The sequence below is a fragment of the Staurois parvus genome, unplaced genomic scaffold, assembly GCF_062004578.1.
Source record: "Staurois parvus isolate SC_StPar_1 unplaced genomic scaffold, SC_StPar_1.0 ptg000066l, whole genome shotgun sequence".
NCBI classification, from domain to species: domain Eukaryota; kingdom Metazoa; phylum Chordata; class Amphibia; order Anura; family Ranidae; genus Staurois; species Staurois parvus.
The window spans coordinates 9783078-9927256 of record NW_028317862.1 but is presented as its reverse complement, the minus strand read 5'-3'; the positions used below and the strand labels follow the sequence as shown (position 1 = coordinate 9927256).

The 144179-nt window shown below is 42.2% G+C and overlaps 1 protein-coding gene across 1 annotated transcript; it reads right to left on the bottom strand.

The window, feature by feature from the left end:
* Positions 1 to 58004: 58004 nt before the first annotated feature.
* Positions 58005 to 139339, bottom strand: CDC7 (cell division cycle 7). The gene is made up of 11 exons (XM_089668926.1): positions 138934 to 139339; positions 118422 to 118493; positions 111321 to 111456; positions 108163 to 108256; positions 104590 to 104732; positions 96165 to 96390; positions 94735 to 94830; positions 86190 to 86365; positions 82825 to 82907; positions 71050 to 71199; positions 58005 to 58524 (listed from the first exon to the last, which is right to left on the bottom strand). The coding sequence occupies exons 1-11, from the start codon at positions 138956 to 138958 to the stop codon at positions 58136 to 58138; spliced, it is 1590 nt and encodes a 529-aa protein (XP_089525052.1). The 5' UTR covers positions 138959 to 139339; the 3' UTR covers positions 58005 to 58135.
* Between the last annotated feature and the right edge of the window lie 4840 nt (positions 139340 to 144179).

Below are 144179 nucleotides of genomic sequence, written 5' to 3'. Positions count from 1 at the left end.
GGCGTGCATATTTTTTTTCTTTAAACATTTCTGCCATTCTCATTTTGCTAGTTCAAGCGATACAGTACTGTGAAAAAATAAATACACCAATGAAAACAGTTAACTTGTTCAACATATTTGAATAAACAGACAATTGATGTTCACTTAAACAATGGCTACAGGTAATATACTTGAACAAATGACACAAAGTTGATATGGTGTACTCATTTAACTAAAATGATAATTTAAAAAAATTGAAAATTTGTGTCCCTCGGACACAGCAAATCACACATTGGGGTAAAGGGCCAATTAAATTGGCCCTTTACCATATGATCACTGTGACCAGTCACACTGAACCCACTCAGGGCATCTTTAATATCGATTGGGGCCTGTGCAAACATTTTCTTGGGCCCCACCATGCAATTTCGCTCTGCATCCTAACATCCCAAAATATGAACACACACGTAAACCTCCATACTACCCCTATCATTACACAGGACCCCCTCCACGATACTACCACCATCATTACACAGGACCCCCTCCACCATACTACCCCCATCATTACACAGGACCCCTCCCCTATACTACCTTCATCATTACACAGGACCCCCCCTCCCCTATACTACCCCCATCATTACACTGGGCCCCCTCCCCCATAGTACCCCCGTCATTACACATTACCCCCTTGTGAATGAATGAACTACAAATCCTGTCTTCCACTGCAGCAGATGGCTTGAAGTTCTCAATGAACTGTGGGAGTGCTAGTGAGCACTCTTATAGTTTATTGACTTTTCCTATAGCTTTCAAACAGAAAGATTGTACACAGGTATGGGTAGAAAGCTGTGGGCAGCATCTGTAGGAGCCTGCTAAATTGTGGTATTAGAATTAAGGGAAATTAGGTCTTTCTGCCCTGTAAGGAAGGTCTTGGTAGTGTAGCAGTGCTGTGTAAATCCAAGAACTGGATAGACAGACAAATCCTTTGGCAGGTAAAACAACTCCCTTATCTGAATTTCATCTCTGAATATAGAATTTTGGCTTAAGTTCAACTTTACTGTTCTAATACAGACCCAGAAAAATTATGCCCAGCATTATTTAACCCACATTTAGTGAAGTCAAGGCATCCTGGGGGGTGTCATCGTTCTGGCCAGAGTTTTCAGTACCACTGCACAGAATGGCTTTCATATGTCATAGGTCACTACCTCAACCCAGATTTAGGTTCACCCAATAGGAGGATAGAAGAGGAAAATACCGTTCATTATATGACCAGCCACAAGTAAGATGGGAAAAAAAACTATGTCTACTACATATGTACTTCTGATGAGACTCTTAACAGACATAACCGAGAGGTTGGAGAGGAGAAAATCTATAATGGGCACCATGTTCCTCAGGGCAGGTTCTCTTGTTATGCTCACAGGCCACCCACCTTCTATACCAGGCACTAAGAGACAGGAAGGAATGGGAGCAAACTTCTACTACACTCCCACCCAGCTAGAATGGACTACAAGAAAAAAAAGAAAAAGCAGAAAGCACATACAGTAGAAGCCCACTAAAGTCTCTCTCTCTCTCTCTCTCTTTATATATATATATAAAAAAAATTGAAGGAACACTTTTTAATCAGAGTATAGCATCAAGTCAATTAAACTCTTGGGATATTGATCTGGTTGGTTAAGTAGCAGAGGGGGTTGTTAATCAGTTTCAGCTGCTTTGGTGTTAAAGAGATTAACAACAGGGGCACTACATGGACAACAATGAGATGACCCCCAAAACAGGAATGGTTTTACAGGTGGAGGCCACTGACATTTTTTGTCCTACTCATCTTTTCTGACTGTTTTTAACTAGTTGTGCATTTGGCTAGGGTCAGTGTCACTACTGGTAGCATGAGGCAATACCTGGACCCTACAGAGGTTGCACAGGCAGTCCAACCCCTCCAGGATGTTACATCAATACGTGCCATTGCCAGACGGTTTGCTGTGTCTCCCAGCACAGTCTCAAGAGCATGGAGGAGATTCCAGGAGACAGACAGTTACTCTAGGAGAGCTGGACAGGGCCATAGAAGGTCCTTAACCCATCAGCAGGACCGGTTTCTGCTCCTTTGTGCAAGGAGGAACAGGATGTGCACTGCCAGAGCCCTACAAAATGACCTCCAGCAGACCACTGGTGTGAATACCTCTGACCAAACAATCAGGAACAGACTTCATGAGGGTGGCCTGAGGGCCCAACGTCCTCTAGTGGGCCCTGTGCTCAACGCCAGGCAACATAGAGCTTGATTGGCATTTTGCATTGATCGCCAGAATTGGCAGGTCCGCCACTGGCACCCTGTGTTTTTCACAGATGAGAGCAGGTTCACCCTGAGCACATGTGACAGATGTGAAAGGGTCATGATGAAAAAAGGCTCTGGACAGCAACGGGAACTGGAAGAGTTAAAAAAAAATTTCAAACGCAAACAAGATTTGCCGCATTAAGCCATGTTTAGCAGCTTTTAGCCACATTTACAAGCATTTAGCATTTGAAACGCTGATAAAATCGACTGCTGAACCCAAGTTTTCTGCGTTCAAAAAAACGACTGTAAACTCAAATGCCTGTTAATGACTGTAAATGAAGATGTGTACATGGACACATAGGAAAACATTAGGGTGAGTTCAGGGGCTGCTGACAAAAACACTGAATAGCTCCTAAATGTGAGTTTATCAGCTGCAGTGTACATGAGCGCTAAAGGTTCCAAAAAGTCTTGGTAGCCTGAGCGATTGTTACTGGGTCAGGTTAATTACGCATTTAACCCTTCACACTGCCACCACCTCCTTTTTGTACAGAGAAAGAGCAAACTCGGCAATATCAGCTATAACACTATAATGGTTGAGATAATCATCTGTATAACACAGTCACCGCAGGCCGGTTATACAGAGGGTTAAACAAACACAGTAGTGCTCTTTTAGAGGCAGGAATTCGTAAATTGCAATAAAGAGCTATAGAAACAGTTCAACACTTTCAGAAGGAAAGATTTATTACTAAAAGGTCAAAAGGGTGCAATAAAAATATTTACAGAAAAAAGATGTAACCAATATATATATAAATATACAGAGAACAACAGCACTGCAAAGGTGTAACAGAAAGGAGGTTAAAGGGTTAAAGTACTTGCCAAAGTCCTGGGTTAGCAGATCAAGTTTCAGAGCGAAAGGGCTGTCTCCCAAGCTGGTTCTGATGTTAAACGGGAGAATTCTTCAACTTCCTTCTCTTAGGCCTGACATCCCTTTTTGTAGTTCCTCGGCAGGGGGTGTCTCTGAAGTCAAGGACCAATACCCCATTTAGGGAGGGATCGTCTGGGCTTGGACCTAAACTAGAGCCAAAATCTCTTATAGTTCATATTTTGGCTCATAACGTTCCCTATACACAGATTATTATGCAGATGCCTCTGAGGAGCGGGTAGATATGAAATATGGAATACATATTTGAAGGGTTCCAGAGATGTAATTTTCTTCTTTCCTATGTATTCCAGTCAGGGAGTGTGACCTACCAAACTGTTTGTCTCCTCGTGGCCAATCTGAAGATATGCCAGGTTTTTATGTAAGTCTCTCATATTCCAAGTTATGAGACATAGGGTAAAAATTGATTTTAAAAGTGTTATCTGGTTTCCTGCTTCTCTGGAATGCCTTGAACTCCTGGGAAGGCTTGCATTATCTCTTACGAGGTGCTATATGGCACAGCTCTCTCAGACAACCAGGCACCTCGCTCAGAGAGGTGTTTTATAGCTCTGGGCTCCCTGCTGTGCTCTGTCCTGCCTGTGATACTGCCAACACACACACACAACCAGATGTCACTGTGGCTGAACAGAGAGGAAGGGGGAGAATGAGGGACAACATGGAGATTCTTAACAAAATGGAGGGTTGGAGCAAAATGGTTGAACCACATCCATCTCTGTGTGTACGCTTGCTACAGCCCATATCACAGTAAAATATTATATATCACCAAAGCAAGTGCAGTGTCATTATGGTACTGCTGTGGCAGCCATCATGTATAATGGCTGGCTGCTCTGATATCACTGTATATCAGTGCAGCCAGTCATTGTCTCTGATTACCACCGCAGAAGTACAATGTTACCAGACCAGTGCAGACAGTCAGTGTCTTTGATCACTGCCACACCAGTCCCAGTATCACCACAAGGCATTGTTTACATTTGTAGTGAGCTTTGAAGAGCAATCTGTGTTTCAGAGAGCATTTGACAGTATGTGAGGAGGCATTGTATCGGCTACTCCAAAAATGTGATACATACATTAGTCAGAAAATTGGATGCTTTATGTTTGCCCCTAGAAAGCTTGAAGGTGCTCCTTGGATTTTGGGTCTCTATATGTGCTAAGCTATTACAAAGTCTCACATATGTGTTATTGTCATACTCAGGGATAGCAGAATGTATTTTGGGGTGTAGTTCTAAGTAACTAACTACTTTGTGTAAAAAAAATACATTTTAATTTTCTTGCCTGCATTTGACAAAAACTTGTGGCAAAAAAGATATTTTGCAAAATAACTTTTGCTCATTTGCTATGCAACATACCGGTAAATCACTTAGCCTGTAGCGACCCAGTACAGTATATGTACAGCAGGCAGTCGGCAACTGGCTATGTTTTACAAAGTTTCAATGCTGGTTTTGTTTAATTCTTTGCAGACTGTTAGCTATAGCTTCAAATAATTACTTATGAAGTAAATTGTGATTATATTTAGGTCATGGCAATACATGAAGGAAATGGTTTCAAAATCTAAATAATGTAGGCTTTAAAAACCTGTTTTATAGATGAAGTAACTCCAAAGGGCTGGAAAAGTTTATATGACAGGCATTGCTGTTGCATAATAAAGGAGCTATAACATAAAGAAGAATTCCAGCTTGGACCGATGTCATTGTGCATATACCTGGAAGACGCTGCTGGAAGCTGGAAATAGATGAAGTGGAGAGAGTGACTTCACCCCTCCCTGCTCATCTTTACCTCCTGCAATCAGAAAATGGAGTAGTGATGTTTACTTTAGCGATTCCAGCTTCCAGGGGAATTGGCTAGGTGTGGCATAAACATTATTATGTCCAAGCTGGACCCATGTAACTATGTAAAAATATACCATGCGTGGAACTCTTCTTACTTCTACAGATGGTGCATTTTCTGGCCTCCAGCACAATCTTCAACATCCAACACTTCCAGCTGTGTGGGATACCTGCCAGATCGACTCAATTTACCTTTGTTATACCCCTGCAGATTGTGCATCCTACTTCTTGTATTACAGTGTCTAGAAAAAATATTCATACCCCTTGCAATTTTACAGATTTTGTCATGTTAAAACCAAAAACGTAAATGTAATTTATTGGGATTTTATGTGATACACCAACACAAAGTGGCAAATACTTGTGAAGTGGAAGGAAAATGACAAATGGTTTTGTATGCATTTGTGTACGGCCCCCCTGAGTCAATACTCTGTAAAACCACCTTTCGCTGCAATTACAGCTGCAATTCTTTTTGGGATGTCTCTACCAGCTTTGCACATCTAGAGAGTGAAATGTTTGCCTATTCTTTTTTGCAGATTGGATGGAGAGCATCTGTGAACAGCAATTTTCAAGTCTTGCCACAGATTCTTAATTGGATTTAGGTCTGGAATTTCACTGGGCCATTCTAACATATGAATATGCTTTGATCTGAACCATTCCATTGTAGCTCTGGCTGTATGTGTAGGGTCGGTGTCCTGCTGGAAGGTGAACCTCAGTCTCAAGTCTTTGTCTAAGATTGCCCTCTATTTAGCTCCATCAATCTTCCCATCAACTCTGACTAGCTTCCCTGTCCCAGCTAAAGAAAAGCATCCACACAACATGATGCTACCACCACCATTTTTCACGGTAGGGATGGTGTGTTCAGGGTGATGTGCAGTGTTAGTTTTCTGCCACACATAGCGTTTTGCTTTGTAGGCCAAAAAGTTAAATTGTGGTCTCATCTGCCCAGAGCACCTTTTTCCACATGTTTGCAGTTTGCAAGAAGGCATGTGGAGGACACAGCAAACGGGACTTCTCATGGCTTTCTTTCAACAATGGCTTTCTTTTTGCCACTCTTCCATAAAGGCCAGATTTGTGGAGTGCATGACTAATAGTTGTCCTGTGGACAGTGTAGCAATCATGCGCACAGAGATGGACGCAGTACAACCATTTTGGCTCCAACCTCCATCTTGGCAAAGGATCATCCATCTTGTACAAACATATCTCCCCTCATTCTCCCCCCTTCCTCTCTGAGAGCCACAGTGACATTTGGTCGGTGTGTATGTTGGAAGTGTCACACAGGCCAGGGCACAGCAGGGAGCTCTGAGCTATGAAACATCTCTGAGCTGGGAGGCGGGCTGGCTGGGAAGCTGTGCAATCTGGCAGGATTACCACAGCTTTCCCGAGTTCAAAGACATTCCAGAGGAGTAAGAAACTAGATATCACTTTTAAAATCCATTTTTCCCCTATGTCTCATATCTTGGAATATGAGAGACTTACATAAAAACTAGGTATATCTTCAGATTGCTCACGATCAGGCAAATTGTTTGAAATGTCACACTCCCTGGCTGGAATACATAGGAAAGCAGAAAATTACATCTCTTGAACCCTTCAAGTATGTATTTCATATCTAACCATTCCTCGGATGCGTCTGCATATTAATCTACCCGCGGGTGGAATGGTACTTGTGCCTGGGAAAAGTTATGAGCCAAAATATAAGCTAGGAGAGATTTTGGTTCTAGTTTGGGTCTCCGCCCAGACACCCCTCCCCAAAGGAGGCATTGGTCCTTGGCTCCAGAGACACCCCCTGCTGGGGAACTACAAAATAGGCTGTCAGGCCTAAGAATTGAAGTTGAAGAATTCTCCCGTTTAACATCAGAACCAGCTTGGGAGACAGTCCCTTTTGCTCTGAAACTTGATCTGCTTAACCCAAGGCTGATTGGCAAGTACTTTAACCCTTTAACCTCGTTTCTGTTACCTCTTTGCTGTGCTATTGTTCTTTGTATATTTATATATATTGGTTACATCTTTTTTCTGTAAATATTTTTATTGCACCCTTTTGACCTTTTAGTAATAAATCTTTCTTTCTGAAAGTGTTGAACTGTTTCTATAGCTCGTTAATGCAATTTACAAATTCCTGCCTCTAAAAGAGTGCTACTGTGTTTGTGTAACCCTCTGTATAACCTGTCTGTAGTGACAGTGCTATACAGATGATTATCTCAACCATCAGTGTTATTGCTGATATTGCCGACTTTACTCTTTCTCTGTACAAAAAGGAGGTGATGGCAGTGTGAAGGGTTAATTGCATAATTAACCTGACCCAGTAACAATCGTAATCAGGCTGCCGGTACATCGATTTGTGCTCCATTCGCTGGAAAATCATTGTGCAGCGTGAAGCTGGGCGTGGCATTGTTACGCACGTGACATCGCGGTTTTAAATTGGCTAGTCCTTCGGTCACGAGTTTGGTGAGAAGGTCTGGGGTCTGACGCCATGATCGTCACAGACAGATTCTGCCACCTGAACTGTGGATCTCTGCAGCTCCTTCAGAGTTACCATGGGCCTCTTGATTGCTTCTCTGATTAATGCTCTCCTTGCCCGGCCTCTCATTTTAGGTGGACAGCCTTGTCTTGGTAGGTTTGCAGTTGTGCCATACTCTTTCCATTTTCGGATGATGGATTGAACAGTGCTCCGTGAGATGTTCAAAGCTTGGGATTTTTTTTTTATAACCTAACCCTGCTTTACACTTCTCCACAACTTTATCCCTGACCTGTCTGGCGTGTTCCTTGGCCTTCATGATGCTGTTTGTTCACTAATGTTCTCTAACAAACCTCTGAGGGCTTCACAGAACAGCTGTATTTATACTGAGATTAAATTACACACAGGTGCACTCTGTTTACTAATTAGGTGAAGGTAATTGGTTCCACTAGATTTTAGTTAGGGGTATCAGAGTAAAGGGGGCTGAATACAAATGCATTGGTAGTATACTGGTGGTGAAGCGCTAAGCATAAATATATATTAAATCTACAATAATATATCAATGCATATGGAAAGAAAAAAAAAAAAGGATATATAACCACACAGCATACAGAAAGTGCTCTAACTGGTGCTAGTTTTTAAATATATGGATACCAAGTGCTAAAGTGCAACAAAGTTGATGAGATGATAGATATATAACACTCTATAAAAGTGACAAGTGCTCTGCATTGGGGCCCTTTAGGGGTCGCTACAAGGAGGTGAGGAGGCACTCTAGCCACTTTTGGATAGTGATACACATGTGTGTCACACAAGCATGCATTTTGATCATCTTGTGCGTAATTTCTTCAAAGTTGAGTAAAACATCTTTCTGTTCTATCCATCCTATTGTAGACACATTTGGCTATATTTTACAGATTCTCTTATATTCAGGAACCCGAGGAGACTGTAGTCAGTCTAAACCTTTTTTGAGTACCTGCTGTTTTCAGCCTCCTAGACATGATGGTTTCTTGATGTATGTGAGTAGAAATGTGCACTCAAACCATTTATCACTTGGCTTGATGCACACACATTTTAAAGTGATGAGGGCATGAAAAACAACTACCAAAATCACAGACTTTTCTATTATTACTAGAGATGAGCGAATCGAACCAGGCGAACCGGAATTCGAGTCGAATTTCAGGAAATATTCGATTCGCGGCGAAACCGAAATTTTGCCTACTTCGGGTGCGCGAATCGAACATTTCCCGATCAGCCGGCAAAAGTGTCCCTGCAGTGAGCTCCGCTATTTCTGACAGTTCTCTGACAGAAGGAACACATGTTTAGCGGTTGAAACATTGTATCTATTAGTTTACATTTAGGATACAGATGTTTCAACCACTGTACATGTGAAGAAGCTGTGAGAGAACTGTCAGAAATAGAGGAACTCTGCACATACACTTTTTGCCGGCTTGGAATTATTCTTCTTTTCATCCTACTTCTTCTTCTTCTTCATCTTCATCCTCAGAAGAAGAGGATGAGGATGAGGATGAAGAAGAAGAAGAAGAAGTAGGATGAAAAGAAGAATAATTCCAAGCCGGCAAAAAGTGTATGTGCAGAGTTCCTCTATTTCTGACAGTTCTCTCACAGCTTCTTCACATGTACAGCGGTTGAAACATCTGTATCCTAAATGGAAACTAATAGATACAATTTGTATCTATTAGTTTCCATTTAGGATACAGATGTTTCAACCGCTGTACATGTGAAGAAGCTGTGAGAGAACTGAGAGAAATAGAGGAACTCTGCACATACACTTTTTGCCGGCTTGGAATTATTCTTCTTTTCATCCTACTTCTTCTTCTTCTTCTTCTTCTTCATCCTCATCCTCATCCTCTTCTTCTGAGGATGAGGATGAGGATGAAGAAGAAGAAGAAGAAGAAGAAGAAGTAGGATGAAAATAAGAATAATTCGAAGCCGGCAAAAAGTGTATGTGCAGAGTTCCTCTATTCTGCAGATACACTTAGAGGAGCTCTGCAGATACACTTAGAGGAGCTCTGCACATACACTTTTTGCCTGTTTGGAATTAATCTTATTTTCATCCTACTTCTTCTTCTTCTTCTTCTTTATCCTCATCCTCAGAAGAAGAAGAAGAGGATGAAGAAGAAGAAGAAGAAGAAGTAGGATGAAAATAAGAATAATTGCAAGCCGGCAAAAAGTGTATGTGCAGAGTTCCTCTATTCTGCAGATACACTTAGAGGAGCTCTGCAGATACACTTAGAGGAGCTCTGCACATACACTTTTTGCCGGCTTGGAATTAATCTTATTTTCATCCTACTTCTTCTTCTTCTTCTTCTTCATCCTCATCCTCATCCTCAGAAGAAGAAGAAGAGGATGAGGATGAGGATGAAGAAGAAGAAGAAGAAGAAGAAGTAGGATGAAAATAAGAATAATTCCAAGCCGGTAAAAAGTGTATGTGCAGAGCTCCTCTAAGTGTATCTGCAGAGCTCCTCTAAGTGTATCTGCAGAATAGAGGAACTCTGCACATACACTTTTTGCCGGAAACCGCTGTATGGAGGGAATGTCCCAGAACTGTCATAAATAGTCTATTTCTGACAGTTCTGGGACATTCACTCCATACAGCTGTTTCAACCGCTGTATGGAGGGAATGTCATAGAACTGTCAGAAATAGACTATTAATGACAGTTCTGGGACTGTCCTTCCATACAGCGGTTGAAACATTGTATCTATTTGTTTCCATAAATGGATCCATTTATGGAAACAAATAGATACAATGTTTCAACCGCTGTATGGAAGGACAGTCCCAGAACTGTCATTAATAGTCTATTTCTGACAGTTCTATGACATTCCCTCCATACAGCGGTTGAAACAGCTGTATGGAGTGAATGTCCCAGAACTGTCAGAAATAGACTATTTATGACAGTTCTGGGACATTCACTCCATACAGCGGTTGAAACATTGTATCTATTTTTTTCCATAAATGACATTCTGCAGATACACTTAGAGGAGCGCTGCAGATACACTTTTTGCCGGCTTGGAATTATTCTTATTTTCATCCTACTTCTTCTTTTTCTTCTTATGAGGATGAAGAAGAAGAAGTAGGATGAAAATAAGATTAATTCCAAGCCGGCAAAAAGTGTATCTGCAGCGCTCCTCTAAGTGTATTTGCAGAATGTCATTTATGGAAAAAAATAGATACAATGTTTCAACCGCTGTATGGAAGGACAGTCCCAGAACTGTCATAAATAGTCTATTTCTGACAGTTCTGGGACATTCACTCCATACAGCTGTTTCAACCGCTGTATGGAGGGAATGTCATAGAACTGTCAGAAATAGACTATTAATGACAGTTCTGGGACTGTCCTTCCATACAGCGGTTGAAACATTGTATGTATTTGTTTCCATAAATGGATCCATTTATGGAAACAAATACATACAATTTTTCAACCGCTGTATGGAAGGACAGTCCCAGAACTGTCATTAATAGTCTATTTCTGACAGTTCCATGACATTCCCTCCATACAGCGGTTGAAACAGTTGTATGGAGTGAATGTCCCAGAACTGTCAGAAATAGACTATTTCTGACAGTTCTGGGACAATCACTCCATACAGCTGTTTCAACCGCTGTATGGAGGGAATGTCATGGAACTGTCAGAAATAGACTATTAATGACAGTTCTGGGACTGTCCTTCCATACAGCGGTTGAAACATTGTATGTATTTGTTTCCATAAATGGATCCATTTATGGAAACAAATACATACAATGTTTCAACCGCTGTATGGAAGGACAGTCCCAGAACTGTCATAAATAGTCTATTTCTGACAGTTCTGGGACATTCACTCCATACAGCTGTTTCAACCGCTGTATGGAGGGAATGTCATAGAACTGTCAGAAATAGACTATTAATGACAGTTCTGGGACTGTCCTTCCATACAGCGGTTGAAACATTGTATGTATTTGTTTCCATAAATGGATCCATTTATGGAAACAAATACATACAATGTTTCAACCGCTGTATGGAAGGACAGTCCCAGAACTGTCATTAATAGTCTATTTCTGACAGTTCCATGACATTCCCTCCATACAGCGGTTGAAACAGCTGTATGGAGTGAATGTCCCAGAACTGTCAGAAATAGACTATTTATGGCAGTTCTGGGACATTCACTCCATACAGCGGTTGAAACATTGTATCTATTTTTTTCCATAAATGACATTCTGCAAATACACTTAGAGGAGCGCTGCAGATACACTTTTTGCCGGCTTGGAATTAATCTTATTTTCATCCTACTTCTTCTTCTTCATCCTCATCCTCATCCTCATAAGAAGAAAAAGAAGAAGTAGGATGAAAATAAGAATAATTCCAAGCCGGCAAAAAGTGTATCTGCAGCGCTCCTCTAAGTGTATCTGCAGAATGTCATTTATGGAAAAAAATAGATACAATGTTTCAACCGCTGTATGGAAGGACAGTCCCAGAACTGTCATTAATAGTCTATTTCTGACAGTTCCATGACATTCCCTCCATACAGCGGTTGAAACAGCTGTATGGAGTGAATGTCCCAGAACTGTCAGAAATAGACAGAAACTGTCACAGAACTGTCCTTCTTCTCATCCTTCTCCTTCTTCTCATCCTTCTTCTCATCCTTCTTCTCATCCTTCTCCTTCTTCTCATCCTTCTCCTTCTTCTCATCCTTCTCCTTCTCCTTCTTCTCATCCTTCTCCTTCTTCTCATCCTTCTTCTCATCCTTCTCCTTCTTCTCATCCTTCTCCTTCTCCTTCTTCTCATCCTTCTCCTTCTCCTTCTTCTCATCCTTCTCCTTCTCCTTCTTCTCATCCTTCTCCTTCTCCTTCTTCTCATCCTTCTCCTTCTCCATCTTCTCATCCTTCTCCTTCTCCTTCTTCTCATCCTTCTCCTTCTCCTTCTTCTCATCCTTCTCCTTCTCCATCTTCTCATCCTTCTCCTTTTCCTTCTTCTCATCCTTCTCCTTCTTCTCATCCTTCTCCTTCTCCTTCTTCTCATCCTTCTCCTTCTCCTTCTTCTCATCCTTCTCCTTCTCCATCTTCTCATCCTTCTCCTTCTCCTTCTTCTCATCCTTCTCCTTCTCCTTCTTCTCATCCTTCTCCTTCTCCATCTTCTCATCCTTCTCCTTTTCCTTCTTCTCATCCTTCTCCTTCTGCTTCTCCTTCTCCTTCTCCTTCTTCTCATCCTTCTCCTTCTTCTCATCCTTCTCCTTCTTCTCATCCTTCTCCTTCTTCTCATCCTTCTCCTTCTTCTCATCCTTCTCCTTCTCCTCATCCTTCTCCTTCTTCTCTTCCTTCTCCTTCTCCTTCTTCTCATCCTTCTCCTTCTCCTTCTTCTCATCCTTCTCCTTCTCCATCTTCTCATCCTTCTCCTTCTCCTTCTTCTCATCCTTCTCCTTCTTCTCATCCTTCTCCTTCTTCTCATCCTTCTCCTTCTTCTCATCCTTCTCCTTCTCCTCATCCTTCTCCTTCTCCTTCTTCTCATCCTTCTCCTTCTCCTTCTTCTCATCCTTCTCCTTCTTCTCATCCTTCTCCTTCTCCTCATCCTTCTCCTTCTCCTTCTTCTCATCCTTCTCCTTCTTCTCATCCTTCTCCTTCTCCTTCTTCTCATCCTTCTCCTTCTTCTCATCCTTCTCCTTCTTCTCATCCTTCTCCTTCTTCTCATCCTTTTCCTTCTTCTTCTCATCCTTCTCCTTCTTCTCATCCTTCTCCTTCTTCTCATCCTTCTTCTCATCCTTCTCCTTCTTCTCATCCTTCTCCTTCTCCTTCTTCTCATCCTTCTCCTTCTTCTCATCCTTCTCCTTCTCCTTCTTCTCATCCTTCTCCTTCTCCATCTTCTCATCCTTCTCCTTTTCCTTCTTCTCATCCTTCTCCTTCTGCTTCTCCTTCTCCTTCTTCTCATCCTTCTCCTTCTCATCCTTCTCCTTCTCATCCTTCTCCTTCTTCTCATCCTTCTCATCCTTCTTCTCATCCTTCTCCTTCTTCTCATCCTTCTCCTTCTTCTCATCCTTCTCCTTCTCCTTCTTCTCATCCTTCTCCTTCTTCTCATCCTTCTTCTCATCCTTCTCCTTCTTCTCATCCTTCTCCTTCTCCTTCTTCTCATCCTTCTCCTTCTCCTTCTTCTCATCCTTCTCCTTCTCCTTCTTCTCATCCTTCTCCTTCTTCTCATCCTTCTTCTCCTCATCCTTCTCCTTCTCCTTCTTCTCATCCTTCTCCTTCTCCTTCTTCTCATCCTTCTCCTTCTCCTTCTTCTCATCCTTCTCTTTCTTCTCATCCTTCTCCTTCTTCTCATCCTTCTCCTTCTCCTTCTTCTCATCCTTCTTCTCCTCATCCTTCTCCTTCTTCTCATCCTTCTCCTTCTCCTTCTTCTCATCCTTCTCCTTCTCATCCTTCTCCTTCTCCTTCTTCTCATCCTTCTCCTTCTCCTTCTTCTCATCCTTCTCCTTCTCCTTCTTCTCATCCTTCTCCTTCTTCTCATCCTTCTCCTTCTCCTTCTCCTTCTCTTTCCTCATCTCCAAGGGCATTTAAATTAAAGGTACAGTGTTCTGCACTAATTTAAAGGCTCTCTGAAGCCTAGAAACCCTTTTTATAAGTCATCTTCGTAGCGAAGAAATTCGCATCGAATCGAATTTCACACTGGAATTCGCCGAATCAGCCGAATCGAATTTTTGAGAAATTCGCTCATCTCTAATTATTACCTACCTTGCATTACCTCCAAATTAGTGATTGGTAAAAATGCACAAGCTCGATTCAATAAGGATTCAATGAATGTTCAATTTTTGGCCATTTCTTTTGGCTATTTATATAACTAAGATCAAAAAGACATTGGAAACTGGGCACTACCATGACGGGCATGTACTAATGCAAAAACTTCTTTATTTTGAGTTTTATTTTCATGTGGCTTCACTAGTAACAATGAAATACACAAATCCTTCAAATAACATGCTTGGGGGATGCCTTAAAGCTGTATGTGGTGTTTTAGAACAGTAAGATTTTCATAATCTCAGCAACAGCATACAGAGGCAGTGAATATTGAACTGTGGTATTTGTTTTTCTTTTGTAACTATCTTGGTTTATATACAGCAGCAGAACCCAGATCTGATTAGGTAGTAGGAAAAAATGCTTTTATCATGTAGCTTTAGCAGAGACACATGCAAACATCAAACAATAATAGGCCCTCTTTGACTGGCAGATAGAAATTGGCCAGTCGTTTGTTGTGGCTGTCCTTGTTGTTGCTAATGCAAAACTGACCTGCCACTGGGCAATTTTTAGCGAGCTGTCATTAAGAATTAAAAAAGACAGCAGATGATACAGCAGTGTAAAACTGGCCAGCAGCAGGACATTTTTAATGTCAGAGAATTGGCCAAAAAGTACAGGTAGGTGTTTTATACCAAGAATTCTGAGATTGCAGATGACTCAGCAGTGTAAAGCTTGCCAGCAGAACCATTTAACCAGGTATAACTGGTGTTTATTTTGTCTAAGGAGAATGCAGGGGTGCACGGAGTGCGAGCCATTTAACATGAGGTGGTTTTAGTGTACAGTAATCTTGCACTTATGCAGGCCATAGATGAGTCGAAAATCAGCCGATTTTTAAGCCGAACAAAAATTGGCCGATTTTTGCACCGTAAATGGGTTAATTGGTTGGCCGTTTTTCTGGATCTTGTCAGGTTTTTTTGATCAGTAAAGTCGGAAAAAAATCTGCCGATTTTGCCATTCGGACGATTTTCACGGCAATGATGGGCAAATCGGCCAATCTTTTTACCGATAAAAAATCTGCGCATGAGCCGTGACCTGCAAGAAAAAGAAGAAGAGGAAGAAAAAAAATAAAAAGAAGAAGAAAAGAAGCAGGAGAAGAAAAAAGAAGAAGAGGAATAAGAAAAAAAAAGAAGAAGAAGAAAAAGAAGAAGAAGAGAAAAAAGAAGAAGAAGAAGAAGAAGAAGAAGAGGAAGAGGAAAAAGAGAAAGAAGAGGAAGAAGAGAAAGAAGAAGAGGAGGAAGAAGAAGAGAAAGAAGAGGAAGAAGAGAAAGAAGAAGAAGAAGAAGAAGAGAAAGAAGCAGAAGAGAAAGAAGAAGAATTCCAGTCCGCTATTATATTTGACATGAAAAAGTATTGCGGTTGCAACAATGTATCTATTTGTATCCGCAAAAACATCTGTATCCGAAATGGATACAAATAGATATAATGTTGCAACCGCAATACTTTTTAATGTCAAATATAATAGCGGGGCTTTCTGCCGGGACAGAAGTAATTAAATGCCGGCCGTAGACGGGAAGAAAACCGGCCATTTTTTTTATTGTTGGTGGTAACGTCGGCCTATTGAACGACCGATTTTTCGTTTTTTTGTTAAAAAAACTGCCGGTTTTCTCCCTGTATATGGCTTGCATTAGTTTTTTTTTTTTTTTCATTTAAAACGATACAGTGTTGTGTTGCAAACAACTGTCAGCTTAAAGAACAAATGGTCAGTAACAAGTGAATGCTTTGCTTTAAGTACCGCAAAATTAAATAAAGATGCAGTCAAGATATAGTACATTCCCCTCTACCATTTATAGAAAGGAAACTGGCTTTTCCAAAAGCCCCCTTATTGGCCTTTCTAGGCCTTCTGGCTATAGTTCAAACACCACACAGTGCATTATGGTTTAAATAGTATTCCTGGCCAATCTGCCCAAAAATTTGCTGGGACCACAAATCTCAAATCCCACAGGGCTTGGTGGCGAGCCCTTGTGTTTTGGACTCCAGAGTGGAAGTCCTCCTTCAGGTGCCAAAGTCACTGCCTGGTGACAAACACATTTGACTGTCTATCAGCAGGATTTGAAAAACTCCAATGGCATGACATTGCGAAGAAGGGTGACAACAAGGCTGGATGGTGGGCATGCAGGGATTTCAGCAGTGGATTACTGCTCTTCACTCCCAAAAAAGGTGCTAATGACGGGTCCATGACAGTGGATCTAAATGGGTAAAAAAACTGCTGAGCAGGGAAGTATGGTTACTTTTGTGGGCTTGAAATAAATGGTTTGCTTTACAAAAACATCCTCCGTCTGCAAAAAACTGGTAATCAGTGAAATGGAGAAGGGGGGGTTACTTTTGTGGGCTTGAAATAATGGCTGAGCTTGTAAAAAACATCCTCTGTCTGCAACTCCTATCCAGGTAACAGAAAATGGCTTATCAAAAAAAGTTGTGTAATTTTTTTGAAGCTGCAGTGTTGCACGCACTCCTCATGTTTTTGAAACCTTAGTAAACATTGTTTACACGTAAATTATAAAACGCTATACAAGATACTTGGCTTAGGACACTTGTTCTTAAAATTAACCACACCATCTGAATTAGCTGTTCTGGGAACAGGCACACTTTGCTGGACCTTTTTTAATAATAGAAGTGATGTTAAACAGTTTCTAGCCAATTTCAGGGGATTTTCACCACAGAACAACCTCTTCTCTACCCAGCTGCATACTGGATGGTGGCTACATAGTAAATAGCTGTTCTTTGCAGATGGCAAACCTACAAATAGGCAAGAGCTGCTACTATAAAAACTAAAGGGCTGAGTGGGGAGGTTGTCTTCTTCCCACAAATTGCCCAAAAATAGAAACCACTCAGCAATGAAAACATAATTTCGGCTGTAACCTTGAAGATGCTGTTATTAAACACAAATGTTGTTATTGGCACATAAGAGCTGTCAGCTGCAGAAAACCCTTTGCACCCTGGTCTCCATCTAGCCAGCAGAATCTGTGCAAAATTTAGAGGAAAAAACAGCTTGCTTAAAAATTATTGGGGATTTGAGATAATTTAATAACACATTTGAATATATAATAGATTTGCATGTGGTTTTAGATTTTCTAACTCCATGATACAAGAAAATGTAAGTGACAAAACTGAAGAAAGTATCTGCTGTTTTAATATGGGAAACCCTTCTGAGACTGTTCACACAGTTTCTGCTAATGACCTTGGGTTATTTGCTAAAGCTGAAGAGTGCAGGCTCACTTCTGCATAGAAACCAATCTGCTTCTAGCCTCAGCTTGTTCAGTTAAGCTATGTCAATAAAATCTGGAAGTTGATTGTTTTTTATGCAGAAATTAGCCTGATTTTGCACTCTTCAGCATTAGTAAATAAATCCCATTGTGACCAATGCACTGTTCACATTGCCAACCGCTGGACAGACATGGATTCCAGTTATTACATTAACATAAATTTTTTTTTCAGATATTTTACCAACAATTCCTTGTATCTTGCAGCGCCATTTTTAAAAGAACAGTGAATTAATTTTTACATTTACAAGAAATGAAATTTGAGCAACAAGGAAATTTCACAAGCATGCAGCTTCTTAATCTGGAAGCACAACCTCTAAATATAACGTATACTTTCTGGAAGGTATAATGATAGGTCATGAATTACTATTTTGCTGTAAAACATTTAGGTCTCAATACTCTTTCCTAATAAATGTATCACATATCATTCCATTTCAGCCAGTTTACGACCCCCCCCCCCCCCATAGCAGCTTTACTGCTACAGGGTGGCCGCTCTGTGCAGGGTCACGTATATGTAAAGTGAAGGAAATAAGTATTTGATCCCTTGCTGATTTTGAATGTTTGCCCACTCACAAAGAAATGATCAGTCTAAAAATCGAATGGTAGGTGTATTGTAACACTGAGAGACAGAATAGCAACAAAAAATTCAAAAGAAATGCATGTCTAACAAATTATGCACTGATGTGCATGTTCATGAGGGAAATAAGTATTTGATCCCCTATCATTCAGGAGGATTTCTGGCTACCCGGTGTCTTTCATACAGGTAAAAAGCTGAGATTAGAAGCAGTCTCTTAAAGGGAGTGATGCTAATCTAATTTTGTTACCTGTATAAGACACCTGTCCACAGGGGCAATCAAACAATCAGATTCCAAACTCTCCACCATGGCAAAGACCAAAGAGCTGTCCAAGGATGTCAGGGACAAGATTGTAGACCTACACAAGACTGGACTGGGCTACCAAACTATCGCCAAGCAGCTTGGTGAGAAGGTGACAACAGTTGGTGCAATCATTCGCAAATGGAAGAAAGACAAAACAACTGTCAGTCTCCCTAGGTCTGGTGCACCATGCAAGATCTCACCTCGTGGAGTGTCAATGATTATAAGAACAGTGAGGAATCATCTGAACATCTGAATGATGCAGAGGAGGACTGGTTGAAAGTGTTGTGGTCAGCTGAGACCAAAATCGAGCTCTTTGGCATCAACTCAACTCGCCGTGTTTGGGGGAGGAATGCTGCCTATGACCCCAAGAACACCATCCCAACTGTCAAACATGGTGGTGGAAACATTCTACTTTGGGGGTGTTTTTTTGCTAGGGGGACAGGACAACTGCACCGCATCAAAGGGACGATGGACGGGGCAATGTACCATCAAATCTTGGGTGAGAACCTTTCTTCCCTCAGCCAGGGCATTGAAAATGGGTCGTGGATGGGTGTTCCAGCATGACAGTGACCCAAAATACATGGTCAAGGCAACAAAGGAGTGGCTCAAGAAGAAGCACATTAAGGCCCTGGAGTGGCCTAGCCAGTCTCCAGACCTTAATCCAATTGAAAATCTGTGGAGGGAGCTGAAAGTTCGAGTTGCCAAACATCAGCCACCAAACCTTAATGACTTGGAGAGGATCAGCCAAGAGGAGTGGGCCAAAATCCTTCCTGAGATGTGTGCAAACCTGGTGGCCAACTACAGGAAATGTCTGACCTCTGTGATTGCCAACAAGGGATTTGCCACCAAGTACTAAGTCATGTTTTGTGAAGGGGATCAAATGCTTATTTCCCTCATGATCATGCAAATCAGTGCATAATTTGTTAGACATACATTTCTTTTGACTTTTGTGTTGCTATTCTGTCTCTCAGTGTTGCAATACACATACCATTCGATTTTTAGACTGATCATTTCTTAGTGAATGGGCAAACATTCAAAATCAGCAGGGAATCAAATACTTATTTCCTTCACTGTACATAATTCTTCACTTCTGTGGGTGTACCACTTTCGTTGTGATTAGTCACAGCAGAAGCCGATCAGTGGGTGCTGGCCAATGGATAAACAAGGCAGAGCTGTATCCTGTCAGCAGCAACATGCTGGATTTTGTTTCCTTGCAAAGCAGAGAATAAATTACAGCACATCTTTTAGTAAAAACACCACATACTACACATATAAAAACTGGCTAGGCTCACAGTTAACCCTTTGATTGCCCTAGATGTTTAACCCCTTCCCAACCAGTGTCATTAGTACAGTGACAGTGTATATTTTTAGCACTCATCACTGTATTAGAGTCACTGGTTCCCACAAAGTGTCAGTTATTATTATTATTATTATACAGTGTTTATATAGCGCCAAAAAGTTTGCTCAGCGCTGTACAATATAGTGGGGGACAGTACAGTTGTGACCAAAATTATTCAACCCCCAATGCTGTAAAGGGGTTTAGGGACTATAGTGTACATTTGGAATTGTATTCAGAATCAAATCCTACAAGGACGTTGTAACTACCCAAATGCAACTAAAATGACATCAATTGTTTATGTAATACAGTAGTAAATGGTTCTTATGTGGTTTCTTCATTGCCACAATTATTCAACCCCTTAAAGACTACCACTCTGAAGAACAGAGGTTCATACAGGTGCTTTCCATCAGGTATTGAAAACACCTGTGGATGTCACCGAGCAGCAATCAAGCATAATAAGCACCAATTAGGCAGCTTTAAAATGACTGTGATACTCAGCTCCTTCTAGACATTTACTGGTGTGGTTACAAACATGGTGAAGGCAAGAGAATGGTCCAGGAAGACAAGAGAAGAGGTGATTTCTCTTCACAGGAAGGGCAATGGCTATAAGAAGATTGCAAAGATGTTAAACATACCAAGAGACACCTTAGGAAGCATCATTCGCAAATTCAAGGCAAAGGGCACTGTTGAAACGCTACCTGGTCGTGGCAGAAAGAAGATGCTGACTTCGACTGCTGTGCGCTACCTGAAGCGTAGAGTGGAGAGAAGTCCCCGTGTGACTGCTGAGGAACTGAGAAAAGATTTGTCAGATGTGGGTACAGAAGTTTCAGCCCAGACAATAAGACGCACACTGCGTAATGAAGGCCTCCGTGCCAGAACTCCCAGGCGTACCCCCTTGCTGTCTCCAAAGAATAAGAAGAGTCGACTGCAGTATGCCAAAAGCCATGTGGACAAACCACAAAAGTTGTGGGATAGTGTTCTGTGGACTGATGAAACAAAATTAGAACTGTTTGGGCCCATGGATCAACGCTATGTTTGGAGGAGGAAGAACAAGGCCTATGATGAAAAGAACACCTTGCCTACTGTGAAGCATGGTGGAGGGTCAATCATGCTTTGGGGCTGTTTTGCTTCTGCAGGTACAGGGAAGCTTCAGCGTGTGCAAGGTACCATGAATTCTCTTCAGTACCAGGAGATATTGGATGGAAACGTGATGCAGTCCGTCACACACCTGAGGCTTGGGAGACGTTGGACCTTTCAACAGGACAATGATCCCAAGCATACCTCCAAGTCCACTAGAGCATGGTTGCAGAGGAAAGGCTGGAACATTTTGGAGTGGCCATCGCAGTCACCAGACTTAAATCCGATTGAGAACCTCTGGTGGGACTTAAAGAAAGCAGTTGCAGTGCGCAAGCCTAAGAATGTGACTGAACTGGAGGCCTTTGCCCATGAAGAATGGGCGAAGATACCCGTAGATCGCTGCAAGACACTTGTGTCAAGCTATGCTTCACGTTTAAAAGCTGTTATAACTGTAAAAGGATGCTGTACTAAGTACTAAGATTGAATGTCACTTGGGGGTTGAATAAAACTGATAATGCTGTGAGCACAGAAAAGACATTTGTGGTTATTTCATTATAACTGTTATGTTATATTTGTCTGACCTACAAGTGCCTCTTTAATGTAAATGTAAGCAAGATGACTGAATGATCAAAAGCAATGTCAAACTGGCCAAAACACTCAATTTCAGTGGGGGTTGAATAATTTTGGTCACAACTGTATATGAGACAATACAGTAACAAAACCATATACGAGAGGTTCGAGGGCCCTGCTCTTTCGAGCTTACAATCTAGGAGGGAGGGGATAGTGATACAGGAGGAAGTGGCTGTGGGGGATGGAGTGGTAGGAGGAGTGGAGGAGATCGGCTGTTAGGTGAGGGTGGGGTAGGCTTCCCTGAAGAGATGGGTTTTCAGGGTGCGCCTAAAGGTGAGGAGGGTAGGTGACAGTCTGATGGATTGGGGTAGTGAGTTCCAGAGGATGGGGAAGCCCTGAAGAAGTCCTGCAGTCGGGTGTGGGAGGAGGAGACCAGGGAGCTAGAAAGTAGGAGGTCTTGTGAGGAGCGAAGAGTACGGGTTGGGTGGTATTTGGGTATCAGGTCAGTGAGGTAGTTTGGGGCAGCATTATGAATGGCTTTGTAGGTCAATGTTAGTAGTTTGAATTTAATGCGTTGGGCAATCGGAAACCAATGGAGGGAATGACAGAGGGGGGTGGCAGATGCGGAGCGGTTCGTAAGGTGGATGAGTCTGGCCGCTGAGTTCAGGATAGACTGAAGCCGGGATAGTCTGTGATGATGTAGGCCGGTGAAGAGGGAGTTGCAGTAGTCGAGTCGTGAGATAATAAGGGAGTGAATGAGTTGTTTAGTAGTGTCTGGGGTTAGGAACATACGTATTTTGGAGATGTTAAACAATATAAGTGCAGCGCTACAAACAATATTCAAATGACAAAAAATGTAAACGATTGTCAGATATAGGAATGTTGAAGATGATAAACAGTTCAGTGAAGGGGGAATCACAGGGCATATGGGTGTAATCCAATCCCAGGAATAGATAAATTGCCTGCTTACCAGAAGCGCAATTTAAATGCGCATGTACAGATTACATGTAGCCGGAATCCCATGTAGGCGCTGCTTTCTAGTACCCAGATGGTCCGTCGGTGGTGGGACGATGCTGGCCTGGTCGGAACACGCTGCACCTTGGATCCACACAGAGAGCCTAAAAATTGCTGGGGCTGAGGTATGGGAACTCAGTACCAGGTGCAAGGAGTAAAAATACTCATAGTGTAGTATGTTTTAAAATAATTTATTCAAAACGTAAAGCCATATAAATTTACAAAAACGCATGCCTGCAGCCTGTAGCCAGTTACTGGCTACAGGCTGCAGGCATGCGCTTTTGTAAATTTATATGGCTTTACGTTTTGAATAAATTATTTTAAAACATACTACACTATGAGTATTTTTACTCCTTGCACCTGGTACTGAGTTCCCATACCTCAGCCCCAGCAATTTTTAGGCTCTCTGTGTGGATCCAAGGTGCAGCGTGTTCCGACCAGGCCAGCATCGTCCCACCACCGACGGACCATCTGGGTACTAGAAAGCAGCGCCTACATGGGATTCCGGCTACATGTAATCTGTACATGCGCATTTAAATTGCGCTTCTGGTAAGCAGGCAATTTATCTATTCCTGGGATTGGATTACACCCATATGCCCTGTGATTCCCCCTTCACTGAACTGTTTATCATCTTCAACATTCCTATATCTGACAATCGTTTACATTTTTTGTCATTTGAATATTGTTTGTAGCGCTGCACTTATATTGTTTATTTTGGTTGGAAGGGCTTGTAGTTCCTTTTTGTGCACTTGTCGCTCACTGGAGTGCGCTCACTTTTTTTTTTTTTTTTTTTTCCATTTTGGAGATGTTGCTGAGGTGGAGCCTGCATGAGTTTGCCAGCGATTGGACATGGGGTTGGAAGGACAGATTTGAGTCTAGAGTGACACCTAGGACTTTGGCTTGCGGGGTGGGACTGATGGTGGCGTTGTTGGTCGTGATGGAGAGGGGAAGGGAGGGGGCAGGCTGGGGGGAAAATTAGGAGCTTGGTTTTGGAAAGGTTTAATTTGAGGAAGTGGAGTGACATCCAGTCTGAGATGTCGTTCAGTAGGCAGGTGATTTGGGCAGAGACTGAAGGGGTGAGGAGAGGGGTAGAGAGGTAGATTTGCATGTCATAGGTGTAGAGGTGGTAGTTGAAGCTGTGGGAGTGTATCAGTTGGCCAAGGGAGGAGGTGTAGATGGAGAAGAGAAGAGGCCCAAGGACAGAGCCTTGGGGGACCCCAACAGAGAGGGGGAGAGAGGGGGAGGTGGCAGCATTATAGGTAACACTGAAGGAGCGTTGGGATAGATAGGAGGAGAGCCAGGAGAGAGCGGAGTCTCTGATGCCAAGGGAGTATAGTTTATTAGTGTCAGATTGTCCGCTGCAATATCTCAGTCCTGCTATAAGTCGCTGATCCATATACCATAGTTTGTAGATGCGATAACATTTGTGCAAACCACTCAGTATATGCTTATTGGGATTTTTTTTATCAAAAATATGTAGCAGAATACATATTGGCCTAAATTTATGAAGAAATGTGAGTTTTTTCTTTTATTGGATAAGTTTTATAGAGGAAAGTAAAAAAAAATAAAAAAAAAAAATATTTTTATATTTTATATAAAATATATATAGTTTATAGCACAAAAAAAAATAAAAGCCCAGTGGTGATAAGCTACCACAAAAAAGCTCTATTTGTGGGAAAAAAATTTAATTTTAATTTATGTACAGCATTGTTTGACTGCTCAATTGTCAGCTAAAGTAATGCAGTGCCGTGTAGCAAAAAATGGCCTGGTCAGGAAGAGGGATAAATCTTCCGGTGGTCAAGTGGTTAATAATTTATTAATAACAAAAAAAAAAGGATGCGTTACAAACTAAAATTTACAGTGCCTTGAAAAACTATTCATTCCACATCATATACCATCTCTATTATGTATAAAATACTACCCACCAAGTGCTATACCCTAACCCAGTAAATAAATGTATAATGTTACTCCTAGGCAGTAATTCATCCAACTTCATTGAAACCCCTTTGATGGAAAATCATACAAAAATGATCACTCCAAAAAATATTTTAAAAATGTAAAAAATATAATAGTCCCCAATGTCACTAAAAGTCCAATAAATTAAAAATTATATTATAAGTGTCCACACTCCAATTTGATATTCCTTTAAATGTTGAGCCCTTCCACTGGCTCCCACGAAGATAAAGAGTACCTCAAAAAAAGAGAAACTCAAAATAGTGTATTACCTTATAAACCTATAAATCATAGCAATACCACTATTTAATGTGCAAAAATGCATATAGTGTCAAAATAGTGAAAAATAAATCAACACTGTGCAAACAATCAGTGATGTGCTTCACTCTGTGCATACAACTCCAGTGATCCCACCAGTGTCACTTCTACTGTACAAGGCAAATATACCCTTACCAGAAAGAATAAGAAAACATGCCTTATCATAAATAGAAGGAATCAGCAGAAACACGCTTCCTCTCCTCTCCTCCACTCCTGAAGTGTATCAATCATAATACCATCCCATCATGGTTATACATGAGCCTTTCCCAGGAACTCTCAGGTATCCATCCAGATAATATATGAATAAGAAGTATATAGTGTAATTCCATTTAGCAGGTATAAATATAACTTTTAATAAATCTGCTTACATAGTACACGAATAAAAACAAGCATTTTTCTTATGCCACCAAGCTCTGAGGGTTACCAAGCAGCTTCCAGGTGGATATGCATGCGATTCCAATCTCAAAAATGGCCGCCGCACCACTGCTTTTTTGGAGTGATCATTTTTGTATGATTTTCCATCAAAGGGGTTTCAGCGAAGTTGGATGAATTACTGCCTAGGAGTAACATTATAAATGAATCTACTGGGTTAGGGTATAGCACTTGGTGGGTAGTATTTTATACATAATAGAGATGGTATATGATTATTGGCACTTTCAAGGGTGAAAGTCTTTTCTATTTATGTCATGTTATTTAATCTTTTGTGAGTTAGGGTTAGGAGATACCGTACTTATATTATATTCATTCCACATGTTGTCATGTTACAACCAAAAGCGTAAATGTAACCAACACAAAATGGCACATCATTGTGAAGTGTGGCGTGCATTTGTATTCATCCCCCTTTATTCTGATACCCCTAACTAAAATCTAGTGGAACCAATTGCCTTCAGAAGTAACCTAATTAGTAAATAGAGTCCACCTGTGTACCCCTTGCAATTTTCCACACTTTATCATGTTACAACCAAAAATGTAAATGGATTTATTGGGATTTTATGTGATAGACCAACACACATTGGCGCATAATTGTGAAGTGGAAGGAAAATGATTAATGGTTTTCAAAATTTTTTACAAATAAATATCTGAAAAGTGTGGCATGCATTTGTATTCAGCCCCCTTTACTCTGATACCCCTAACTAAAATCTAGTGGAACTAATTGCCTTCAGAAGTCACCTAATTAGTAAATAGAGTCCACCTGTGTGTAATTTAATCTCAGTATAAATACAGCTGTTCTGTGAAGCCCTCAGAGGTATGTTATAGAACATTAGTGAGCAAACAGCTTCATGAAGGTCAAGGAACATGCTAGACAGGTCAGGGATAAAGTTGTGGAGACATTTAAAGCAGGGTTAGGTTATAAAAAATATCCCAAGCTTTGAACATATCACAGAGCACTGTTCAATCCATCATCTGAAATGGAAAGAGTATGGTACAACTGCAAACCTACAAAGACATGGCCATCCACCTAAACTGACAGGCCGCGCAAGGAGAACATTAATCAGAGAAGCAGCCAAGAGGCCCATGGTAACTCTGAAGGAGCTGCGGAGATCCACAGCTCAGGTGGGAGAATCTGTCCACAGGACAACTATTAGTCGTACACTCCACAAATCTGGCCTTTATGGAAGAGTGAAAGTAGAAAACCATTGTTTAAAGAAAGCCTTAAGAAATCCTATTTGCAGTTTGCAAGATGTCATGTAGAGGACACAGCAAACATGTGGAAGAAGGTGCTCTGGCCTAAAAGCAAAATTCACAGTCGACATTTAGAGTCATTGTTAAAATTGCCCCACCTAACTGAGTTTTGTATCCGTCAATATTTAGAAATAAAAGCTTTGGGTTTTACATGTTAATTGTAAGCTCCAACTGTTGCTGTCACATAGGATGGAGAAACCCTGAACCTTACTCACAATATAGCCAGCAAACCACAAGCAATACAGACTAAGATATTACATTCTTAGATTCATTTTAAACAATGACCTTTTACTACCCTGGGACTGGTCCTGTTCCCATTGGTTTACTGCAACCTTGGCCTTTTTGCTTATGTTCTTTTTCCTAGCTTCAGGTGTTTTTCTGATCTTAGGGCTGGCTTTTTTTATGTAACTGAGAATGTATGCCATGACTGACAGATTAGAGACATTAGGGAATATATGTTTATTTCTCCTGACAAAGAAATCCTAACCTCATCATTTTCTGATGGGTCATATCAAATTCTTGTGCAGACCAGTATTTTTGGAAAGGCCAGAACTTACATCAGCAATATTTCAGAGAAAATAAGACTTAAGGATAAAAATGTGGACATTTTAAATATATGTAGAACATATACTGTAGGTAATTTTATTTTAAGTGACATGCAGGCAGTAGTGTCTATAGCAGTCAATGCTTGGAAATCAAGAATCATGAAAAAGGTTAAGGTGACCCTGCAGTGAGGTAAAAAAAATGAAAAAGAAAAGAATGAGCCTAGAACTATGGTGGGGATTTTTTTTAAACAAAAGAACATTTTAAGTGCAAAGCATTGTCAGGAATTTGGATGATCGAAGTGTGCATACAAGCTCGTACAGAAAACTATAGATAGGTGTAAAGGTCAAATAGACATCTCAAGCACATACAGTTGAATCTCAATAAATTAGAATATCATTAAAAAGTTAATTTATTTCAGTAATTCAATTCAAAAAGTGAAACACATACATATTACATAGCTCCATTACACACAGAGTGATATATTTCAAGCATTTCTTTCTTTTAATTTTGATGATTATGGCTTACAGCTAATGAAAACCCAAAATTCATTATCTCAGAAAATTAGAATATTGTAAAAAAGTTCAATATTATAGACTCATGGGGGTTTATTTACTAATGCTGGAGAGTACAAAATCAGGCTCACTTCTGCATAGAAACCAATCAGCTTCTAACCTCAGCTTGTTCAATGAAGCTTTGACAATAAAACCTGGAAGCTGATTGGTTTCTATGAAGAAGTGAGCCTGATTTTACACTCTAGCTTTAGTAAATAAAGCCCATGGTGTCACACTGTAAACTGCTAACTAACTCAAAACACCTGTAAAGGTTTCCTGAGCCTTTAAATAGTCTCTCAGTCAGGTTCAGTAGCTGACACGATCATGGGGAAGACTACTGACTTGACAGTTGTCCAGAAGACGGTCACTGACACTCTCCACAAGGAGGGCAAGTCACAAAAGGCCATTGCTAAAGAAGCTACTTGTTCACAGAGTGCTGTATCTATGCATATTAATGGAAAGTTGAGTGGAAGGAAAAAGTGTGGTAGAAAAAGGTGCACAAGCAACAGGGATAACCGCAGCCTTGAGAGGATTGTGAAGCAAAGACCATTCAAGAATCTGGGGAAGATTCACATAGAGTGGACTACAGCTGGTGTCTGTACTTCAACAACCACCACACACAGACATATCCAGCACATGGACTACAACTGTTGCATTCCTCTTGTCAAGCCACTCCTGAAACAGACACGTCAGAAGCGACTTACCTGATTTAAAGACTGGACTGTTGCTCAGTGATCCAAAGTCCTCTTTTTGGATGCAAGTAAATTATGCATTTAATTTGAAAATCAAGGTCCCAGAGTCTGGAGGAAGAGTGAAAAGGCACAGAATCAAAGTTGCATGAGGTCTAGTGTGAAGTTTCCACAGTCAGTGATGACTTGGAGAGCCATGTCATTTGCTGGTGTTGATCCACTGTGTTTTATCAGGTCCAAAGACAGCACAGCCCTCTACCAGGAAACTCTTGAGCACTTCATGCTTTCCTTTGTTGATCAGCTTTATGGAGCTGCTAATTTCATTTTCTAGCAGGACCTGACACCTGCCCACACTGCCAAAAGTACCAATATCTGGTTTAATGATCATGGTATCACTGTGCTTGATTGGCCAGCAAACTTGCCTGACCTAAACCACACAGAGAATCTGTGGGGTATTGTCAAGAGGAAGATGAGACATCAGATCCAACAAAGCAGACGAGCTGAAGATTGCTATAAAAGCAACCTGGACTTCCATAACTCCTCAGCAGTGCCACAGGCTGATTTCCTCCATGCCATACATTGACGCAGTAATTCATGCAAAAGGAGCCCAGACCAAGTATAAAGTGCATACTGTGTATAAGTATACTGTGCAACAACATATTTTTCAGTAAGCTATCATTTCTGTATTAAAAATCCTTTTTATTATGTAATATTCTAATTTTTTGAGATCCTTACTTTTGGGCTTTTACTAGCTGTAAGCCATAATCATCAAAATTAAAAGAAAGAAATGCTTGAAATATAAATTAACTTTTTAATGATATTCTAAATCAGTGGTTCTCAACCTTTCTAATGCCGCGACCCCTTAATACAGTTCCTCATGTTGTGGTGACCCCCAACCATAAAATTATTTTCGTTGCTACTTCATAACTGTAATTTTGCAGTGGGAGGAGTAGTGCCACGTCATTGGTGTCAGTGGGAGGAATAGTGTCCCATCATTGGTATCAGTGGTAGGAATAGTGCCCCATCATTGGTGTCAGTGGTAGGAATAGTGCCCCATCATTGGTGTCAGTGGAAGGAATAGTGCCCCATCATTGGCGTCAGTGGAAGGAATAGTGCCCCATCATAGGTGTCAGTGGAAGGAATAGTGCCCCATCATTGGTGTCAGTGGGAGGAATAGTGCCCCATCATTGGTGTCAGTGGGAGGAATAGTGCCCCATCATTGGTGTCAGTGGGGGGAATAGTGCCCCATCATTGGTGTCAGTGGGATGAATAGTGCCCCATAATAGGTGTCAGTGGGGGGAATAGTGCCCCATCATTGGTGTCAGTGGGAGTAATAGTGCCCCATCATTGGTGTCAGTGGGGGGAATAGTGCCCCATCATTGGTGTCAGTGGGAGGAATAGTGCCCCATCACTGGTGTCAGTGGGAGGAATAGTGCCCCATCATAGGTGTCAGTGGGAGGAATAGTGCCCCATCATTGGTGTCAGTGGGAGGAATAGTGCCCCATCATTGGTGTCAGTGGGAGGAATAGTGCCCCATCATTGGTGTCAGTGGGAGGAATAGTGCCCCATCATTGGTGTCAGTGGGGGGAATAGTGCCCCATCATTGGTGTCAGTGGGGGGAATAGTGCCCCATCATTGGTGTCAGTGGGAGGAATAGTGCCCCATAATAGGTGTCAGTGGGGGGAATAGTGCCCCATCATTGGTGTCAGTGGGAGTAATAGTGCCCCATCATTGGTGTCAGTGGGAGGAATAGTGCCCCATCATTGGTGTCAGTGGGAGGAATAGTGCCCCATCATTGGTGTCAGTGGGGGGAATAGTGCCCCATCATTGGTGTCAGTGGGAGGAATAGTGCCCCATCATTGGTGTCAGTGGGGGGGAATAGTGCCCCATCATTGGTGTCAGTGGGAGGAATAGTGCCCCATCATAGGTGTCAGTGGGGGGAATAGTGCCCCATCATTGGTGTCAGTGGGAGGAATAGTGCCCCATCATTGGTGTCAGTGGGGCGAATAGTGCCCCATCATTGGTGTCAGTGGGAGGAATAGTGCCCCATCACTGGTGTCAGTAGGAGGAATAGTGTGCCATCACTGGTATCAGTGGGAGGAATAGTGTCCCATCACTGGTGTCAGTGGGAGGAATAGTGCCCCATCACTGGTGTCAGTGGGAGGAATAGTGCCCCAACACTGGTATCAGTGGGAGGAATAGTGTCCCATCATTGGTGTCAGTGGGAGGAATAGTGCCCCAACACTGGTGTCAGTGGGGGGAATAATGCCCCATCATTGGTGTCAGTGGGAGGAATAGTGCCCCAACACTGGTATCAGTGGGAGGAATAGTGTCCCATCATAGGTGTCAGTGGGAGGAATAGTGTCCCATCACTGGTATCAGTGGGAGGAATAGTGTCCCATCACTGGTATCAGTGGGAGGAATAGTGCCCCATCATAGGTGTCAGTGGGAGGAATAGTGTCCCATCACTGGTATCAGTGGGAGGAATAGTGCCCCAACACTGGTGTCAGTGGAAGGAATAGTGCCCCAACACTGGTGTCAGTGGGAGGAATAGTGCCCCATCGTTGGTATCAGTGGGAGGAATAGTGCCCCATCGTTGGTGTCAGTGGGAGCAATAGTGCCCCATCGTTGGTGTCAGTGGGGGGAGGAATAGTGCCCCATCGTTGGTGTCAGTGGGGGAAGGAATAGTGCCCCATTGTTGGTGTCAGTGGGGGGAGGAATAGTGCCCCATCGTTGGTGTCAGTGGGGGGAGGAATAGTGCCCCATCGTTGGTGTCAGTGGGGGGAGGAATAGTGCCCCATCGTTGGTGTCAGTGGGGGGAGGAATAGTGCCCCATCATTGGTATTAGTGACACCAATGATGGGGCACTATTCCTCCCACTGACACCAATGATACTTACCTTGCTGACTCCTGCTCCAGCCTGGGCTCGCTCGCTCCCTCCCTCTCCCATGGTACAGACACTTACCGGTCAGATGTCTTCCTTCTCCGGTCGCTCTCCTCCTCTTCACTCGCTCGATCTTCGCAGTGCCGCTCGGCTCCTCCTCTCCAAGCTCCACCTCCTCGCCGGTGATTGGCCGCCTGTGTGCCTCTCCTGAGCTACAGTTCCGGCGGCCAATCACCGGCGAAGGATTGATCCCGGGGGTGTGCCCAGATGACAGGGGCGGCATGTCATCCCGCCCACACCTGGAGACAGATAGAGGAGCGGTGTCTCGGTTCCTAAGGCCATCGGAAATATGTGTTTTCCGATGGTCTGAGGCGACCCCTGGGAAAGTGTCGTTCGACCCCCCCAGGTTGAGAACCGCTGTTCTAAATCATTGAAATGCACCTGTAATGTTTTTGACATACAAGCATGAGATATATCTTAGAACATACAGTGGGGCAAAAAAGTATTTACCGTATTTGCCGGCGTATAAGACGACTGGGCGTATAAGACGACCCCCCTACTTTTCCTGCTAAAATGTAGTGTTTGGGCTATACTCGCCGTATAAGACTACCCCTCTTCCAATGCACACCAGTGGGAGGAATAGTGCCCCATCATTGATGTCAGTGGGAGGAATAGTGCCCCATCATTGGTATCAGTGGCAGGAATAGTGCCCCATCATTGGTATCAGTGGGAGGAATAGTGCCCCATCATTGGTATCAGTGGGAGGAATAGGTGCCCCATCATTGGTATCAGTGGCAGGAATGGTGCCCCATCATTGGTATCAGTGGCAGGAATAGTGCCCCATCATTGGTGTCAGTGGGAGGAATAGTGCCCCATCATGGATGTCAGTGGGAGGAATGGTGTCCCATCATTGGTGTCAGTGAGGGGTGGAATAGTGCCCCATCATTGGTGTCAGTGGGGGCTAGAATAGTGCCCCATCGTTGGTGTCAGTGGGAGGAATAGTGCCCCATCATTGGTATCAGTGACACCAATGATGGGGCACTATTCCTCCCACTGAGACTTGCTGACCCTGTTCTCGTATGGTGCTGCTGCAGCCAGCATATGTGGTTGCAGCAGCACCTCTACACAGAACACTTACCTGCTGCTCCGGCACTCAATTTTCGCGGGGCCACTCGGCTCCGCCCCCTCGCCGGTGATTGGCCGCCTGTGTGCCTTTCCCGAGCTACAGTTCTGGCGGCCAATCACCGGTGAGGAGGCGGAGCCGAGCAGCCGCACGAACATCCAGTGGCCGAACTGAAGGAGACGCCGCGCTTCCTGGACCGGATCGTCGTGGGACTGGATCCAGGTAAGAGACATCAGCCCCTGCAAACCCCTGTACTTAATGCCGCAGCCCCCCTAAACATGTGTACCGGCGTATAAGACGACCCCCGACTTTTGAGAAGATTTTCAAGGGTCAAAAAGTCGTCTTATACGCCGGCAAATACGGTAGTTAGCCACCAATTGTGCAAGTTCTCCCACTTACTCACTGTACACTGTGATTCTATGAAACCTTTTACCATGTTGTCCCCGGGTGTAGGGGAGGAGTTGGAAATGTGGTGAGCTTGTTATTGCCTGTTTGGCTACAAATAAAGGGAAAACAATAACACAAGAATTACCATGATGATCATTTTTGTGGTATAAGGGAAACTTTGAATAGCGCAATCCAATTAATCACGAGAGACATATGATATATGAAAGGGCGGAGGTCAGCTGATCAACTTCATTGGTGGGAAGGGTGGTCATATGGTAGTTGCCCATTTGGACAAGAAGAGTGAATATCTGGATCCAGGGTTAAGTTTGGCATTGAGCTTTTCATTATGGTATATGTAGTGAACAGCTGCTTTGACATCAGTAATGTTGGAAAGTCAATTTGTTGGTAATGGAGCATCTGGCAGCAAATAGACACAGGTGTGCCCATTTGGTAGTTGAGGAAGCAGAAGTAGAGCCAGTTTGTTTTGAGAAGTTTTCATAGCCAAACAAAAGAAGAAAAGGGTCATGTGGCAGTGGAACTTGAGCAACTGATAGAACGCACACTTTCAATTGACTCCAGAAACTGGGAAGAGGTGGATAAGTCCAGAAGCAGAAGAGACTGTTTTGGCTGGCTGCATTTTGGGCATGTAGCGACAGAAGAGTATATGTTGGCATATTTATTAAAGAAGTATGGAGTTAATGCTCAATACATAATTTTAAAATGAGTTTCTTTCCAGGATTCGCTAGAAACAATTGCAATAGAGGTTTGATAGCCCTTTAATAGTGTGTTGACTACATGGTTGGTAGAAAAACACTTTTTAGGATTTTAATCACTTCTAAAAGAGTCATCCTTAAGGGGCCTTATAGAAAGAAAGGCAATGCAAAATGATTAAAGGTGAATTCCAGGAAATCTAATCACTTTCTGGACCTTAGACTTTATCTTGAATTCCTGAACATGTACTAGACATCTATGCATCAAACCAGAGACAGCAGAGGAAAATGATGGCAGAGCAATATTTGTCTCTCACTTATTAATACCTTGTCATCCAGTCCTCGCTGGCTCTTCGCTAGCTTTAACTCTCTACTTCCCCATCTTTGCCCACTAGCTCACTGCCCAAGAGATTGCCAATCACTTCAAAGTCAAGATTGGTACAATAAATGAGGACACCTCCACTATACAGATATTTTCCTCACTTAACATACCTTGTCCAACAGCACAGTCAACATTTTCCTCTTTTGACCCAGCTACTACTGTGGAGGTTACCAAACTTTTCTCAGATGCCCACCTAATCAATTGTCCCCTGGATTTTGTTCCCTCACAGCTACTACAGTCACCCTCATCTTCTATCCTATGCTCTCTCTCACATCTTCAATCTCTCTCTCTCACTCCACAGACACTGCCCTTCTAAAACTCACTATTTACTAACTGCTAAAACCAATGGCCACTACTCCATACTCTTACTACTAAACTCTCTGCAGCCTTTGGTACTGTTGACCACCTGCTGCTTCTCAATAAACTCCACTGCTTTAGCCTCCAATATTCTGCTCTATCCTAGTTCTCTTCCTACCTGTCACAGCTCTCCTTCAGTGTTACCTATAACTCTGTCTCTTCCTCTTCACTTCCTCTTTCTGTGGGGTCCCCCAAGGCTCTGTTCTTGGACCCCTTCTCTCCTATATTTACACCTCCTCTCTCGCTCACCTGATAACCTCCCATGGCTTCAAATACCACATCTATGCCGATGACACCCAAATCTCTCTACTCCTCACCTCACTCCTTCAGTCTCCTGTCGCATTAGTAACTTACTAACTGACATATCAGCGTGGATGTCACACCACTTCCTTAAACTAAACTTCTCTAAAACAGAGCTGATAATATTCCCTCCACCTTGTGCACTCCTACATAACTTTTCCATCAAAATCAATGCTACAACTATCAGTCCCTCCCCTCAAACCAGGGTACTTGGTGTAATCCTCGACTCTGACATATCCTTTTGGCCCCAAATCCAATTGCTGTCAAAAGCTTGTAGACTTCACCTCCGTAACGTCTCTTAAAATTTGCCCCCTTTTTAGTCAATGAAACCACCAAGCTACTCATTCACTCACTCATTATCTCTCACCTTGACTTTTACAACTCCTTTCTCATAGGCCTACCTCTCTGTAAGCTATCATGAATGCTGCTGCCAGGATCATCTACCTTACCAACTACTCAGTGTTCCGATTACCCAGAGAATTAAATTCAAAATACTAACAACATCATACAAAGTCATCCACAACTCTGCCCCAAGATACATCACCAATCTTGTCTCCAAGTATCACCGAAATCATCCTCTCCGCTCCTCTCATTATCTCCTGCTCTCAAGCTCCCTTGTCTCCTCCTCCCATACTCATCTCTCTCCTTTGCCAGATCCTCTCCCATCCTCTGGAACTCTCTACCTCAATTTGTCTGGCTATCCCCTACTCTGGCTGCCTTTAGCCAAACCCTGATTACACATTTCTTCAGTGAAGCCTATCACGCCTCCAAACAGACATTTATCATCAGTTCATCCTCCACAGTTATAACCTTTGGTACCACTTGCCACACCCTATTAGATTATAAGCTCCTATAAGTAGGGCCCTCGTAATCCTCTTGTTTTTATTGTATTGTAGCTGTACTGTCTCCCTTTTATATTGTAAAGCAATACACAAGCTGTTGGCACTATAAAAGTCCTGTATTATAATAATAATAATTTCACAACTGCTATGACATCTAAATCAATCAACTGTTTGTTGAGTTACTTGGTGGGTACTGTGTAGGTATGCACTTTCCGTAACTCCCTCACCCAGCATGAATTACATAATTTCATAAATTGTTGTCTCAGGAATTAAGGAGTTTATTTCTGATGACTTGGGTTGCTGGGTAATTCAGTTACTCGCTTTATACAAATGTTAGTCAAAAGACACAATTGTAGCCATTACAAAGAATTAGTATGACCATTACATTATACTTCATTCAATTGCTTTACTAATTTACATGCAGTTTTTTTTCTCATGCAGTTTCTACTGCTAGCATTTACATTAAGCCCTTTTCCATTCTTATATTTTGGACAATTTGTAAGGAAAATGTTAATATCCTTGTATGTACATTCTCTTTCAAAGATGTAATAAAAAACTCATTGGAATTAAAATGCACAACAGCTGTAACATGAAGAGCTGTGGCATTGGTTCATGGAAAATGGTCACCAACTTTCAAAAAACAAAGCAAAAAAAAAAGGAAGACTAACTAAATGTACTTCTGCACCCTGACATATAGAACAGCTCATGCAGTAGCAAAGCATTGGCATCTTCCACTGTGTCCTGAGGTATCTGTAAATTGTTCAGTTGTACTCAGAAGATATGCTGTGGGCCCCCAATAATTTTTTAGTTTTGAGGTGTGTTATAGGGGTTGATTTAGTAAAAGTAAATAGACTGTGCGCTTTGGAAGTGCAGTTGCTCCAGAGCTTAGTAAATGAGGTAAAGCTTCACTTGATAAAGAATGCCCAGTCACATTCAAGGGAAAGAAGAAAAACAGCATTTTTGCTTGCACATGATTTGATGATGAAAGTCAGCAACACTTTCACTCATTTACTAAGCTCCGCAACAACTGCACTTGTAATGTGCATAGTCTATTTGCCTCTAGTAATAAATCAACCCCTTAGCATTTCTAATATTATTCTGTGATTAAGCCCAAATGGCGAACATCAGAAATCTTAATTAGATGAGCAGCTGCAGTGACTATGTCAAAATTCTGTTACTACAGTACACAAATTACCATTATTGATTTAGATGCAATAAATGGCAGGGAGCTCCAGGGCCCACAGGCTGCTCATTGGTCCCTTTCCTGCTGTGATGACAAATGTAATCTTTGTTGGCCAAAAAAACTAACATCTATGGGACCATTTGTATTATAAGTAAAGCAGGTTCTCACGGCTCCTACTAATTCTTGGAAGTGCATGCCTCAGGGAAAAGGTTTCACAGAGTGCATAACTCCTGACACTGTTATTAATGAGATATTTGATTGGGAACCCTGTGAATCACACTAGAAACAATACATTCCCTTCATTGTCCATAGGGAACATTTTTGACAAAAAAGAAGCCTTTATGCTCTGGAACTTCATAAATAGTGCTTGATAGCATATCAGTGTGGATCAACAACATTTGTTTGTAACTGGTTTTAATACAGAAGTAAAACCAAACAGAAATTTCCCAACATTCTAATTATGAAGAATGTGTCCATCTCATTTTAAAGTCTTGTTAGGGTAGATAAAGTGTAATAGAATGACTACCTCCAGAGTCTCAAAGGCCTAGGCAATTATTTATGTGATCTCTGTAAAAGGGGAGGACCAGCATTCACATTTCTGAACAATAACTATAACCACTGTCTGAAAATTTGTTTGATCGAGAAGTTTTTCTTCCTGCCCCTTTAAAGTTTCCCATCTCTGCAGTCGAAACGAACATCAATTTGATCCCACTAATGCTTAGAAAATCAAACGAATGTCCTTTAAAATGAAAATTCTCAAACAAAAATCTATACATTTTTGGCCAGCATAAGTCTTCTGACATGTGGCCAGTAAGGATGAGCAAAAACTGGCCAGTTCCACCTTGCCAAAATTTTGGATTAAAATTGAGACGTTTTTGTAAAATGCAATGAAGTCAGTCAATGGGGACGGTGAAATTGTGGTAGTTCTAAAAAGTGCAATGGTCTTTAAATGGCTCATAAGATTTGTCCTTGACCCCTTTTATGTATATGGTTATACATGTATAAATATTTTATAATATGAAATGTTGTGAAACAATCTGTGTACTGTCAGTTTAAATGTTAAATTTAGCAACCTGCTTGCAATGCTAGTAATCTGATGATGCCATAGGAACAAAAATGCTTAAAAGAAACCTGGTTTACAGCGCCTTGAAAAAGTATTCATACCCCTTGAAACTTTCCACGTTGTCATGCTACAACCAAAAACGTAAATGTATTTTTATCAGAATTTTATGTGATAGACCAAACCATTCCATTGCAGCTCTGGCTGTATGTTTAGGGTTGTTGTGCTGCTGGAAGGTGAACCTTTGACCCAGTCTAGTCTTTTGCAGATTGCGCTGTATTTGGCTCCATCCATCTTCCCTTCCCCCCAACTTTGACCAGCTTCTCTGTCCCTGCTGAAGAAAAGCATCCCCACAACATGATGCTGCCACCACCATGTTGCACGGTGGGGATGGTGTGTTCAGGGAGATGTGCGGGGTTAGTTTTCCACCACACATTGCACTTTGCTTTTAGGCCAAAATGTTTAATTTTGGTCTCATACGACCAGAGCACCTTCTTCCACGTTTGCTGTGCCCCGCACATGGCTTCTTGCAATCTGCAAAGGAGACTTCTTATGGCTTTCAACAATGGCTTTCTTCTTGCCACTCTTCCATAAAGGCCAGATTTGTGGAGTGTACGACTAATAGTTGTCCTGTGGACAAATTCTCCCACCTGAGCTGTGGATCTCTGCAGCTCCTCCAGAGTTACCATGCGCCTCGTGGCTGCTTCTCTGATTAATGCTCTCCTTGCCTGGCCTGTCAGTTTAGGTGGACAGCCTTGTCTTGGTAGGTTTGCATTGTGCCATACTCTTTCCATTTTTGGATGATGGATTGAACAGTGCTCTGTGATATGTTCAAAGCTTGGGATATTGTTTGTTTGTTTTTTTTTACCTAACCCTGCTTTAAACTTCTCAACAACTTTATCCCTGACCTGACTGGTGTGTTCCTTGACCTTCATGATATTGTTTGTTCACTAGTGTTCTCTAACAAACCTGAGGGGCTTCACAGAACAGCTGTATTTATACTGAGAATAAATTACACACAGATGGGCTCTATTTACTAATTAGGTGACTTCTGAAGGCAATTGATTCCACTAGATTTTAGTTAGGGGTATCAGAGTAAAGAGAGCTGCATACAAATGCACACCACACTTTTCAGATATTTTATTTGTAAAAAAATTTGAAAAACCATTTATCATTTTCCTTCCACTGCATGATTATGTGCTACGTTGTGTTGGTCTATCACATAAAATCCCAATAAAAATACATTTACGTTTTTGGTTGTAACATGACAAAATATGGAACATTTCAAGGGCTATGAATACTTTTTCAAGGCACTGTAAGTGGAGGAAAAAAGCTGCACTGATGATGACCTTTCAAGATTCTACCTTTTTGGCTGTTATGCTGATTATCTAGCCTCCTATGTGAACAATTATGTATACAAGGGCTTCTGAATTTTCATTAACCTGAATATCTGTTCTAGATCTGTTCTAGGTCAGCAACTCATATTACTGAAGCCAGGAGCCAGCATGCCAGCCAGGTAACTAGCATTTGAAAGTGGTCAGCAATGTCAGATTGTGTATATCTCATGGCAGGTTACTTTCAGGCACAAAATGCATTAAGTTAGTAATACACTACAGCTAGATTCAGCAAGTCTATGTCTGTTTCTGGTTTGGACTGTAGCTTCTTGTTAGATGAATCTGCATAGGGTAATTTGCGCATCTCTTAGAAACATTGTATGGCAGCTTATCATTTATTAAATGTGGTGGATGCATTTTTTATTTTGCAGTTTTATTTTGTTTGGCCTTGTTCCCTCTGTGTTCACCTGGTGGTCTGGCCGGTAACACAGCCTGTCCTAGTGAGACACCACTGTGGAGAAATGAGCATAGGACACAGTAGACTGCATCATTGTCAGTGTGGGGGTGGGAGTGCTAAATGTATTAGTAGATTTGAATACAATAACAAATTGAAGCGAAACTCCAGCTAACACTTTATAATCAGTTACAGCAACAGGTTTTTTTTCTTTTGAGATAGGTTTTACATGAATAAATAAAAGCTGATCATTTACAGCACCCATGCCAATGGTAAATGGTTTGTATCATCCATGTAAATGGATACATTCTGCTGGAGAGGTTGAACTTCTGAAAAAAACAAGCAGGGTTGCTGGCTGAATCACTGGATGAAAATAGAAGAAAGAAAGCTTAAAAAAGAAAGCAAATACAGCCATCACATCTAATAATTGGCAAGCTGCAATCTAATAAATGTTTGCTTTTGGGTTTAATATGGTTTTAAGGTGAGCATGTCTGGTCGTCAAACTTGCAAGCTTGGGAGCTATAGTTTTCAGAATACTACATGTAGCACTACCCCCTTAGGATTTTCAAGATATTTGGGTCTCCCCATAGTCCTGCACAGTCAGGCAACACACATTTCCTTCTCTTAGACTTGCATCAGGAGACAGTAGCCAGTCCTTGAGTTTTTTTTTGTGATTTTATTAGGGGTTTAGAACTTGGATGGAGTAAGGGGTGTATTTCCCAAGGGAAATGATAACTGAGGACAAATTCCTTAGCAACTATGTACAAGTCTTTACAGCAACATTTCTCTTCTGTACAGCTATCCAGCGTCTCCTGTAGTACCACCCCAGAGGACTCCTCTCCTCATCCAGCTGTACTGGGTGAATCCCTGGGCAGGGGATCCAGTGCCTGGGCTGCTCCTTCCCTGTGACACAGGTGGTCTTCTGTCAGGCGGCCAGTGAAGTCCCAAGTTTTCAGTCTTCGAAGGTCCTCTGCCTGCAGGTGAGCGCCTCTCCATCTGGGCCCCCTCACAGGCCTCAAATCCTTCTTCTCTATCTCTTCCACCTGAACTCCCCTTTGCTGAGCAGGTTCGGTCACTATTACGGGTTGTCATGGCCCCTTGCCAAGCCTCCTGTTGGGGATTAGCCAGGCTCCCTCAAAAATACAGATCAGGCACTCTTCAGATCATGCTAGCTATTACTCCCAGGATGCTACTCAGTCCTAGCTAACAATTGGAGTCTAGCTCCCCTTAGCTAACTAGGAGGGTGCTACAGATAGAACTAGCAGCAAACCACTTTAACCACTTCAATACCAAGCTCTTTCAAAGCCCTTCCTTTTCAGCTTTCAGCACTGTCATGTTTTGAATGAATTACTCAGTCATGCGACAGTTGGATCTTTAATTTGGTGGTATTTAATTACCACTGGGTTATTTTATGCTAAGTAAATAAAAAAAAAAAATCGAAAATTTTGAAAAAAACAAAATAAATGTTTCACAATATGTTATACATTCTTGCAATTAAGCAATTTTAATTCTTCACTGATGTGGCTGCACTGATTATCAGTGTAAATAATGTTCTCACTGTGCCCCTCACAGATCGGCTCTCCTTTCCTCATATGCTGTCTCTGTATTTAGATTGTGACAGCTGTGAATGGACACAGCAGATCACATGGCAAAGGGCCCTTAAACTCCAGTCTGTGATCAGCTGTGTCCAAGGCACACAGCAGTTATAGAACATGCCTGATGCATGCATTTGAGAGAGTGCCCAGGGACATCCTCCAGAACTGGAATTGGTATTCCGCTGTTATACCTGAACAAGAAACAGGTTTGAGTTCTGAATAGTTAATGCATTTCATTGGTTACACATAAGTGTTTCCATCTTTTTGTTTTTGATCAATGCAAAAATTCTACATAATACAAGTAGACCTTTTCTTACAAGGATACTCATCTTTGGTCAAATTTGTTACTTTTTTAAAAGTTTACAGGTTACCCTTTATGTAAATTATTTTACAAATGAACCTTTAACACAGGGTGCATTCATGATGATTGCTTTGTTGAACATGCTGGGTTTTCTATCAAGAAATCACAGCACTAGCTCTGAAGCTGTTAAACATTGCTGCAGCCAGATACTGGGGTTGATATACTAAAACTGGAGTGTACAAAATTTGGTGCAGCTCTGCATAGAAACCAATCAGCTTCAAGTTTTTTTCTTATGTTAAAGTTTGATCCTTTCCCGCCGGCGCCTCCCGGCCCTTTAAGAGTTTCAGAAGCCGGGACGGGTGGGGTTTAGGGATCATGTGACCGACGTGACGCGTCGTCACAGCGGTCACATGATCAGGAAAGGTCTCATTCGCAAGAGGAGACCGGGACCTTTCAGTGAGTATTGTACATGTGTGCTGGGAGCGTGCAGGGCGCGCGCTCTCAGCATATATGTATTTTGTATATTGCACACAAATGAGCGGCCACTCGGCGTCTAGGCCCAGATGCCGGGAGGCCGCACATTTGTGTGCGGCCGACGTAAAAGGGGTTAACTGAACAAGCTGAAGTTAGGCTGGCCATACACTATACAATTTTCTGTTCAATTTCTGCCTAATTTCCTTTAGATTTACCTTCAACTATGTAGCACAAGGGCCTGCCTAACTGGATACAATTGAAAGTGTTGTTTAGGTTTGACCTCATATTATATGATTTCTGGTAAATCTAAAGCAAAATTTTCAAGAAAATTGTATAATGTATGGCCAGCATTAGAAGCTGATTGGCTACCATGCACAGCTGCTCCAGATTTAGATTTTGAGGGAGGCTCCTTCTGTGACTCATTCAGCTGTTTGTGTAATTTAATATCTGCATACTGTTAAACCAACTTTCTGAAAATATCCTTTTATTTGTAATGTTTCATATTTACTTCACAAAAAAATGGAAACCTGACAATACATAAAGACATTAGAATTATCTTCATGGTTACAAGTTAGGTATGCACAGGTAGTTTAAAGAAAGAGTTTTAAGGGTTTTTTTTTTCTTGTATAAACAAAATTAATTAGTTTAACCACAGCATTAAGGCATTTTGTGGTTAAACTTCCCAGAAAAAAAGAACATTTTCAATTACTTCCAAGAATTAAGAACAATAAGTCCGCAGAAGATAAATAAAACAGGAAAGACAGGTAACCATTCCAGCAAGAAAGTGAGAGTGAATGTGATTGAAATTTAGGAAAACCACAGACTGCACGGGCTGTGTTGGAATAAACAATACATCTGTAGGCACTGGCAGACGCGTATGCTTGCCAAATTTGGCCTCTGCTCCTTAAGATAAATAACATTTCAGTGACGTGCTGTGTTGAAATTACATAAACAGCAGAAATTACCAAGATCTGGGCCCCAGGGTTTTGTGGGTTTCAACATCTTATGCAATCAATACTGCAACATCTGCAAGCATTTTTCTTTTGCAGCCCTTGCCAGAAAATGTACATGATTAACATTACTTGGTAATGTTAAAAGAAAATCAAACTGTATACATTTGATTATACTGCAATAGTCATTCTTTATCCACATTACTGATAAGTTGTTTCTCCATAGTGTCACCTTATATGGAAAGCTCCGAAGAATCAGAAAGCTGTAGCCCCCTTCAGTTTGTGGATTCTGGACAAGTGTTTATACTCAGATTTTTTTTTTTTTTAATTTAACAAAACTGTTTACAGTGCATGAGAAAAACACTTTATTGGCAAGACCCTATGAAGATTAGACTATCACTAAGAAAATGTAACTTATTTTGCCAGAGAAGAGCTTGTGTTTCCCAAAGCCACCACATTTTAACTACATGAGGTCCATCAAGTCATTACACCAGCTTCTATCACACAGGCTGCTGTACACACTGATCGAATGTTGACTGGTTCCTGCTGAACCTGCCAATTTTCAGTGTGTACCCAGCATTAGATGGGTGGGGCTTCCTCCTGAAACCTGCACAGTATTATTCTCTGTGAATCACTAATGAGATTAAACCTTTCATGCCAGTTGGAAATTCTTAATAAGGCTGGCCATACACGAGTCAGGTTTTTTCTTTCAACCAGCGGGTTAAACAAACAAAAAAAAAACTGACCCAATTCCACTATTCACACATTGTGGATGGGGGAAACCTTCCCAATGTGTCTTTGTATTTTGACAGCGGGAAACGTCTCCACCGTTAGATTGCATCACTGATCAGTGCATTCTATGGGCTGTGGCACTGATTGAGCGAAAAGAAAAATACAGAGAGGGCCACACATACTGTAGAAATTCAGCTAGTCCCTCCTGAACTGGCTGAATTTTGTATCCATATATGGCCAACTTAATACACATACAGCACAGGGATGTATAGTATTTAAAGTAAAGAAAACAAAAAGCAGGCCCAGACCAGCTGGCTGTGTCCCCTGTATGCATCATTATGACATAAGTGCACATTTAACTCTTCTGCATTTTGCATTTTTTTGCACACATTTAAAAAAAAAATAATTTTAGACCTGAAGATTACCCAACACCACAAAACATATTTTCAGAAAGTGGATAAGATGGTGGTAGTGTCAGGATAAGACAGTGGTAGTGTAAATTTTTTGGGTCACATCATATTAGTACAAAGTTTTATCAAGTGCAAAAGGTCAGTAACACACTAATTTTAGAACATAAAAATACAATATGTTACCCAATTTTCAGGTAATATATAAAAGATGTGGCTGTACAGAGTAAATAGGATACCCAGCATATCAAGTCTTAAAATTGCGTGTGCCTGTGAAACGGTGACAAACTTGAGTACCCTCAACGATGCTATGAAAATCCCCTGCAAGCCATTATTTTGAGTTAATTGTGAATAATAGGTATGGAATTATTGCTCCCACTCTGGCATACACAGCAATATGTAATATGTAGCAGGGGCATATCATGAATTCAGTGAGCCCGTGTGCAAGTTCAAAAGTGGGTCCTAGGCATTGAGGAAAATAAAAATGTGGCTCACTTTTGGGTGTGGTTCAAATTGTGCTAAATATTGGATGTGGCTTAACCATTTCTCCACCGCGCTGTAGCCAAAGTCGGCTACAGCGCATCAGCTAGTTTTGGGATGTCCTCCCAGAACCACAGCCCCCCCCACACGATCTGTGATCGCTGTGTCTATCGGACGCAGCTGATCACATGTCCAAGTAAAGGGCCAATCGGAGCCGCCTTTACCATTTGACCAGCTGTATCCAATCATAGCTTATCACAGTGTAAATAGGAAATGCCAGTTATTGGCCATCCCCTCCTCGATCTGACATGAGAAGAGCCAGTAAGCGGCATTTCTCAGGGGGACATCTACACTGATCATCAGGGCACTGATGATCAGTGTAGCCCCATCAGTGTCCTTCAGCACAGCCAATAGTGCCCATCTGTGCTGGCTCTCAGTACCCATCCATGCTGAATATCAGTGCCTCCTCAGTGATGCCTGTCAGTGCCGCCTCATCAGCGCACATCAGTGAAGGAGAAAAATCACTTATTTACAAAACTTTGTAACAGAGACTAAGAAAAACGTTTTTTTTCAATTTTTTTTATTTTTTTTGTTTGTTTAGCAAAAAAAAAAAAAAAAAAAAAACTCCAGTGGTGATTAAATACAACCAAAAGAAAGCTCTATTTGTTTACTTTAGGTACAGTGTTGCATGACCGCACAATTGTCATTTAAAGTGCGACAGCACTGAAAGATGAAAATTGGCCTGGGCAGGAAGGGGGTAAAAGTGCCCGGTTGGAAAGTTAATTAAAGGGGTGTGTTTAAACAGAGTCTGAGATGCCTTACCTAGTGCAGAATGTGGTAATGTTAAATAGGGAATGTACAGTGCGCAGTGTACAGCGGTGGGTATTATGTGCAGGAGATGGGTGTGGAGTGTATGGCAATCGGTAGTATGTGCGGGGAGAGGGGTGGGGAGTAGTATGTGCAGTGAGAGGACTGCATAGTATATGGCAGTGGGTAGTACAGTTGCAAGAAAAAGTATGTGAACCCCTTGGGATTACATGGAGTTTTGCATGAATTGGGCATAAAATGTGCTCTGAAAGTCATCTAAGTCACAACAATAGAAGAACACAGTCTGCTGAACATAATACTACACAAACATTAGATGCTGCCATGGTTTAATTTCACATAACATGTAAACATTCACAGTGCAGGGAGGAAAAAGTATGTGAGGCCCTAGCTTAATGACTTCTCCCAGAGCTAATTGGAGCCAGGAGTGAGCCAACCTTGGCTCCAATCAGTGTGATGATATTGGATGTGTTGCTGACAGCTGTCCTGCCCTTAAAAAACACACACCTGTTTTGGGTTTACTGGTTTCAAGAAGCACTGTCTGATGTGAACCATGCCTCGCAGAAAAGAACTCTCAGAAGACCTACGATCAAGAATTGTTGACTTGCATGAAGCTGGAAAGGGTTACAAAAGTATCTCCAAAAGCCTTGATGTTCATGTGTCCACGGTAAGACAGACTGTCTACAAATGGAGAAAGTTTAGCACTGTTGCTACTCTCCCTAGGCGTGGTCGTCCTGTAAAAATGACTGCAAGAGCACAGCGCAGAATGCTGCATGAGGTAAAGAAGAATCCCAGACTGTCAGCTAAAGACCTACAGAAATCTCTGGCACATGCTAACATTTTTGTTGACACATCTACAATAAGGAAAACATTAAACAAGAATGGAGTACATGGGAGGACACCACGGAGGAAGCCATTGCTGTTTGAAGTTTGCAAGTTTGCAAAAGAGCACCTGGATGTTCCACAGCACTACTGGCAAAATATACTGTGGACAGATGAATCCAAGATTGAATTGTTTGCGAAGAACACACAACACTATGTGTGGAAAAAAAAAAGGCACAGCACACCAACATCAAAACTTCATCCCCACTGTAAAACATGGCGGAGGGAGCATCATGGTTTGGGGCTGCTTTGCTGCCTCAGGGCCTGGACAGATTGTTGTCATTGATGGGAAAATGAATTCCAGAGTTTATCAAGATATTTTGCAGGAAAACGTACGACCATCTGTCCGCCAACTGAAGCTCCACAGAGGATGGGTGATGCAACAGGACAATGACCCAAAGCATACAAGTAATTCAACAAAACAATGGCTGCAACAGCACAGAATACACCTTCTGGAGTGGCCCAGTCAGAGTCCTGACCTCAACCCGATTGAATGCTGTGGCATGACCTTAAGAGAGCGATTCACACCAGACATCCCAAGAATATTGCTACACTGAAACAGTTTTGTGAAGAGGAGTGGTCCAAAATTACTCCAGATCGTTGTGCAGGTCTTATCTGCAACTACAGGAAACGTTTGGTTGAGGTTATTGCTGCCAAAGGACGGTCAACCAGTTATTAAGTCCAAAGGTTCACATACTTTTCCTCCCTGCACTGTGAATGTTTACATGTTATGTGCAATTAAACCATGGCAACATCTAATGTTTGTGTAGTATTATGTTCAGCAGACTGTGTTCTTCTATTGTTGTGATTTAGATGATGTTCAGAGCACATTTTATGCCCAATTCATGCAAAACACCACGTAATCCCAAGGGGTTCACATACTTTTTCTTGCAACTGTATGTGCAAGAGAGGAGTGCGGAGTGTACAGCGGTGGGTAGTATGTGCAGGGAAAGGAGCGCGGAGTGTACGGCAGTGGGTAGTATCTGCAGGGAGAGGTGTGCGAAGTGTATGGTGCAGGGAGAGAGGTACAGAGAGAGAATGGCAGTGGATAGTGTGTTCAGGAAAGGGGTACAGAGTGTATGGCAGTGGGTAGTATGTGTAAGGAGAAGAGTGTCCAAATCCTGGCACTCTAAGGCAGTTGCTTAAGCAGCCTTATGCGGCTACTGGCCCTGTACATATATGTATATATGGGTGTGCATGCATGTTTGTATATATGCATGTGTACATGTTTGTGTTAAGTGTGTGTGTGTATGTATGATCTCCCATAAAGGTGTGATGTGTTCAGGTGTGTGCACGCTCCAGGAGCCAGTCCGGGAACATAGAAAATTAGTAGTTTGCAGCTGAGTGATGGGCAGAGTGGTCATGTGTCCCTGTGTAGATTGTAATGTGAGCAGATAGACAGATCCTCCACATCAGATTTACTGGATGCAGATAACCCCCCATCCACGGACTCCTTGTACAGAGGTCACTACCAGCACCCTGAGCAGCCGCTGCACTGCAGGGGTGAAAACACAAGTAAAGCGGGGGTGGGGCTGCCCCTGCCAGTCAACCTGCAGCTCATTGGTCTACGGACCAACTGGGGGGGGCAGCGTCACAGGAGGTAGGCAGGACAGGTGGGAGACAGTGTTACAGGAGAGGGGCAGCAGGACAGAATGGGGCAGCAGGACAGGAAGGGAGCAGTGCAACAGGAGGGGGGCAGCAAGACAGGACAGAGAACCTCTCCAACATCAGACCATAAGGCAGGGGTGGGTGGTGGGGCTTGTGCAGTCCAGTTCGGGGGTGAGTGGGGGGTAAAGAGGTGCTCATAAGCCGGGGGGGGGCAAGGTCATCACCATGGGGAAGGCAGTGGTCAGGAGACAGAATGTTTCAGGCAGGTTTCCAGCTCTGACACCTGCTGCACTCCTTCTACTGATCTTCTCTCAGAAGAAGCAACACGTGACATGCCAAAGAGCTGCACTACAGGAGACATCCTGCCACTTCAAAGCATGTGCCCTGTGTCCCTGCTCACTTCTGATGCCCGGCTCCCCCCGCTGCCTCCTGTGTGACCCTCTGCTGCGTCCAGGCGGCACAGCGGGCACTCCAGATGGATCACTGGCCATCCACCTGCAGACTGGGCTCCCAGCTGCTAGGAGTACTTCTCATTACTGATGGAGCACTCGGCTATCTTCTCTGGGACTGGTCTCCCCCTTCTGTGTAAGAATCAGGTGTGAGGGGGATCCTTTTACACAGGTGCCCTAGTCTAAAGCATCCATGCGTGCAGTGTGCCAGGGCCACAGTGGGCCCGTGTGCAGTGAACACCTTGCACCTTGTAGTGCAATCAATATTTTTGTGTGTAGATGCCCACGATGCATGTGGCAGTGGGTTAAAAAAAAATGTTTCTTTTTTTTAGGGGGGGGGGGAATAAGAGTTCAAGTGCTTGGGTGTGATTTTTTTTTTTTTTTTATAGCTTTTCTTTCAACAAACTTAATTACATAGGGGATAAATGTGATACTTTTTTGGGGACCAGTCTATTAAACCCCAAGGTTTCACCTGCAGCTAGGAGTGTGTGTAAAATCCCCCCTGCCCTGTCTACTGACACATACATTGGTGGCAGCGAAAGGGTTCATGCTTTAGCCTGTGTTTCTTCTCACATGTTGTCTTAGCCTGTATCTCCAAAAGTTCCTATATTTTACTGAAAAGATAATCACTATCTTTTAAGGCATCTTTGACAGCAGTTACTTGAAGCGGAACAAATACTCATTCCAGCAATGCGTAGTTCAATCTCTCAGCAGCAGCTGTCATCTTCTCCCCAGCTATTTACAGGAGCCAATTTTTTCAGCTTCTTGACTGGGCAGTAGCAGAATATCATCCCGCACATGTGCACAGAATTCCATCAATGCACATGCGCAGCCCAGACTGCATTTAATAGATGACTGTGAGCAGGCAGGTGTTTGTTATTATATGTCTCCTCTGCAATAAACAGATGTTTTCTTGAAGTATTTTTTAATTAGCTTTAGTTTCACTTTAACCACTTCCTGTCCGGACACTTTTACCCCCTTCCTGTCCAGGGCAATTTTCAGCTTTCAGCGCTATCACACTTTGAATGACAATTGCGCGGTCATGCAATACTGTACCCATATGACTTTTTTACCATTTTTTTGAGACAGATAAAGCTTTATTTTGGTGGTATTTATTCACCGCTGGGATTTTTATTTTTTTTACTATGTAAATGAAAAAGTCCAAAAATTTTGAAAAAAAGTGTTTTTTTTAATAAAATTTTGCAAATAAATAATATTTCATCCTAAATCTTGGCCAAAATTTATTCCGTTATTTTTTTAATAAAAAAAAAAAATCCAAATTAGTTTATAACCAAACATTATAATTTTTAAACATTTTTATTTTATTTTTTTTATATTATTTTTTATTTTTATTTTTACATACTGTCACCCTAGCAGTACAGTGTCACCATGGTGACACTGTACTACTTGTGGGGGGTGATGAAGATTTTTTTTTTTTTTTTTTTACACTGATTGCTTTTACACCCATATAGGATGTAAAAGCAATCATTTCTCTTTCTCTCTGTCTGCATTCTTGCAGTCATTGAGAAATACTGAGTGAGCTGTGATTGGTCACAGCTTGTCACATGGTACAAGGCTGTTGTGAATAGCCTTGTACCATGTGACCTCTGTGATCATTCACAGATTTCACACGTAGTAAGCAATGATGTCACAAGTGACATCTTGCTTACTACTTTGCATGTGATCACTGATTCGCCAATCAGTGATCACATGACCGGGACCTCGTACAGAGGTCCCGTCCGACGATCGGTGTTTCACTGTGTCCGGAGGACACAGCGGACACCGGATCGCGGTGGTGCGCGCTCCTAGGGAGCGCGCACAGCTAGAAAAGGCGGGTGCCGTTTAGGAACGGCAACCCGACCTTGGACTGCCACCGCCCTGCCGTTTATAAACAGCAGGCGGACGGCAAGAGGTTAACATTAGGTATAGCTACACAATCAGCAATATGCAAGAAATATATTTTAGGTAAAAAGGAATTTTGACTTACCTGTAAATTCCATATCTAGAATTACAGAACACTGGCAGAGTATTCATACACCATGGGTAATAGGCTTGTAGGCCAAGGTGATTGGACACTGGCAAAGTTTAATTGGTTATGCCTCCTTTATAACCCTACTCCACTCCGTTTGTTTTGTAGGAAGTAAACAAAGGAATGGAAGGGAGGGTGGCCTATGTCCTGTATTCCAAGATATGATATTTACAGGCAAGCCAAAATTTCTCTTACCCTAATTATATAGTACAGAACACTGAGAGTATAAATACACTACAGGATTTCCCAAAGCAATGAATAGGAAAGGGTACAACAGTGAGGCAAATACCAACAGGCCTAACAAGGGTTAGAAGACCGTACCCTCAGAAATGCTGCAAAAACGTTGCAGTCAAAAGCTGCACCAACAGAAGATTGGATGTCCACCCACAAAATCTGAAAAACTATAAACAGAAGGCAGCCTTACACAACTAGAGTATACAGTAGAGACTTGGTCTGAAATGCCCAGGAAACTGCCACTGATCTGGTGAAACGGGAATGTAAAAGTGCAGAAGATTCTCTTGGCGAATGTAAGCATTTTGCAATCAGATGTCATCTCCATTGTGCAATCTATGTAAATCGCAGTGATATACAAGTACCAGTAATAAATGTATTTTATAACACGTGCATATACAGTGAAGGAAATGTTTGCCCACTCACAAAGAAATGGTCAGTCTAAAAATCAAATGGTAGGTGTATTGTAACATAGAGACAAAATAGCAACAAAAAATTTAAAAGAAATGCATGTCTAACAAATTATGCATTGATTTGCATGTTCATGAGGGAAATAAGTAGTTGATCCCCTTCACAAAACATGACTTAGTACTGTGTGGCAAATCACTTGTTGGTAATCAGAGGTCACACGTTTCCTGTAGGTGGCCACCAGGTTTGCACATATCTCAGGAGGGATTTTGGCCCACTCCTTGGCAGATCCTCTCTAAGTCATTAAGGTTTGTTGGCTGAAGTTTGGCAACTCAAACTTTCAGCTCCTTCGACAGATTTTCAATCAGATTAAGGTCTGGAGACTAGCTAGGCCACTCCAGGACCTTAATGTGCTTCTTCTTGAGCCAATTCTTTGTTGCCTTGGCCATGTGTTTTGGGTCATTGTCATGATGAAACACCCATCCACGACCCATTTTCAATGCCCTGGCTGAGGGAAGAAAGGTTCTCACCCAAGATTTTGACGGTACATTGCCGCATCCATCGTCCCTTTGATGCAGTGCAGTTGTCCTGTCCCCTTAGCAGAAAAACACCCCCAAAGCAAAAGGTTTCCACCACGTTTGACAGTTGGGATGGTGTTCATGGGGCCATAGGCAGCATTCCTCCTCCTCCAAACAGGGTGAGTTGAGTTGATGCCAAAGAGCTCGATTTTGGTCTCAGCTGACCAAAACACTTTCAACTAATCCTCCTCTGCATCATTCAGATGCTCAGTGGCAAACTTCAGATGGGCCTGAACATGTGCTTTCTTGAGCAGAGGGACCTAGCGGGCACTGCAGGATTTCAATCCTTGTCAGCTTAGTGGGTTACCAATTGTTTTCCTGGTGACTGTAGTTCCTGCTGCCTGGAGATCATTGACAAGATCCTCACGTTTAGCTCTGGGATGATTTCTCACTGTTCTCATGATTGACACTGCACAAGGTGAGATCTTGCATGGTGCACCAGACCTAAGGAGACTGACAGTTGTTTTGGGTTTCTTCCATTTGTGAACGATTGCACCAACTGTTGTCACCTTCTCACCAAGCTGCTTGACGATAGTTTTGTAGCCCAGTCCAGCCTTGGGTAGGTCTACAATCTTGTCCCTGACATCCTTGGACAGCTCTTTGGTCTTTGACATGGTAGAGACTTTGGAATCTGATTGTTTGATTGCTCCTGTGGATGGGTGTCTTTGATACAGGTAACAAAATGTGATTAGCAGCAGTCCCTTTAAGAGACTGCTTCTAATCTCAGCTTTTTACCTATATGAAAGACACCTGGTAGCAAGAAATCCAGCTGAATGATAGGGGATCAAATACTTACTTCCCTCATGAACATCAGGATCTAAAATATTCTAAAGACATGCATGTCTATCAAATTATGCACTTACATCTAGGGTCTTGTGAGCTACTATGGTGTATGCTAAAATATTTAAATATTACCGATGCTGTGTGGTAAAACCAATACAATAATGAAAATGAAATCATAAAATTGTGAGAAGAAATATGTGAAAATTAGTGGTTCGCTTACACGCTACACATACCATTGTGTTATATAAAAATAAAATCAGAAGTAGTGTCACGCTCCACTACCACTTGCAAAAAAGTGTGCATAAATAATTAAATAACAGCCCAACTTTGAAAGAGTGCATAACGATATCTATGCAACTATATTACTGCTGCAAACATGTCTTTATTAAATCCGTGACCTTGACACCTCTTCCAGTGCGGTGATACAAAAATAATAACTGAAGTTCACCAATCATAAAAAATGTTATACACCTTGGCCGGTTGTGGTCTCACCTGGTGTATATGACCAGACCGTTAAGTGAGGTCATAAAAGGCTTGTGTCCCTTTAATGGCGCTAAGTGGTGAATGGATGGGATGATCCCCCTTTCCCTGGGATGGATGGAGTGTTCCCTCTTTCTAGCAGGGGGTCTCCTTGTTTCCTTATAGATTTTCCTTAAAGAAGAACTTTAAAAAAAGTTGGAAACAACCAGCACCTCCTGGCTTATTTTGAGGACACAAATCTTTGGCATCCACACCCACTCAGAAGAGAAATTTCCTTTTTGAAAAAAATGCTGGTTTTTCTGTGTCCTCAAAGAAGAACTTTAAAAAAAGTCAGAAACCACTTAGCAACCAGCACCTCCTGGCTTATGTTAAGGAAAGTCTATAAAGGAAGCAAGGAGACCCCTTGCCGGAAAGAGGGAACACTCCGTCCATTCATCCATCCCAGGGAAAGAGGGATCATCCCATCCATTCACCACTTAGCCCCATTAAAGGGACACAAGCCTTTTATGACCTCACTTAACGGTCTGGTCATAGACACCAGGTGACAGCACAATCGGTCAAGGTGTATAACACGGTTTATGATTGGTAAACTGCAGTTATTTTTGTATCACAGCACTGGAAGAAATGTCAAGGTCACGCATTTAATAAGGACATGTTTGCAGCAGTAATATAATTGCAGAGATATCGTTAGGCACTCTTTCGAAGCTGGACTGTTATTTATTCACCTTTAAGAGGGGATACAGTGTTTCTTGGTGCAAACAGCTTCCCTAAGAAAGAATTATACCACTCCAAACGCAGAATCCTCATTATTTTCACTGAATTGGGTGGTCCTTTGAACCACACGAAAATCCTGTAGCAATGGAAATTTGTAATATACACTGATTAAAAAGTGTTCCTTTAATGTTTTGAGCAGAGTATAGCATCAAGTCAATTAAACTCCTGGGATATTGATCTGGTCAGTTAAGTAGCACAGAGGGTTGTTAATCAGGTTCAGCTGCTTTGGTGTTAATGAAAATAACAACAGGTGCACTAGATGGGCAACAATGGGACGAACCCCAAAACAGGAACACTACAGAGGTTGCACAGACAGTCCAACTCCTCCAGGATGGTACATCAATATGTGCCATTGCCAGAAGGTTTGCTGTGTCTCTGAGCAGTCTCAAGAGCATGGAGGAGATTCCAGGAGACAGGCAATAACTCCAGGAGAATTGGACAGGGCCATAGAAGGTCCTTAACCCATCAGCAGGACTGGTATCTGCTCCTTTTTGTGAGGAACAGGATGAGCACTGCCAGAGCCCTACAAAATGACCTCCAGCAGGCCACTGGTGTGAATGTCTCTGACCCATCAGAAACAGACTTCATGAGCATGGCCTGAGGTCCTGATGTACTCTAGTGGGCTCTGTGCTCACTGCCCAGCACCATAGAGCTCAATTGGCATTTGCCATTGAACACTAGAATTGGCAGGTCTGCCACTGGCACCCTGTGCTTTTCACAGATGAGAGCAGGTTCACCCTGAGCACATGTGACAGATGTGAAAGGGTCTGGAGAACATTATGCTGCCTGTAACATTGTTCAGTATGACCGTTTTTGGTGGGGAGTCAGTGATGATCTGGGAAGGCATATCCATGGAGGGAGTAACGGACCTCTACAGACTAGACAATGGCACCCTGCCATTAGGTACCAGCATGAAATCCTTGGACCTATCGTCAGACCCTACGCTGGTGCAGTGGGTCCTGGGTATCTCCTAGTGTACAACAATGCCCAGCCTCATGTGGCGAGAGTATGCAGGCAGTTCCTGGAGGATGAAGGAATTGAAGCCACTGAATGGTCCCCAAGCGCACCTGACCTGAATCCAATAGAACACTTCTGGGATATCATGTTACGGTCCTTCCGCCACCAGGTTGCACCTCAGACTGTCCAGGAGCTCAGTTATGCCCTTGTCCAGATCTGGGAGAAAATACCCCAGGAAACAATCCGTTGTCCCATTGGGAGCATGCACCGACATTGTCAGGTATGCATACAAAACACATGGGGGTCATACAAACTACTGAGTACCATGTTGAGTCGCTGCAATAAAATTTCAGCAAAATAGATTAACCTGGTGCATCATTTTTTTCCCACTTTTATTTTCAGGGGAGTCTTTGAATTCAGTCCTCTGTAGGTTGATAATTTTCATTTCCATCAAACCATGGGGCATTCTTACATTCCTAGCACATTACCCAGTCCATATCTGTATAGATATCCAGCATATTTTTCCCCATTGAGATCTGATGTGTTTTCAAAATGTTCCTTTAAATTTTTTAGAGCAGAGTATTAACAGCCCAATTTATCCTTGGTTTTTGGTGTCTAGTTAGGTAATATGCATTTTAAACTATATGATGGCCATCCCCTTTAACCATTAGCTGCCCGCCCAATGGCCGTTTGGCGGCTTCAAAAGTGTTCCTGCATTCCGGGTGCACGCCATTTGGCGTGCTCCCGCACATGCGCAGTTTGCGGTAATGCAGAGCGGCGCAGCAGCGCGATCTGTCACCGGCCGTGCACCTCGGACACGGCCGATGACAGATCCGAGTACCGGCTTCCGTTGCTGGTACCATGTGACCTGCTGTGACCAATCACAGCAGGTCACATGAGAGTTGTATACAATGGATGGCTTCATTCATGCCACCCATTGTATACTAGTGCCTAGCCGTGAATGGTCACAGCTAATCACATGCACATGTCATGTGATTAGCTGTGAGCAAATCACAGCTAAGCACAAAAAAAAAAAAAAAGTTGAATGAATCGATTTCATTCAGGTAAATGCTTGCTTATAGCAAAGTAATTCTTTGCTATAAGCAAATTGTGTAAAAAAAAAAATACTGATCACTTCCCCAAAGTAGTACAATGTTACTATGGTAACATTGTACTACTTTGGTCATAGTAAAATATGAAAAAAAAATCTTAAAAAAAAAAAGTAATAAAAAAATTGAAAAAAAAAAATTTTTTTTTTTTATTTTTATACTGTCACCAGTCAGTGTCCCTGTTCACCGCCATGCCAGTTATATGATGATGCTGTACTGCACTGGTGACAGTATGAAAAAAAAAAATTTTTTTTTTATTTTTTTTAAGATTTTTTTTCATATTTTATAGTGAAAATAATTTAATTTTTTCATTTTCCGTAAAATGACGACAAAAAAAACACAACTTCAAAAAACTCGCCATGCCTCTTATGAAGTACGTCGGACTGTCTACTCTGCAAAAAGGGGTCATTTGGGGATATCTGTACTATTCTGACATTCTTGGACCTCAAGAAATTAGATTAGCCGTCAGTACTTCAGGACTGATCAATTTTCAGATATATACCATAGTTTGTGAACTCTATAACTTTCCTACAAACTAAATAATACATCCTAATTTGGGTTATTTTCACCAAAGACATGTAGCAGAATACATCTCGGCCTAAATTTATGAAGAACAATTATTTATTTGTAAACTTTTATAACAGAAACAAAGAAAAATGTTTTTTTTTCCAAATTTTTGGTCTTTTTTTGTTAATTTAGCAAAAAATAAAAACCCCAATGGTGATTAAATACCACCAAAAGAAAGCTCTAGTTGTGTGAAGAAAATGATAAAATTTTAGTTTGGGTACAGTGTTGTATGACCGCGCAATTGTCATTCAAATTGTGAGAGCGCTGAAACCTGAAAAATGGCCTGGGCAGGAAGGTGTAAAATTGCACGGTATTGAAATGGTTAAATCTCTATTACAAAAAAGTTTAGACTTTATTATAAAGGTTTTTATGGTGGTAATAATAAAAAGGGCTATCATTAGAGAGCATAGCAGATTTTAATAGGAATTAGGCTGCTGTAGATGTTATATTTTAAATAAACACACAATGGCAATAAGGAGTATTATGATTTAGATGTATGGAATAGCCAACTATTTTGATCAAAGTGTATAAGGAGGTAGAGGATGCATGGGGAACATCCAGATGACATCTTGTGGACACAAAACATGTTGGGTGGGGCTATTGACTGCAACATCACATCTGCCCAAGTCACTTCCAGTGTGTGGAGTATATACACCAGAGATTCCAGGAAGTAGGGCGACGTGTGGCAGGTGCAGGCATAATCACATATATTTACCTCCTGCTGATCTGTGCTGTGATTGGACAAAGCACAAGTTTGGCAGCTGCTTTTAGCCATTTTCTGGCTGAAGTCAGCTGATCAGCTATTCCCAATCACATGGTTCTGTATTTACAAAAAACACAGAACTCTGAGTACAGGTAAGAGCAATCAGACTGCTTTCTCTGAAAAGCAGGGAGAAAAAAAAAAAATAGCCATATAGTAAAAGCAGCACATTATTACACACATTGTTGGGTACACATCACTAGCACAGTGAGTGTACAGTATTAGTACTCACTATATTAGTGTCACTATTGAAGGATTTTGCAGGTCTCTTAGTACCCAAAGGGATATGAAGAGGAAGAGAGTCAGGTTGCACCATGCTAAGGCTTTTGTGGACAGAGGCAATGAGATTTTCAATGTTTGCAAGCATGCTGCATAAAGCTCTCTTCAGTAGTGTGACAAATCACTTTTTTGCAGCTTTCTCCAATACTGCCCCAATATCCTCTTTTCTGTCTATGTCTGCCTCCTCTAGGACCAGCATATCCTACTTCAGTTCTCAACAAGAGTTGTAACTGGATCTGAAGGTGTGGTGTTTTTTGGCCCTTGATGAAGATGGCTGCAGTAAGACTGTAGTCTGTCCAAGGTAATGTGAGATAGATTCAGAGATTTCTGCTTTAGTCAAGTAGGCCGCTTGCTGAGTGCCCAAGTTAGAATTGGATGCTGAAAGCAATGTTAGAGCCGGTTCTTTCTACAGTGCAAGGGATGCATCCTGAGTGTTGTGCTGGCCTTCAACAGAGCGATTGCTCAACTGCAATTTTGCATCGATTCCCTTTTGACTGGTTTCCACCATAGCTGCAAGTGAGGGTATTGCCTTGTGGAGTACCCATGGAATATGGTGCAAAGTACAGGATAAGGCGAATATCATCCAAACATAGCCCCAAACAGGCTGATCCTGTCTATTACAGTCTAGCACTATAGACGGGTCAAAGTCCATCATGGCCTAAAGGGGAATGGGTTCCATAGCGATGGACCACTGCCATGGATCTGTGTAGCACCTTGTGGCTAACTCAATATGTTGCACCAAGTGGAAGGTCAGCAACCATTTGGAAAAGTTACATTACAGGCCTTTCCCTACCGCATGGGGGGTACGGCTTCTAAGGTTTTACAGAGACTGCATCAATCTGGATACACTAGTTCTATGTTGGTATTAGAATACAGTGAGGGCTTGATTGAAGAATTGGAAGATAAAAAGAACAGCAATAAACTAGTTAAGCAAAGGATGAGTTTCTCAGAAAAGGTCCTTCACCTTCAGAAACTGGCACAAATCTAAAGACTCAAGGAGTGGGGTAGGGTTAAAGGAGAGACACCCAGGGGGCATGTCCTTTAAAGCTTTGTCAGTCTCCAATCACCTGAACGTACACATCTATAACCCATTGTGTATGAATACTCTGCTTTTGTCCTGTCTGATTAAGATATACATGTTCCCACTGTTCTATGTATACTTGCAAATGATAATTGTTGCATCTCTGTATACAATTGTCTTGAAAGAATTAAACTGTAGTCTGTAATTACTTATTATAAAGTGGCTACAAGAGAGCTTTAATTAGATTGCAAATAATTTATTATAAAATATACCCATAAATATATGAAACAAAAAAAAAGGACAGGTCTAGTGTCAAGTCTATTTCGATTACAACATTCACATGAGATCGCTAAAGAATGGGTGTAACAACGCTTCCTCAGCTGTGATCCTTGTGGCTGGATTCATATCCAGCAATCTGTCTAATAGATGGTAGGCCTCATCTGGTACACTGTCCCAGCCATTTAAGTTAGGTTGCTTGGATCCTGTGGCCTCTGTCATGAGTGTGTAGTTTAAACCTTTATCGGTATCCTCAGAAGGATTGACATTAGTCTGCTCAACAAACCAGCTATCTTGCTTTTCCATTATTTTTAGCTGCAGTGATGATAGCGGTTTTTGGAGTTCTATTTCACTACCCGATGCAGACACCATGCACACTCTTCTTAGTTCTTCACATAATGTTCTTAAATCTTTTGAAGGAAGAACTTTGCTACAAATCACGGTCTTACCTGGAGAGAAAAAAATAAAATAAAAAAAACACAATGTCAAAGTCTATTGCTCCGGCTACTCAATTGGAAAACATTACTAGAGAAGAGTTACAGACAACACACTGAAAGCCCAGCTCCAGGAAACTTAAATTCTCCTTTGCAGTTGGGCTGCACCCACTGCAAGGGATATTTGCACATTTCGGTCTAGGGGCAGAGAAAGAGGACTTTTTACTTGTGTGTAAATTCCATATTTTGAAGTACAGTACAGGCCAGACTGAGTATTCATAGACTTTGATTCGGCACACCATTTGGATGCCCCATCTATAACCCTTTCAAAATCAGTGAGTCCTCAGTTTTTCAGAAAGCAATGCAGAGTAACACAAGAACAGGAGGGTGGACTGTGGTCTGTACTGTACGTTAAAGTTAAACTAATCTTTAGCTCGGTGGCTTTCCGGCAACAATCCCCAGCCATTTCAACTGACTGCCCCAAGGCAACGTCATTACCGTGAATGCGTGAGAGTTCGGTCAGCTCAGCACTGCCGAAATTTTACGCCGAACTGCGCATGTACAGCGCAGACACGCATGCAACTTTAACCCTTATTGTAATACGACAGCCCGGGAGTCTTATTATCTTGGAAGTCATATGACATCCTCCCAGGATTGTGTACTGAGCTCCAGTGCAATCTGTCACCCACTGTGTCCACCGGACACAGCTGATGACAGATCACTGTATCAGCCCGGTGCCAGTACCTTTTGATCGCTGTTGCCAATCACATGACAACTGGACACAATAAAAGATGAGGCGATTGGTCACAGTGATCACATGGTACAGACAGGGCCAATCACAGCCCATCTGTGATTGGCCACAGCTAAGCACATGGCGCAAAACACTGAATGATTTTCAAATCGGAAAAAAATGCTTGCATATAAAAGTTGTAAAATTCTGTTACGGAATCCTAGTGTGTAAAAAATAGGAATTTTTTTTAAAAATGTTTTTGTTAAACATACTGTCACCAGTAGGTGTCCCTGATCACTGCCACACCAGTTATGACAACACTGTACAGTACCAGTGACCGTATAAAAGTTTAAAAAAAGAAAAAAAAAAAAAAAAAAAAAAGATTGTGGGAACATATATTTTTAATCTCTTCAGTCCTCCCCCCAAAAAAGTGACAAAAATGTACTTAAAAAAAACCCAAAAAAAAACCATGGGCTGGCTACTTTCCAAAAAGGGGGTCGTTTGGGGGATATTTCTACTGTCTTGGCATTTTCTGGTCTCAAAATTATATGCACACACAACATAGTTTGTGGACTTTCCTACATACTAAATAATATACACTGATTTGGGTTATTTTCAAAGAAATTTAGCAGTATACAGTGCATCCAGAAAGTATTCACAGCGCTTAACTTTTGCCAAATTTTAGGTTACAACCTTATTCCAAAATTGATTAAATTCATTTTTTTCCCCTCAACATTCTACAAACAATACCCCATAATGACAACATCAAAAGAAGTTAGTTTTGAAACCTTTACAATTTATTAAAAATAAAAACGAAAAAAAACAAACAACTTGTACATAAAGTATTCACAGCCTTTGCTCAATACTTTGTTGAAGCACCTTTAGCACCAATTACAGCCTCAAGTCGTCTTGAGTATGATGCTACAAGCTCAGCACACCTATTTTTGGGCAATTTCTTCCATTCTTCTTTGCAGTACCTCAAGCTCCATCAGGTTGGATGGGGAACGTCGGTGCACAGCCATTTTCAGATCTTTCCAGAGATGTTCAAATCAGGTTCAAGTCTGGGCTCTGGCTGGGCCACTCCAGGACATTCACAGAGTTGGCCTGTAGCCACTCCTTTGTTATGTGGGCTGTGTGCTTTGGGTCGTCTTGTTGAAAGGTGAACCGTCACCCCAGTCTAAGGTCCAGAGCGCTCTGGAACAAGTTTTCATCAAGGACATCTCTGTACATTGCTGCATTCATCTTTTTTTCAATCCTGACTAGTCTCCCAGTTCCTGCCGCTGAAAAGCAATCCCACAGCATGATGCTGCCACCACTATGCTTCACTGTAGGGATAGTATTGGCCAGGTGGTGAGGGGTGCCTGGTTTCTTCCAGACATGACGATTGGCATTCAGGCCAAAGAGTTCAATCTTTGTTTCATCAGACCAGAGAGTTTTGTTTCCCGTGATCTGAGAGTCCCTCTGGTGCCTTTTGGCAAACTCCAAGCAGGTTGCCATTTGCCTTTTACCTAGGAGTGGCTTCCGTGTGACCACTCTACCATACAGGCCTGATTGGTGGAGTGCTGCAGAGATGGTTCCTCTGGAAGCTTCTCCTCTCTCCACAGAGAAACGCTGAAGCTCTTTCAGAGTGACCATCGGGTGCTTGGTTACTTCCCTGGCTAAAAGGTCCTTCTCCCTCGATTGCTCATTTTGGCCAGGCCAGGCGGCCCGCTCTAGGAAGATTCCTGGTGGTTCCAAATTTCTTCCATTTACAGATGGGGGCCACTGTGCTCATTGTGACCTTCAATGCTGTAGAAATATTTCTGTACCCTTCCTCAGATCTGTGCCTTGATACAATCCTGTCTTGGAGGTATACAGACAATTCCTTGGACTTCATGGCTTGGTTTGTGCTCTGACATGCACTGTTAACTGTGGGACCTTATATAGACAGGTTTATGCCTCTCCTAATCATGTCCAATCAACTGAATTTCCCACAGATGAACTCTAATCAAGTTGTGGAAACATCTCAAGGATGATCATTGGGAATAGGATGCATCAGAGCTCAATTTTGAGTGTCATGGCAAAGGATGTGAATACTTACACATTGTTTTCGTTTTTTTATTATTATTTTTAATAAATTGTAAATATTTCAAAGCGAATTTCTTTCACGTTGTCATTATGGGGTATTTGTAGAATGTTGAGGAAAAAAATGAATTTAATGCATTTTGGAATAAGGCTGTAACATAACAAAATGTGGCAAAAGTTAGGCACTGAATACATTCCGGATGTACATTTTGGCCTAAATTTATGAAGAACAATTTTTTTATTTGCAAAACGTAGTAATAATTTAAGAATGTGTTTTTTCAAATTTTTTGGTCTTTCCTTTTTAGCAAAAGAAGAAAAAAGAAAACAAAAAAAAAAATTAAAATATCACAGCGGTGATTAACTGCCACTGAAAGAAAGCTCTATTAAGACATTAACAAGAAATAAAACTGAATAAACCATTCCATATATACATGTGATAAAAACGGCCACAAAATAATCCATAGACATTGCAAAGCAACTGGGTCCACCAGTGACACATCCACAAAAAAACACATCGAAAGGATACTACCCAATCCAGGACCACCACCCAGAGAAAGGCATAGCCACAAAGAAGGGGGCATTGACAAAGAACCTCAAGATGGAAACAGATCTCGAAGTTCTATAATTATAAGTGATTGGTCATAGTAGTTACAATATTTGATATAAACAGGACCTGTATCAATAATTATACACAGATCATTCTAAAAAAAAAAAAGAAAAAAAAAAAAAAAAATGAATATGATAATGTTTAAGAGGTCTATATACATAGTAACCATCAAAAATCTGGTCACCGACCCAGGTCTAAAACTGGATTTTAGAACAGTGAACATGGACGGGCATCACATATGAAATATAAATAGGGCTACCCTGTTCAACTTACCAGCCAAACCTAGTCTAGTGGCTTTTTTCAGCAAGGAACATGGATAGGTATCACTTATCAAAAAGGGGGATAAGAAAGCAAGTTCAATCCAAAAAAGCCATTATTAGACTGGGGTTGGCTGGTAAGTTGATCAGGGTAGCCCTATTTATATTTCATATGCGATGCCCGTCCATGTTCACTGTTGAAAAAGCCAGTTATAGACCTGGGTCAGTGACCAGATTTTTGAATGTATATTTTGAGGTTTGTGGGTGCATTGGACACCCTGGCTGCCGTTGTGCTATATGCTGGGTGTCAGTGCGCTCCTGTACCTTTAACGAGGGGTGGGCTCCCTCAGGTCCACCTGCCCTTGGTCTATCCATTAAATGCACGTGTCTCTACTATGAGGACTCAGAAGATTTATAGAGTTAGGACCACAGATACTCAGGGTACCGTGATGTGGCTCTGTGGCTTATGTATGTATTTGCAATTGTGTGCTAACGAAACCCCTGTTTTTAAACGCATGTTCTTAGACAGGTTAATTTGGTTTTTGATAGTTGGCTAAGAACATGCGTTTAAAAACAGGGGTTTCGTTCGCACACATTTGCAAATACATACGCAAGCCACAGAGCCACATCACGGCACCCTGCGTATCTGTGGTCCTAACTCTATAAATCTTGAGAGTCCTCATAGTAGAGGCACGTGCATATGCCTCTACTATGGATTATATTTCTATATACATAGTAAACAAGGTAACTATATACTGCCATACAGGAATAACCCCCACTGTTAAAAACAATCCATAAAAAAGGTCAATCCCATGTGAAGAAACCACATGATCCCCAACTGATCATATATGTTTGTGGATCTATACCCTTAAATCATAGAAATGGTATGATAGATTTTCATAGAAATGGTATGATAGATTTTCATTAAGGTCTGGCGGATTTACTGCATTTAAACTTAAGATCCACTTGGTTTCTCTACGGAGAATTTTTTTTATCCCAATTGCCTCCACATGTGTCTCTCATAACAACCTCCAATACAATAAATCTAGCATGTGTGGAATCAAATTTATGATATACTCCCAAATGGCGACTAATAGTGGTGAGCATTTTGGCATTAGATGAATAATAAACGTGATAACGTATGCTTTGACTAAACTGACATATGGTTTTACCCACGTTACGGTCCCCCCATGCCTGCTGTCCCTTCTCAATGCTCTCCCTTTGATCCACCCCTCCCTCCCCCCTTGCAGATTCCTCGCATCCTGAATCAGCCTACATCAAAGGCTGTACAGGACGGGAGGAAATACCCCCTGAGGTGCGGGTAGCACCTCTCCTCAGCGAAGTCCCTGAGTCGTTGGGCACCCTGCTGGGAATCCCCTGCGCAGGCTGCCGGGGTGTCTCCGCCCCCCTCCCCCCCTGGCGGGCGCAGCGCGGGCACGAGGCTTCCCGCGTTCTGTGCCCGCCAGAGACAAAGGCCGCGGCCAGAGTGAGGGGGGCGTGCCAGAGCATCCTCTGGCTTAAGGAGGCCGGAGCGGGACCCAGCCCGTGTGTTGATCCCTGGTCACGCTGTGAGTCGCTGCTGGGAGGTCTGCACTGAGGCCAGACCCCCACAGCTAGACCCCACTGAGCACTCTGCTGATCCCTGGGGCTAGGGTTACCTGCCGCTACCTGCTGTGTGTGCCCAGAAGTACTCTGCCAGTTACCCGCTGTGTGCTACGGAGTACCGCTACCTGCTGTGTGTGCCCAGAAGTACTCTGCCAGTTACCCACTGTGTGCCAAGGAGTACCTGTGCCTGCTACCCGCTGTGTGCCCGGGAGTTCCTTTGCCTGCTATCCGCTGTGTGCCAGAGGTGACTCCTACCTAAAACCGTGAGTGCCCATACCCTTCTGTCTGAACTACCCTTCCGTGACTCCCCCTATTTTCCCTGCCTGGACTGTCCATGAATCTCTCTATACTCCCTGCCTGGACTGGCCCCATTGAATGCCCCCAATTCCCTGTCTGGGTGGCCCCATCGAACACTCATACCTTTTATGCCTGGATTGCCCCTGGAACCTCCCTATTACCCTTGGCGGACTTGCCCGCTTGGACTAATACTTGCTCAGACCATTGCTACCCAAATTGCCCTATTGTGGGCCGGATTACAATTGTTTTGGGCTCCGCCCCTCTCGTCCCCCTTTTTGGGTACCCGGACGCTACCTTCCTACCCTGATTGAGTGTCTCCCATATGTCAATAAAACTGTGTGCTTATCCTCTGTGTGTGTTCTGTCCTGCCTACGCTTCCGTCACACCACATAAGCCCCACAAGTATATGTCATGAGGTATATTGCTCCCCTAGTTGTACAATTGGCATGAAATTTAGGGATCTACAATCTCTCCATTAGGTAGAATGACTTGTCGGCCAGTCTGCACCCCAAGGGCAATATGTACATTTACCGCAGGCAAAAATGGTAGTAGGAACAGCACCACCATCAGGACCAGCTTTGCTTCACAACATGCCCATGAGAACAGATTAAATGTTATCAACCTGACTACTGAACAACTCTCTCAGAATGAATTAGCAGTATTGAGCATGGGGCTCAGTTTCTGCCCCACTGCTAAATTTGACAAATATGAAACTATCAAGGATTTATACTTGTTCGTGCGGAAACTCACTTACAAATATATATTCGACTCAGACCGAACTAGAGCTTGATAGGAAAGAGAAATTGTGGAACAAAAATTATGGAACATTTTACAATACAAGACTTTACGGGACCTTAAGTCATTGCTAGATGAGCATGTAACCCTTCAGACACATTTTAAACCTAAATCTCAAAACTTTCCTGAACTACCAACCCCCGAGTGTGGGCATTTTGGTTGCGACTATTAGTGAGGTCAAGCGTATGACTACAGAGACAAAAAGATGCCAACATCATGCTTGCACATAGACGAGCTTTAAATCAATTAAAAAGTAGAACTAATCTAATCAAACTATCCGATAAGGGTGGTAATATTGTTATGTCACAAGATCAATATGAGCAGATATGCCTCAAAATCCTTAACCCTCAATGGTATAAACAATACAACTCATCATCAATTTAGTATTGAATTCAAAGACCACATTAATAGAGCATATCTTGATGCCCTAATTGACAAAGACACGTATGATTTTTTGGACACTCCGTTTCCTAGAGAAGCTACGTTCTATCCTTTCCCAAGATCCATAAAAATATATGTAGCCCACTGGGAAGACCCATCTTATCGGGTACTGGTTCTCAAACTGCAAGTAGGTTTGACGACTTTTTTCTCATGCCACAAGTTACACAACTTCCATCGTATGTCAAAGATATTTTAGATTTACTCAAAACACATTGAAGGCCAATGCTCTTCTTGTGACCACTGATGTGGAGGCTCTTTATTCTAGCATACCGCATGATCGGGGGTAGCAGTGGTGCAATTTTTTTTGTTGGAACAAGATCATACACAATGGAAGTTTTGTGATTGTTTTGGATCTATTGTACTATATTTTGACACATAATTGGTTTACCTTTATGAGTTCCCACTACGCCAATCTGTACCTGGGGGGTTGGGAGCGTCACATTTTTTCGGATGACACATGGTCGCCAAATACCTGGACCATGCCCTCTGCTGGTTCAGGTATATTGACAATGTGTTTGTCATTTGGACCAGTACCTGATATGTTGAATTAATTCCTATTGAGTAGCTGCATAAATTCCTCCAATTGGACATTCACAATGAATTGGCATATGAAGACCATTGCCTTCCTTGATTTACAAATTTTCAAAAGATATTACCGTTTAGTGACTAAACTGTTTCGCAAAGAAAACAGCTGGAAACACTATCCTTAACGCACGAAGTTCTCATCCCCCAGCGTGGGTAAAAAGTATACAATTTTGCACAATATATTCGCCTACAGTGTATTTCCATGCACCTAGAGGACTTTAAAAATCAAACCAGTCTTTTACGCCAACATCTTCTTTTATGGGGCTATAATAGGACTCTTTTACATAAAGCTTATAATAAAAAGGCATTGGCTAAGGATAGGACATCATTATACTCTACATCTAAACCTAAAGCTGAACACCAAACAGTAAGATTTATAAACAGTACTCTACAACATCAGGAACTACGATATGTTATTGGCATCTCTTGCAGGAGGATACCATATTAAATAAATACATTAAAGTTTATCCTGAGTTGGTGTTCTGTAAAGCAGTCTCTAATAAAAGATAAACTAACATCGAGTCACTATGTACCAAGAACTAACTTTTCTACACTCCCTAATGGCATTTTTGCCTGCGGTAAGTGTACATATTGCCCTTGGGTGCAGACTGGCTGACAATTCATTCTACCCAATGGAGAGATTTTGATCCCTAAATTTCATGCCAATTGTACACCTAGGGGAGCAATATACCTCGACATGTACTTGTGGGGCTTATTATGTGGGTAAAACCATACATCAGTTTAGTCAAAGCATATATTATCTTGTTTATTATTCATCTAATGCCAAAATGCTCACCCCTAATAGTCGCCATTTGGGACTATATCAAATTTGATGCCACACATGCTAGATGTATTGTATTGGAGGTAGTTAGGAGAGACCCACGTGGAGGCAATTGGGATAAAAAAAAATTCTCCGTAGAGAAACCAAGTGGATCTAAAGTCTAAATGCAGTAAATCCACCAGGCCTTAATGAAATTCTATCATACAAATTCTATGATTTAAGGGTATAGATCCACAAACATATGACCAGTTGGGGATCATGTGGTTTCTTGACGTGGGATTGACCTTTATTGACCTGGCTTACTATATATATATATATATATATATATATATATATATATATATATATATATATATATATATATGCCTTCTACACATATATAACTTTAAGAATGATCTGTGTAATTATTGATACAGGTCCCGTTTATATCAAATATTGCAACTACTATGACCAATCACTTATAATTATGGAACTTAAGGTCTGTTTTCATCTTGGGGTTTTTTGTTAATGCCCCCTTCTTTGTGGCTATGCCTTTCTCTGGGGGATAGGGGGGGGGGGTGGTCCTGGATTGAGTAGTATTCTTTCGAAGTGTTTTGCTGTGGATGTGTCACTGGTGGACCCAGTTGCTTTGCAAGGTCTATGGATTATTTTGTGGCCGTTTTTGCATATGTACAGTATATATGGAATGGTTTTATTCAGTTTCATTTCTTGCCAATGTCTTGTACAATATGTGATATTGATATTATGGTTTTGGACCCGTTCTTTGTGGCTAGATTACCTCCTGGTCCCCTTGTCGGTGGCCCGTGGTTGGTCAGGTGTGTGGCCGGTAGGCCGCGGTTGATCTGCGGGCTGGCTATCCCGCCCCTCTGTGGCCCCTTGGGGGGAAAGGGGGGGGTTTGGATCCCCCCCATGCGCACAAGCGTTCCCACGTTTGCATTGTGGTGTCATGTTAGGCGGTCCTCCAGTGTGTAAATCTGCGCGTGTTACTTGCTCATGCATGGACATTCTGGTCAGGCTGGGATGACATCATATGCTGGCCAACGTTGCCGTGCCCGGTCAGGGCATATTTAAAGTAGTGTGGGTTGGCAGACAACCCTCTCTGACTCATGAAACGTTGATGAGGGCAACCTGTAGCTTATTTAGGCTGTGCGCTCGCTCTTTGGCTACAGGTTTATTGAACTCTTGTGCAGTTGAAATGACAATTATATGTTATTTGGGAGGTGTGAGTTGACAGGGGTCATAAAAATGGGGGTAGTCTGTTTTTCAGGTCAACTGGTCCCCATGCCCTACAGTGGAGGTAATCCATTTTGGAATAGTTGAGAGCCTCTCGGCTCTTTGCCTTACAGCGAGTGGTTGTCTACATGTGCCTCTTGGGTCTATACAGTGGACATGTTGCTTCATTTATACAGGTAACTTTTCTTTGGTATTTTGGTTTATTATGTAATACTAGATGGGTTGCCCTTTTTAAGACACCACTAATTTATATTTCACATTGTGGTCTTATTTAGACCTATTCTGTTGTATACTACTAATCCTTACTAGATGGATTGTTATGTTGACGCTGTCGACTATCAACCTGCACCTCTGATTTTAGTCTTTCATCTGCTGAATGCCTGTGAGTTCCGTGCGGTTCTCTGTCTGCCCACTGCATAATTGATGCACCCCCACACCCGACAGTGGGGTTTTTCATCTTTGCTTGACTGGGGGGGGGACCAGGTTTGCTGCATTGAGTTCCTAACCAAACAATACACGGTTTAACTATGTAAGTGCCGGATAGGCAGTACCTATGCTTTATTTCCTGCCTAATTCTACACGATTACTGTTTAACGTTGTTAATCTTTTAGATGCGTTGCTAGCCCCTGAAGAAGCGACTCCAGTCACGAAACATGTTGGGTGTTTTCCACACAGCTTGGATATTCCCCACCCTCTAAAAGTAAACTGTGTCTACCATCTCCACCTAACTTCCTTTGAAATTAGCCTATAATTTTTGGTTGGTGGGGTGGGAGCATGGTGTGTTTCAATTGTGCAAAGCAATTTTAAATACATGCAAGATACATTTTAGATGTGATATATTAATAAAGTAACATTTTTATTCTTTGTGTACTGAGTTTATGTACCTACAAAGTCCATTAGTTATATTTTTTTGCCTTAAATATTTTCCAATTGGGACATGTATGACATTTTTCCTGGGTGTGACCTCCTACTACCTGATGGTCGCCCCATTTTCTCTTTTTCTAACCATACACTTGTAATTGTCATCTCTGTCACTGCGCACATTTTGGCATTTCTCTAATCTGGTGTGATGGTCTTTGGCTTTATGTGCCATCAAGGGGCAGATCTCAGCCTTGGCCATTCTGGTTCAGAGACCTATTGTATCCCATTCTTGGTAAAAGCTTTAGTTCAAGGTGTCACATAAATTGCCCTTCCTGTAAGGCCCCCCCCCCCCCTTGTCTCGGAGATCTGAATTTGGTTTGGTCTGTCTTGCAGACTTCTCCTTTTGAGCCTCTCCAAGATATTCCTTTTTGCTCCTTACATGCAAGGTTGTGTTTTTGTTGCCATGACATCAGCTCGTAGGGTCTATGAGTTAACTGTGCTGTTTCTTGGTACTTCACCAGGATTAAAGTGGTGTTGAGACCTCAGCCTTTTTTTTTTTCTTTTTACCCAAGGTAGATTTTTCATTCCAGCAGAATCAGAACATTGTATTGTCATCCTTTTGTCTTAATCCTAAGCATACTAAATCAAAGATGCTTTGCTTCCATGCTGTTTGAAGTTCACAGCTTTCAACAATCTGAGTCCCAGTTTGTTCTACCTGAGGGTTCTCACAAGGATCAAGCTACTTCTCGATCCACTATCTCTAGGTGGATTTGTCAGTTTATTTCTCATGCTCATGGTATCAAGGGCAAGGTTCCGCCTTTCCCGGTCAAGGCCATTTGCACTGTGCCAGCACCTCCTGGGCAACTCAGCATTAGGCTGCTGTTCAAGCTCATAAGGCTGTCACCTTCTCTTCACACATTAGCCAGGTTCTACCAGGGGGATATTCTCACCCATGCAGGCACCAGTTTTGATCGAAAGATCTTGCAGGCAGCTTTAAAGTGGAATTTTCCCCTATTTGGCGTTTAGGAATGTCATAAGCTTTGCTGTTTCCCACCCCCGCCCCTCATGTTTAGTGCTTTTGCACATCCCAAGCAGTCATGAATTCTAAGTGACCAGTGATGTACAATAGACTTTTGTTTTAGCCTTTTCTTGAAGCCCCTGGTCTGTTCCTCATTGCTTGATACAACTCTGAGGCTTAGATGAGCTGGAAAGGGTTGGTTATGCCTGGACAGGGATACTTGCCTTTTTTGACCAGTGTCCAATTCAACTGAAGGTGGCAGCATAATCCAAGTTGTCATGAATACGAAGTGCCCTTTGGCCTGTGACAGACTCCAAAAAAAACAAAAATTTTTTTTTTTTTTTTCTTACTACGCTATTACTAATTGGTTTATCTGTTAACATAGCTTTAACAGTTATTCAAGCTTTAATGGAAGCTTTACTTTTCTCCAACAAGTCTGGCACATTTTGCATGGCTTTCAGTTATATTACTGAACACAGTTTAGAGCAGGGGTGGGCAAACTTTTTGACTTGAGGGCCGCAATGGGTTCATATATTGGACCCGGGGGCCGGACCAAGAGTAGATGAATGATGTGTATGTGTCATCCACAGTAAGTATAGTAATATTCCCCCATAGTATGCATAGTAATTAATCCCCCATATAGTAATTTATCCCCCATAGTAATTCGTCCCCCATATAGTAATTCATCCCCCATATTAAGTCCCCAAGTCCCCCATATAGTAATTCATCCCCCCTATAGTAATTCATCCCCCATATTAAGTCCCCAAGTCCCCCATATAGTAATTCATCCCCCATATAGTAATTCATTCCCCATATTAAGTCCCCAAGTCCCCCCTGTGTCAATTCACTTACCTTTGCTCCGCGCGCTCCTCTCGCCGTATTCCCGCGCCGTTCCAGTGTAGCATGAAAATCTGTCTCCTATGAGGATCTGTCCCCCTCGACGTATCTGCGCATGTACCAGTTTCAGGCATTAGCAGCCGATCGGCGATCTCCGGCACATGCGCAGATACGTCGAGGGGGACAGATCCTCATAGGAGACAGATTTTCATGCTACACCAGTCTTCAGGGCGGACTGTGAGAGGAGCCTAGTGGGAGCTTAGCTCCGCGGGCCGGAGTAAAAGGTCCGCCGGGCCGTATACGGCCCGCGGGCCGTAGTTTGCCCATTGCTGGTTTAGAGTGTAATACTATCTTACCAAATTGATATGGCTATAAATATAAGTATAAGTTGCACATTTTGTTCTAAACTAGGTTCTCCTGAATGCTTACCAAACTGTTTAGCAGCTCTAATGGTTTCTTGTGAGCCACGGATCATCATGATTTGTGCCAAAGCATTCATATCATCGCCAGCATTGAAGAAATGATATCTTCCACTGAGCATGGATAGAAAGATGATGCCTGCAGACCAGATGTCAATTGCTGAAATAAAAAGCAGAGTTAGGATTGCCATCCTGCTTTTAAGGATACATTCTAAAGCCCAGCAAACGGAAGGAATTATATTCAAGACTTGTGAGCGGCTATAACATATGCTTAGTGCCAAACCAAAATATAAAATTAGTAGATCGTCTGCACCTAACACATACTCATACAAAATGTGCCTAATTACATATATTTCAAATTGTGCCGTGCTCCACTGTTGCCAATAAATTAAAAAATAAGTAAGTGAAAATTTCATATAGTGCAATTTTACATACATTCAAAGTGAATTTAACAAAATGTCCATAAACAATTCTTCAAAGCTCTTATGTTAGCTTTAAAAACAAAAACAAAAATCTGTGCTTCTTAATTCACCTCCAGTGTCGAAATACAATTCAAAACTTGTGCACCCCCACCGGTTGTGCTCTCACCTCAAATATATGACCAAACCGTTAAGTGAGGTTATATACAGCCTGTGTCCCTTTAATTGGTCCAACTGTGGATGGGATGATATCCTGCTGAATGGAATCCCTTTTGCTCATCTAATGGCTCTCCTCCAATGGTGGGTATTTTAAGAGAATAACCAGATCATAGTGCTTTATCCTTAAACACTCATTTATTAATACAAAGTAGTACACTCACATGATCAGCGTACAAAGCGCTTTTTGTACATTGATCATGTGAGTGTACTACCTTATATTAATAAATGAGTGTTTAAGGATAAAAGCACTATGATCTGGTTATTCTCTCAACATACCCACCATTGGAGGAGAGCCATTAGATGAACGAAAGGGATGCCATAAACAGTTAGCCCAATTAAAGGGACACAGGCTATATATAACCTCACTTAACGGTTTGGTCATATTTGAGGTAAGAGCACAACCGGTGGGGGTGCACGAGTTTTGAAGTGAATTTCGACACAGGAGGTGAATTAAGAAGCACAGATTTTTTGTATTTTTAAAGCCAACATGAGAACTGTGAAGAATTGTATATGGACATTGATATTCACAGTGAATTTATGTAAAATTGCATTATGAAATTTGCACATATTCATGTATTTATAATTTATTTGCAACAGTGGAGCATGGCATAATTGGTATTTATCTAAACGGAAGGAATTATTTAATACAAGTACAGAAGACAAACGTAAAAGTTTTACAAAAACAAAAGGACGACATAATCAAATACTAACCAACTCAGTGATAATATTCACCAATTTATATTTAATACACAAAAACAAAAAGGATACCAACTTAAACAGGGAGGAGATACATGACACTTTAGAGAAACAGCAGACACCCCCTAAGTGTGGCTGCCACAGATAGCAACAGTGTAGGCTCAGTATGAATATCTAAATGCTGGGGATATGATCCCAAAGACTCCGACTGTATGTTATATATATATATAAAAAAAAATGCAGCGCAGTACTATAAACTATAATAGTGAAACATATTATTGTCACGAAGCACAATTGTATGTGCTACATCAAAATAAATAACATATGTAAATAAACTGCATATACCAGTGCTAAATGTATTTACATATATGTGTTGATATTTATTTTGATGTAGCACATATTTATGTCACGAAGCACAATTGCATGTTTCACTATTCACATATGCACATTGGATTTATTTAGCACTTCGAGTTTATAGTACTGCGCTGATATTTGTATGCTTTATGGTTTATATGTGGGAACACAGTACACGCTAGCTGCAATACTTTGTATATGGAATACCTACAGCGCAATGGATCTCCTATACACCGACTGTATATTATGCACTCATACACCATTAAAAGGTTTTAAAATGGGTTTATTAGACTATCCTCACAGGAAAGTGTCATAGACTTCATGGTGATTCAATCCATATGCTTTGGCGCTGTCACAAGCTTCACAGGTACTGGGTTGCTGTTAATACAATAAATTCAATGCAATGCCTTGTGGGAATACTGGATGATCTAGCAGTAAAGGAAGGCACTAAGGGAAGCAATTTCTAGAGCTTTATTTGAAATTTAAATGCTTTTTTGTAGAATACTAGAAATCCAAGAAACCCCCAACCTATCTGCAACAGATATACAATATACTCCTAGGCTGTTTCATATTGACCTTGAACTGATAAGAATTTTGAATTGCACCCTAAACATCTCTTGTACTGAAAGATGCGAGTTACTATTTAGCTGCAGTTGCTATATAAGGTTGTACTTATTTCTTATAAGAATGTTTTCTTTTTACCCTGCATGTGCTATACATAAATGTGCTGTGTACTGTCAAAAACTTGATTTTTCCCCTGTGAACAAAAGCAGACAAGGGCGCACTCTCATTGTGCATTACCGTGGTACACCATGTATTTATTATGTAGACAAATAGATGTATACTCACAAACCAATGGAAATTAACAGCAGAATATGTGGTCCGCAATGACAGTCAATACAATGCTGTGCCCTTAAAAGGGATAAGCTGACGCGTTTCGGGAGATGAACGCCCTTCCTCAGAGCTAAAATGTATGCCTGCTGATCCCAAGCTTATATAACAAAGAATGTCAAAAAGAGGGTAAAAAGACCCTCCCACCCACTCCCAACGGCCCAATCCCAGAGAAAGCCGACCTGCCCAAAAAAACCCACAAAATTTATATGTCTAAAAACGCATACATGAACAAATGCACAAAACAACCAATAAAGTACATACAATATACACAGAGACCACATAGGTCACCAACCAAAACTCTTGCAAGCAAATTGTTCATAAAATGTGCTGGAAATGTACTCACATGTACACTCAAGATGAGTTTGCATGATTCTTGATGGTAACCATCCCAAGTAAAACTGTCCCCAGTGAAAGAAAGCAAGGATGCTGTAATGCAATGAATGATAAGCAATGTAGACGCATTGCTGTATTATTGGTGAATGCAAAGACTGATGGTATACCTATTCAGTATAGTATATTTGTATTGAAATGTAATTATAGAATTAAATAAAATTAAACCAACGTGGCGTCCGTACATCCCGCTACACTGGTTAGTGTGGACGTGACAGGCATCATGTTGTGGGTGCGCTTGCGCCCTGCACAGTGACCCGTTCGCGCATGCATGAAGCACAATACATGAACCATGCATACGCCAAACCGCCCGACACTGGCCGGGGATACATATCAACCTGAGGGCGGAAGAAAAAAGGTTTTGTTTTATTGCTTCCTTCCATTGCATATTGCAGCCTCTCTCTTCCTCCCTTATTTGTTTCTTTCTTATATTTGACCATAGTCATTCATAAAGAGTTTTTTTATTTGACATCTACATTCTCTCTCCATATATATATATATATATATATATATATATATATATATATATATATATATATATATATATATATATTTTTTTTTTTTTTCACTTTTTTTTACATTAATATCGTATTTTATACATGGCTGAGTCCTGAGTCACCAATTTCTATGTTTTTATCTATTGATGTTTATGATGTTCAGTATATATGCATATGTTAGTATATATTAGAATTTCTTTATTTGTATATATATTTATACATTATATACATTCAATAAATTTTTTATTGTCATTTAGACTTTATATCATTTATGTTTGTGTCCCTGCTGGCCCGGCTTATATCCAATTGGAGGGTGTCATATATATAATATTACAATTATTTTCAAATATTTTCATTAAATATTTTTCATTATCTTTTATTTTTCCAATTTATTTTTTTTAAAATAGATTTCTGTAGGTTTATTTTTTTTATTATTTTTTCAATTGATTTCTGTATTTTTGTTCTTATCGGTCATTTACATGCCCTTTTTATTTATTTTTTTTCCTCATTTTATTATATAATCTTATATAATTTTTGGGGCATTTCATTCAGTGTATTTATTATTCTGGCATTTCTCTATTGATTAGTAGTGATTTTCCAGCACTCCTTAGGAGCCATACTCCTTTTTCTTCCGCCCTCAGGTTGACATGTATCCCAGTCCAGTGTCGGGTGGTTCAGCTCCCCGGCGCATGTGCGGTTCATTTATTGTGTGGCAAACGGGTCGCTGTGCAGGGCGCAAGCACACCCACAACATGATGCCCGTCACGTCCACACTAACCAGCGTAGCGGAAGGTACGGACGCCACGCTGGTTGAATGTTATTTAATTATATAATTACATTTCAATACAAAATATACTATACTGAATAGATATACCATCAGTCTTTGCATTCACCAATAATACAGTAATGCATCTACATTGCTTATCATTCATTGCATTACAGCATCCTTGCGGTCTTTCACTGGGGACAGTTTGACTTGGGATGGTGACCGTCCATCAAGAGTCATGCAAACTCATCTTGAGGGTACATAAGAGTACATTTCCAGCACATTTTATGAACAATTTGCTTGCAAGTGTTTTGGTTGGTGACCTATGTGGTCTGTGTATATTGTATGCACTTTATTGGTTGTTTTGTGCGTTTGTTCATGTATGCGTTTTAAATATAGAAATGTGTTTTTTTTTTTTTCCTTTTTTTTGGGCAGGTCGGCTTTCTACCCTCTGACATTCTTTGGTATATAAGCTTGGGACCAGCAGGCATACATTTTAGCTCTGAGGAAGGGTGTTCATCTCCTGAAACACGTCAGCTTATCCCTTTTAAGGGCACAGCACTGTATTGACTGTCATTGCGGACCATATATTCTGCTTTTAATTTCTGTTGGTTTGTGAGTATACATCTATTTGTCTACATAATAAATACGTGGTGTACCACGGTAATGCACAATGAAAGTGCGCCCTTGTCTGCTTTTATTCACCAGTGTCCAGATTTCCCGATCTTTGAAGGGCAGCACCTTTCCGTTTGGCATTCCGAATTTCTTTTAGTCTGCATGAAGATTTGAGCGCTGGTTTCGTTTGTTTTTGTTTTTTCCCCCATTATAAGACTGCTCTGAATACAAAAGGAAAATACAAAACTACCAAGAAAGAGAGAAAAAACCCAATACAATAATACCAAATTACACACACCGTGCCTAGTACAACACAAGTTTATCGATTGGAGTTAGAAATAAAATTACACACACAAAAAAAATGTCCAACCCCAAAACTGGGTTGGCTTCTCTGATCCTCCTCCTTCCCCCTCAACAGTAATCTTCTAGTGTTGTGGGAGTTAATAAGAGCCAAGAGACCTGTCATATTCAGTCGTCGAGAGCAGGCTATGCACATCCTTTCCATCCACTTATCTTCATCCATAGATCGTTATAACAGCTTCTGTGAATGGAGGAGGTGGGCGGAAAGAGGCGGGCCTAGTTGGCATTATTGAGGAGTGCATATGATAGACCCCTGGGCTCTATTAACCCCTGTGGCAGCGGTAGTTTAATCACTACATGGCAAGTGAGAAAAGGATGGAGGATTTCAACTAAAACAAAGGACACTTCTCATTGACTATCAGGGGGAACAGATTCCACCAGATCACCAGAGCATCCACTACAAGGTCCCCATAAACCCGCTAGTAAGACACAGCCCCTTTTACCTTGTGGTAGAGTCAAGATGCTAAGATATCCACATCCGGTGCCATCTCTTACAAATGTCCTGAAACGCCTCCAGGTGAGGGATCACTCTCCCATGTTGGCAGTCAAGAAAGTCCATCTGACAATTTACCACACTTGGAATGTGTGCAGCTGACAAGGCTGGAATATGACTTCCACTGAAGAAGAATTAGGCCCGTTTCTCTCTTCGCTGTGTGACTTCAGGTCCCACCCTGGCGCCTGAGTTAAGTCACTACCGTGGTGTTATCATACTGAACCAGCATCAGAAATCCTCAAAAGCAGCTTGTTCACTTCTGAAGGGTGAGGAATAGCTCTAAGTCTCAACATATTTGTGGGAATTCAGGATTCCTGCACCAAGTTCCCTGTAACATTGCTGTGCAGAGTACACTTCCCCAGCCCAACCTGACAGGTTGGCATCTGTTGTGATCCCTGTCCAAGTAAACAAGAGAAAGGACTTTTCATGAGCTTCTTGTTTATGGTCTGTATTGATCCAAATTCTCAGTACATGCTAGTCCAGTCCGCACGAGTCTGACATACTGCTATGGCAATAACAGCTTGCATTACCGTACCAATCAGGGCGAAAAGAGGATTCAAAAGGGACCCCAAGCATCTTACCAGCGGTGTCCTTGAATGCTGGGAAGTCCTCCACTGGCACCAGTAGAGACCTCGAGAGAGGCAATAGCCAAGTAAACCTCAAAAACCATCCAATTTTAGAGAAATGAAGCATTTATAGGGAATTGTTGAGCAAAGTTTTTTCACAGGGCATACATTTTTTCAGGATGCAACCAGTCACTATATAGTATGTCCTCCACGAAGGAGCGGACATGAAAAACGTCATTTTTTTAGGGAAACCCGTACTGGAAAACTTAGTTGAAGAGGCCTCGGACGTTTCCAGTTCTAGGAAGTGGCCACACTATCATATCAACAAGGAAAAAGGGTCACAATTTTGCCTATAAAATAGCAGAAGGGGTTTTCTTCTGAGACGAAGCCTCCGGCTCAAGAGGAAAGAGCCTCTAACCCTCTTCCTCCTTGTACACCACACTGTCTTCTTCCAGGTAGGAGGACCCTGCCAGAGGTATGTCAGATAAAGGCTCTGGTGAAGGGGGGGGGGGGGGGGGTTGTTGAAGATCCCAAAATGGCTGATGCACTACCCAGTATGCCTCAGCCACTAAGGACCCCAGAGAAGGTGGCAGGACTGCCCAGGGCTGTTTGCATCAGTTCCTGGGTGATGAGATTCAACATTTAAGCCTCCCCAGTAGCATTGCCACATATACAGGATAAGAGGGGGGGAGGAAGGGAGGGGGCCCATACAAAATGTCACATGTTCTGTCTCCATGGCAGCAGAGGGGCATCCAGGGCATCACAGATTATACTTAAAAATGGCAAACCGGAAAGAATAGGAATGAACCCTCAATAACCCCTTCACTTCAGAAGGGCAAATCCCTTCAGCGAGGAGGTTTTCAAGGACTGGGTCACAGGAGTGGAATTGCCACTGCCCTGAACCTGTATAGCACCCTGCGGTTAACCCATTGTGCTGCACTTACTGCCATGGTGGGCATTCAATGCAGAATTCAGTGTCCGAAGCAACTTGACAGCCCAGCTCCGAGTATTTTCTGGCAGGGTCCAGTCCCCAAAGCTCTCGCCATGGGGCACCAATCTGATGATGCTGTGGCCACAACGCAGTGAGTTAAGTTGACTGAAGAATTTGGTAATGGTTGAAGAAGAAAAGAAAAAAAAAATCCAGACACAGTAGAAAGGAGACATCCAACACCTAAAGCCACTAACAAAGAAGGGCTTGCTAGGAGTAGAAGGGGTTATATGGGGGTCCTCAGCTTTTGTTAGTGTCCACTCACTTGAAGGTACCTGCCTATAACCAACTGTCTCTAAATTTGTCTGTGTCATGTACAAGCAATAAAGAAAATGTTTCTAGCACGGTGTGTTATAATTATACAAGGTACCCAAATGACAAGTGAATCGATTTGAGGATGACAAATATTGACACTGCATTCCAGATGTTCACCAAATGATGTATGACGTTCTTGTCCGTGTAAAAAAAAAAATTACAGATATTGTATTAAATTATAAAGACTGCAAAGAATTGTTTTAAAGAAAAACAATTCAACATTTTTCAAAAATGTAATACCACCCAGCTTAGTACGATTCATTTGCTAAATAAGAGGACAGAAAAAAAACCCCAAAACAATAGCTATAGTCTCAAAAAATAAATAATTCATATACATCCACTACTTGCTTAATCCTGTAATCCACATTTCATAAAACTTTGTGTTTTCTGCTCCCTTGCCATGACCTCCATGAGTGCCCAAACACTCCTTTCCCTCTCACTTCCATTTGTTTGGAACAAGCAGTGCACACTAAAAACATAGTCCATCTTGGGTGAGGCTACATCTGGGCTCATGGACAACCAATATAGCCACCTTCTAACTGGAGATCTGGAGGAGGCTGAGAGCAATATAATGTTTTTTGGAGTTAAATACTTGAAGAGAATTTTATTTTTAAGCCAGGTGGTTTATTTTTTGCAATATAGCACCGAATCACATTATGTGTAATGGTGCTCATCCCCTTACCTGCAGGTGGCTGTTTCTGCTAAAAAAAAATCATAATTTATCACTAAAACGTAATCCTGGATACACGTGCATTTTGAGACCCATTGTTTATGGATTTTTTTTTTTAATAATTTATTGGGACATTAATTTACACATTTTCCTAGCGGAGCATTTTTATACACATTAAAAATTGCCCATGCAGTGTCTCCTTCAAAACTGATAGACACTTCCCTGAGCAACTATCTTCCAAAGCTTTAAAAGTTAAATGCATATGCAGAAAAAGTTGCCCTGCTTACCCATCTCCTTCTGGCTGCTCCTCCATTCACATAAATTGCACTACACTAGCACAATGCATCTTGTTCTGTGAAAGAGATGAGCAGAGGAGATCCCGTCATTCAACGGCTTCCTCCCTTTTGCAGAATGCGATGCATTGCAACCTTTTCACATTGGTCATACACATATATGCAGCTGCACCTTAATGCCGAGTGGCTGCATATATGTGGACCTGCTAAAACTACTTACTATGCTGAGAGTGCAGTCCTTACATGCTCCCAGCATGGTACCCAGCAGTGATCTGTAATCTCGCAATGTATACTTGCGATCATGAACTTTATGAACAGGTGACCGGCAATCACAGCTGTCACATGACCAAATGCCCGCCTCCCAGAATTCTTAAAGGGCCAGGAGGCACAAAGGGGTTAACCTTCACAACAATTAAAAACAGTGTTTAGGGCAGTATCTGCCAGCTGTGAAGACACTGCACACATTGTTTTTTTCCCCCTTTTTCTTCCCTGACTTATCTGCAAAAAAAAAAAAAAAAAAAAAAACCACCACGAAAACACTTCAGCTTTAACCGCTTCCCGCATCTTCGCTGCTACAGGCAAAGTGACGTACGGGTATGTCGCTCTTGCTGTCCTAACAGAGGTGTCCAGCAGAAACAGCGGAATGACTATCCCGGTGAACGGGATCCAGTGATCGCTATGATCACAATGTTAGAAAAGCTGTTATGAATCAGTCTGATTCATAACAGCTTTTCTAAGAGCTCTGCTTCTCTTCCTAGTGATACATGGGGCCAATCACAGCATCCTGTACCATGTGACCAGCTCCAGTCAATCACAGATCACGATCAAGAATGACAGCAAGCTCTACATTGCAGGAGAAGTTATCTTTAGTTCTCCTGCAAAACAAAGTGTAAAAAAAATAAATAAAAAAATTATCGTATTCAGAAAACCCCCCCCCCCCCCTTTTTTTTTTTTTTTTTTTTTTATAACTACCTGCCGACAGCTTACCCACATTTTGCAGGCAAGCAGCAGCTCTGGGCAAAGTGATGTACTCTTACGTCGCTATTTCGGGGTGTGAACATGCCTGCACTCCCCTGCTGCCCCTCAGTTGGTCCAGGAAGAGAACAAATACAGCACTGAGTAAAAGCACTACATTTTACACACACGTTAGATTAGCACATAACTCTTTGATCACCCCTATTAACCCTTACTATATTACTGCCACTAGCAACATCAGATAGCGTCCGGGTCAGTTAGCGCCCCTCCCAGCTAGCGTTAGATTGCCCACACACTACCTCACTCATGCTATTGGTTGCTGATCACTGCCATTACTAGTAAAGTGTTTGTACGGATCCATATAATGATCCTGAACAGGACCTATACTAGCGCCTCCTTTGTATAGTGTCCTCAAAAACAGTGTTAGCAGGATCGGCCCAGTTTGCTGACAGCACTAGCGTATATCCCCTACACGGTTTTTCATGGAAGATTTGTACCAGTTGATTGTGGGCCAAAGAAATGTATGCGTACAACAGTACATCGCTGCCCAGACAATTCGCATGGAAAGCGATCGCGGTTTCTGAATTAAAAAACTTTAGGCATAGCACTCAACATGGGCATTACAAAAAAGATTGAATTTACAGTCATATTGGTCCACAGACCCGATTCATCATATTCATCATGTTCTCTGCTGTTACATACATGCCCAACATGGACCAACAATGTACTGGCAAGTCGTTGGACTTTGAGTGGTTATACCAGGATGATGCCTGCAACTACAGGCATCATCCTGGTATTGTTTTTTTCAGTTGGTGGTCTGTTACATGTAATAGCAATCCTAGTGGCCAATTACCTGCTGGATCATTTTTACAAGCAGCGGGAAGGTGAATCCCCCCACCTTCCTCAGTTTTCTTGGGCTCTCCTGTCCCTCAGGGGAATCTGAGAATGCAGCTGACAGTTCCGCTGTCTGACAATAGAGCGGATCAGAGACCAGAATGGCTCCAATCTCTATGGTCTAAGAGACCGGAAGCTACAAGCATTTCAACATTTCCGTTTCAACGGAATTTAACATAGCCATTTTTAAATTGGGAAAGCATCTGATCACACTGATCTTGGTGTGATCAGATGCTTTAAAAGGCAGGAGGAGAGATCTAGAGTCTAATAGACCCCACATTTCTCAGAAAAGAGTACCTGTCACTGCCTATTGCTATCACAGAGCTATTACATTTGAGGGAGGGGAAAAAAAAAAAAAAAAAAAAAAAAAAGTAAAAATCACCCCAGCCAATCCACCCTTCCCGTTTGCAAAGGTAAACACAAGCATCGGTCCCATGTATGTATACAGAGATCACACCATGCATATGAGGTATCACCGCGAATGTCAGATCGAGGGCAGTAGTTCTAGCACTAGACCTTCTGTGTAAATATAAATTGGTGACCTGTAAAGGCTTTTAAAGCATCGCCTATTGATATTAAAAATGTCTGTACTTGCGCATGCGCAATTTTAGGGGTTGTTGTATTGCCCTGGCATTCTAGCACTTCATGAAATGTGAAAGGCGGTCAAAGTAAAAGCTGTGAAAATTCTAATATATATGCACCATAGTTTGTAGACGCTATAACTTTCACACAAACCAATTAGTATACATGTATTGGGATTTTTTTTTTTACCAAAGACATGCAGCAGAATACATTATGGCCTAAATTTATGACTGAGTTTATTGGATATTTTTTATAATTAAAAGTGAAAAATAAGAGTTTTTTTCTTTTCAAAAATTTTGGGTCTTTTTTATTTATAGTGCAAACTAAAAAACAGCTGAGATGATCAAACACCACCAAAAGAAAGCTCTATTTGTGTGAAAAAAAAGGGACATAAATTTTGTTTGGGTACAGCATTACAAGACCGTGCAATTACCAGTTGAAACAGCGTAGTGCCGAACAGCAAAAAAATGGCCTGGCCATGAAAAGGGTAAATCTTCCAGAGGGCAAGTAGTTAGTTAAAGGATAAGTTTATCTTTGGGAATATATTATATGTTCCACCTGTTTTTAGATGGTACACATATGTATGAAGCCAACATTGTTCATTATGCTCAAAGTTACAATTATTATGATTTTCAAATCTTTATCAAACCAAAAGGCTCCCCCCCAAATTACCTGAACAGATGTAAGACCTAGCAAACATTCATTAAATGGAGAGGTTTCTTCATACAACTGAAGAATGCCAATGAAGCTGGTGGTTCTTTTACCCAAGGCAATAAAAAAAAAAGAAAGGAATATTTACCAGTGGTCTGATCAGGACATTTTGTTAACACCTCTGGTGCACGAAACCCAGGCGTACCAGCTCTTGGAGCAACTTGTCTGGCTCTTCACAAAAAAGAAATAAGGGATAACGTTATGAGCCAAACAGATACAAATACATATTAAAATTGCACAAAAATAACTCGCTCTCAAAGTATTGGGACACTCCTCCAAATCATTGGATTTAGGTGTTCCAATCAACTGCATGGCCACAGGTGTATAAAACCAAGCACCTAGGCATGCAGACTGCTTATACAAACATTTGTGAAAGAATGGGTTGCTCTCAGGAGCTGAATTCAAGTGTGGTGCCCTGACAGGCTGCCACCTGTGCAATAAGTCCTTCCATTAAATTTCCTTGCTACTAAATATTTCACGGTCAACTGTTCGTGGTATTATAACAAAGTGGAAGCAACTGGGAACAACAGCAATAGCAAGTGGTAGGCCATGTAAAATGACAGAGCAGGCAGGGCCAGTGCATGCTAAAGTGCACAGTGCGCAGAAGTTGCCAACTGTCTGCAGAGTCAATGGCTAAAAACTTCCAAACTTCGTGTGGTCTTCATATTAGCACAACAGTGCATAGAGAGCTTCATGGAAAGTGTTTTCCCATGGCCGAACAGCTGAATTCATGCCTCACATCACTAAGTGCAAAGCGTTGGATGCAGTGGTGTAATGCACACCACCACTGGACTCTACAGGAGTGGAGACATGTTTTCTGATGTGAGAATCACGCTTCTCTGTCTGGCAATTCAATGGATGTATCTGGGTGTGGCGGTTGCCAGGAGAACAGTACTTGCCTTACTGCATTGATACACATGAAAGCCCGCAAACCGTTAGCTGAAGACAAGCAGACTAAGGAAACCATGTCCTGTGGTCTGATGAGACCAAGATAAACATATATGGTTCAGATGGTCTCAAGTGTGTGTGGCGGCAACCAGGTGAGGAGTACAAAGACAAGTGTGTCTTGCCTACAGTCAAGCATGGTGGTGGGAGTGTCATGATCTGGGGCTGCATGAGTGCTGCCGGCACTGGGGAGCTACAGTTCACTGAGGGAACCATGAATGCCAACATGTACTGTGACATACTGAAGCAGGGCATGATTCCTCCCCCCCCCCCCCCCCCGAGACTGGGCCGTAGGGCAGTATTCCAACATGAGGACGGCCCCAAACACAACTCCAAAAGACAACCGCTGCCTTGCTAAAAGAAGCTGAGTATAAAGGTGATGGACTGGCCAAGCATGTCTCCAGGACTAAACCCTATTGAGCATCTGTGGGGCATCCTCAAACAGAAGGCGGAGGAGCGCATATGTTGTGGTGGCCACACAACATATTAACACTTTGGGCCCAATTTGGACATTTTCACTTAGGGGTGTAATCACTTTTGTTGCCAGCAGTTTAGACATTAATGGCTGTGCGTTGAGTTATTTTGAGGGGACAGCAAATTTACACTGTTATACAAGCCGTACACTCACTATTGTACATTGTAGCAGTCATTTTTTTTAGTGTTGTCACATGAAAAGATAAAATATTTACAGAAGTGTGAGGGGTGTACTCACTTCTGTGAAATATATATATATATATATATATATATATATATATATATATACACACACACACACACACACACACAAAAAACATACATATACAGACATACAGCAGGTAAAATAAGTGATGAGCAAGTCACCATTTTTCTAGGTAAATATATTTCTAAAAGGTGCTGTTGACATGAAATTCACTACGTTGGTAACAACCCATGCAATCCATACATACAAAGAAACCAAAATAAGTTCAGAAATCAAGTTATGTGTAATAAAATGGGATGACACAGGGAAAAATAAATTATTGAACACGCAAACTGAAATTTATTTAATACTTCTCAAAAAATCCTTTGTTGGTAATGGCAGCTTCAAGATGCCTCCTGTATGGAGAAACTAGTCACATGCATTGCTCAGGTGTGATTTTGGCCCATTCTTCCACAGTCTTCACATCTTGAAGGTTCCGTGGGCCTCTTCTATGAGCTCTGATCTTTAGTTCTTTCCATAGATTTTCTATTGGATTCAAGTCAGGTGATTGGCTGGGCCATTCTAGCAGCTTTATTTTCTTTGAAACCAATTGAGTTTCCTTGGCTGTGTGTTTGGGATCATTGTCTTGCTGAAATGTCCACCCTCGTTTTATCTTCATCATCCTGGTAGATGGCAGATTTTTTATCAAGAATGTCTTAGTACATTTTTCCATTCATCTTTCCTTAAATTATGTGAAGTTTGCCAGTACCATATGCTGAAAAACAGTCCCTCACCATGAAGTTCCTACCTCCAAACTTCAGTGTTGGTATGGGGTTTTTTTTTCAGTGCCATTTGACCTCCAAACATGGTGTGTATTATGGCATCCAAAGAGTTCAATTTTGGTCTCAACTGACTAGACTATATTCTCCCAGTATTTCACAGGTTTGGCTAAATGTTGCACAGCACACTTTAAACAAGCTTCAACATGCTCTTTCTTCAGCAATGAAATCTTGCATGGTGAGCGTGCGTACAGCCCATGGTGTTTGAGTGCATTACTTCGTTTTTATTTATTTTATTTTTTTTAAACAATTGTACCTGCTAATTCCATATTTTTCTGAAGCTCTCCCCAAGTTGTCCTTGGCTCTTGGACAACTCTTCTGATAATTTTTTTTCACTCTGTCATAGATGTTGAGAGGAGCACCTGGTTGTGGCTGGTTTATGGAGAAATAATATTCTTTCCAGTTCCAAATTATGGCCTCTATAGAGCTCACTGGAACATTCAGAAATCCTTCTGTAACCAATGCCATCAGTATGTCTTGCAACAATAAGGTTGCAAAGGTCTTGAGAGAGCTCTTTGCCTTTACCCATCATGAGATGTTTCTTGTGCAACGCCTTGGTAATGAGACACCTTTTTATAGGCCATCAATTGGGGCAGGATTGCCTTCTAATTACTGATAGATTTCAGCTGGTGTCTTGGCTTTCCATGCCTTTTTGCACCTCCCTTTCTTTATGTGTTCAATACTTTTCCCTGTGTCATTTTATTATATTGCACAACTAAATACTAGCCAGGACTGCCCATAGGTAGTGCTGTGTTCTTTTTTTATGCCTAGTGTTCTACTCCTGACTACTAACCCTATGGCCATGAATAGAAGAGCTGTATCCATCAATGAACTCAAGAGAAAGGGATGTTATGGTGAGTAACAAAAAATCCTGTTATGCTTGCTACCACTCCAAGCAATGTAAAAGAGATAGCATATGTAAAGCAAAGCCAGCTGTGTAACAGAAATACGGCAGCCACTAATTCTGCTAGACAAAGTTCTGCTTAGTTTTACATGATCAAAATACATTACCTTGAAAGGCAAACACTGCACACTTGCTCTCTTGCATAACATTCACAGGTCGGGGTTGCTGGGCATGTGCTGGCAGTCTTCCTGCACACCCCAGTACTTGTGTTTTTTGCAGGAACAGCCTTTCTAGCTGCCACTTTTTTGGCCGCAACATCTGATGTCTTGGGCTGCTTTATGCTCTGTAAAATAGCAGTTGTGGTACAAAACTTAATCCAGTTATGCCATATATACAGAAACGTTGTTCTAAAAGAATTTGTATACAATTACTTAAAGCAGAATTACACGACAAAAAAATATAAATAACCCGCTGACATGTAGGATTTTTTATGACAGACAAGACTGTTTGTCTCTTCTCCCTGCTTGTGAGAATTTTTATACACAGCATGCGCAGTTCATACATTTATGACACCGCTCTGTGCCACGGATGTGACTCCCTTGCGCATGTGCAGGAGCGACAGCAACGCATCCTGCCAGCCAATCAAGCAAAGAGTCTGAAACTGGAAGAAAGACCAGGAAAAGATAGAAGCGCCTGTAACACTGTAGCATTGGAGGGAAATAATTTTCAGGTAAGTCTGATGTAATGTGCCAATATGCTGTGCATATTAGTTCATTGTGACATACTGTGAAACCCTAGAGCCATTTTTTAATATGGAGGTGTAATTCCACTTTAAAGGTCAACACAGTGGGTGCTGGAAATTTCCTGGTGCCATTTAACATCCAAAAAAAAAAAAAAAAAAATGAATTCACAAGAAAAGCTGTTACATAAAAGGACAATGCGATACTCAAATGATCATCAGAATATGCTTTTATTAGCAAAATTGCACATGGAAGACAATACTGCAAAAAGCCATCACCTCAATTTAAGACAATACACAGAGCAACCTTAAAACAAAAAAATAATAAAAAGACATCATAGCTAGGCCACAAGTAATGCTAAGCTGCAGGGGCAACGACTCACAGGTCTTTTGCACAGACAGCAAAAACACAGAGTGCACCACCATGGTGGGGATATACATTTCATGGAGAAAATACAATATGGCTATACACCAATCATCAAAAATACACATGTGTAACTTCAATTGGCATGGAAATAGGAGCCAAACTAGAAAATGCAATGGGAACTTAAATAATGTGACCATGTATCTGGATACATTCCACACAATTAGAGGCACTGGTGTCATTCTGGTAATAGTAAACCGTAGATCAATAGCTGTGGCCGGAAGACACAGTTTCTAGTTGGGCTCCTATTTCCATGCCATTTCTACTTTACCTGTAAAATCCTTTTCTTGGAGTACATCACAGGGCACGCAGCATCTTCATATCCATCATGATAGGGTTCGGCTGACACCTTCAGTGATCGGACACTGGCACAAAGACAGGAATCCCTGGCCAGGCATACATCCTCTCAGCTAGTCACAGTTTCAGTTTTGTAGCAAGCCACTGAACCACAAAACAAAAAAGGGGTGGGATCCATGGGTAACAATTTTACAAATCAAAAATTCCCTTTTTATGTAACATACATCCTAGGAGACACGGGGCATCTTTATATGAATTACAATAGGGATGTCCCAAAGCACTCAATATGGTGGGGAAGAGATACAGCAAAAAGCCAACAGGCCCCAAACAACCAAACCAGTACAGGTTAGAGCCTCACACAACAGCCTGCAAACCCCACTGACCAAGGATCATGTTCGGAAAAGCCCGAACATCCACCTGGTAAAACTATGAACCGATGACCAGGTAGCGGTCTTACAACCCTAAACTATTGAAGTCAATGTTGAATAGCCCAGGAAGCACCAACACTCTTGGTAGATTGAGCCGTCACCGAGAACGGCAAAACTTTCCTGTTAAACAGTACGCTTGAGAACAAAACCTGATAGATCCAATGAAAAATGGTAGATTTAAAAGGATGGCTGAGGCCACAAGACCACCTTTTCTCATTCAATAGAAATGGGTTTCTTACAGGCAAGAGCTGTCTATTTTGAAACTCTATTCAAATACCAAGAATCTGTGCTTGTGTAAATTCAATTCTACTAGGACATATCACAGTATATCATGAATTTTAATATAACAAGCCACTCAATTCCAATGGCAGCAGCCACACTGCTGGGAGTATGCATCCGAAAGGAGCAATAACTTTAAGATGACATTTCATATATCTCCATCTCTTCCACGCTCATATGAAAGCAAAGGGATAAAATGCTTCCATAGTATAAAATCTCTTAACAAGGTTTATTAAAAATAAAAAATCACACTTACAATATTGCAATTACAATTGCGCAAACAGAATTCTCAAAGCTGACAAAATAGTGTAGGGGTATCATGAATTTTGCCAGCTTTGAGAATTCTGTGTTTTATCCTAATATTTTCATATACTGTAAGAGTGGAAAAGATGGTGAGATACATGAAATGTCATCTTAAAATTATTGGTCCTTTTGGGTGCATACTCCCGGTGCTGTGGCGGCTGTCATTGGAACGGAGATCTACAAGCGTGTATGACCTTTAAGTAAAAGGTTGTCCCTAGTTTGTAAGTGTGCATTTCTACCATGGGTGGCAGTCTAAACGTCACTGCTCTTGCTGCTTTAAGCATGACAATTTTCTATTTTGATGCAAGAAAACACTTGGAAGTAAGGAATTTCACATGTGTGGACTTTATTGGTTAATAATTTTATTTGCACTTTATTCATAAGTCTGTTGGAGATGGCTGTGAAATCATTTCACAATGTGACATAAGGTTTTTAGATTAATTGTTAATTCACATATAGCATAGCTTGATAGATTAGGATTCTGAGACTCTGCAAGGTGAAGTAGTGGAAACCAGAAAACATAACCATCCTTCTCAGCAGGACAAAGGGAAACCCATCGATGGGTTCAAAGATTTCTTTAACACAGAAAGCATCAAGTTGAGGTGCCATGGAATCAAAGGAGTCCTGATCGTTGGAACAAGGTGTGTGACCACTTGTACAAAAAAGCACACAGCAGGGAATACAAAGCAATGGATCTCTGGAAGTGAACATTCAAGGCTGAAATCTGAACCTAAATTGTACTCAGACCCTGGTCAACTCCAGATTGGAGAAACACCAGAATGTGACCCATGACATACATACAAGGGTGAAGTCCCTGAGCCTCAAACCAGGAACTTCCAAGTCCAATGGTAAGTGTTCTTAGAAGTCGCCTTCCTAGCCTTTAAAAGGGTAAGGATTACCAATCTGATACACCCATCTCTCAAGACTCTGGCTTCAACAGCCATGCCGTTAAAACCAGCAACTGTAAAGGAGGATGGAATATTGGACCTTGCAAAAGGATTCAGGTTGATGCAGCAGGGTCTACAATTAATCTGACAAGTTTTCGATGTTGGAAAAGAAAGGGGGGGGGCGCAGACTGCCTTTTGAAGATTCAAAGAAACATTTTAAAGCATGGAGGGGGAAGGATACAAGCTTGTAACACTGGACTTTACCATGGACCCAGTCATCAGCAATCTCCCCCGCCAAATGTGTGCAAAGGCCAGCAAATGTCCCCCCACCCAATTAAGTAGCCCCATTGCAAGGAGGACTTGCCTCCTGGCTTAGAGGTTTTAGAGTCTAGGTCTTCTTGCAGAACTGGGATTGGGGCTTTGGCTTAGAACCCCAAGAGGTAGGCTGTTTGTTTTAAGTGGAAGCCTGTGGTACAGTTCTCTTGCCCACAGTTCCCTTTTGGATATAATCATCCCAAACAATGTTCCCCTTGAAAAAGGTAAACGTTCAACCTGCCATAGAAGACAGCTCCACAAACACTTTAGCCTCAAGAATCTGCATGTGCAGAAGAAATCAACAAGGAATTTGCTGAACAGAGTCTTAAAAAGGCATCCAAAGAGGATTTAACGGTACAGGAAATAACTGCTTGACTCCATATCCCTGCTTGACTCCATATCCATTTCTCGTCTTACAAGCAGCCCAAACCTTGTGGCTTTGACACAATTCTACATCCGCTGCCACAAGTTGTAAGGCTGTCCTCAGCAGAGCAAAGGAGGCATTAAAGAAGGCCAACAGAATCTTCTGAAGCATCCTTGAATACCTTGTCAACTGAAACTGAAAGGGTCTTATAAGATTGGAAACTGCCAGATCTACTACTTGCAGCGCAATTGGCTTTTTGTTAAACTAATTTTCCATGGAATAATGTTGACACATTGTTTTGGCGGAGCAAGCACATTTTCAGGGTGGGCCCTGTCCACATATTACACATTCTTTTTAAGTGGAAATTCACCGTCGCAGCTGACATTGATTAATTTTAATCTTTTTACACACACACACACCTTCAGTTACTTGTTTTCCATGCCTAGACAAATGTCATAAATCCCAGGATTCTTCAAGAGGGGGGGGGGGGGGGGGGGTTCTCAGCTAAGCACATCCTACTCCTTGCATGCCTAAGCCAAGGGCAAATGGATTCCATTAATGTAGCATTTACTTGACTGGATTTCATCCATTTACATGGCTCTTCTGGCCTTAAGATAGTCACGGCCAGAAGTGCTAGAAGGGTGTTTTTCTACATAATTTCTCAGCAAAATAAGCATGGAGACAAGACTGGGTAAGTTTGCTTTGAATATTAAAAATTAATAAAATAGCATTTTTGGTTTGTGGTGCTCAGACACGGGAAGTTCCACTTTAAAAGTATAAAATTTCTACTTTTCAAGTACAGTAACTTTTTTGGGTTTTAAATCAACACTGATTCAAGAAGGAAAAAAAAAATGCGTTCTCTTCAAAGTTCTGTTACACAATGTTTGCAAATTAATATCACCTGAACAAAGTCTTGCTTGTAAAACAAAAAAATTAATATAGGTATTACTTTGTTATTAAAAGCCCAACTCCATCAAAGTTGAAAGCACCATCCCTGCAGTGCCCCTTCCCTTCCTGCAATGCAAGGGTTTAAAGCTGATGTAAAGGCAGAAATGTTACCTTCATGCATTCTATCCACGAAGGTAAAAGACCTGTGTGCAGCAGTCCCCCCAAATACTTACCTGCACCCAATCGCGATCCAGCGATGTGCACAAGAGCCTCGTCTCTCTGGGGACTCTTCCTCCTCATTGGCTAAGAGAGCAGTAGGAATCACAGCCAGCGAGTTAATGAACAGAGAAGGGGCCATGGCTCTGTGTGTGGATGGACACGCAGAGCAGCGGCTTTGGTGCGAACAAGCATGCTTGGGTGCCCCCATAGCATATTTTGTGTCATTTTAAAAACGGGACGCATTAAAGGGGAACTTCACCTTCTCAGTCAACACTATGTTTACACCTTATGCTGCTAGCCTTAATAAATAGGAGGGTAGATTAGATTTGTTTTAAAGGTTTTTTTTTTTTTAACATTTCTTCAGTTACTTCCTGGTTTCCATACCTAGGCAAACTATGTCATACATTCCAGGAGTCTTTAGGAGGGGCTTTCTCAGCTGAGGCAGGTGGATTGCAGATTCCAGGAAGTAACCTCATTTGCCCTTAACCAGATGGCTACAGACAGAAAAGCTAGGGGGTATTTTTCAAAGTGATTTCTCAGCAAAATAAAGCATAGAGACATGAAAGGATGGATCAGTTTGCTTTAAATATTAAAAATGAATTATTATTATTACATAGAGTTTATATAGCGCCAAAGTGTTTGCTCAGTGCTGTGCAATGGGGGGGGGGGGGGGACACAATACATGAAACAGTATAGCAACAACAAACAGCACACGAGGGGTTAGAGGGCCCTACTCTTTCGAGCTTACAATCTAGGAGGGAGGGGGTAGTAGTACAGGAGGAAGTGGCTGTGGGGGATGGAGTGGTGGGAGGAATGAGGGGGAACGGCTGTTAGGTGAGGGTGGGGTAGGCTTCCCTGAAGAGGTGGGTTTTCAGGGAGCGCCTGAAGGTGAGGAGGAAAGGTGACAGTCTGATGGGTGGGGTAGTGAGTTCCAGAGGATGGGGAGGACCTGGAGAAGTCTTGCAGTCGTGCATGGGAGGGGGAGACCAGGGAGCAAGATAGAAGGAGGTCCTGTGAGGAGCGAAGGGTACTGGTAGGGTGGTATTTGGGTATCAGGTAAGTTAGGGGCAGTGTTGTGAATGGCTTTGTAGGTCAGAGTTAGTAGTTTAATGTGATGCGTTGGGCAACCGGGAGCCAGTGGAGGGATAGGCAGAGGGGGGTGGCAGAGGTGGAGCGGATGAGTCTAGCCACTGAGTTCAGGATGGTCTGAAGCGGGGAGAGCCTGTGCTGGGGTAGGCCGGTTAGAAGGGAGTTGCATTCCATTTTGTGGTCTTTTGGGACAGATGACTTAGAAAGTGGCATTTTTAAATAAGCCTGGACCTCTCCCGCATGAAAACCCACAAAAGGCCTTGTGGGTCTAAGATAAAAACAGACCCTGGGATTTTTTCAGGAGTAAATTCCTCAAGGGGAGTTTTCCACCTCCCCACCCTGTGGAAAATTTGCTTCCTCTTCCATCATTTCCTCTGGTAGATCCTCAACAGGCTCATCTTCTCATCAAGGAGGGAGGGAGTAAAGAGGAATGTTTCCATTTGCTACAAAGATGGTATAAACTGGAAAAGACTCCGGACATCTAGTGCTGCAATCCAGCAGTAGCAGATGAGAATTCCTCCTTTGACACAAAGGAAATGGAAGACTAAAAGGATTTTTACAGGTAAACCAAAAATCTTAATTTCTTAAATTGTACATCAATGACACAGGAGTTAATAGTCATTACTACTTGGGATGTCAAAAGCAATAAATTTGAGGGGAGGGCACCAAAGTAAAAAGTTTTAGAAACAATCCTACGTGCTGGAAAAGAATTGTTGATCCGTGATATCACTTCTGATTATCTGTGAGTAACTTCCTCAAATCCCCTTGTGATCACTCAATGCCCAAGATATGCTCTCACCTTATATTAATGGCCTGCATGTTATAGAGGTCACAGTAAGCCTTTTTCCTCTCTGGGTATTAGATAATGCCAACCACTCATCTCCTCCTTCTCAATAGATGGAGCAAACAGACAATACCTCTCATAGTACTTTATGTAAAACCAATAATTATAAAAAAAAAATTATAAAAACCACAACACTCATTTAACCACTTGCCCTCCTGAGGATTTACCCCCCTTCCTGAACAAGCCATTTTTGTGTTATGGCGCTGTGTTAATTTAACTGACGATTCTGTGGTCATGCAACGCTACACCCAAATTAAATTTACGCCCTTTCTTTCACCACGAATTGAGCTTTCTTTTGGTGGTATTTGATTGCCTGTGCGGGGTTTTTTTTTTTTTTTTTTTTTTTTTTTTAATTCAAGCAAAAAAATAAGACATGACAATTTTGCAGAAAAAAAGCTCAACATATTTGGCTTTTTGCAATTAAACATGTCCAGTAAAGAAAAAAAAAAATCCAATACGTGTAAATAAGTTTATGTGAAAGCTATGTTTACGAATTGCGGTATAGATATTGAAATTTTTTTTACATTTTTACTAGTAGTGGCGGTGATCAGCGACTTAGTGTCAGAATGTCCGCCGCAATCGCACTATAAGAGGAACTATCTTGGTGATCAGTGCTAGGGGGAAGAAAAAAAAAAAAAAGCACTGACTACTAACAGCACTGGGCAGGAAGGGGTTAACATCTGGGACAATCAAAGTGTTGTGTGCTGTTTCACTATGTGTGTGCGCTTCACTGTAAGCACCCTGCTTTGCATGGGCATGCAAAGCAGCGTGCAGGAGCTGACAGGGGAGAGAACTGTTTTGTTTCCAAACAGTTCTTTTCCTCAAGCCCCCCCACTGACACTGGGCAGGAAGGGGGTTAACATCTGAGGTGATCAAAGGGTTAACTGTATGCCGTTTTACATAATGTGCTGTGTGTTTTACTAGGGAAACATGCTGATGTGTATGTCTCTGCTGTGCAGAGAAATGTACAGCAGCATGCTCTTGCTGGCAGGAGATAGACCTGTATTTACACACAGGTTTCTCCCGTCAGTGATACTTGGCGATTGCCGGGTGCCAGTGGGGAATCTCCAGCCGGAACCTGGTGACTGCCATCTGTAGCCGCCAATGGAGGCGCGGGTAGGGAGGCGCACACACACGGATTTGCCCAGCCCTGCAGTAGTAGTTCTAAAATAGGGCGGCAGGGAAGCTGTTAAGAAAGTTACATTTTCTTTTAAACCCCAAAAATTTAATATGCAGCTTACTGGTTCTTAGATGGTTGCATTAGTTTTCAGGCTTTTTCCTCCCTTAATGTTCACCTGGTAGTTCTGTGAACAACGGTTTCTACCAAATGTTTAAACTGTATTAGAAAGGTGTTCTAGAAACCAGTGACAATATGACAAAAGCTACTCCTCTCAATTGATTAAATAAGGAAATTATCCATCTTCTCCATCACTGATCCAGATGAACAGAGACATCAAACTGCTGCTGCTCAAACGCAGCTGAAGTTCATCCTTCTTCCTCCAGTTACACAATGATTGCAGGAGAAAGAGGCTGACTATGTATAGGATATTACTACTAAGTTAATTAGGTTTTATTTTCAGTGCAACATGGTATCCTGCATATATGTGCATGTGTATTATTTCCATGTGTTACTTACTTTTGCATTTGTGACTTCATGGGGGACAGTACTGTAAACATTAAAATTCTTCTCTCCAAACACAGACCTCTGTGTAGATTCGCCAAGTAATCCTTCCTAGAAGAGACATCCAAATGGCGCACAATAAGAATTATATCTTTGTCACTTTACAACAGCAAATTATTGCATATTTAGGGAGTGAAACAAAGTGAGAACAGCTGCATGCTTGATTTCAGGCATATAAACCCTTTCCATATGCAGAAACAACAGTCTAGACAGAGCAATAAACATAATAAGCATCATCACAACACCCACTGGAACACACAGTATGTGAGGTAAAGCAGACTGACTGCAGCGTGGAAAAGAGTGAAAAAAAAAAATATCCAAATTTACAACAAAATCACTAAATGCAAAATTACAAGTTGTACTTTAATTCTTTTCAAGATAATCATTCACACTGTTAAAGTGGAACTTCAGACATTAAAAGACTGAAAAAGGGTTAAATTACATCTACAAGGCAATTCATTTCCCACCATCCTTAATAGAATGGGCAATAGTTAATTGGTTATTTTTCTTTGCTCTGTGTCTCTGTTCACAGCATTATCCTCATTCTCTGCAGGTATCAACTGTGCCAACTCTCCTTTGCCCTATTTAAAAAAGGATATTCTTGACTGGAGTTCCACTTTAAGTGCACACAAGTGACATGTCTGTGCTTCATTGCATTCATCGCTTTCTCCTAGCTTACAGAGGGCTACAGGTCAGGATCCTCAACATACTGTATAGCAGTCTTATGATAAATATGCCTTTTCATTTACTTGTTCATTTTTTAACATGTCAACGTACCTAGAGCTGATGCTTCTCATTGGCTTCATAAAGCCCTATAAAGTCAGCACTTTTCCTACAGTACAATGAAAAATGGATGGTATGTGTCCAATATGGGTCTTCTTTCCATTTCATTGACTGATGTAATGGGTAACCTGTTCCATTGAAAATGATGCAATCCCACTCTTTACATACATTGATTTTATAGTTTTCTTTTTTTCTTTCTTTTTTTTTTTAAATGCTGAAAGCCTAATCAGAAGTAATTTACTATAAAAATCATTCGGTGGTTTGGACAGTTTTTTTTGCTAGATTGGAAAGTACAAAATACTTTCTACAAGTGAAAATAAAGCTAGGAGAAAACAATTAGTAACTGGTAATGAAGAACATCAGAACAGTACCCCAATTTTTTTCATCTTTAAAAATTACTGCTATGAAATTGGACAGGAAGGACCAAACAAGGTTTTAAAACTGATCAGGGTTTCCTGGAAGGCCAGCATAATGCAACATGGCACAAACACCACTCATGTGCACCCCTTTAGAATGCAATCTGTTATTTTAATACTTGTTAAAGGATGGCAGCCATGCTTTGGTTTTTCAACATTAGTAGAGAGAAGAAAAAGACTTAGAACCTGTGCATTGTTTCCTGGATTTATCTGTGAAAGTGACCAATATCTTTTCACAGACTGTTTTGTTGAGGTTGGTAGAACTACTTCTCTAGGTACTGGTATATTTCCTGAAATTGTATGAGGTTTACTTTGTATACAACTCCCCTGTTTTTTGGAGTGAAGGACTTTGAGAAGTTCTATCTTTGTGTCCGGTGTTCCTTGAGCCAACCCAAAATCTACCAGGGCGTATCTGCAAAAAAACAAAAAACAAACACTGAAGGGTGAAGTGGCAAATTTTTAAAATATATCCAAAATCAAAACACTTTCAGTTTTGGATAGTGTATGGGACTGCAAACACCCATCATTTGTTTCCAACAGTGTCAGTGGTAGCGGACTTCATTTTATACTGTTGAAAAAATGTTGCAACTTGATCTAAAACCTTACAAAGTTGCAAAAAACCTTGCCGTGGATAATGCACATACTTTGAGCAGTCAAATACAGATCGGACCAGACCTTAATTATGAAGTGTGAGAGCAAAATTTCAGTTTTTGTTTTAAAATCTTGAACTAGCCAGACTGTAGTTTTCACATGCATACATTAAAATAGTAAGAATGCCAACACAGAATTAACTATATTGTACAGCTCACTAGTATTACTGGGCATTCAATATATGCCCAAAAATACCACATTGAAGTACACAGGGTGTGTGCAGTACACCTTGTCCTACCCAGCACCCTTGCCCTTTCTGGCAATACCCAATTGTCAAAATTACAGCCAGGAGTTGCTGTGTTTATACACAGCAGCTGTAATAGCTGTGGCTGAAGAAAAACAAAAAAACACAACCACAGTTTGGGCAGTTTCACACAGGCAGATCAGATGACTGTCAGATGGAAAAACTGACCAGCGGGTCTGTTTACATCCAACCACCCCATTGAGAACAGTGGGCTGTGTAAGTGTCCGTTCTGCACAAAGCGGACCAAACCTGTCACCTCTCTGCTCAGCAGACGGATCCCCCACTGAGCAGGCGGATCCGCTCTGCAGAGTTCACACCTTATGTTGCTAGCATTAATAAATAGAAGGGTAGATTATATTTACTTGTTTTAAAGTTTTTTGGGTTTTTTTTACATTTGTTACTTCCTGGTTTTCATGCCTAGGCAAATGTCAGTTTCCAGGAGTCTTCAGGAGGGGCTCTCTCAGCTAAGGCAGATGGATTGATTCTAGGAAGTAAACTCATCTGCCCTTACTCAAGATGGCCACAGCCAGAAATGCTAGGGGGCAGTTTGATTGGAAACTGCCAGATATACTTGCAGCATAACTCACTTTTTGTTAAACTAATTTTCCATGGAATAATATGGACACATCGTTTTGGCGAATCAAGCACCGTTTCAGAGTGGGCACTGTCCGCATGTTACACAATGTTTTTAAGTGGAACTTCACTGTCTCGGTCAACATTGATTTTTAATCCTTTTGCTGCTAGTATTAGTAATTAGATAGGAAAGTATATTATATTTACTGGTTTTAAACTTTTTATTTTTTTACATTTCAGTTACTTCCTGGTTTCCATGCCTAGGCAAATTATGTCATACATCCCAGGAATTTTCAGAGGGAGGGTTTTTTCCTCAGCTAAGCACATCCTCCTCCTTGCATACCTAAGCTAAGGGCAAAAGGAGTCCAGTAAAGTAAATGCTACATGAATCTTCTGCCCTTACTTAAGATGGCCATGGCAAGAAATGCTAGGGGGGGTGTTTTTCAGCATAATTTCTCTGCAAAATAAAGCATGGATACATGACTGGGTAAGTTTGCTTTGAATATTAAAAAAGAATAAAATAGCATTTTTGGTTTGTGGTGCTCAGACACAGGGGAAGTTCCACTTCAAAAGTATTAAATTTCTACTTTTCAACTACAGTAACTTTTTGGTTTTAAACGAACACTGATTCAAGTAGAAAAAAAAAAAAAAAGAAAAAAAATGCGCTCTCTTCAAAGTATTGTTACACAATGTTTGCAAATTGATATCACCGGAACAAAGTCTTGCTTGTAAAACAAATAATGGATATAGGTATAACAGTATTAAAGTTGTAAATCATAAACCTTTTTAGTGTCAGTAAAATTATTTTAAAAACTCCCAAAATTATTCTTCCAAATTCTAATCCAGCACTCTGTGTACACTTCTATATACACACTTCTCTGTGAACACTCCGTGATCACTTCTATGTGGCTGAATTACATACCCTTACCCTAAATAAGTGACATAAGAGCCTCCCGAGAAAATATTACGTTGGGTCCACACTCATCTGAAACTATCCCACAGGATTAACGTCAGATCACAAATTATCCCTTTTGTAATTCAGCCACATAGAAGTGTTCATGAAGTGTACACAGAGAAGTGTGTATATAGAAGTGTACACAGAGTGCTTCACTATTTCACACTTTGTAAAACTTTTTTTTGTGCAAACACAAAACCACACACACACACACACACACACACTACAATTTAATCAGTTATACTGAGGAGAACACACTATCCAGTTTTATTTTTTGGAGGTATACAGCATTTTTGGAGGCACATGGAGATTATGGATCCGAATTTGGAAGAATAATTTTGGGAGTTTTTGAAATAAATTTTACTGACACTAAAAAAAGGTTTATGATTTACAAATTTTGGACTTTCAAGGGTGAAAGTGGGACTTTGATATAATAAACACCTTTTATATATTGACACTCAGTTTGCTATACAATTATACATTTTGGATACCAGTTTTTTTTATTCACATTTGTTATTAAAAACCCAACCCCATGAAAACCACCACCCCTGCAGTGCCCCTTCCCCACCTGCACTGCAATGGTTTAACCGCTTCCCCATAGCAGAAATACTGCAGCAGGGGTGTGCAAAATCTCACACACACACACACACACATATATATATACACACATGATTTTGCATTTCCGGGTAGGGGGCATGCGCAAGCCCTATCTGCGCTGCCATTCGCAGCCACGACTGTCAATCACTGGGTTCTGGCCGGTGATTACCCACCGGCGCCCGGTGATTACCGAGGATCTCCGAGGAGGGCTGCTTTGTTAACGAACAGTTGTCCTCCCTGTCGCTCGGGAACACTGCTCTGGATGGCTGTGCACAGCACAACCATCCAGAGCAGTGTGCTTACAGTTATGTACCACCACACCGACCCCCAATAAAACACTCTCAGCACAGTTAACCCTTTGATCGCCACTCATGTTAACCCCTTCCTGCCCAGTGCCATTAGTACAGTATCAGTTTTTTTTTTTTTATAGCACTGATCACTGCATTGGTGTGGCTGGGGATGTCAGTGACACCAAGTCAGTTCCCCCTAGTATCAGAATGCCCGCCTCAGTCCTGCTATAAGTCGCTGATCGCCACCATTACTAGTAAACAACAATAAAAATATTCCAGTGTATTTATACACCGCTATAACGTTCACGTAAACCAATTAATTAACACGTATTGGGATTTTTTTTTTTACCAAAGACATGTAGCAGAATACATTTTGGCCTAAATTTATGACGAAACTTGTTTTTTTTTATTTTTTATTGAACATGTTTAATAGAAAGAGTAAAAAATATTTTCTCAAAAAATTGGTCCTTTTTTTATAGTGCAAAAGAAAAAAAGAAAAAGCAACACACAATTGATCAAATACCACCGAAAGAAAGCTCAATTCGTAGGGGGACGTAAATTTAAATTGGGTCCAGCGTTGAATGACCACACAATTGTCATTTAGCGTAACGCAGCGCCGTAATGCAAAAAAATAGCCTGGTCAGGAAGGGGGAGGGGGGGAGAAATCCTCAGGAGGGCAAGTGGTTAAAGTAGATGTAAAAGGTTGAAAGCTTACCTTCATGCATTCTATGTATGAAGGTAAAAAAAACAAAAAAAAAAAACCCACAAACAAAAAAAAAAAACACCACTTTTGTGTGCAGCAGTCTTCCCAAATACTTGCCTGCGCCCCATTGCGATCGAGCACTGTGTACGAGAGCCTCGGCACTCTGGGGACTCTCCCTCATTGGCAGAGAGAGCAGTGGGAATCACAGCCAGCGAGTTAATGAGCAGAGAGGGTGCCATGGCTCTGTGTGTAGATGTACATACAAAGCAGCGGCTTGGGAGCAAGCATACTTGGGTGCCACCATAGCAAGCTACTTGCTCTGAGGCCACTAAGCAGGAGGGAGGGGCCAGGAGCACTAGCACTGGACCTGAGAGGAGGATCAGGGCTGCTCTGTGCAATACCACTGCACTAGGAAAGTATGACATATTTGATTTTTTTTTTTTTTGTAAAAACACACAATTGCCTTTAATATCACTTTAATTGCTTGCTTAGTCTAGGAGCAGAGGATTAAGGAGCAAAGAAAAAAAAAAACCAAAACAAAAAAAAAACCAAAACAAAAAAACAAACAAAAAAACAAACAAAAAAAAACTACTTCTCACTCCAGCAGGCTCCCTCCAGCTACTCCGTAAGCTGGGGATGACTCCTGTCACACTCCAGTCTCCTAAACATACAATACAGGATAAAAGACCCTGTACTGTAATTGACGACGCAGGAGGTTCCACATATAGGACTGGAACTTCAAGCAGGGTACGCTGGAGCTAGGAATCCAGTAAGTGATAGGAGCAGTTCTGCAAACTCCTTGATTACCCCTAACAGGAAAAGCAGTAGATGAGCTGCATTTTTACCCCCTTCCTGTCCAGGCCAATCTTCAGCTTTCAGTGCTGTTGCACTTTGAATGGCAATTGTGCAGTCATGCAATACAGATACTCCTCGCTTAACGACCTACCTGTTTATCGACCGCTCGCACTTACGACCATCTCTTCACCGTTACGACCGCTCACACTTACGACCATCTCGGTACGTGCTAAAACGTGGTTACGCGCTAAACGTGGTAGCGGACGTGGTAGCAGACGTGGTAGCGGTGGTAGCGGTGGTAGCGGCCCTGCGTCTCAAAGTCATTCATGGCTGAAATTGTACACTATTCTGAGGTCCGGTACTGCTGGTTTCCTGGTCAGTATTCAGTACTGTAAATTACTGTATTTTTTTGCGATGCAAAGAAAAAACTTTATAAACAGCTATACTGTACTGTACTGTATACAGTCCAGGATCTCTCTCAGGCCCACACAATACAGCACAGTAGTGTGACAATACTGTATACAGTACAGATATAGTACATTACAGTATGTACAGTACAGTGTAACTATTTATAAAGCTTTTTCTTCAAGCATACAAGTTGTGTGTGATCTGGGTGCCTTATTCTGTATTGTACTTTACCCCAGATGTCTCCAAAAAGGAAAAGCAAGGTTGCACCAGAAAATGCCAAGAAACAAAGGAAGGCTATTGATCTTGAGAAGAAAATAAAGATCATAAAAGGATTATGAAGGTGGCAAAAAAGTCCATGAGATAGCACATGACTTGCATCTGGCACATTCAACCATTTCAACAATCCTTAAGGATAAAGATAGAGTAAAAGAGGCAGTGAAAGCATCAACAGGCTTTAAAGCCATAATAACTAGACAGCGGAAAGGCCTAATTCATGATATGGAGAAGTTACTGGCTATCTGGTTTGATGACCAGATTCAAAAAAGAATGCCATTGAACCTTTCAATAATTCAAGCCAAGGCACTCAATATCTTTGAGACTTTGCAAGCACGCAGCGGTTCAACCGAAACCTTTACAGCAAGTAACGGATGGTTTCAACGGTTTTCTCGAAGATTCAAGCTGCATAAATCGGAGTGTCAGTGGTGAGGCAGCAAGTGCAGATGTAGAAGCAGCAGAAAAATTTGTTGACCAATTTGATAAAATCATAGAGCAAGGTGGCTACTGTCCAGAACAGATCTTCAATGTGGATGAAACTGGACTTTTTTGGAAGAAAATGCCTGAAAGATCCTATATACACAAAGAAGCTAAGACAATGCCTGGCTTTAAGGCATTTAAGGACAGGGTCACTTTGTTGTTGGGAGGAAATGTTACCGGGTTTAAGTTGAAGCCTTTGCTTATCTATCGCTCTGAAAACCCACGTGCATTGAGCAGAGTTAGAAAGAACACACTGCCTGTTTACTACCGAGCAAATAACAAGGCATGGATGACTCAAGCTTTGAGGATTGGTTCATCCACTGCTTCATACCCTCAGTGAAGCATTATTGTCAAGAAAAGGGCATTCCTTTTAAAATTATCCTCCTGCTTGATAATGCTCCAGGCCATCCCCAGTATCTTGATGACCTAAACACAGATGTAAAGATAGTATATCTACCTAAAAACACAACTTCAATCCTTCAGCCAATGGACCAGGGGGCCATAGCCACATTTAAAGCATACTATTTACGCACAACTTTTTCCAAAGCTGTAGCAGCAACAGAAAATGATGAAGTAACTCTCCGTGATTTCTGGAGATCTTACAACATTTTAGACTGCATAAACAACATTGAATCCGCTTGGAAGGGAGTGACAGAAAAGTGTATGCAAGGCATATGGAAAAAATGCCTAAAATGTTTTGTGAGCAATGTTACAGTTTTTGAGAAAGATGAACATGTTGATGCCATAAATAAAACAACTATGGAACTTGCTAAAGTGCTTAATTTAGAAGTTGAGGTGGAAGATATTGAGGAATTAGTGCAATACAGGGAGGGAGAGCTAACTACCGAAGATTTAATAGAGTTGGAAGCACAGCAGAACCTGGCGGAGGAGGAAGAAGAAAATGAAAACATGGAAGAAGTGCCAAAGAAGTTTACTGTGAAGGGATTAGCTGGTGTGTTCTCAAAAGTGAATGCAGCTATGTTCCAACTAGAGAGTATGGATCCGAATGTTGAACGATTCACAAAGGTGGAAAGACAAATAAGTCAAGTTTTACAGTGCTATCGTGAAATATATGAAGAAAAAAAGAAAATGACAAAGCAGACCACTCTAAGTGGATACTTTTGGAAAGTTACACCAAGCACTACCAATGCTTCAATTTCTACTCCATCGTCTCCCTTACCTGGGCCTTCAGCAGCTCCTGATAATAGCTCTGATGATGACGATTTTGAAGGATTCGTTGACTAAAATGATAGCCTGAATTTTTTTTTTTTGTTTGTTTTGTTTTTTTTGTTTACTGTGGAAGTTTTCAGTTTGATATTTCTTGTTATTTTACTTATTCAGAATACTGTATTGTATTGTCAAATACTATGCATATACTGTATTGTACTACTGTACTGTAATACATTCCAGTACTGTGTGTAAATTACACAACCTATGCAAATTAAAACAAGTGGAAGTTTTCAGTTTGATCTTTCTTGTTATTTTACTTATTCAGAATACTGTATTGTCAAATACTATGCATATATTGTACTACTGTATACAGTACATGCAGTTCCTCACTTAACGACCAATTCGCTTAACGACCAAGTCGTTGAAACGGAACTCGGTCGTTAAGCGAGGAGTACCTGTACTGTACCCATGTGAATTTTTTTGAGACAGATATAACTTTATTTTGGTGGTATTTATTCACCACTGGGATTTTTATTTCTTTTGCCAATTAAAAAAAGCCCATAAATAAATAAATCTTGGCAAAAATTTATTCAGTTATCTTTTTAGTAAAAAAAATAACCCAAAATTAGTTTATAACCAAAAATTATAATTTTTCAAAAAAGTTTTTTTTACATTTGTTTTTTTTAACATACTGTTACCCTAGCAGTACAGTGTCACCATAATGACACTGTACTACTTGTGGGGGGTGATGATTATTATTTTTACACCGATTGCTTTTACACCCATAAAGGCTGTAAAAGCAATTATTTCTCCTCTCTGGCGGCATGCTTGCAGCCATTGAGAAATACTGTGTGAGCTGTGCTTGGTCACAACTTGTCACATGGTACAAGGCTGTTGTGAATAGCCCTGTACCATGTGACCTCTGTGATCATTCACAGATTTCACACGTAGTAAGCAATGATGTCAGAAGTTACATTTTGCTTACACCTATTCATATGATCACTGATTGGCCAATCAGTGATCACATGATCGGGACCTCACACAGATCCAGTACAGCGATCAGTGTTCCGCAGCATCCGAAGGACACAGCGGGCACCGGATCGAGGTGCCGCGCGCTTCCAGGGAGTGTGCACAATCCAAAATGGCGGGTGCCGTTTTGGAACGGCAACCCGTCCCTACACTGCCACAGTCCAGCCGTTTATATACAATGGGAAGTGGTTAAATGCACAGGGGGTATTTACTAAAGCTGGAGAGTTCTGTATAGAAACCAATCGGCTCCCAGGTTTTATTGCTAAAGCCTAATTGAACAAGTTGAAGTTAGAAGCAAAATTTCTTTATGCAGAATTGCACCAGATTTTGCACTCTCCAGGTTAAGTAAATCAACCCCAGAGTTTATTCTAGCCAATCACATCTAATGATGGTAATATACATATGACATGACATATACAATATAATAAGGTGCCCAAACATACTGCTTCTGTTTTCTGCTATACAAGAAGTTGCTTGGTTTCACATCCCGGTGAACAATCCCAAAGTGGTGGATACGTTTAAGTGCTTTTAATAGGTTAAACGTGTACTCCTTTGCTTCTTGAAAGCTAAGAGAATGTAAAATATCCTGTAAAAAAAACAAAAAAACAATTAGCTCATACAGCCCTACATTGTGCATTGTTATCTTATTAAACTCCTATGATGTCCAACTCCTGCAGTCATGCATCAGCAGCCTGCAGATAGCAAGTTTTGAAAGCCATTATTTGCATGAGGGTATCCCTCCACTCAGGTCCTATTATTCAGTAATAGAGCTTGGCAATAGGTCACTATGACAACTAGCAATGTGGGATGGGGGAGGTAATGCGTTCTTGTGCCCATTACCACCCCCCCCCCCCCCCAAAACAAAATTGGACTTTCAAGGCGATCTTTGGCACACAAAAGGAGCCAAGAAGTCAAAATGTAGGATGTGGCATGCAGGGTACCTCACTACAGACTCCAGCAGTTCTGCAGAGCACCACTGTCCTATAGGAATTTTTGAGCAAAGCCACCATTATTGGGAAAGGAAGAAAGGCAAGTTTGTTACCAGGTGGGAGGGTTAAAAAGGACAACTTTACTGTGGGTGGGTGACCCGTACAGGCACCATCACGTAGCTGTATGTCAACACCTTCTGGGTTGCGGGTGTGGGCTCAGCCCCCCCCCTCCACCCCAAGCCGATTCCCGCTTTGATAAAACACATCGGGATTTTGTCAATAGGTTTCAGTCAATGATTCATAACTCAGACCCAGTAAAAAATGTTTTCAAAAATAAAATGTCATAAAATTTACACCAAAATGTATTCTTTGCTAAGAAAAAACGCAATACATGTAAATTAATTGGTTTACATGAAAGTTATAGCATTTAAAAATGGTGGTACATATACTGGGATTTATTTTTACTAGTAATGGCGGCGATCAGCGACTTATAGCAGGACTGCTATAAGTGGACATAAGCGGATATTCTGACACTAGGGGGAACTGACTTGGTGTCACTAACATGCCCAGTAACACCAATAGAGTGATCAGTGCTTAAAAATACAAAAACAAAAAAACACCACACTGACACTGTACAAATGGCACTGGGTAGGAGGGGGTTAACATGAGGGGCAATCAAAGCATTAACTGTGTGCAGGGAGTGTTTTACTAGGGGACCATGTCAGTGTGCTTCACTGTAATCACACTGTTCTGGATGGCTGTGTGCCTGAGCTGACAGGAAGGAGAACGGTTAGTAAACCACTGGGCGCCGGCGAGTAATTAGCGGCTGGGACCCGGTGATTGACAGCCGAGGCTGGCAGCGCGGGTAGGGCTCTCGCACGCCCCCTATGCGGATATGCAAAAATTATATATATACACACACACACGTGATTTTGCACACCCGTGCCACCCTAGAGCAGTATTTCTGCTATAGGGCGGACGGGAAACGGGGGGAATTTTAATTAAAAAAAAAAAAAAAAAAAAAGGTATTGGCTAGAGTTCCCCAGTTAGACAATGCTGCTGTCCAAAGGAGTCTGTTGCTACTCCATCAGAACTGGAGCCAACCTAAGAAAGAAAGTTCATTACTGGCAAGGAAAAAAAGGCCTAAAAAAGAAAAAAACACAACACAAATGCAGCCACCACATTTAAGTGGAATTCCTGCTTAATGCTTAAAAATGCTCCCTCCCTCCTGGTACCCATCATGCCTAACCTGTGTACAAAAGATATGTATACATACCTATTTTTAACCTGCTTTGGTCTTGTGATCCTGCAGCTCCACATACCCTGTGTCAATGAGCAGCAGCTGGAGAGGCAGGAGCACCGACAATAGCTGGGAGCTTATGGCGATATCTTAGTTCCCAGAATTCCCATTGTCAAGCGCTCACTCTCCACCCCTACAGCTGCCGCTCAGTTACAGGATCATGTGACCAGACTGGAAAGGACAGAAAAAAAATACTGCTTTAACCCTTTTGCTGCCAGGCCCTGCACTCCACTTTTAAAACTAAGGTGGGTGGACGATTTTGGTAATTTTTCCATTGCTTTTTTATTTTTCCCTTACAGCTTTCAGTGTTTGTAAAAGACCCACCATACCATATAATTTTCTAAAAGCACATGATCAGTAGAATAAAAAGGTGCTACTGAATTTTAAGGGTCTGCAATGTTTGGGCAAATGTTAATTAAAACAATATTTTCCCTAAAAATACACTAAAAATAAACGTAGCACATTTTAAAAAATTCTTGCTAAATATAAAATCTTAACCCGTATTGAGTTAATATCAATTATTTGTAAATTTTAACCCTTTCCTGACTGCGCTATAGCCGAATGACAGCTACAGCTCGGTCGTCCAGGTGGCCTTTTACCACGTGATCAGCTGTGTTCAATCACAGCTGATCACCATGTAAATACACTTGCTGGTTATTGGCAGTACTTTCCTCACGCTGTCACAGTGGGAGAAAAGTACTGCTGGTAACCGGCAACTATGAAAGGAGACAGCTACACTGATAATTAGGGCAATGATTATCAGTGCAGCCCCATAAGTGCCCAACAATCGCATATCAGTGCAGCCTCATCAATGCACATCAGTGAATGGGAAAAAAAATTACCTGTTTGCAAAATTTTATGAGGGGAAAAAAAACTTATTTCCAAAATGTTTGTTTTTTTCCCCCATTTCTAGTGCAAAAAATAAATCCAGTGGGGAATAAAATACTACCAAAAGAAAGCTCTATTTGTTTAAAAAAAATGATACAAATTTTATGTGTACAGTGTTGCATGACCACGCAATTGTCAAAGTGCGACAGCGCTGAAATCTGAAAATTGGCCTGGGCAGGAAGGGGGTGAAAGTGCCCAGTAGGCAAGTGATTAAATTGTGCCCTTTTGCTACATCCACCGGCGGTTATCGAACGGGGGAAATAAACAAAAAACAGATAGGACTTCAGAACAACCAGCCTGTCCAGATATGGATCAAAATTTGACCAGTTCCTGCTGAACCGGCTAAATTTTGATCTGTCTATAGTAGGCTTAATGCAACAGATCTTCACTCACACACTATAGCACAATATTAGTGGTGCACTGAAATGAAAATGCAGGATGCACTTGGGCGAAAACCAAACTGGACAGTTTTTAAATTTTTTTTTTTCAAACTGAATGTGAATGGCGTTTTTGCATGAAAAAAAGTCTATGGGACGCCACTTTGCACTCAAGTTGCCTTGACACATTACTTTTATAATAAAAAACAGAGAAGCCATTATTGGCACCTTTTTTCCTACCGGCAAAATGCCGATAACACTATTTCTGGCCATTACATTTCGGCCACCGATATATCTGTTCATCTCTACACAATATATTGGTGTGAACAAGACTACTGAAAACAAGCTACTGCACCTGGTGGTAAACCCAAAAAGTTGAATGTCAACTGGGTAAATGTGCACCATTACAATACTGCTATTTTCAGGGGAGACCTATCTTCAAACATGGGCTTTCCGTGCTCTATACTGAAAATGGCAATTACTACAAATACATAAAAAAAAAAACAAAAACATACAACTTACCACAAAACATTCATTCTCCACATATGGCATGACTATAACCACATGATCATTTTTCCTAAAACAGTATTTTACGCCCATGACGTTGTCATCTCCACTAGTAAAAGAAGAAAATAAATTTAAGCAATGAATCTGTCACACAATAAAATCATCTGAACTTGAAGTACAGGAACTCCAATATACAAACAGCAGACTTCTTTATTATTCAATGAAGATAAAGAGACAGCAACGCATGGCTCTGGGATCAGTAGACGCATTTCACATTCCTTCTGTGTCTATTCATTACGGAAAGCTCCATGAACATTCACTCCTTTTGATCCCACATCAACAGGAAAAACAAATCAACTCAGATAATCCCTCCCCACATAAAGTGGAGGGGTTAACTGCTCAATTTAAAATATTTGTGGCTGGTTCACACTATAATGCGGTGTGGGAGAGCCACAGTCCTGAACGGCTTCCGGCATCACATTCTGATCACAATGTCCTTGTGATCTGCTGCAGGGGTCAGTTAAAAGTTAAGAACACCCCAAACGCATTGCGTTTACCCGCACCAAATCGCATAGTGGAATGTGCCATGCGATACGGTTGCCATGCACTTCAAAATGTAGTGCATGCACTACTTTTGGTGAGGTGAGATTTCAGCCCATTAAATGAATGGGCTTGAACTCGCACTGCACAGAGCATTCCTCTGCGATTCAGCTCAGGGCATAGTGTGAATCGGCCTTTAAACTAGAAGGAATGTCCAAAAGAATTGGTGTGCATTCGTATTAAAATATTATAAAACTCGAAGTAACCCAATCAATATAAATACATGGTCAACTTATGCTAATTGGGACACCCAAAGAAAAAAACAAAAAAACTGTATACCAATCACCAAAATAATAACTCATCCAGGAAGAAAAAAAAAAAAAGGAAAAAAATTAAATGATAAAAAAATTTATATATATATATATATATATATATATATATATATATATATATATATATATATATATATATACACATACACACACACACACATATATATATACACACACACACACACACACACACATACATACATACACACACATATATACACATACACACACACACACACACACACACCAATATCAAATGAACAATTGATTTAATTACCACATTTTTTAAATCACTTTCTTCGTATATTCAAAATATTTACTGAAATGTTAAAATGTGAAGTACTACACACTGGTGCCAATAAATACAATAAGGTCTTCCTCTTCACTCAATAAGACATCTCCAAAAAAAGACTACAACTACTACTATGTCCACACCTACCTATGAAGAGCAAACTATAATAAGGGTTACGTGGACAAACACAAACCCCTCCCAGACAGAGAGAGAGAGAAAAAAAAAAAAACACACATAGAAAAAGAGGGGGGATGATGCGTTGGTAATTGCATTAAATGTCTGGAAGTTGCATAACTAAGCACTATATATCGAAAAATTGTGAACAGATGAGCACAACTATATATGGCTTTTCATCCCATTCCATAACCATGGGCATTCATATGGTGTTGTTGCTGTAGGATCACTTACTGGACTGGAGCAGATTAAAACAAGTTGAGTATAAAGGTTAGGCAGGATAAGTAAGAGGAGTGGAGAGGGAAGATTTAAAGCAGTTGTAAACCTCAGTCAGTAAACCTCAGTGTGTGTGTGCTGTGTGTGTGGGGTGTGTGTAGATCGGGTTTCTTCCCCTTTAACCACTTCCAGTCCGGACACTTTTACCCCCATCCTGACCAGGGCAATTTTTAGCTTTCAGCGCTATCACACTTTGAACGACAATTGCGCGGTCATGCAACACTGTACCCATATGAATTTTTTATGTCCAAAAATTTTGGGAAAAAAAAAAGTTTTTCTTATAAAATTTTGCAAATAAATATTTCATCATAAATCTTGGCCAAAATTTATTCCGTTATCTTTTTAGTAAAAAAAAACAAAAAAAAAAAAAAACAAAAACACAAATAAGCCAAAATTAGTTTATAACCAAAAATGACACATTTTTAAACTTTTTTTTATATTATTTATTTATTTTTTTACATACTGTCACCCTAGCAGTACAGTGTCATGGTGACACTGTACTACTTTTGGAGGGTGATGAAGATTTTTTTTTTGGTTACACTGATTGCTTTTACACCCATATAGGACGTAAAAGCAATCATTTCTCTCTCTGTCTGCATTTTTGCAGCCATTGAGAACTACTGAGTGAGCTGTGATTGGTCACAGCTTGTCACATGGTACAAGGCTGTTGTGAATAGCCTTGTACCATGTGACCTCTGATTATTCAGATTTCACACGTAGTACGCAATGTCAGAAGTGACATCTTGCTTACTACTTTGCATGTGATCACCGATTGGCCGATGAGTGATCACATGATCGGGACCTCGTACAGAGGTCCCGTCCGACGATCGGTGTTTCACTGTGTCCAGAGGACACAGCGGGCACCGGATTGCAGTGCTGCACGATCCCAGGGAGCGCGCACAAGCAGGGTGCGGGGAGGCCGTTTATAAAACGGCCACCCGACCCTGCAGTACCACCGTCCGGCTGTTTATATAAAACGGCCGGTCGGGAAGTGGTTAATAACAGCCTTTACAAACACCTGAGCTCAATTTGGGCCGGTGTTCAGGAGCTTTTGGCCATATGGTAGCGGTGGTGATCTAGTTTTCACAAATGTAGTGAATGTCTGAGAAGCTATTTAATTTCAAAGTGTTATGGTCATCTGACATCTAACTACATGCAGACAACATTGCACAGTCAGAGCAATAGCACATCTCAATACACATTACATTGTGTAGTACCAGAGATGGAAGTCCACACATCTTTTAGGACACATTTCTTGCCAGCTAAAAAGATAGCAGCCACACAACTGCAAAAGGAAAAGGAAACCTATGCTTAAAGAAAGATATAGGCTATAGCTTGAACCTCCTGAAAACACCAAATTCCCCAACAGTCTGATATCAATACTTTCAGTCACCAACCTGAAACAAGTAAGCAGCAAGTGAAGTTGGAACTGTTGATCTGCATACTTGATTGCTAAAGCCATTGGATCAGAAGGACAGCCAAACATCCAGTATTCTCAGCAGGAAAGGTCAGAACAAGTTAAACATATTTCGGTACAATTTCCTTTAAAATTTACTTACCCAGCTACCGTAAGGCACTGCAGTTCTGCTGCTATTCGCGTGGGGTGACTTGTAGGGATTAAATGTTTTAAAGCAAATTTCACATCCTCTCCTGACTTTAGTCTTGCAATAGCCAAATACACAGAACTAAATGTACCTGGGACAGAAAAATATTCAGTTATTTCATATAATAAAAAAAAAAAAAAAGCAATGTACTCAAAAATCTGAAACAAATATGTGACTGTTAAAATACTATACGAGAAACAAATCTCTACAACATATTTTTCTGACTGTACAGCAAAGAATGCAGCATGGCCTGCCCACAGCTTTCTCAAGCATTCACACATGCATACTAGCCAATTTCATACATCCTGAATGGACTGTAAATACCGTATTATTTCTTGAAGGTACAGGCCATACAGCAGCCATCTCTGAAGTTATCAGCCCACCTGTCCACCTCAGCCAAACCGAGGAAGCTTTGTATTCATTCACAAAAAACAAAGCTGCCTTTGAATGGCTGAGCACACCCCTCAGACCAACTCTTATTGTCCTGGGTGTGAGATGGGAAGTCTGTTTCACAGCTGGAACCCAGTACTGTATGTAGCTGAAGTTACATGCAGTTCATACAATGCTTAGAGCCAATTGCAGCAGTTCGTGAAGGAATATAGTTTGATTTCAACTAGCTTGATTTTGATTCAAATGAACTAAAAGAAACTAAGGAGATCAGCTTTAACCGTTTCAATACCGTGCAATTTTACACCTTCCTGCCCAGGCCATTTTTCAGCGCTCTCACACTTTGAATGACAATTGCGCGGTCATACAACATTGTACCCAAACTAAAATTTTATCATTTTCTTCACACAACTAGAGCTTTCTTTTGGTGGTATTTAATCACCGCTGGGGTTTTTATTTTTTGCTAAAATTAACAAAAAAAAGACCAAAAATTTTGAAAAAAAAAAACCCACATTTTTCTTTGTTTCGGTTATAAAAGTTTACAAATAAGTAATTGTTCTTCATAAATTTAGGCCGAGATGTATTCTGCTACATGTCTTTGGTGAAAATAACCCAAATTAGGATGTATTTTTTAGTTTGTAGGAAAGTTATAGAGTTCACAAACTATGGTATAGATCTGATTATTGATCAATCCTGAAGTACTGACAGCCAATCTAATATCTTGAGGTCCAAGAATGTCAGAACAGTACAGATATCCCCCAAATGACCCCTTTTTGCAGAGTAGACAGTCCGACGTACTTCATAAGAGGCATGGCGAGTTTTTTGAAGTTGTATTTTTTTGTCATAATTTTTCGGAAAATGAAAAAATTAAAAAAATTAATTTTACTATTTTTTTTTTTTACATACTGTCACCAGTGCAGTACAGCGTCATCATATAACTGGCATGGCGGTGAACAGCGACACTGACTGGTGACACTATGAAAAAAAAAAATATATTTTTTTTTTAATTTTTTTTATTATATTAAATTTTTTATTACATTTTTGTTTATTTTTAAGATTTTTTTTCATGTTTTACTATGACCAAAATAGTACAATGTTACCATAGTAACACTGTACTACTTTGGGGAAGTGATCAGTATTTTTTTTTTTTTTTTTTTTTTTTACACAATTTGCTTATAGCAAAGAATTACTTTGCTATAAGCAAGCATTTACCTGAATGAAATCGATTCATTCAGCTTTTTTTTTTTTTTTGTGCTTAGCTGTGATTTGGTCACAGCTAATCACATGACATGTGCATGTGATTAGCTGTGACCATTCACAGCTAGGCACTAGTATACAATGGATGGCATCATGAATGAAGCCATCCATTGTATACAACTGTCATGTGACCTGCTGTGATTGGTCACAGCAGGTCACATGGTACCGGCAACGGGAGCCGGTACTCGGATCTGTCATCGGCCGTGTCCGAGGTGCACGGGCGGTGACAGATCGCACTGCTGCGTCGCTCTGCAACCGCGCATGTGCGGGAGCACGCCAAATGGCGTGCACCCGGAATACAGGAGCACATTTCAAGCCGCCAAACGGCCATTGGCCGGGCGGCTAATGGTTAAAGGATAAGGTCACTTTTTGCACAAAAATATTAATTACTGATTTCGTTTGCAGATAGAAAAAAAAAATGTGCATTTATTATTTTTGTTTGCATGAGCCTGTAAAGCATTGTACCAATGATCAGCAGATTGCCGATGCCATGCAGGTCTCCTGCAGATCTGTCAGTATATATGCTTGCTGTACAAATACATGATGTACAAATAAGCAGATATACTGACAGGAAGATTCAATTAACTACCACGGCACTCCACAATAACATGGTAGTTCATTGAAAACTACAAGCCAACAGCCACTAAGGCTGTCAAAACTTGCAAGTCATTCACAGAAATCTGTGAATGAATGACGCGGCTGTGAGTGGAGCCCTGCATGGCCCTGTTTTCAAATCTGACATAGTATGGGGAACTTCTCCCTGTATTTCTGTCAGAAGGAGGGTGAGGGCAGCTGCCGCAGCAATCGGGTACATGTTACATGTTCCACCCTAAAAACGGGTGGAACATGTAACATGTTCCCAAAAGGTGAACTTATCCTTTAAGAGATTCCGTTCTCTGCCCTGCACATCCTGGTATGTGAGGAAAAGCCAGCCACACCAACCAGAGCACAAGCATGCAGTACCTGGCAGAAACAGCAAACCTGTCTGCTACAAAGTAGGCCTATACAGCAGTGCTGCATTCCTGGCAGTTGGAAACAAAACAGAACTTAAGAACATGGAATTGCTTGTGTTTTCTGTTTAAAGTGGTAACACCTGATAGCACAAACCACATCCAAAGTGCAGGAGGAGCCTCGTCCCTCTGGCATCTACTACAGCTTAGGACAGAGACAGAAACATGATATTCTTGTTGAAATTGAACAAAGAAACCACCTGAAGTAAAAATGGTAAAACCACCTTGTTGCGATGGAGCATCCAGGATCAAGCAGCCAATTTCAGACCTCTAGGAGCCAAAGTAATGGCAATCAAAGTCAGAAGGACTGAAGAAATATCCCGGATGGGTTCAAAACAGAGTTCTGCAATACAGAAAGTACTGAGCTGAGGCCCTGCGGAGCTGATAGAGTCCTGACCAGTGGAACTTGTGCTTTGCACAGAAATGCACCAAGGAATGCAAAGAAACTAGTCTCCGAAAAAAGACCAAGACTGATCAACTCCAAATTGGAGAAAAGCCAGGATTCAATCAACTACATATTTGCGAGGATGAAACCCCCCTAGCCTCACACCAAGCAAAATAAGATTTCCTTCTTTGAAGTCACCTTTCAAGCTATAAGTAGGGTAGGAATGACCGAATTAGACTTGTCTCTCAAGATGCTGGCTACAACAGCCATGTTGTTAAAACCAGAGACTGTAAAGGAGGTCGGAAGACTGGACATTGCAATAGGTGGTCAGGTCAATCCAAAAGGATCCAAATGTCGTCCACAGACATGTTCACAATAACCAAGCACCAAATTCTCCTAGGCCAGGCCAATCAGGGTCAGAACTCCTTCCACACAAATCCTGCGATGAAGACTAGGTAGAAGTTGTAATAGCAGGAAGGCATAAATTAGAAAGAACTGGTCCCACAGTGCAGAGCATCCACTGCAAACTCTTCAGGATCTCAGGTTCTGGAGACAAACCTGGGCATCAAAAGATCCCACTCACTGGAAGACAGTCATTGGCAGCTGAAAAAATCCACCTGCCAATTTTCCATGTCTGAAATGTAGACAGCAGGCAGTACGGGCGTTTCACACCTAACAGGATGAGGGCCACTTCCTCCTGAGAAACCCAACTCCTGGTGTCTGCTTGATGTAGTATATACACCACCACTATGGCATTGTCCAACTGGACCCTTACAGAATGGCCTTCAGGTGCATTGATCAATGCAAGACGAATCGCTGTCAATCCCAAATGTTGATGGGCAACGACCTCTCCTGCGGTGACCAAGTTCCCTGGACATGACCTGTTCTTACAGCGCAGTTGAGGCCTAAAATAAAGGCTCTAGACATCGATGTCCAAGACATTTTTAAATACCAGGATTTTGTTCACTGGGCACGTGAGGATCTTATTGAGAACTACCAGATCTACCGAAGTCATATTTATTTATTTTTAACTCTTTCACCATGGGTTATTGCTGAGCAAACTTTTTGGTGAAATAAACACCTTGTCAGGGTGAGCCCGGTCCACATGCAAAATTTCCTTCAAATTAGGGAAGGATTAACAAAGCTGTGGTGCCATGATCCAAATCCTGTAACCTTTCGAGTAGAAGACTCAGGAAGTGGCAACTTCAAATTAGTCCAGGAAACTTTGGAAAACTCACAAAGGTCTTTTGAGTCTAAGATAACTAGGGTTCTTCCTAGAGTATATTCCTCACATGAGAATTCTTCTGCACTCTGTTTTACCAGAATATTCTTGTTTTCCTCTACCTTGTCCCATTGTCCTCCACTGGATCCTTCTCTAATAACAAGGGGGGAGGAAACGTTTTCGTTTGCAACCCATGCAGATGATTGTAAAATATATAGACACAGCGCCAATAAATTATATATAAAGCTGCAAACCTAACCAAAGAAAAGGTAAGTGACAAAATATATAAAGGAATGCGCTAAATACCAAATCACATGAAAATGCAGATAAATACATAAATAAAAAATATATTTATAAAAATGTCCGTAATTCATATACAAGTCCAAACACCAAAATAAGTGATTAAAAAAAATCTCTTAAACAAGAGAAAACACCGTGTAGCAAAATCCACCACCGAATGAAATGGGTAAACTCACCAGAGCTATTTGCTGATCAAATTATAAATCAGCAAAAATAGCAATTGCTCTGGGAGCGATGATCTGTTGGAGAATCCAGGAGTAATAGACTGCAATCAGCCAAATCAGCACACATGGAACAGCCTTAACTGCAAGTGGTCATCATGCCTTCATAACTTTGGAAATGCTCGGGGAATCAAAGAAGAGTATCATGGAGCAGTATATTAAAACAAAGATAATTAAGTGTTCCTGCATGGCAAGACCACTTATTGTTATCTCACATACATATTCTTATAGCCAAATTTACCACCCTAACTCCTCCCACAGTTTTTACACTACATAGACAAGTAATATACCGAAACGTGCAGATTGTTCCCGATTGGTTTGCTATTACTTTGTGGAATGTTTCGCCAAATGGTTCACGAAATATCGGTGTTTTTGTGGTGAAATTGGTCCCATAGGAATGAATGGCACAATGTTCAAAACTAGAGTGGGAGCCGACAAAAGCTAGAGTGTGAGATGAAAAATCAGGACACGATTTCTAAACTGCCATCACTCCCTCATTTTCAAGCCCACCTACACAAATCTTATATCAAAACATTCAGCTATCCCTGCTGCCACTAAAAATGTCATCGGCTAAGCCATAGTCCTGTTAGTTTTCACAATATGACCATTTGTTTGCAACTCACGCCGCCCATTGACATTCATTGAAACTCCACTAGAGCCACCTCAAATTTGAAGGGCAATTTCTAAACTGCGACTGTGCCTTCATTTTTTAATATTTCAGAGACATACTATGCATCAAAATGGAGGTCTGGGTCTTGTGATTCTCATAATATATTATAGTTTTAAAACTACAACCGTTTGAAGATGGCAACTGCCAGTGAAGTGAGCAACTTGAGCAGTTTGTTTTTAACAGCTCTTCTGGCCTTGCTGTAGAGCGAGTTGTCATATGAACCCAGGCGTGTGAGCAGCCAGCAGAGTGACAAAAGCTACTCCGCTCACTCCAGTTGTAGACTACTGGTGGAGGCAAGAACACTTTACACAATTTCCCCAGAAATTGTAGATTTTCTAGTTTTTATTGTAGCCTTAAATATGCACTAACAAGAAAGGTGTCCAACCGATACCAGCAATATCAGTCTCAAAAAACTAAAGCAGGGACGAGCCTCGCTCACCGCGATCACAGCCGACAGTCTCGAAGAGCGTCCTGACGTCCCATCCACTAAGCCCTGCCCTACACGTTTTGTCATCCGACGTCTTCAAGGGCCGCCCATTTGGTGGTGGATTTTGCTACACGGTGTTTTTTCTTGTTTAAGAGATTTTTTAATCACTTATTTTGGTGTTTGGACTTATATATGAATTACGGACATTTATAAATATATTTTTTATTTTATTTATCTGCATTTTTATGTGATTTGGTATTTAGCGCATTCCTTTATATATTTTTTGTCACTTACCATGCAGATGATGCCTCAGAATTACTAGATAGGAGGGGAGTAGATGTGGGGGGGGGGGCGCAGGGGAGATCAAAGCTGTATGGAACAAACGGAGCTCCAGGGAATACATTGCATGGGGAGCTGCCATCAGGTCCCTGCCTGCTTGAAAAAAGTATTTGGAACCCCCTTCTTTTCCTGCTGACTTATATAGGGACCCTTGCTGGAAACAGACTTCCCAAGTCAACTAAAAGGACATCAAGCAAATAAGTATCAGTACACTGGTTACACTAGGATATTTCTCACTAAATCTGACCGTGTCCACAGGGAGAGGTGGCTTTACCCCTCAATACTTGCTGTGACCTGTAGTCCCACAGGAAATGCTATGCTACAACTGGTAGTCCCACGGGGGGGGGGGGAAGGCTCTGCTGTGACCTGTAATCTCAATTAACCCACCAGCATGTCACTGAAGTGTGGTAAGAAACCAGAGTACCCAGAGGAAACCCACGCTGGCACAGGGAGAACATGCAACTGGTTGGAATTCGATTGCACAAGATCCTGTTCTGCAGGCTCCAGTGCCAACCAGCAAAGTTACAGGTACCTTTCCTCTGGGCGTTGAAAACCCATAGAAAAACGGTTTCAGAAAGAACTAGTCTCCTAATTCCAGGTGGAACCATTGACACAGAGATAACCACTTATGGCACTATTAAATACTAAAAAAAGACTTCCTGTCCTGCATCTCCCCCCCAAATCACCTGAAGGTAGCAGCATAACATTATCAATGGATATGAAGATACTCTCGGTTCCATGATGTAGGATAGTAAAGAAAAACACATTTGCTGCTTATGTTATTCTCACATCCATCCAGGTTTTGTTTAAGTACCACAGCAAATGCGTTGAAACTTACCTTCTCCAATTTTTCCCATTACATAGAAGACATTGCGAAGCTGTGGAACAGCTGCATACAGCTTCTCAATTTCTGTTGGCAATAAAGAAAGAAGCAGTTACATAACAAGCACTTCCCAAGCAGCACATACTAAAAGGGCCAGTACCTCCAAAGCAGATATTTCAGTTTTTGGAACTAGGTGGAGAGCCCAAGGCACCTAAGGGGGTAGATTTACTAAAACTGGTGCAGCTGTGCATAGTGGCCAATCAGCTTTTAATTCAGATCCTTCAATTAAGGTTTGGCAATAGTACCTAGAAGTCAATTGGTTTCTATGAACAGTTGCACCAGATTTTGCACTCTTCAGTTTTAGTAAATAACCCCCTAGGAGACACATAAAAGAATAAGGTGTGGGATGTATAAATATGCTCAGGACACAGATGAACAGCTGTGCATTAAGTTTTTAGTGCTGTCACGCATATGACAATTACTCATGCAACACTGTACCCAAATGAAATATTCTCTCTTTTGTTGGTATTAAATTATCAGTTTGTTTTACTATAGAAACTAAAAAAAACACCAACAATGCTGAAGAAAAAAAAAACAAAAACAAAAAAACATTTAGTTTCTGCTATAAAATGTTGCAAATAACCTTTCAGCATAAAATTTAGGCCAAAATGTATTCTGCTACATTTCTTTGGTAAAAATAACCCAAATCAATATGCATTATTGATACTGTGTGAAAGTTATAAAAGTCTACAACCTATGCCATAGGTCCTATGGTATATTTATTTGAAAATGCATCGGATGTACTGACTGCTTATCTTATTTCTTGAGGCCCTAAAATGCCAGGACAGTGCAAATACCTGCCAAATGACCCCTTTTTGGAAACTGAAATTTGAAGTTGTAATTTGTCACTTGTTTTGAAAGATGAAAACTTTTTTCCTTCACAAAGTTGCCATTTTCACACAAAGTGTATGCATACTTACAATTACACCTGAAAACACATCCTGCTATGTCTCCCGAGTATGGAGACTTTTTCACACTCTAGATCAGGGGTCCTCAAACTGCGGCCCACCGAGGCCATTTATCCGACCCGCCGGCAGGGGCGGGGCAGGAAGGGACACTAAGTACAGGGGCGGGCAGGGGGCTGCTGTATCTTGCCTGGCTCCGGTCCCAGTCCCACGACGATCCAGTCCAGGAAGCGCTGCTCCTTGATTCACTCTGGCCACTCCCTCACTCCTGCCGGTCGGCTCCGCCTCCTCACCGGTGATTGGGCGCCAGAACTGTAGCTCAGGAAAGGCACACAGGCGGCCAATCACCTGCGAGGAGGCGGAGCCGAGCGACCCCGCGAACATCGAGTGAGAGAGAGGCTGGAGTGAAGGAGGACAGCTGACAGGTAAGTGTGCCGTGCGGATGGTGCAGCAGCACCTAGGCTGGAGCAGGGGTCAGCAAGTTACGCGTCACTGGTGTCAGTGGGAGGAATAGTCCCCCGTCACTGGTGTCAGTGGGAGGAATAGTCCCCCGTCACTGGTGTCAGTGGGAGGAATAGTCCCCCGTCACTGGTGTCAGTGGGAGGAATAGTCCCCCGTCACTGGTGTCAGTGGGAGGAATAGTGCCCCATCATTATTCCTCCCACTGATACCAACGATGGGGCACAATTCCTCCCCCCCCCACCGATACCAACGATGGGGCACAATTCCTTCCCCCCCCACCGATACCAACGATGGGGCACAATTCCTCCCCCCCCCACCGAGACCAACGATGGGGCACTATTCCAGCCCCCACCGAGACCAACGATGGGGCACTATTCCTTCCCCCACCGACACCAACGATGGGGCACTATTCCTTCCCCCACCGACACCAACGATGGGGCACTATTCCTTCCCCCACCGACACCAACGATGGGGCACTATTCCTTCCCCCACCGACACCAACGATGGGGCACTATTCCTTCCCCCACCGACACCAACGATGGGGCACTATTCCTTCCCCCACCGACACCAACGATGGGGCACTATTCCTTCCCCCACCGACACCAACGATGGGGCACTATTCCTTCCCCCACCGACACCAACGATGGGGCACTATTCCTTCCCCCACCGACACCAACGATGGGGCACTATTCCTTCCCCCACCGACACCAACGATGGGGCACTATTCCTTCCCCCACCGACACCAACGATGGGGCACTATTCCTTCCCCCACCGACACCAACGATGGGGCACTATTCCTTCCCCCACCGACACCAACGATGGGGCACTATTCCTTCCCCCACCGACACCAACGATGGGGCACTATTCCTTCCCCCACCGACACCAATGATGGGGCACTATTCCTTCCCCCACCGACACCAACGATGGGGCACTATTCCTTCCCCCACCGACACCAACGATGGGGCACTATTCCTTCCCCCACCGACACCAACGATGGGGCACGATTCTTCCCACCGACACCAACGATGGGGCACGATTCTTCCCACCGACACCAACGATGGGGCACGATTCTTCCCACCGACACCAACGATGGGGCACGATTCTTCCCACCGACACCAACGATGGGGCACGATTCTTCCCACCGACACCAACGATGGGGCACGATTCTTCCCACCGACACCAACGATGGGGCACGATTCTTCCCACTGACACAAACGATGGGGCACGATTCCTCCCACTGACACCAAGGATGGGGCACAATTCCTCCCACTGACACCAATGACGGGGCACTATTTCGCTCCATAAGACACACTTGGGGGGGAAATGTCTGTGCGTTTTATGGAGCGGCCAGCCCAGTAATCCTGCCGCCATTGTATGTCCGCAGTCTCTGGTCATCTCCTGTACTGTGTCCGCATTTGTTCATAGTTTTTTTTTTAAAAAACTATAGTCCGGCCCTCCAACGGTCTGAGGGACAGTGAACTGGCCCCGTTTAAAAAGTTTGAGGACCCCTGCTCTAGATGCACCAAGATCAGTGTGATCAAATGCGTTCCCGGTTTAAAAAGAACGCTGTTTACAACCAGGATTTCCAGAAGGGATGTGTGCTCATCGCTGCAGTTTCAGACTTTGATTACCTCTATGATCAGCTGGCTGAAGTGTCGGTTGGTTGCTCGGGTCTCCTGGTGTGACAGGACAGCCAGAGAAAGCCGTGGACGGTGATGAGAGAGCTTCCCCTCCCACTGCTTCTAAAGCAATCCAGCAGCTAATTAGCCGCTAGGATAGCTTTTACAGGAAAGCCGACCGTTGGCACTAAAAGCAATAGATAGTGGAATGATGCATGCAGCTGCAGGCACCATCTGGGTGTAACCACTCAAACTACAGTGACATACCAGTATGACGCTCAAGTGTTTATAGTACCTGTAAAAAAGGATAAGGGTTTTTTTTTTTTTGCTATCTTCATGCATTCTCGACATGAAGGGGAAAAAAAACAAACAAAAAAAAAAAAACACGGTCTTCTGGTCTCTGCCTTGACAAGGCCCTAAAAAAACCTAACCACCAAGGCCTCTTTAGCCAATGGGGACTCAAAAAACACACTTAAGAGCCGATATCTGGCTCTTAAGCGTACTGACCGCTAACCCTTTATCGGCCCCTGCCTGCAAAAATTCTAGGACCGACACCAGGTTATAAACATCCATCGAGGCCCAGGAACACCAATCATTGAAACACCTCCAGACCTTCAAAAAGATTGCCTGGGTCTCCTTTGTACTATCTAGGAGCGTGGCAACTACCCTAGCTGAGAGTCCCTTCGCTAGCAAGAGGTGTTCCTCAGAAACCACGCCACCAAATTCCATCTCTCCACCCGGGCCCTGTGATAGCAAGTCCTTCCGAAGCGGTAATACCCAAGGCGGATGGATTGCGAAGGTCACCAGCGTCGAGAACCATGCTCGTCGGGGCCAATATGGAGCTATTAAAAACAGAGAAGTCCGCTCTGTTCGGAATTTTTTTTAATACTGCCGACAGCAAGGCAATGGGGGGGAAAAGCATAACATAGGGGAAAATCCCACTTCTGTGCCAGCGCATCCACTGACCGAGCCTCGTCCCACCGATTTAGTGAGAAGAACACTGGGACCTTGTTGTTCTGAGCCGACGCAAACAGGTCTATGGCTGGGGCCCCCCATTCCTTTACGATGGTTTGATAGATCTTCCTACTGAAAACCCACTCTGATTCTCTCAACTGCCGCCTGCTGAGAAAATCTGTTGATTTAGTTCCCCCTTCAGATGGACGGCAGATAAAGAGGCTAGAGTAGCCTCTGCCCATGACAGCAGCACCGCAGTCAGGACCCATAGGGACCTGCTTCGTGTTCCTCACTGCCTGTTCACATAGGCTGCCACCGAATTGTCCGAAAGGACGCAAACGTGTCGGCCCTGAATCAAGTCCTGGAAGGAAAGAAGGGCCTTCCAGACTGCCCCGAGTTCCTTCCAGTTTGAGGATTCCTTTCTCTCCTCCCGAGACCAAGCGCACTGTACCACAGATTTCCCCAGGTGCGCTCCCCACCCCTGGGCAATCACGTTCGTTGTGATCTCTCTGACCACTGGAAACTTCCAAAGTAACCCCTGGGTCAAGTTGGCTGCCTTCCTCAACCACCAAAGGGATCTCTTTACCCTAGAGGGAATCCGCACCCAGGAGTCTAACGACATCTGCTGTCGGTCCCAGGCGTTCAAAATGAACAGCTGGAGGGGACATAAATGTAACCCCGCCCATTGTACCGCTGAAATGGATGAGGTTAGCAGACCCAAAATTGACATTGTCAGCCTCAGTGATACCCCCTGGCTCTCTAGTAACCGCCTGATTCTTCTGTCTAACTTGAAGAGCTTCTCTGGAGTTAGAAGGGTTTTCTGACAGGTGGAATCCAGTATATAGCCCAGATATATCATCCTCTGGGCTGGAATCAAACTGGACTTGGTCAGGTTTAACAGGCATCCCAAACTCTCCAAATGCTTCTTTACCACGGTTATGTCCCGCAACAATTGCTCCTCCAAGTTTGCGAAGAAGATAGTCTAGGTAGGCCACAATTAAAATTCCCTTCAGACGAAGTGGAATCAGCGCCTCGGACATAACCTTTGTGAAGATCCTTGGAGAGGAGGAGAGTCCAAAAGGCAAGGCTCGAAACTGCAGGTGACGAGTCCCCCCCGGACACTGAACTGCTAGCCTGAGAAACTTCTGGCACGTTTCTGCGATGGGTACGTGCAGATAAGCATCCTTCAAATCTATCGAGGCTAGGCATGAACCTGGTGGAAGCAGGGATCTGACTGTAAAAATGCAGTCCATCCAAAACCTCTTGTACCTGATAGTTTTGTTCAGGGGCTTCAGATTTAGAATTAACCTGTAAGCTCCTGATGGTTTTCGGACCACAAAAACATGCGAGTAAAATCCCCCCCCCCCCCCAACCTCTGCATCGGGGGCTTTTACCACTACATTCTGCTCCTCTAACTCCCGTAGTGAAGCAAGCAAAGCCGATGCCTTTTGTGCACACCTGGGCAGGTTTGTTACCAATAACCTGCTCGGCAGTGGCTTTGAGAACTCCAGGGGGTACCCCCGTCTCACGATGCCCAATACAAAGGGGATGGAGATTTCTGCTTCCCACTGTGGGTGGAAGACCCCCAATCTTCCTCCCAGCGGGGAAACCAAGTCATTGCGGCTTCTGGGGCTCCTCCTTTGCCCTTACCTCTCTGACCCCATGGCTTTTTCTAACCTTCTGGCCTAAGGACCTGCATCCTCTTTTGGGGACAAACCTCCGTCCCCCCTGCTCCTGCAGTTTTCGCTTAAGGGGAAAGGACCACCGTGCGATCTAGCATCATCTCTAGCCCCGGACCAAACAGAAGCTCCCCTGTAAATGGAATGCCAGATAACTTAACTTTAGATGCAATGTCTCCCTGCCATGTCTTGAGCCAGAGGGCCCTACAGGCCGAATTGGTAAGGGCTGCTGACCTAGCTGACATCCTCACTGACTCTGTCGAAGCGTCCGCAATGTAGCCTACCCCCTAAAGTAACGTCTGAAAAGACGCGAAGATCCTATCCTTAGGAGAATCAGCCACAATATGTGCCTGCAACTGCGTGAGCCAGTATTCCATGCTTCTGGCCACTACCGTAGTAGCCATGGCGGGCTTTAAATTGGACAAAGTAGAGTCCCAGGACTTTTTAACTAGCTGCCGACCGCAGATAGCCGAATGACGGCTACACTGCGTCCGGCCAGTTCTGGGAGGGTGTCATATGACGTCCTCCCAGAACGCACTCTCCTGCGCGCCCCCGGCGATCTCTGTGATTGCTATGTCCTACGGACACAGCTGATCACGTGATGTGGTAAAAGGCCAATCACAGCGGCTTTTTACCACATGATCAGCTGTGTCCAATGACACGCTGATCACAGGGAAATGCAATTGCCGGTTTTCGGCTGTCAGAACGCGGGGAAAGTACTGCCGAGAACCGGCAGTTGTCAGAGCAGGGATCGGCACCGATCATCAGGGCACTGATGATCAGTGCCACCCACCTGTGCCCATCAGTGCCACCCAGCAGTTGCGCCAGTCAGTGCCGCCTATCAGTGCTGACTATCAGTACCCATCATCAGTGCCACCTCATTAGTGCCCATCAGTGCCGCCTCATCAATGCACATCAGTGAAGGAGAACAATTACCTGTTTGTAAAATTTTATAATAGAAACAAAGAAAATTTTCTAATTTTTTGCTCTTTTTTTGTTTATAGCGCAAAAAGTAAAACACCTAGCAGCGATTCACTACCACCAAAAGAAAGCTCTATTTGTGAGGAAAAAAAAGATAAAAATTTCATATAGTACTATGTTGCATGACTGCGCAATTGTCAAAGTGCAACAGCGCCGAAAGCTGAAAATTGGCCTGGTAAAGAAGGGGGTTTAAGTGCTCGATAGGCAAGTGGTTAAGAAGGGAATCTGCCCTCCTGTCCATAATGTCCGGTAGAACCCCCATATCCTCAAAAGCAAAGTCCATCCTCCTAGCTATTTGGGAAAAAAGCAGCGTCCAACCTGGGATTTTTATTCCACAAAGCAGGTGGGTCTTCATCAAACAGGAATCTGCGTTTAAGGATCTAGCGAAGAAAGGCTTCCTTTCAGGATCCTGCCACTCCTTTTTAATTGTATCAACTAATACCTTGTGGACGGGAAAAACCCTACGTATTTGCTTTTCCATGCCCTGATACATCAGGTTGTTTTTTATCCCCTTTAAATGTCCAGAGTGGCATAGTTAGTCCCCAAGTCGTCAACCTCCTCCAGGGATAATTTGTATCTAGAGGGGCCCTCCCCTTTGGAATCCTCCTCGGACTGGGAGCCCAGGGATGACTCGCACTCCGCAGCCTCCTATCCCTCGACTAGTTGAAGGAAGAACTTGCTGGGGGGGGGGGGGGGGAAATTGCAGCCTGGGGTAAAGCCAAATTCTCAACTAGCGATTTGGAGAAGAAGAAAAAAAAAAAAAAAAAAAAAAAAAAAAAAAAAAAAAAAAAAAGTATTAGTAAGTTCTCTAACTGATTTAACCAGGTCCCCCTGAGATGGGATCGCCTCCCTAACTCATCCCTCAATACAGGGCCCACCTGTAGCACCTTTTTCCAAGAATCTATTAGGGTCGCCTTACATGACGGGCACTTCCCCTTAGACGCCTGGTGCTTGAGCTTTTCACGGGCCTTACCCTGCATAAACGAGATGAGATCCAGGGAACCTATTACCCTTCTTCCGAAACCGCCTGCCCAACCCCTCTCCGTCTTCTCCCTGGCAGGAAGTAGGGGCCTGAACCTGGGCCTCTTCGACCCCCTCCCCTGGCACCTCTGACCACAAAGAGGGCTGGGAACACCCCCTGGAGCTAGGGGCCCACAGGTAGGAAGAAGTGGACTCCACTGAGCCGCTTACCTGTGCCTGGCTGGTGCTGGCCTCGCCTGATCCCAGAGCCTCTGCTCCGGACATGTTCAGGAGGGTGGTCGCCTTGATGCTGTGTCGCCCCCCTCTGCAGGATACAGCACCTACACCGCCATCTTCATACGCTGCCCCTCGAGTCTTCAGAGCCGCGGCAGGAATCCGATACCCCAGGAGAAGCCCTGCCTCTTCCGCCGGAAATGATGTCTCCCGACATCCGGCCCGCTCCAATGCCGGCACGCAAGGGACAGCGGGCTCCTCCCCCGGTCCCTCTAGACACAAATACACCATGGCTCCCGCAACCCTCCGGAGGGGGCCGGGGCTCAGCTTCACCAGGTCAGTGCCGCACCCTCCCATACCTACAGGCGAGGCAGCCCTGCCAATGCAACGCCCTGGGGGATAGCCACCGGCTCACCGGCCTTCACCCCACTGCTGCAGTCTCCACCCTACACCACCAGGTCTCGCTGTCCCGACAGCACCTGGAGAGGCCTCCACAGATGTCTCCCCACTGGAGGAAACAACGAAACTGAGGTCGGAGGGTAGTGTCAGAGGCTTTATTTTGGGTGGAGATGTTTCCGCAGTTGGGAAGAAGCCAAGGTCTCTCAAGGTGCTGTGCTGAAAGATGAAAGGGGAAAAAGGAAACCCTTCATATTTTGCTCCCCCTTCCTGACCAGCAGTGAATTAAAGCTGCTGACATGGAGTCTGGAAGTGTAACCAGAACAATCAGATGTGCAACACCTGCATCCATTAACAAGCAGTCATTAACCCCCGGTTCACATATATGCGGCCGTGTCCATTTGAATGGACTCCCGTGCCCGTGACACACAGGGAAGAAGTCCCTGCACTTCTTTTGAAAACGCAGCCCGCACGGGAATCTTGTTCCCAGTATGGTTGCATTTTCCAATGCGGGCGGCGTGCCATTAGAACTAATGGCACCCCCCCCAGGGGTCCGCATTTCTCTGTGCGGCTGCATGGATTTTCGTGCGGACCCGCAGTGGCACCACCCGCACAGATGTGAACCTAGGGTAAAGGCCAAGTTCACCTTTTAGGCTAGCTAATCAATAAAAAAATGCTGCGCATAATACATACAAGTATAATGAGTATATCTACATAGTGATAGTCCCATGTCAAATAATCCTTGAATCCACCGAATGTGCACTCAAACCTACAAAGTGATGGTGTAATATAAACAATACTACACAGTGCTTGTGAACACTTAATAACACTGTTCAACAGGTAAAAGGTTTTGGGCATAAAATTAGCTAATCTTACATAATTTTGGGGTGCTGAAAACGAAAATGACCCTAAAAAAATGTTGATTGGCTCTAGTTTCCATGATATATTCACCCATCTAATGACGTAAGCCATTCAAAATTATGATGCAACTTCAGCTGCATATTGATACTGGTGACCAATAGAAAATGTCATGTATACTGAGATGATGCAATATTAGCCTTTAATTGCATCACTTCACTGCATAAAAGCTGCAGTATCTGTAGCCGATTGTAGTTGGACAGCGTCTTTACATTTCGTTTTCCGCTTATATAGGCTACTCAGTAATGCCTCGAACTTGTGTGAATAAAGCAGATAATTTCTGCTATATCTGCGGTGAAATAACTTTTATCTCACAAAAAAGCAGGATAACAGGAATGATTAAGAAAGCCTACAACTTGTATTTTGGCTGCAAGATAGGAGACCAGGACAAGAGCTGGGCACCACATATATGCTGCAATTCTTGTGGGATGGCACTGGAGCAATGGTTGAATGGAAAAAAGGCATCTATGCCTTTCGCTGTGCCAATGATTTGGAGAGAGCCAACAGATCATGTTAGTAATTGTTACTTTTGTATGGTGCCTTCAATTGTAAAAGGGCTAAATAAGAAGAAAAAGTTATCTGTGCACTATCCAAATATTCCATCGGCAATACGTCCAGTTCCTCATGGAGAGGGGCTACCAATTCCTAAAGCACCAGAATCCTTCGTGGTTGAGTCAAGTGAGGAAGAACCTGAAGCGTGTAGTCACGTGCAGTTGTAAGAGATAGCCCTTTCCTCGAATACAAGAGAAAAGCCAAGAGAAGCAAAACCGACACAAACTGAAGACAAAACTAGTGAGAATCCTAAGTATTAAAATGATTCAACTTGGCTTATGGCTATCATTTTTCTTGGTAATCCTATGCAATATATTATGCCATTTAGGCTTTGTTATGTAGTCAATATCACTTGCTTTATATTTGTGGAAAGATATCTATCTATATAATTATTGTGCATTATGTAGTCATTACGCCTATAGTAGAAAACTCTCCGTTTACAGAAAAACTAGAGCCAAATGACAAATTTCATTGTTATATTTGAACTCAGAATGTAAAATTCATTAATAAATGGATCCTTTTGTTTCCAAAACTGGCAAAAAAAAAAAATTTGTTGAACAGTGTAATCAAACATATTACATAATTATCTATATATTCATACTGGATATATGTAGACAAACATATAACCTGTTATATCCACAGCGCTTGTGATACTTTATACAAAAACTGTGATAGGAAGTCCCATATATTCCAAGATGGCTTTATGTGAACAGGTGTAATCACACCACTATATTCAAGTGTACAGTACTTCTGTATCACCCCTTTGTGCTTCTCCACCTTTAAAACACACTTATGCTCTCACCTTAGTGTTTTACCCATAGTGACATATCAAACTACACTTTTCTCTTTTAACCCGGGCAGAGATAGAGATAGATTGTGTGTGTGTGTATATATATATATATATATATATATATATATATATATATATATATATATATATATATATATATATACACACACACACACACACACACACACATATACATACATATACATACATACATATACATACACACACACACATATATACACACACAAACAAAAAAAAAAAAAAAAAAACGAACAACTTCTTCCCACTATTTGTTTGCCAACACTTCATATGAATCGACTCCACTCTGCAGTCATGTAGAGAAAAAAAAATGCTGAATATAGTGTAGTATGTACAACCAATCCAGCCTTTATTTAAAAGGTATATTTTGCACTCACATTACAATGTGTCCTCCTGGGACACCACAGTGTAAAAACTCACTATACAGTGATCTCCAGATAATTGGTTGCTATAATCCCACTTGCAAAATGGCGGCACGTAGACTTCTGTTTGATGCCATCGGTCCACTGTATGTGCTACATCACAACTTGTGACTTCACCAGGAGTCCGGGTTAAAAAGGGAAAAGTATAGTTTGACCCGTCTATCACAGTTTATGTTGTATAAAGTATCACAAGCACTGTGGATATAACAGAATATAGGTTTGTCTACATATATCCAGTTTGAATATACAGTGAGGAACAGCAGTATTTGAACACCCTGCGATTTTGCAAGTTCTCCCACTTAGAAATCATGGAGGGGTCTGAAATTCACATTGTAGGTGCATTCCCACTCAGACAGAATTTAAAAAAATAAATTCAGAAAATCACATTGTATGATTTTTAAAGAATTTATTTGTCTTGCACTGCTGAACACCTAAGAAACAGCAAGAATTCTGGCTCTCAAAGACCTGTTACTGTGCCTTTAAAAAGTCCACCTCTACTCCACTCATTAATCTAACTTAGTAGCACCTGTCTGAGCTCTTTAAAGACACCTGTCCACCCCACAGTCAGACGCCAACTACTACCATGGGCAAGACCAGAGAGCTGTCAAAAGACACCAGAGACAAAAAATTGTGGACCTCCACAAAGCTGACAAGGGCTACGGGGCAATTGCCAAGCAGCTTAGTGAAAATAGATCAACTGTTGGAGCAATTGTTAGAAAATGGAAGAGGCTAAAGACGACTGTCAGTCTCCCTCGGACTGGGGCTCCATGCAAGATCTCACCTTGTGGGGTATCACTGATGAGAAAGGTGAGGAATCAGCCCAGAATTACAAGGGAGGAGCTGGTCAATGACATGGAGAGCTGGGACCAGAGTTTCAAAAGTCACTGAAGGTAGAACACTACGCCGTCATGGCTTCAAATCATGCATTGCACGGAAGGTTCCCCTGCTCAAGTCATCCCATGTCCAGGCCCGTCTGAAGTTTGCCAATGACCATCTGGATGATCCAGAGGAAGCATGAGAGAAAGTCATGTGGTCAGATGAGACCAAAGTAGAACTTTTTGGTCTAAGCTTTACTCGTCGTGTTTGGAGGAAAAATAAGGACGAGTTGCATCCCAAGAACACCATCAGTGCTGTGAAGCATGGGGGTGGTAACATCATGCTTTGGGGGTGCTTTTCTGTGAAGGGGACAGGATGACTGCACTGTATTAAGGAGACAATGAATGGGGCCATTTATTGTGAGATTTTGAGCAACAACCTCCTTCCCTCAGTCAGAGCATTGTAGATGGGTCGTGGCTGGGTCTTCCAACATGACAACGACCCAACGCACACAGCCAGGATAACCAAGGAGTGGCTCCGTAAGAAGCATGTCAAGGTTCTGGAGTGGCCTAGTCAGTCTCCAGACCTAAATCAAATAGAACATCTTTGGAGGGAGCTGAAACTCCGTGTTGTTCAGAGACAGCCCCGAAACCTGACAGATCTAGAGGAGATCTGTGTGGAGGAGTGGGCCAAAATCCCTGTTGCAGTGTGTGCAAACCTGGTCAAGAACTACAGGAAACGTTTGACCTCTGTAATTGCAAACAAAGGCTTCTGTACCAAATATTAACACTGATTTTCTCAGGTGTTCAAATACTTATGTTCAGCAGTGCAAGGCAAATAAATTCTTTAAAAAAAATCATACATACAATGTGATTTCCTGAATTTGTTTTTTAAATTCTGTCTCTCAGAGTGGGAATGCACCTACAATGTGAATTTCAGACCCCTCCATGATTTCTAAGTTGGAGAACTTGCAAAATCGCAGGGTGTTCAAATACTTCTGTTCCTCACTGTATATATAATTATGTAATATGTTTGATTATTAAGTGTTCACAAGCACTGTGGAGTATTGTTTATATTACACCATCACTGTGTAGGTTTATAAGGGCACATTCAGTGGATTCAAGGATTATTTGACATAGAACTATCACTATGTAGATATACTTATATTGTATGCATTATGCGCTGCATTTTTTGTTGATTATTATTTTGATCTATGTGGGAACACATTGCATGCTAGCGGCATAATCAAAATTAGGAACCCATTGAGTTTTTTTTCCACAACTTTGGACCTTTGTTTGAAAAGTTTGGAGACCCCTGCCCTAGAGAAACAATAAAATAATCTAGTGATGCTGCTGTTTGGACAGAGGAAACACAAAACATTGAGGCTTAGGGATATGCTGCTCTCTTTTTTTATTTATTTAATAATGATGGATGAAGCGTTTCCGGTTTCTAGAGCTGCATATTGTGGCAAACGCGGTGCCCGATCCCTGCCCTTCTCTCCAGCTCATGACAAAGGACTAGCCAAACTCACACTGCACTGTCACTTACGCAACAATGCCACGCTTAGCTGCACCCTGCACAAACATTTTCCAGCTTCCGGGACCACAATCTAGGTGCTGTAGCCTAAGAGCCATTGTCACTGGGTTAACTGGGTAACTAATTAACTCTTTAAGCTACCACCACCTTTTGACTGAGAAGGCGGAAACTCAATCTTCGTAATAAATATGAAAAATAAATGTTTGTACACACCGTCACCACAGACAGGTACAGTATATTCAGGGATTTGTCATATACAGTAGTGCTCTTCAAGAGACAGGGATTCTTTAGTTTAATTTTAAAGCCCTAGGGACCTTCGGAAGCGCTTAGAGCTCATATCTCTATGATTCTTAAGACGACCGATGATGTGCAGGAATCGCAAGCCTTTCGGCCCATTTTTCTTCTTAATGAAAACCTGAAGATATTGGGCAAGATCCTTAGTCTTTGTATCAATAAATATTTACGTAGTCTGGTCCACAGGGACCAAGTAGGTGTCATCCCTGGGAGGCAGGCGAGTGATAACGTTCGTAAGGTGGTCCATCTTATACACTTTCTACAACAGTGGAAAATCCCAGGATTCTTACTGTCCTTGGACATATATAAAGCCTTTAATTTTCTATCCTGGGAACATCTGCGGTTTGTGCTGTCTCATTGGGGTTTTGGGGATTCTATTCTCTCTTAGATTCAAGCCTTGAATTCTTCCCCCTTGGCTTCTGTTAAATAAGCTGGGTATTTTTCAGATCCCTTTCCTATTTGATAAGGGAAGAGACAGGGCTGCCCCGGCGCTCTGTCCTGGCGCTTGAGCCGCTGGCTTTAGTGCCCCGGGCCGATTGTAATGTAACGCGGGGCAGGAGTTTAAGTTGAACCTTTTTGCGGACGATGCCCTCTTGACTATCACCAATCCCGACGACGCTTCCAAATTTGCAACAGGTTCCTGTGCGCTTTGCCTTGATTTCGGGTCTCTGTATTAATTTGGATAAGACTGTCCATCTCAATATTACTGTGACTTCAGATTTGGGTTCGTGCATACAAATGGGTTTCCTCTTCTCTTGAATACCTAGGCATTCGCTTGACCCCCACCTATGACTCGTTTGCTGCAAATTATTAACCATTGCTACGCTCTGTGTCCTCTCTTATGCACTCCTGGCAATTTCCGCACCTGTCTTGGATAGGACGGATTAATTCAGTAAAAATTTCTTGCCGAAATGGTTACGTATACTATTTTTGCACCTTCCCAGCGTGGGTTCCTCCCCATTTTCTTTGGTTGATTCAGGTGAAGATTACGAGTTTTATCTGGGCAAATAAGCACCCCCGAGTCTCCAGAAATACGCTTTTTGTTTATAGACTCCAGGGTGGTGTTGATGTACCTAATGTAACGAAGTATTATCAGGCGAGCCAGATTGCCCCGCTGTCTATGTTGCACGCTTCCTCCTCTGATGTTCCTCTCTGGGTCCTGCTGGAACTACCCAATTGTGCCCCTATTGCGACATCGACGCTTCTATGGCTTCCCCCTGTGACACTCAGTCCGATTTTGCTCCATGGTCTACAAGTGTGGGACTCGGTACGCTACTCTAGGGGCCTGATGTCACCTTTACTCCCAATTGTTAACAATCCACTTTTCCCACCAGGTTTAGATCAACCAAGGGCGTTTTCTTGGTGGGTGGCCAATGGTTTTTCGCAGGTGCAACACTTTTTGACTTCTCCGTCCTTCCCGACCTGGAATTCTCTTCGGGAGTTGGGGATGTCCCTCCGGCGGAATTTTTTCATTACCTTCAAATTGGCTGACCTCACTGCGGGGAACTTCCGCTTTCCAGTATTGGAAATCTGCCTTTGAACCGCTTTGCCAACAGCATCCGGGCCTTATTTCCCTTCTTTATGCAGCTTTGAACAGACACTCGACGCATATGTCTCTCTCATATGTCGCTCAGTGGGAGCGCAACCTGGGGGCAGTCATGGATCTGGAGGACTGGAATAGGGCCTGGTCGTTTATAACTAAATGTTCCTTTAATACGACCACACTGGAGGCGGCATACAAAGTATTATTTCGCTGGTATTGGGTTCTGGCTCGTTTGGCCCAGGCAAACCCTGCCTGCAGTGATTCATGCTTTGGGAGTTGTGGCCATCGTGGTGATGTATTGCGTATCTGGTGGTCATGCCCAAGACTGGTTGGTTTTTGGTCTCGTGTGTTTGGCCTCCTTTTTACCTTGTTCCATCTTCCCATACGCCGGGATGCTCGGTACGCTTTGCTTCATTGTCCCGTACCTGGCCCCTTGGCTCACCATCAGAAGTTGGCTTCCGATTTGTTGTTGTCGGCCACTAGAACAATTGCTCAGGCATGGAAGCACCCGTTTGTCTCTCTTCAGGGGATGCGGGACCGTATGACCACTATGATGCTTAAACAGATGTTGAGTATTTGTAACGACTCCCAACTAAAATTCTTGAAAATATGGGAGCCGTGGTTGCAATATGCCCTTCCCATGCTCCCCCCCGGCTAGTTTGGGGTTGTGATGTTGCTGGGCACTGGCGTTCCCAAACCCCTGCTCATGGTCTTGTCATCTTTTTCCTTTTGTACTCCTCCTTACTTTTCTATTTCTGTTTGTTTTTGGTGTGGCGGTGGATAGCTGCCTTTGGTTTGAGTTACTGTCGATGTTCTACAAATCTTTTGTGTGTGTGTGTTTTTGCATTTTCGGGTAGGGGCGTGATTACTCGCCGGCTACCCGGTGATCGCGGAGGATTACCGACAGAGGGAGAGAACTGTACGTAAATACAGTACTCTCCCCTTTCAGCTCCTGCACACTGCTTTGCATGGCTCTGCATAACAGAGCCATACAAAGCAGTGTGCTTACTGTTGAAAGCACACACGGAAACAGCACACAGTTAACCCTTTGATCGCCCCAGATGTTAAACCCTTCCTGCCCAGTGCCATTAGTACAGCGTCAGTGCTTTTTATTAGAACTGATCACTGTATTGGTGTCACTGGCGATGTCAGTGACACCAAGTCAGTTCCCCTCAGTGTCAGAACGCCAGCCGCAGTCTCTCTAAGTCGCTGATCACTGCCATTACTAGTAAAAATAAAATCCCAGTATCTATACCGCCATTTGTAAATGCTATAACTTTCACGTAAACCAAATTAAATTTAATTTACAAAATTGGGATATTTGTTTTTTTTTTAAAGCAAAGACATGTAGCAGAATACATTCTGGCCTAAATTTGAGTTAAATTTTTTTTTTCTTTTACCGCGCATGTTTAATAGAAAAAAAAAAAAAAAAAAAAAAAAAAAGGGAGACAGGTTATCAAATACAACCGAAAGAAAGCTCTATTTGTGGGAAAAAGTGGATGTAAATTTAATTTGGGTGCAGTGTTGCATGACCGCGCAATTGTCAAAGTAACGCAGTGCCGTAACGCAAAAAAATGGTCTGGTCAGGAGGAGGGGGGGCAAGTGGATAAAGAGGAGTTGAAAATGAAGAATATTTGCAAAGTCCTTGGTTTTAGCAGAGTTCAATTGTTCAAGCAAGTGGCTCTCTCAAGTTAGATTGGCTGATGTTAAAACGAGAGCAGTCAGTGGGTCCTAACATTTCCTTTTTCTGTCATATCAAAGCAGTGTTGACAGAGACCATCTGACCAATTACCCGGTTTAAGGGGTGGTGGCTGGGAGGTCACCACGTTTATGACTGTATTGTAGCCCTACCTTACACACAGCTTAAACACAAGATCTTGACCAAGTGGTATAGGGTACCTACCAACCTGCACCGTATCTTTCCCTGGGTACCTAGAACGTGCAGGCAGTGTGGTGCTGAAAGTGGCTTGATGCTGCATTTTTTTTGGGACTGTCCGAAAATCAGGCCATTCTGCCATGAAGTGACTGGTGTCATCAAGCAACTGACCAATGTTGATTTAGCTGAGAACCCTGCGGCATGCCTGTTGTACCAATCGGAGGGTCCTATTAAGAAATATAAGGCCTCCCTCACTATTCAGCTGCTGAATGCGGCTAAGGCACGCACCCCTCTGTGCTGGAAGTCTGTGCATTCACCCTAGAAATCCCTTCGGTTCTCCAAAGCCAATGAAATTAGAGGCATGGAAGATCTCACGGCTACCCTTCACAACTTGGAGAATCTTAGCGACACATGGAAGCCCTGGCAATACTTTGTGTATACAGATGCCTATATGCTGGAGGTTTCACAACCTGGGTAATTTGGGGGGGGCTCTTGCTAGTGAGCACCAGGCGAGAGAGTCTGTCCTTATTACTCCTCCATTTTCTCTTTGCTGTTCTCCCACACTGCATAGGAGTACATTATGACATATTTACCTGTATACATAGCACTCCAGCACCGCGCTGTGATGGCTCCCCTGTGCCACCATCTTCACACGGTCTTCCTTCCGGGTTTGCAGGCTCCAGCCGTATGAATGGCCGGAGCTGCGATGACGACACTACCACACATGCGTGTGGGAGCCCTCAGCTGCAGTATGCCGTGCCATCCCTTCAGAGTGTATGGCGCCGGTTACACCACTGGCTGCACGCTGTGTGAATATCTCCTAAATAGTGCAAATTTAGTAGATAGTCACTGTACCTACAGGTAAGCCTCATCATATGCTTACCTGTAGTTACATGTTCCAAAATGGCTTTACTTCCACTAACACCAAGTTGTGTTGGTTTACCCCGGCACTTATTACTATATATGGTTGCATTTTTAGGGTCCGTACAGAAGAAAATAAGTATTTGATCCCCTGCTGATTTTGAATGTTTGCCCACTCACAAAGAAATGATCAGTCTAAATATCGAATGGTAGGTGTATTGTAACACTGAGACAGAATAGCAACAAAAAAATTCAAAAGCAATGCATGTCTAACAAATTATGCACCGATTTGCATGTTCATGAGGGAAATATGTATTTGATCCCCTATCATTCAGCGGGATTTCTGGCTATACAGGTAACAAGCTGAGATTAGATGCAGTCTAATAAAGGGAGTGCAGCTAATCTCATTTTGTTACCTGTATAAAAAGACACCTGTCCACAGGAGCAACCAGATTCCAAACTCTCCACCATGGCAAAGACCAAAGAGCTGTCCAAAGATGTCAGGGACAAGATCGTAGGCCTACACAAGACTGGACTACAAAAACTATCACCAAGCAGCTTGGTGAGAAGGTGACAACATTTGGTGCAATCATTCGCAAATGGAAGAAACACAAAACAACTGTCAGTCTCCCTAGGTCTGGTGCACCATGCAAGATCTCACCTCGTGGAGTGTCAATGATCATGAGAACAGTGAGGAATCATCCCAAAACTACACGTGAGGATCTTGTCAATGATCTGGGAGCTGGGACCACAGTCACCAAGAAAATAAAAGGTTACACTACGCCAACAAGGATTTAAAGCCTGGTCCCTCTGCTCAAGAAAGCACGTGCCCAGGCCAGACTGAAGTTTGCCACTCTACATCTGAATGATGCAGAGTGTTGTGGTCAGATGAGATCAAAATCGAGCTCTTTGACATCAACTTAACTCACCATGTTTGGAGGAGGAGGAATGCTGCCTATGACCCCAAGAACACCATCCCAACTGTCAAACATGGTGGTGGAAACATTGTGCTTTGGGGGTGTTTTTCTGCTAAGAGGACAGGACAACTGCACCGCATCAAAAGGGACGATGGACGGGGCAATGTACCTTCAAATCTTGAGAACCTTCTTCCCTCAGCCAGGGCATTGAAAATAGGTTGTGGATGGGTGTTCCAGTATGACAATGACAAAAGGCAACAAAGGAGTGGCTCAAGAAGAAACACAAAGGTCCTGGAGTGGCCTAGGCAGTCTCCAAACCTTAATCAGATTGAAAATCTGTGGAGGGAGCTGAAAGTTCAAGTTTCCAAACGTCAGCCACCAAACCTTAATGACTTGGAGAGGATCTGCCAAGAGGAGTGGGCCAAAATCCCTCCCGAGATATGTGAAAACCTGGTGGCCAACTACAGGAAACGTCTGACCTCTGTGATTGCCAACAAGGGACTTGCCACCAAGTACTAAGTCATGTTTTGTGAAGGAGATCAAATACTTATTTCCCTCATGAACATGCAAATCAGTGCATAATTTGTTAGACATGCATTTCTTTTGAATTTTGTGTTGCTATTCTGTCTCAGTGTTACAGTACACCTACCATTCAATTTTTAGACTGATCATTTCTTTGTGAGTGGGCAAACATTCAAAATCAGCAGGGGATCAAATACTTATTTCCTTCACTGTATGCATTTTGGAGGATTCCTCCTGATGCTGGCTTATGTGACTCCCAAGTCCTGATGAAAGTTGAACAGCTTGAAGTCTGCAGTAACCTGTACTCTCGTCTATTTATTGCTCCATGTACCATTTTGTTATGGACTTTGTTGCAAGATTTTCTGCATAACTCTATTACTTTATGTTTTTGAAACAGATTGTACAATGCAACTTTTTGATAAAGGAAGTACAGCATGCTCTTGAAACACCAAAGTGTGAACAGGGCTTCGGGGGGGTTATAATTTGTCAAGGTTCCCACCCAAATCTGTGTCTATTTGGAGAGATTCACCTTCACTTCCTGTCCCATAGCCAAAAAGGAAATCCCTCCAAACTGAGGGAATACCTGGTTGTCACCTGAACTAGTGTCCACATTGGAAGATTTCCCTTCACTTCCCGTCCCATAGCCAAACAGGAAGTGAGGAAGTCCCTCCAAACTGAGGGAATACCTGGTTGTCACCTGAACTAGTGTCCACATTGGAAGATTTCCCTTCCTGTCCCATAGACAAACAGGAAGTGAGGAAGTCCCTCCAAACTGACGGAATAACTGGTTGTCACCCGAACTAGTGTCCACATTGGAAAATTTCCCCTCTGTTCCTGTTCTGGGGACAACCAAAAATTCAGGATTTTCTTTCACTTTTGGCACAAATTCTAAACAGGACAAACAGAGAAGGTTATTCTCCCTAACAGAAGCCCAGACTGTAATAAAAACCTATTGGGGGGGGGGGGGGAATCTAACCCCTCTCCACATTACCCAAAAATAAAAAGTTTCCCCTTTAATTACCTCCAAGCAGTTCCAGAACATTTCTGACTCCCTACAATGTGGACCTTTTCCCTGCTCTGGTAATCCGCATAGAGGAGCCCACAGTAGCTACACATGTGGGGTCATACCCGGTTGTTGCGCGGCAGTTCTGCGCACATAGTATCCACAACACTGGACATTTATTCACCAACCTGCCGCATCGCCGCTGCCATACATTGCCCTGACACCCGGAACCTCCACCGACACAGAATGGCGCCAACACTGTCAGCAGCCGGGACCTAGAAACCTCCCGCCTTCACACACTGGGCGGGGAAACCGTGCGGACCTCTGCGCCGATTGGAGAATTCCGAGACGTTCTCCTGTGCACAAATATGACAGAGCCTTGGAGTTCGCTTCTAGGCTACGATTGGATAATTCGCATCCGTGGGCGGGAAAAGATATTCGGTATGTGACTGGAAGGCTGTGTAGAACCGTGACGCGTACTCCGAGGGCGGCCCTGTACGGTCGCGGTTTGTGTGTAGCCTCGTCTCCTTGTGTTGTCTACCGTCTGGTGTGCTCCCTCTCTATGAGCAGTGTACGGTCAGGGTTTGCCTGTGCTCCTCTGTCAGTGTTGTGTCCGCTCACAGGCTCTCTCTGTATCTGAGGTAATCTGCTGACTGAACTCATTGAGCCGTCCGGTAAGCATCCATAAAAGCCTGTACAGCGCCACCGAGTGCCTGAGGTAGGGTTACACTGAGCCAGCCTAGCTCAACCAGGGTATCTTGAGGTTCCTATGGAAGAAAGGGCGCATCAGCCTATTGCATTACCTGAGTATAAAAACTAGAAACCCCAAAATATACGCAGACTGTTCTGTATCAAAAGCATCATACTCTCAGCCACCAGGTCAACTCCAAAACCTTGAGAAGGGCTCTGAGGAAGAGGGAACTGTCCTTGGAAACGTGTCAACCATCTGAGGGTCTTCTTGAGGTTTTAGGCCCCATGTACACCAGACACTAATGAACAATGGAAACTGCTGGAGGACGTAGGATAAAAAATATCTGTTTAGCTGCGTTTGCATAACGTGTTTATGTGCGCTTGCATTTAGAAGCGTTTTTTAAAGATAAGCACAGGAGAACCTCCCAAATGCACTGAAAAGTGGTAAATGATTAACTATTTCAGACTGTTTCAGAGAAATACAGAGAGTAGAGGCAGAGACAGCAGTATGTGTTGAGATTAGCTTGGGTGTGAGTTGCTCATTAACATTTCTTTTGTTTTCAAGGGTGGGATGGTGTCTGGTGGAATGAGTCATTAGGTCACCTGGCATGGGGTCTGCATGAGTAATTTGAGAAAAAAGAACAGACAAGGGCGCACTCTCATCGTGCATTACCGTGGTATACCACGTGTTTTAATGAATGAACAAATGGATGTATACTCACAAACCAACGAAATTAAAAGCAGTGTATAGGGTCCACAAAAAAGTCACAAAGATGCTGTGTCTAAGTGCGGATAAGCTGATGCGTTTCGGGGGCTGAACCCCCTTCCTCAGAGCTAAAAAATGAACCTACTGGCCACCAGCCTATATACCAGAGAAATGTCAAGAGGTGGGTGAAACGGACCCTCCCACCCACTCTCAATGGCCCAATAGCAGAAGAAAAAAAAAAAAATCATATGACAAACAGCAGCCTGTGCCATGCATGAAATACACACAGACTAAGACATGAAATATATAATATAAAATGTACTGGAAGCACACTTACATTTGCCTCCAAAGAAAGTGATCCTAATACTTAATGAACGATCATCATGCCAAAGAGAAGAGCCTCCAATTTTGGGGCAGCCTGGCGATGAATGAGGGGCAGTACATGTAAATGAAAAAGGGGGCTGTGGGATGGATGAAGTGAATGGAGCCCGCGTGGCATCCAAACACTCCACCATGCTGCTAGGCAGGGACATGTCAGGCTCATTGCTGTGGGCGCGATGCGACCCATCGGTGCATGTGCGCCTCGCGTCACATGGACCGTGCTGCATGCCACATGTCGTACGAACCGCGCTGCGCGCCACACTACAACACAACATGCCCAGCGCGTGCGCGATGTGCCCAGCATGGACCGCGCATGTGCCAGGAAGCCAAGCCGCCCAGCGCTCTAAACAATGCATGTCATCCATGGGGCATGCATGAATGTGTGATTAGACTCCTCAAATAGCGCTGGGAGGCGCTATTACTGAATAAAAGAAGTTTAATGCATGGAAATAATATATATATCTATATATACAGTCATGGCCGAAATTGTTGGCACCCTTGATATTTCTCCAGGAAATCATGTATTTCTCACGAAACGTATTGCATTAACACATGTTTTGCTATACACATGTTTATTCCCTTTGTGTGTATTGGGACAAAACAAAAAAAGGGAGGAAAGAAAGCAAATTCGACATAATGTCACACAAACCTCCAAAAATGGGCTGGACAAAAGTATTGGCACCCTTTCACAACTGCGGATAAATAAGAATGTTACAAGCATGTGATGCTCCTGTAAACTCACCTGGGGCAAGTAACAGGTGTGGGCAATATAGAAATCACACCTGAAAGCAGATAAAAAGGAGAGACGTTCACTTAACCTTTGCATTGTGTGTCTGTCTGTGCCACACTAAGCATGGACAACAGAAAGAGGAGACGAGAACTGTCTGAGGACCTGAGAACCAAAATTGTGGCAAAATATCAACAATCTCAAGGTTACAAGTCCATCTCCAGAGAACTAGATTTGCCTTTGTCCACAGTGCGCAACATTATCAAGAAGTTTGCAACCCATGGCACTGTAGCTAATCTCCCTGGTCGTGGACGGATGAGGAAAATTGATGAAAGATTGCAACGCAGAATAGTCCGGATGGTGGATAAGCAGCCCCAAACATGTTCCAAAGACATTCAAGCTGTCCTGCAGGCTCAGGGAGCATCAGTGTCAGCGCGAACTATCCGTCGACATTTAAATGAAATGAAACGCTATGGCAGGAGACCCAGGAGGACCCCACTGCTGACACAGAGACATAAAAAAGCAAGACTACAGTTTGCCAAAATGTACTTGAGTAAGCCAAAAGCCTTCTGGGAAAACGTCTTGTGGACAGATGAGACCAAGATAGAGCTTTTCGGTAAAGCACATCATTCTACTGTTTACCGAAAACGGAATGAGGCCTACAAAGAACAAAACACAGTACCTACGGTAAAATATGGTGGAGGTTCAATGATGTTTTGGGGTTGTTTTGCTGCCTCTGGCACTGGGTGCCTTGACTGTGTGCAAGGCATCATGAAATCTGAGGATTACCAAAGGATTTTGGGTCGCACTGTAGGGCCCAGTGTCAGAAAGCTGGGTTTGCGTCCAAGATCCTGGGTCTTCCAGCAGGACAATGACCCCAAACATACGTCAAAAAGCACTCAGAAATGGATGGCAAAGAAGCGCTGGAGAGTTCTGAAGTGGCCAGCAATGAGCCCAGATCTAAATCCCATTGAACACCTGTGGAGAGATCTTAAAATTGCTGTTGGGAAAAGGTGTCCTTCCAATAAGAGAGACCTGGAGCTGTTTGCAAAGGAAGAGTGGTCCAAAATTCCGGGTGAGAGGTGTCAGAAGCTTATTGATGGTTATAGGAAGCGACTGATTTCAGTTATGTTTTCCAAAGGGTGTGCAACCAAATATTAAGTTAAGGGTGCCAATACTTTTGTCCAGCCCATTTTTGGGGTTTTGTGTGACATTATGTCATATTTGCTTTTCTGCCTCTGTTTTATATTTGTTCCAATACATACAAAGGGAATAAACATGTGTATAGCAAAACATGTGTTAATGCAATACCTTTTTTGTGTGAAATACTTGATTTTCAGGAAAAATATCAAGGGTGCCAACAATTTCGGCCATGACTGTATGTACATATGTGCTGATAAATGAAATAAGTCATAAAAATTGCATAAAAAAACTTTCTAAATGAAATAGATGTATGTGGGACACTTAACAATGGGATATAGACCGGGCCAGTGGGAGCACACACATAATAAATACATATGCTAAAATGACAATAAAAATTTACTTGTATTAAAAAAAAAAAAACTATATAAGGGTAATAAAAATTTGTATACAGATGTGCATACATGCATATGCAACACACAATGCCAATGTGTGCTACATATGCATGCACGCCCGACATCATCAAACGGAATAATAACTGAAATGATAATTACAAACATATGAATATGTGAAAACATGTATAGTACTGATTCAGCCACATTAACAATTCAATAAGAATAACATAAAATTACATATGTATATTTTGTATCAAATAATGTGAAGACCATACAAAATCTAACCATACGAAGTGTGTATATGGAGGGAATACACATATCAAATTGCAAATACTGTAGAATGATCCTGATTCAATATAATAAAATAAAAATTGTAAATGACAACATGAACAATAATGAAGAAAAAAAAAAAAAAAGACAACGTGTAGCAGTGAACCTGAAATTGCAGTCAAACAGGATGAGACTAGACAAGGGATTGTACATCCAGGGCATCATTGAGGCCCTTGGGCAACAACGTGTCTAATTTGTGGATCCAATAGGACTCTCGTTGGCAAAGTTTTTAGAATCTTGTACCTGAATCAATATCTCCTAATATATTCTCAATACCAAACACCTTGAGACCCGCAGGGTTTTCGTCATGTATTTCACTAAAGTGACAGGGTACTGTGTGTTTGTCAAACCCATGTAATATATTACGTTTATGCTCCCCGAATCGGGTTCTCGGTGAACGTGTGGTATGACCCACATATAAAAGTCCACATGGGCAAACCAAACCATAAACCACAAACTGTGTGCCGCAGTTGATAAACTGACTAATAGAATGAACCCTTCCATCAGTGCCCATGAAATCCCTTTTTCTATGCCACATAAAAGGGCAAGCCCCACAGTTGGGCACCCCACACTTATAGCTACCTTTATGGTCAAAGATGGTATTCCATGCAGAAATGGGCCGTGTTTTATTAGATTTGACCCTGCTGGGAGCAGTCATGCTCCTCAAATCCCGTGGGCGTCGGAAGATGACTTCAGGCCGAGATGGCAAATGTGCAGAAAGATGAGGGTCTTGGGCCAGAATGCCCCAATATTTATTTAGTATCCTCTGAATATTGAAAGCTTTCTGATTGTATCTTGTGCAGAAGGCAACATTGTGTGTTTCCCTGTTGGTTATGGGAGCTTTTGCCTTCAGTGCAACATGGGAATCGGCAGATGAAATGTTGGTATCAGAATAAAATGATCTATATTTGAGATAAGCCTCCTCAATATTGGTGACTGCATAGCCCTTTTCCAAAACTGTTTTCCTCAAAAGCATACTCTAAGTGTCATAGTCCTGTAAAAGGGTGCATGTCCTCCTTAATCTGCAGAATTGCCCAAACGGGACATTCCTAATCCATCTGGGAT

What these genes read in the sequence shown, in the direction of transcription:
- CDC7 (XM_089668926.1), bottom strand. Translation starts at nt 138,958, where the DNA reads ATGTATGGCAGCGGCGATGCGGCAG. An exon ending in ATCCAGGAAACAATGCACAG is followed by an intron (nt 94,831 to 96,164) that starts GTTCTAAGTCTT and finishes TGTCTCTTCTAG; the next exon opens with GAAGGATTACTTGGCGAATC. An exon ending in TGCAGTGTTTGCCTTTCAAG is followed by an intron (nt 82,908 to 86,189) that starts GTAATGTATTTT and finishes TTTTTTGTGAAG; the next exon opens with AGCCAGACAAGTTGCTCCAA.